At 39.5% G+C, this 144,179-nt stretch overlaps 1 protein-coding gene, 1 non-coding gene and 1 pseudogene across 3 annotated transcripts; 1 reads left to right on the forward strand and 2 right to left on the reverse strand.

Annotated features, from left to right (window-relative positions):
* Nucleotides 1-1,787: 1,787 nt before the first annotated feature.
* On the reverse strand, nucleotides 1,788-69,133 carry LOC138882639 (nudix hydrolase 8-like; annotated as a pseudogene).
* Nucleotides 48,640-64,768, reverse strand: LOC104245927 (LL-diaminopimelate aminotransferase, chloroplastic). 2 transcript variants are annotated; one of them, XM_009801635.2, is made up of 11 exons: nucleotides 64,281-64,768; nucleotides 57,302-57,391; nucleotides 56,346-56,419; nucleotides 55,662-55,729; nucleotides 55,109-55,225; nucleotides 54,675-54,737; nucleotides 51,517-51,621; nucleotides 51,369-51,419; nucleotides 50,703-51,023; nucleotides 49,233-49,439; nucleotides 48,640-49,127 (listed from the first exon to the last, which is right to left on the reverse strand). In XM_009801635.2, the coding sequence occupies exons 2-11, from the start codon at nucleotides 57,382-57,384 to the stop codon at nucleotides 48,834-48,836; spliced, it is 1,383 nt and encodes a 460-aa protein (XP_009799937.1). In that variant the 5' UTR covers nucleotides 57,385-57,391; nucleotides 64,281-64,768; the 3' UTR covers nucleotides 48,640-48,833. The 2 variants fall into 2 exon arrangements, with proteins under 2 accessions (XP_009799937.1, XP_009799938.1); XM_009801636.2 differs by having other exon boundaries at nucleotides 64,277-64,740.
* On the forward strand, nucleotides 66,564-66,635 carry TRNAT-AGU (transfer RNA threonine (anticodon AGU)). The gene has a single exon. It is a non-coding gene; the product is annotated as a tRNA-Thr (tRNA).
* Nucleotides 69,134-144,179: the final 75,046 nt, after the last annotated feature.

A 144,179-nucleotide genomic window follows, 5' to 3' on the forward strand; every position in this document is an offset into this window, starting at 1 on the left:
CCATACGTAGAGCCTTCATATATGAGATAACCCTACGGGTAGAATGACCAGGAGTCCCTCTTTACTCTAAATGAGGCAACCCCGGCAAGGCTAAGGTCACAGTCTTGGCATGACAGTCCAAGATAGCGTGGTAAGGTGATAACTAGTCCATCCCCAATATGATGTCAAAATCAACCATGTCCAAAAGTAATAAGTCTACTCGGGTCTCAAGACCCCCAATCACCACTATACAAGAATGATGGACACGATCTACCATAATAGAATCACCCACCGGTGTAGACACATATACATGAGCACTCAAAGAATTACTAGGCATGATCAAATACGGTGCAAAATAAGAGGACACAAAGGAGTATGTAGATCCTGGATTAAATAGAACTGAAGCATCTCTACTACAAACCAGAATAGTACATGTTATAACTGCATCGGAAGCCTCAGCCTCAGGCATAGATGGAAGAGCATAACATCGGGGTTAGGGCCCACCACTCTGAACTAGCTCTCTAGGACGGCCTCCTGGTTGCTGGCCTCCACCTCTAGCGGCCTAAGCTCCACCTCTAATACCTCTACCTCCACCTCTAGCACCCCTACCTCCACATCTAGCTGGATGAGTAGGTGGTGGAACACTCGGTGCCTAAACCATGGCACGGGAACCCTGGTGTTGAGAACTACTCAGTGCTTGAGGGCAAAATCTAGCAATATGCCTCGTATCACCACAAGTAAAACAAGCCCTCGGCTGCTGGAACTAACGACCCTAGAAACTCTGGAGCGGAGGTGTACTGATAGGAGCTGGTGGTGCACTGTAGGGCAGCTAGTCAGGATACTGCATATGAGAACCACGGCCACCTGGCGCAGCATGAGAAGCCTGAAGTGCTGAATGAAATATCCTGGGAGGATGGCCCCTACCAAAAGAATTTCTGCCTCCAGATGAGGCACCACTGAACCTGCCTGAATGACGAGGCCTCTTGTCGGACCCCTGGCCACTCCCCTGTGATTGAACCATCTCAACTCTCCTGGCCACATTGGCCGCATCCTGAAAAGAAATCTCGATCCCCGTCTCCTTAGCCATCTGCAGTCGAATAGGCTGAATGAGTCCCTCAATAAACCTCCTCACTCCCTCTCTCTCTCTCTCTTAGTGGGGATATAAGAAGAGCATGACAGACTAAGTCTATGAATCTGGTCTCGCACTGGGTAACAGTCATAGAACCCTACTGGAGATGCTCAAACTACCTTCGATAGTTCTCCCTCTAAGTGATTGGAAGAAATTTCTCCAAAAATAACTAAGAAAATTGATCCCAAGTCAAAGCTGGTGACCCAGCTGGTCTAGCCAAACAATAATCTCTCCACCAAGTCTTGGCGAATCCAGATAAGTGAAAAGCAGCAAAGTCGACCCCATTGGTCTCCACTATCCCCATGTTCCTAAGAACCTCATGACAGTTGTCTAAATAATCCTGGGGATCCTCAGAAGATGCACCATTGTAAGTGGTAGTGAAGATATTGGTAAACCTGTCCAATCTCCACAAGGAATCCGTAGACATAGCTAGCCCCTCTACGGTTTGTGCCACAATACCAGACTGAACTACCCCAACTGGCTGAGCTGATAAAGTCTGAAATTGGGGAGCCATCTGCTCCGGAGTGCGGGTAGCGAGAGTTTGTGCTCCTCACCCATCCTGAGAGATGGCTGGTGCTAAAGGAAGTAAGCCTGCTTGAGCGACACTCTCCATGAGTCCCACTAGACAGACCAGAGCATCCTAAAGTACTGGGGTGACGATGAACCCCTCTGGAACTAACTAGGATGGAACCTCCTCGTCAAACTCAACCTGAGGCTCTGCCGCTGGTGCTGCTGCTTTGGGATAAGCTCTGGCCCTGCCTCGGCCCCTAGCACGGCCTCGACCTCGCCTTTTGCCCCTCGTAGGAGCTGCTGCTGGGGGCTCGGGCTGCTGGTCGGTGGATGAAGAAGCGTGTGCTCTCTCCATCTGCGAAAGAGCAGAGTAGAAATTCAATTAGCAATGGGAAACCAAATCGCATGACATAGATGAATAGAAGTGAAATTGTTCCTAACTCTGCAACCTCTAGGGATAAATACAGACGTCTCCGTACCGATCCCTCAAACTCTACTAAGCTTGTCTGTGAATTGTGAAACCTAAGCAACCTAGAGCTCTGATACCAACTTGTCATGACCTCGATTTTCCACCATCGGAAGTCGTGATGGTGCCTACTAATGAAAGCTAGGCAAGCCAATTAGTCCAATTATTTAACCATTTTCATTTTTAATCCCTTAACAATTTCAAAACAACATAACAAAAGCAGCGAAAATAATAATAACAAAAATAGTGCGGAAGACGAAATTTGATAATTTATATTTATACAAACTGCGGAAGTCTATGTACAACTCTACCCATAATTTGGCGTCACAATGTCACGGACCATCTATGAATACTACAAATAAAGTCTGAATAGAAATACACGAATCTATCTCTGAATAAGTAAAATAAGAAGGAAATGATAGAAGGAGACGCCAAGGCCTACAGATGCCTACAGGATTACCTCGGGTCACCTGAATAGACTAAAGGCAGCCACCTCACTACGGTCCAAAGGCTGCAGCACTGGGATCTACACACAATGCAGAGTGTAGTATCAGCACAACACACCCCGTGTGCTGGAAAGTGCCTAGCCTAACCTCGGCGAAGTAGTGATGAGGCAAGGACCAGACTACCAAATAAACATGTGCAGTTAAATCATAGACAGCGGAAAAGTAAAAGTAGATAATTACAACTAAAGATGGGAGGGGAAAACATGCTGCGGGGAGTGACAGATATCAACAGAATACCAAAAGAGGAATGTAAAGAAACCAGAATTTAAATGCCAAAAAGAATAAGGAAAACAAACACAGTATTCACTTTCATTTCTTCCTTGTTGCAGGCATGTAACCCGATCCCATTTCATATATCATCGTGGCGGTGTGTCACCCGATCCCATTTCATATATCTTGTTTCAAGCGTGCAACCTGATCCCATTTCATATGTCACCGTGAAGGCGTGCCACCCGATCTCATTTCATATATCACTGTGGCGGCATGCCACCCGATCCTATTTCATATATCTTGTTGCAGGCATGCAACCCGATCTCATTTCAAATATCATCGTAGCGGCGTTCCACCTGATCCCATTTACAAATCAACATCAATCATAAAAGAATTCCGGTAAGGGAACAAGAGTATAACAACAACATCTCGGCAAGGGAGACAATATCGTAAGCAATAACATCCCGACAAGGAAGACAATGTCGTAACAATAATATCCCGACAAGGGAGACAATATCATAAACAATAACTTCCCGGCAAGGGAACCAACAATGAAAATCATCATATTAGGCATTTAATAAATCACAACAGAGTCACAACAACTACAATATGTGACTCACGGGCATGCTTGACACCGATGTATAGATACTTGTCACCATAATTATACGTCGTACTCCACAATTAACACATATAAAATAAGACACAACTCCTAATCCCTCAAGCTAAGGTTAGACCAAACACTTACCTCAAACTTTCATGGCCAACTCAAGCCTAAAACACCGCTTTTCCTTAAGAATTCGCCTCCAAATTACTTTTATATAGTCCAAATTAATTTAACAACATCAATAAGTTCTAAAGAATTCATACCCAATGTTTAATTATAGGGTTTCTATCATTTCCCCTAAAAAGTCATAAATTGACCCTGGGCCCGCTTGGTCAAAACTCGAGGTTCGGACCAAAACCCGATCACCCATTCACCCACGAGCTCAAGTATGCAATTAGTTTCAAAATCCAACCCCAAAACGAGGTCTAAATTCCAATTATTCAAAAAGCCCTAACTCTACCCAAATTCCTAATTTCTACCATGAAAACTCTTGATTTTTTTATTAAAAAGTGATGAAATTAGTTGGGTAATTGAAGAAGTAGAGTTTAGAATTAATTACCAACACTTTGGGGATGAACTTTGGTGAAGAAAATCGTCTCTAGGGCTTGTTAGTTCGAAAAATAGGAAGAAAAGGGTTCTGCCCATTTTAAAATCTGATTTAATATAGTTGGGCAGGCCTTCATCGGGTTTGTGTGGGCCTGCCTGAGTTCACATAGAGTACCGGGCCAGTGGCCTTTGCGTTCGCGGTTGCAAGGCCGCATTCGCATAGAGTACTGGGCTCGCCTCCCCCCAGGCCCAGTTACACTTCGCGATCGCAGAGGGGATGGTGCGATCGCATAGCACAAAATGACCCCCAACTAATTAACTCTATGTGTTCGCAACTGGGGTAACACGAACGCAATGAACAAAATACCTGAACACCAGAAACAGCAAACCTGCAATTTTTCCTAAGTGTAAAAACATCTCGTGGCCCATCCAAAACTCACCTGATCCCCCGGGACTCAAAACTAAACATGCACACTAACCCAAAAACATCATATAGACTTACTCGTGTGATCAAACCGCCAAAATAATATCTTTAACAACAAATTTAGCATCAAAATAAAAGAAAATTTCAATAACTCTTAAGTTCAAATTTTAACAACTGAGGGTCCGATTCACGTCATACCAAGTCCGTTTCTTACCAAATTTTACAAGCCCAACTTAAATACCATATAAGACCTGTACTGGGCTCTGAGACCAAAATACGAGTCTGATACCATCAATTTTAAATACATTCAAATTTCCAAAAACTCTTAAGACTTCAGTTAAACAATTTTCTTCAAAAATTCATTTCTCGGGCTTGGGGCCTTAGAATTCAATTCCGGGTATACGCCTAAGTCCCATATTTTTCTACAGACCCTCCGGGACCGTCAAATCACAGGTTCGGGTTTGTTTACCCAAAATATTGACCGAAGTCAACTTAAATTTAATTTCTTAAGGCAAAATTATCATTTCTATCAAATTTTCACATAGAAGCGTTCCGGATATACGCCCGGGCTGTGTATACAAATCGGGGAGGTTTTTAAGGCCTTGGAACACATAATTTACTTTTAAAACAAGTGATGACCTTTTGGGTCATCACATCAAGCATGGGGTTGGTTGTTCGAACTTCCGTCATGATTGGCCCTTAAGCCTGTTTACACAATAGATCAAGAGTATTAAATAGGAAATTTTTCTAAAGGCATGAGATATCGGCAAGGGAAAATACTTCTCTTAATAGATGATATACATGCGTGCATGTTTGATGTTAGGGCTCAAGTAACCTATATGGGCACGGTTCATTTGACCGTTTGACCCTTACAATATTTTCCTATCGAGACCCTGCTGTCACGAAGTAGTTTCCTCTCAACAAAGTAGACATTCGGGGGTAATGCTTCCAGTACTCGAGGCTTATTGTAGGAAACCTCGGATACTATTGAATTTCTCTAAGTTGGCACGAACAATGGTTGCCTCATTAAAAACCTCACCATAAAACCCCATTTAGGACAAAAGCGGTCTAAGGGAAAAAAAGTGCAATGTGTGCTTTAAGATCCAAAGCTTCGTGTCGATCCTTGTTGATAGCCTGCAAGTGATAGTCGAAAAAAAAAGAATTAGAATGAGGCCGTACCTTCATTCGAATTTTTGATATTTAACGTGATCTTCCTCGGCACCAAGCCCCCATGAATTTTGACGTCGATCATTTCTCCTCTTACTTTGTACGAAGCTTCGCCTAGACCCGCTGCCTCTATGGTCTCCATTTTACGGTTGATATCGATCTCTATTCGAACTCGGCTCTTGATCGATGTCCCTTTTAATCCTATCAATGGGCCTGCTAGGATAAACTAACCCCGAAGGAGTCCCCAGTTGATCATCCTCTACCCTGATCTTCGACTAATATCTATTATGTTCATCGGCCCAAGTGACAGCCAGGTATTCGATTAAACTTTTCCTCAACTGCTATGAAGCTATGGAACTTCAAGCGTTGAGACAATGAGTGAAAGCTTGAACAACATATTCATTGGTGACCGGAGGCAAATCCATTCTCTCCGCTTGGAACCGAGATACAAATTCTCTGAGTATCTCGTTATCTTTCTGCCTTACCTTGAAAAGGTCCGACTTCCTCCTTGCAACTTTAATGGCTCTGGCATGTGCCTTTACAAAATAATCTACAAGCATAGCAAATGAATCAATATAATTAGGGGGTAAGTTATGATACCATATTAAGGCACCCTTCGATAGAGTCTCCACGAACTTCTTCAGCAGTACAAATTCAATTTTGTCATCTTCCAAGTCATTTCCTTTGATGGCGCATGTATATGAGGTGACGTGTTCATTCAGATTGGTCGTCCTATTATACTTGAGAATCTCGGGCATACGGAACTTCTTATGGATTGTCTTTAGAGCCACACTAGAGGGAAGGGACTTTGCACGAACTTTTTAGAATCTAGTCCTTCCAATATTGGGGGTGCCCCCAGAATTTGATCCACTCGGGAGTTGTACGATTCTATCCTTTTATCATTTTCCTCAATCTTCTTCTCCCTCAATTTTATCCGTTTTGTGAGTTCTTTGAGCATTTTCATAATGGTGGGGTCAGTCCCCGATTCGCTCTCATTTGGGCTCTTCGGAGCTGGTTGTGATGACCCAAAAGGTCATCTTCTATTTTAGGACTTGAATCTGTGTCCGGAGGCCTTAAAAAGCTCATTTTACCTCTCTTTGATTTTCGTGCGTAGTCCGGGTGCATTTCCGAAAAGCCTTTATGTGGAAATTTGAGAAAATAATAATTTTTGCATTTAAAAGTTAATTTTTGTTGACTTCGGTCAACGTTTTGGGTAAACGGACCTGGACCCGTGCTCCAATGGTCTCAGAGGGTCCGTAGTAGATTATGGGACCTGGGTGTATGTCCGGAATCGAATTTCAAGGTCCCAAGCCCAAGAAATGAATGTTTGATAAAAATTGTTAAATTGAAATTCCAAAGGTTTTGAGAAATCGGTAAATGTTTGATCTCGTTAGTATCGGGCCTGTATTTTGGTTCCGGAGCCCGATACAGGTTTAATATGATAATTACATCGTGTCTATGAAATTTGGTGAAAACGGAGTTTATTTGACGTGATTCGAACGTTTGGTTGAGAAAATGGAAGTTTTGAAACTATCTTGAAATTTTCATGTGTTTTGGTGTTGAATTCATAGTTCTAGGTGTTATTTTGGCAATTTGATCACATGAGCAAGTTTGTATGATATTTTAAGACTTCTGTGCATGTTTGGTTTGGAGCTCTGAGGGATCGGGTGAGTTTTGGATAGGCTACAGAGTGATTTTGGAACTTAGATATTTGCTGATGTAATTGGTATCTGTAGCAAGCCTCTGATCTCGTAATGGCGAGATCAGGCTTCGCAAATGCAAACCAAGAAGGCAATGTAAATTGCGAGGTATTGATCGCAATTGCGAAGAAAGCCTTGGCTAGCAGAGTTCGCAAATGCGAACACTTCTTCGCAATTGCGAAGGGGGTCTGGGGAAGGGCATGTTCGCAAATGCGAATATTTACTCGCATTTGCGAGGAAAAGTATTTGCAAATACGACACTTTCTTAGCATCTGCGAAGGCAGCAGGATTGTGAAGGGCTTCACATTTGCGATGGCTCCTTCGCATTTGCGATGGCTCCTTCGCATTTGCGAAGCTCAGGTCACAAATGTGATATCTGCAGCTGTTCAAAACATAAGTTAGACAAGATTTCTCCCATTCTTCACATTTTTCAAATCCTATAACCCTAGAGGAGATTCTCCCAAGACCAATTCTTCCCCAAAACTTTTAAAAGTGATCCTAACTCACATTCTTTTAATTTTCCATCACATTTCATGAATTTCCAACCAAAAATCTAAGATTTCTATGGTAGAAATTGGGGGTTTGGGTAGAATTAGGGATTTTTATAAATTGGGGATTTAGACCTCGATTTGGGGTCGGATTCCAAAACCAATTTTATATCTGGGCTCGAGGGTGAATGGGTAATCGGGTTTTGGTCTGAATTCCGAGTTTTGACCAAGCGGGCTTGGGGTCGGGTTTTGAATTTTTGGGGAAAATGGTTGGAAACCTATAATTATGCATTGGAATTGATTGTTTTAGCATTCATTGATGGTATTAAGTTAATTATGACTAGATACGAGTGAATTGATGGTGTAATCGAGAAGCAAAGCGGTATTTGAGATTTGAAATACCTGTTAGCTTGAGGTAAGTATTTGGTCTAACTTTGACTTGAGAGATTAGGGATCCCCGACTTATTTACTATGTGAAATTCCATGTGTGTGGTGTATAGATGTGGTGACGAGTACCTATGCACCGCCAAATTATCTGTTTAGCCTGCTCCCTTCCCCATTTCCTAATATATTATTTTCCTGCCTTAACTGCTACTTGCTTTTTGATGCTTCCAAATCTAATTGCTTCTTGTTAAATGTGGTTTTCTCTGTTGAAGGTATTCAATGTTCTGTAGTGTCATTATATTACATTATTGGTTTAAGTTGGTTTATTGGTGCTTCATGGTACACTTTGGTTAGTTTCATTGTGTAGTATTAACTGTTGAAGTTTCATAATTGTATAGACCTCCCGTTGTTACAATTTAAGGTATAATTGTTGTGGAGGATTTGAGCTAAACTTTGAAATACGTGTTCTTATTTTATGATTGGTACTGATATGGTAGGATCGGGTTGCACGCCGCAATAGGAGGAATAAGGGTGAAATGTGATTGTCCGATGGGATCGAGTTGCACGCTGCAACAAGGAGTAATAAGGGTGTACAGGGGGGATCTGGGTGCACACCGCAACAAGAGGAATAATGGTGATATATTGAGGAGTAATAAAGGTGGACTGGTGGGATCGGGTTGCACACCGCAACAAGGAGTAATAAGGGTGAATGTTCATATTGTATTGGTTACATGGTGGGATCGGGATGCGCGCCGCATCATTTATTGTTTATGTATTCTTCTCCTTCTGAGATTCATTAATATGGTATAGAAACTCTCTTAAGGATTAGTTATAGCTGAGTATTGATAGAACGATTGGGTTCCGTATTTATTAAATGCAAGTTACTGTCCTATTTCATTCCTTATCTTCTTTTTGGCTTATTATAAACTGTTGTAGGATATATATATATATATATATATATATATATATATATATATATATATTGCTTATGCCTCGCCGTAGCCTCGTCACTACTTCGTCGAGGTTAGGCTCGACATTTACCAGTACATGGGGTCGGTTGTACTGATACTGCACTACAATTTCTGTGCATATTTTGGAGGTGGCAGTGGCTGATCGAGAGGTCGGTTGCTGATACTTCATTCAGGAGATCTGAGGTAGTCCTAAAGGTGTCCGCAGGCTCTGTCACCCCCTCCTACATTTCATTTCTCTGTTTTATTTACTTTCGAGACAGATGTATTTTTCTTTCAGACCAGTATTTGTATAAATGTGTAGAAAGTTCATGAGTTGTGATACTAGTTTCTGGGTGGTAAAAGTTTTCAGTATATGTTAATAGTATAAGATTAATTAGTTAATTATGTACTTCCTCTTTTATTTTCGTTGATTCAGCTTTGTTCAGTTTTAATAAGAAAAGGTAAAGGAAAATATGAATAGAATTATAGTGTTGGCTTGCGTGGCGATTGTAATTTTAGGTGCCATCACGGTCCCGATAGTGGGGAATTTGGGTCGTGACACTGGTTCGATTCTGTGAACAACTTCTAGTGAAGGTTCGGGCTTGATCCTGCTTGGCACTCGATTCTGATTTTGGAGTTACGCTTTTGCAGCTTGTTGAGTCTGGAACATTTCGAATATCATTCGAAGGCTAATTGCGCCTTCTTCACCGCTTTGTGCATTCTGATCGGTTGTTCGAGCATCTCTACAGATTCTAATTTTAGGATCGATGCCCAAATTCCCATTAATGGAAATATGGGAGCTGATGTCGATTGGAACTACGGTCAGAACTCTATCGGGGTTGACTGGGGGTACTTCATTTCTTGGGGCGACTATGTTTTCGTTCTCACCATAAAGACCAATGTAACGATCTGATTGGTTGTTTTGATCTCAAGTGTGCCATTTAGTAATTTGAGGCGATATGCAGCTTCCTTTCAGGTATTATGACTAGTACGCGTGGTCGGACTGGAATTTCGGGAAGTCTGGAGTTAATTTGGAAAGAGAATTCTCATTTCGGAAGCTTTAAGTTGAAAGAATTAGCTAAGATTGGAATTTTGAGTAAACGACCTGGGAATCGGGATTCGAAAGTTCCAGTAGGTTCGTATGATGACTTTGGACTTGGACGTATGTCTGGATCAGATTTTGGAAGACCCGGGAACATTTTGACGCCTAGTGTGGAAGTTAGCATTCTGAAGGAATTTCATAAGTTTGGGTTGAATGGCATTTCAGAGTTATCAATGTCTGTTTGGGATTTCGAGTTTGGGAATAGCTTCGTATGGTGATTCTGGAGTTGGGAGCACGATCGGAAGTGAATTTGGAGTTCCGTATGTCATTTTGAAGTCATTTGGCTAAAGATAGAAATTTGAAGGTTTTTGAGAGTTTGATCGAGAGTTTGACTTTTTGATATCGGGGTTGGATTCCAATTTCGAAAGTTGGAGCAGTTCCGTAATGTCGAATATGACTTGTGTGCCAAATTTGAAGTCAATCGGACGTGATATGATAGGTTTAAACAACGAAAGTAGAAGTTTGAGATTCTAAAGTTCATAAAGCTTGGATTGGAGGTCGATTCATTATTTTAGCATTGTTTGATATGATTTGAGGCCTCGAGCAAGTCCGTAATGTATTTTGGGACTAGTGGTATGATTGGTTGGGGTCCCGGAGGCCTAGGTTGGATTCCAGGTGGTTAACGGATCGAAAATAGAATTTTGGAAAGGCTGAAGTTGCTGGTATCTAGTGCAACCGCACCTGCGAGGTTTTGACCACAGGTGCGGAGCCGCAGAAGCTGCTAGGAGGGCGCAGATACGGTTTTGACCAAAAGAGAAAAGACCACAGATGCGCTCATGTAGCTGCAGAAGCGGGACCGCACCTGCGGCGGTTGAGGCGCAGAAGCGGAAAAGGGGGCCTGGTGAGAAACCGCAGGAGCGGTAGAAAGGCCGCACATGCGGAACCGCAGAAGCGGTCAAGGGATCGCAGGTGCGGAAATGTTGGAGGCAGTGATGTTTTTTTAAATCGGGGGTTGAGTTCATTTTAATCCCATTTCTTCCATTAGAGCCAATTTAAACACATGATTATATACGGATTTGGACATGAAAATTGGTAGAAACCTGGGGTTTGAGGGAAAACCTAGAAAATGGATATTTTAGATTTTGACCACGAATTTGGGAATGAAATTGAGAGTAAATTATATATTTGAGTTCGTGAGGCTATGGGTAAACTCATTCTTCGAAAAATTTTAGAATCCGGGCATGTAGGCCCGAGGGTGTTTTTGTCAATTTTTCGAACGAGATTAGGAATTGTTACAAATTGGATTGTAATGAGTAATTGAACATATATTAATGGATTTGCATAATTATTGGCTAGTTTTGGAGCATTTAGCATCGATTCGAGTCTTCGGTAGGGCATGGAATGCCGGTTATGGATCTTCAGAGCGAGGTGAGTCTCCTCTCTAACCTTGTAAGAGGGAATTGACCTCATAAGTGAAATAATTGGTTATGTGCTCCTATTTGTGGGGGCTACGTGCGCACGAGGTGACGAGTGTCTGTACGTAGCTACTATTATGCTATTGTCCGGGTAGTCTAGGACCCGAAAGCATGCTATACTTGGAATAATTTTAATATTATTGTCAATTTAAATTGCTTAAATCACATCGAATTTGTAAATGAATTTCTAAAAAATATTAAACTTTATTTTCTTGAATTGTTAAAAGAGAATTGGCTTTTCCTTGGATAATTGTTCCTTGATGAATTCTTGATTGATTGATTGTTGTGTTTATTTATATTTGATCGCGTCGCATGTATGATTCACGAGCGGGGTAATAGATGCATCTATGGTTTGTGTCGTTCGACCCTCGGTAGTGCACAGTTTAAATATTATTGGATCGGGCCGTACGACCTCGGCATGATTTGTGTATGCTTGTATTGCTTTCCTTGAAACTTATTGAAGTTGTTATTGCCTCTTCCCTGCTTATGAAAATATGTTTAAATAATGAAGAGAAATTTGGAAATTTTAATAAAAGAAAGAATTGTCTACTTGCTTCAACATGTTGAATTGCAAACATATTTATAGAAATCCGATTTAATATATTATTGATATAACATTATTGGACCACTAGTAAGTGTCGAAGTTGACCTCTCGTCTCTACTTCTTCGAGATTAGATGGCATACTCATTGGGTACACGTTGTTTTCGTACTCATACTATACTTGTTGTGCATATTTGTTGCACGGGTGCATATGTGACTAGTGCTTAGTGGCATAGTGGCATGGTTGATATAAAGACTTAGGTGAGCTTCACTTCTCGAGACGACCCACAGCTAGCAGAGTCTCTTTTAGATTACTGTATTTATTTTCTATTCGATATTGTATTCTAGACGGTTGTTGTATTACATTATCTCTTAGAAATTGCTCATGCACTTATGACACCGGGTTCTGGGATGTCTATGGGTATATTCAGAAAGTTTGAAAGTTGTTAAATGTTTCATTTTTTATTCAGAGGAATTTCCTATGTATTGTTTAAATACTAAAAGAAGTGATTTTGGAAATCATTAAAATGAGAAATTGCTAGTAAATTGTGGTTGGCTTGCCTGACAGTGTTGTCCGGTGCTATCACGACCCTTAGTAGATTTTGGGTTGTGACAACATGGTATCAGAGCACTAGGTTCCCTTAGGTCTCATGAGTCATGATCAAGCCTAGTAAAGTCTCGCGGATCGGTACGGAGACGTCTATACTTATCTTCAGGAGGCTACAAGGCTGTTAGGAGTACTTACCTTCTTGATTCCTCATCGTGCGATTTGATTCCTTGAGGCTTATGCCCTTGTTTCCTTCCTACTCAATCTTACGCGACGCGAAACACTGGTTATAAATCGAGAATTTAAGGATTGTAATGGTACTACGAATGTGGTGCGGGGTATTTCTCCCTACGGGGTTGTTTGAGCTATCATCGTCGCCTTGTGGAAGGATATTCTATTGTTTCAGCTCAGTAGCGGTACTTTTGAGAGCTCTGAGACTAGGTACAAGTTGCCATGATGCTTATGAATGATTATTCCGCAGTATTGATATGATGGTAGGATGTTTGCCTACGTGTCGGGGTAGTGAACGACTTGAAGGGAGGTTTACTCAGTGCATGATCTAGAGATTCGGTATTTTATTCCCGACAGGGGAAAGGCAATCGAGCTGAGAATGTTCAGGTTTGGGTCGATAGGGTAACGAGACTTGGTATTTGCGAGTGTGGTGGAGCTTTCTTCTATGATGAGGTGTCGTTGTCCTTGTTGAATAAACTAAGTTCGCCTGTGTTATGATCTTCTACAATTTGCCTCTGGAGTAGGATAGTGTGAAATAATTTTGGAGAAACGGCTATCAGAGATTGCGGGGTGCGGTGGTTCAGGATTGATGGTGTTTTCCTAATACTGACGGCTCGAGAAAGATGACCTTTGGAAAGGTTTAAAAGTGGGTAGCGGTCTATTGCTTCAAATGCTACCAAGATAAATTTCGATCTATGGCAATAACTGAGCAGCAAAGAATGAGGAAGAACATGTGGAAAATGTCAAGCGGTGGTTAAAATTTCTAGAAGGCCAGGTATAAGAATCGAAGGTTGAGTAGTCGACTAAAGGGGTGAGTTTTGCGAAGTGGGAGAGTGGCGGAGTTGCATATGGGTCTGGTGGTAGGATGACTACACACCTTGAGGAGAGTTCAGAGTGATTTGGGAATTTTAGAGATTGGTGATTGGGACCTACGAATTTAATTTGGAGCGTGGGCTATTATGCGGTAGGAGATTTGATATAACGGAAAGGAGCTACTTGAATGAAGAAGGATACAACATAACTTTGAATTGGAAGGATGTTGTCGCACATCTAATTAATGTCCACGAGGGGTGAATGTACTTGTGCAACTAGAGAGTGAGCTCGGACTCAGGATAGGTTATTGATGTCGTAGTGATTGTACCCCATGTAGTAGCATTGGAAGATGTCGGAGAGTGATTTCCACATATGGGTTATTCCCTGTGAGCTGGCTAGTGGTCGCGTGGTTGGCGAAGCTTCTGTGGAGGATTTTACTGGCCATTCCGGTAAGGGGTCGAATATGTGGATGTTGATAAAGACTCAGAGTGTCCATGAAATGCTAATTGAAGGATTTCGAGGAATCTGGCAGTATAATTTCCCAAGGTCATGTCAGTAAGAAATAAAGAATCTTGGTGGGTTTCAGGGATGTGTAATAGTGGATTCAAGCTAAGTGGGAGAGTCCTACCACCTATGAATGAGTTGTATGGTTATCTTCTTGTGAGATTTCGGGTTATCGGCATATTGGTAAGTTATTTTAGCTACGGGAAAAGAGCATAAGTGATAATTTGAGCAAAGGAATTGTTAAAGGTGGGCTATGGTTGGCCTTATTGGTTCATGTTCAGACTTGGGGAAGGATTCAGGATCTATGCTTTGTATAAATACGGGTTCAAGGGAAGTGATTATGCCAGGTACTTCACCAAGAGGGTGTGCATGTGCTAGAAGAATCATGGAGTTGATTATATTCAGGGCCAAGTCAAAGCGGGTGGTTCTCAACAACGGTCCTAGTGAATTCGAAGGGGTAAAGCATGGTGCCTAATGATTTCGATGCATATAGTGTAACATCCCGCAAATTCGACTTAGGTATGAATGAGTTAAACGAGTAGTAAGGTTATATTTTGGACATGTGATGTCCCATCGGGATGATTATGGGTAAAATAGTTGTTTCAAAATCAAGATGGAAAGTGAGGTGCACAAGATTTGACAAAATTGACTAAGTTTGCAGAACGTCTATCTTCTAGCAGTTTTTAGTGGATATGTGTAAGGAATTTGTGAAAATGTAAAGCATGAAAGTTGTAGGCCTTTGAAATAGATTTCCAACGATATATTATGGAGCCCAAGCAGATCTTTGTGCAAAATGTTATGCATGTTTTACAGAACAATATGCGATATGCGCGCCCGGTTGCACGCCGTAGCGCGACCGCGCTAATTGTGAGGCAATGTTACTACCGTTTTGCGTGGTCAGTAGAGAGGACAGGTCTCTAGGTGCGCGGGCGCGCTCGTGGGGGTCATTTTAAAGCCATATTTCATCTCCCACAGCCCTAAAACATAAAAACTTGCTCTAGAAAGGGAAGCTCTCAAAAACCTAACTCCTCAAGGGGCCCTCCACCACCCAAGGTAAGTTCTAATGGTGATTCTAAGTTAATTTCAATTTCCTAACATCTTATTAACATGGGTAAACCCTCCAAATCATTAGATATTTTATTGGGGTGTCATTGTTGAGAGAAGGAACCCTAGAACTCGAATTCAAAAAGATTGAATGTCAAGAAGGTAATATCTTCACCCTCTAATTGATTATAGTGTTGAATTAATGATTGTAGACTACAAGTTCATGAGATATGAGTTGATGGGTTTGATAGAAAAGCATGAACAATTATAGATTTTGGCTTGTTGATTGTTGATTACTGGTTAAGGGTGTTGTTTATCTTATGGGTGAAGAAGAATGACATTGATTATAAGAAATTTGAGATTTTAGAATTTATCGAGGATCAAGAGAATGGCTTGTTGGGTGTAGAAACACCATTAATAAGGACTATGAATCTTTATGTTACCAAGTGTTTGAGAAAATGCTCAAGTGACCAAAACATGAGAATTATTGCTAATATGGAATCCCTTTGACTTGTATTGATATAGATTAAAGTTGAAAGGGTTGGCGAATGTTGTATTACGCTCAAGAGCAGGAAGTTAAGGTACGTGAGGCTAACTCTCTATATTTGGGAATGTTAATGATTCTCCCCACACTACGTTTCTTTTACGACGTATGAATTGCCTCAGAAATATAGTTAAGCCTAGTTCCTTGAATAGTTGTAGAACTTCAATTCTCTAACTTCATAACTCGTTTATGACTTTCATTCTGAACGTTGTGAGCTCAGTTCGTATTCAATATAGACTTGGGTTTGATGTCCCTAAGTCTCAGTATAGCTTACTCAGCATGTCATAAACAGTTAAAGTTTCAGTGTTCATAATCAGTTCAAGAATACATGTCTCAGTCTAGTCCTATTCAGAATTCTAGTATTATATAACTTAGTATGATCCAGTATTCCAGTATCATGTGACTCAGTGTGATTCAGTATTTCATTATCATGTATTGCAATACGATTCTCAGTTCCTGATTTTAAATCCTTGAATGTTGAACACCTGTATTTGGTCCGAAGGCCTTAGTTTATATGCTTTATGCATACTTGGGCCTGAGGCCATAGTTTATGCTTTATGCATGTTTGGGACTGAGGCCGTAGTTTATGCTTTATGCATTTTGGGCCTGAGGCCATAGTTATGTATACGTATACTTGGGCCTGCGGCTATAGCTTGTGCACATATATATTGGGCCCGAGGCCGTAGCTTATTCAGATAAACAGGTTGTTCATCATTCAGAAGAGGGAGTATTCATAACCTTACTTCATTTGTTCAGTTCAGCTATCAGTTGTCATTTCAGTTATTAGTTATCAGTTATCATTTCAGTTATCAGTTATCAGTTAACATTTCAGTTATCAGCTATCAGTTATTAGCTATCAGTTATCATTTTAGTTTCAGTTTCAATAGTTATCATTTTAGTTATCAATTATCAATTCTCAGTTATCAGCTCAACATTAGTTTCAGCATTTATAGTTCTTTCTTTCAGTTGCTTTACATACCAGTGCAATTCAAATGTACTGATGTCCCTTTTGCCCGGGTCCTGCATCTCACCATGCAGGTAATGATTTACAGGTTGACGATTCAGAGCATTAGGACTCTCATATCAGCTGTTTGTGATCCCTAGTTCTTTCGGGGCATTATCATTACTTTACAGTCTTTCAGCATTTACAGGCAGTCAGTGTTTTCAGTACTTCATTAACGGCTTCATAGACTAGAGTAATAGTTAGACAGAGTCTTAGGCCTTTCATGTTAAGCAATATTGGCTACATATATGTTTCAGACTTGTTTTAGTATTTCTGCACTTTGATTTATATCATCCAGACTTTCAGTATATCAACATGTGTTAGTTTATCTTCCGCATTTAGTATGTTATGATATCACATATTGATTTAGCCAGCTAGTTGGTTTGCTCGGTCACATGTAGTCAGGCACCGAGTGCCGTGTTACGTCCAGGCCTAAGTTCGGGGCGTGACATATAGGTACAGTTAAGAATCAAGCTTTGTAGCAGTTTATGAGGAGGTACCCAGAATGTTCTATGATGTTTTGACCTGCAGTATAGCAATTGGGAGGTATGAAATTGTTTGTGGGATTTGAGACAGCATGGTCTCGTGATTCTCGATCACTCGGGAGAGTGCGGTGGAGTGTGTAATATGTTGAATGGAGTTATTATTTCTAAGGCAATCAAGGATAAATTGGAAGGAGATAGACTGGTTAGCCATGGTTGAATTGGCGTATTGGAGGTAGTAATCAGTTCCTTCAACAAATTATGCAAGTGATTTGTGGCGGTACGTGCGAGGCCTGTCGTCCGCCGTAGTTGAGTTTATTCAGGAGTATTCTACTATTATGGCCTGTTACGAATAGGAGAAGGGTTATGGTGGTTTAGACCACTACTTGGAGATTTGCATATTCTACAGTTATGAGAATTCACCTGTGTGTTTCTATGGTTCTCCTGAAATGAGTTAAGTGAAAAGTTTCTATTTGATAAAGTATTAGTCTATTAGTGGTTCAGGAGTTATGATTAAGATCGTGCTCTATTGTATATTGGCACGTTGGGTGCAGGGAGTGGTATAGCATTTGAAGCGAGGATCAGGGTTGCAGTTCAGTGTTGACAAGGATGTCACGAGTTCGGATGAGCAGGAAAGGAGTTTCAATGTTTAAAGTAAGTTGGTATTGTCCTCAGCATCACCCAAGATTGGTGCTTTGTGAAAACGGCTTTGCATCCTAGTTAAGGATTTTTGATCGCTTTTCAGCGTTAGTATGGCCGGTGGTTTGGATGTACAGACCTGTTATCTGTTACGGAAGGTTGTGGGAGTGTGCCCCGCAGGAAGGTTGTATAAGTGTGGCATGTAGTCACTTGTTTGATTGAGGAGTTAAACCAAGTATGAAGATTGTGATGATGACGTTAAATTGAGAATTGATGCCTGGAGGGCACTCGGTCTATTGGATTGTGGACCGTGGAGGATTACTCCGGTTATGATGGTTGTTCCTGTGTGATATGAGAAAAGGGGAGTTATAATGGACCTTTGAAAGGTTGTTGGCTTAGTTTAATGCGATTAGAATCAGCTTGAGGTCTGTGGATGGATTTAAATGTGAATATGGGCTCTATATCAGGCCAGATGTGTTCATTTCAGCAATGTGCTCCTTATGGAAGAGTAGTCAGGGTGTTATTTTATCGTTAGCTATTTCATGTAATGATGTATTGCACCATGCGAGTTATGAGACCATTTGGTGAATTTCTTATGTGTTTAGGTTCCGCGTAGAGATGATGTTATATGAGCAGGATGGCTCTTGAGATTCATATCGTATATCGCACCTCAGTGGTACTTGAGTTGGTAGCTTATGGCGCTATATATCTCCCCAGGGATGGTATTATGCACTTAGCGTGCTTGTGACCGATATTCGGTATTTAGTGGTAATGAGCAATCTAGCTCGATGTGTAACTCCCTATGTGAATTTTATGTTGTTTGGATCGGGTTGCATGCCGCAACAGTATGATGTTGAGTACAATTCTCTACAGCTGCTTTTATGCATTTGTTTCCTATCTTCCTGAGGAAAAAACTCCTATTTGTTGTGTGCCCACAATGCATGTATGATTCGTGAGCGGGGTGTTTTCTTAATTATGTTGACCGCGTCGCATGTATGATTCGCGAGCGGGGTAATTGGATTTCCTTTCCAGAGTTCGTTTTCCTTTTATATCACTTTCGAATTAGTAGCCTATTGGCACATTGAGGCATCACATGAGACTTTTGATCATGTCCGGGTGGCTTATTACCTGAGAAGTTCGTATTGGGTGAGACGAGATCATTGGACTTAGAATCAGTGCAATCTGATTATATGAAGTATATTAAGGAGCAAATACCATTATTTGGTTTAGAACGAGGTGAGGGTTCTTGTCAAGAGTATAGCCCCAATGATTTGTTGATTCGGTAGTCGGTTATGAATTTCTACACATCTCTTCCATCGTGGCGGTATTGTAAGAGTTAGAGCAAGACCTGTGTATGTCATGACGTGCAGCGGGAGCATCAGATTCGTAAAATTTTGATTAATTTGATCATAGGATGTTATTTTGGTCCTGAGAGTAAAGTGGTGCAAGTTGTGAATTCAGCTAAGGTATGCAGTCATGTTTTGGTGCTGCGTTTAGTTATTGATACGGTGAGCGTATGTTAGAACATGCCTGACAGAGAATTCCGGATGATGGAATTGGGCTCTAAGGCTTATTTGCTTAAGTGAAAAAGGATATATTTAGATTGATCAGGCTAGGGTGCCCAGCTGAGTTAAGGTAGCACGGGTAGGTGCTCGAGGTGTTAAACAGTGATTTCGGATAACTCCAGCACATTTCTTAGCACGTTCGAGGACGAACGTATGTTTAAGTGGGAGAGAATGTAACGACCCGACCGGTCGTTTTGAGCTCTAGTGCACCATTCAACAATTTGAGGTGATGAGCAGCTTCATTTCAGGTATTATGACTTGTACGCGTGGTTGAACTGGAATTTCAGGTAGTATGGAGTTGATTTGGAAAGAGAATTCTCATTTCGGAAGCTTTAAGTTGAAAGAATTAACTAAGATTGGAATTTTGAGTAAACGACCTCAGAATCGGGATTCAAAGGTTCCAGTAGGTCCGTATGATGATTTCGGACTTGGGCGTATGTCTGGATCGGATTTTGGGAAGACCCGAGAACGTATTGGCACCTATTGTGGAAGTTAGAATTATGGAGGAATTTCATAAGTTTGGGTTGAAGGGCATTTCAGGGTTATCAATATCTGTTTGGGATTCCGAGTCTGGGAATAGCTCCGTATGTTGATTCTGGAGTTGGGAGCGCGATCGGAAGTGAATTCGGAGGTCCGTAGGTCATTTTGAAGTCATTTGGCTATAGATAGAAATTTGAAGGTTTTGAGATGTTTGACCGAGAGTTTGACTTTTTGATATCGGGGTCTGATTCCAATTTCGAAAGTTGGAGCAGGTCTGTAATGTCGAATATGACTTGTGTGTCAAATTTGAAGTCAATCGAACGTGATTTGATAGGTTTAAACATCGAAAGTAGAAGTTTGAGATTCTAAAGTTCATAAAGCTTGGATTGGAGGTCGATTCGTGATTTTAGCATTGTTTGATATAATTTGAGACCTCGAGCAAGTCCGTAATGTGTTTTGGGACTGGTTGGTATGATTGGTTGGGGTCCCAGAGGCCTCGGATGGATTTCGGGTGGTTAACGGATCGAAAATAGAATTTTGGAAAGGCTAAAGTTGCTGGTATCTAGTGTAACCTCACCTGCGAGGTTTTGGCCGCAGGTGCGGAGCCATAGAAGCGGCTAGGAGGGAGCAGATGCGGTTTTGACCAGAAGAGAAATGACCGCAGATGAGGTCATGTAGCCGCAGAAATGGGACCGCACCTGCGGAGGTTGAGGCGCAGAAGCAGAAAGGGGGCCTGGTGAGAAACGCAGGAGCAGTAGAAAGGCCGCACCTGTGGAACCGCAGAAGCGGTCAAGGGATTGCAGGTGCGGAAATGTTGGAGGCAGTGAGGTTCTTTTAAATCGGGGATTGAGTTCATTTCAACCCCATTTCTTCCATTAGAGCCGATTTTGGAGCAACTTTGAGGTTCCATTTTCACCACCAAGCATGAGGTAAGTAATTTATGCTAGTTTTTAGTTAAACACATGATTATATATGGATTTGGACATGAAAATTGGTAGAAACCTGGGGGTTTGAGGGAAAACTTAGAAAATGGATATTTTAGATTTTGAACCACGAATTTGGAAATGAAATTGAGAGTAAATTATATATTTGAGTTCGTGAGGCTATGGGTAAACTCATTCTTCGAAAAATTTTAGAATCCGGGCATGTGGGCCCGAGGGCATTTTTGTTAACTTTTCGAACGGGACTAGGAATTGTTACAAATTGGATTGTAATGAGTAATTGAACATATATTAATGGATTTTCATAATTATTGGCTAGTATTGGAGCATTTAGCATCGATTCGAGTCTTCGGAAGGGCGTGGAACGCCGGTTATGGATCTTCGGAGCGAGGTGAGTCTCCACTCTAACCTTGTAAGAGGGAATTGACCCCATATGTGAAATAATTGGTTATGTCCTCCTATTTGTGGTAGCTACGTGCGCACGAGTTGACGAGAGTCCGTGCGTAGCTACTATTATGCTATTGTCTGGGTAGTCTAGGACCCGAAAGCATGCTATACTTGGAATAATTTTAATATTATTGTCAATTTGAATTGCTTAAATCACATCGAATTTGTAAATGAATTTCTAAAAAAGATTAAACTTCATTTTCTTGAATTGTTAAAAGAGAATTGGCTTTTTCTTGGATAATTGTTCCTTGATGAATTCTTGATTGATTGATTGTTGTGTTTATTTATATTTGACCGCGTCGCATGTATGATTCGCGAGCGGGGTAATAGATGCATCTATGGTTTGTATCAGTCGACCCTCGGCAGTGCACAGTTTAAATATTATTGGATCGGGTCGTACGACCTCGGCATGATTTGCGCATGCTTGTATTGCTTGTCTTGAAACTTATTGAAGTTGTTATTGCCTCTTCCCTACTTATGAAAATATGTTTAAATAATGAAGAGAAATTTGGAAATTTTAATAAAAGAAAGAATTGTCCACTTGCTTCAACATGTTGAATTGCAAACATGTTTATAGAAATCCGATTTAATATATTATTGATATAACATTATTGGACCACTAGTAAGTGTCGAAGTTGACCTCTGGTCTCTACTTCTTCGAGATTAGATGGGATACTCATTGAGTACACGTTATTTTCGTACTCATACTACACTTGCTGTGCATTTTTGTTGCACAGGTGCATATGTGACTAGTGGCTTAGTGGCATAGTGGCATGGTTGATACAGAGACTTAGGTGAGCTGCACTTCTCGAGACGACCCGCAGCTAGCAGAGTCTCTTTCATATTACTGTATTTATTTTTTGTCTGATATTGTATTCCGGACGGTTGTTGTATTACATTATCTCTTAGAAATTGCTCATGCACTTGTGACACCGGGCTCTGGGATGTCTATGGGTTTATTCAGAAAGTTTGAATGTTGTTAAATGTTTCATTTTTTATTCAGATGAATTTCCTATGTATTGTTTAAACTGCTAAAAGAAGTGATTTTGGAAATAATAAAATGAAAAATTGCTAGTAAATTGTGGTTGGCTTGCCTGACAGTGGAGTCCGGCGCCATCACGACCCTTAGTAGATTTTGGGTCGTGACAACCAAGGTCACTGTCTCTGTGTGTGTGCTACTTGAGAGTTTGACATGTTGATTCCTGAAATCAAAGGCACTTACAAGAACAAGTGTAAAGCAGTGTGTGTTTTGAGAATTAATACCAGGCTATCACTATTATCCTTAGCCCCACGGTGGCGCCAATCTATTTACCCTAAAAATTGGATAACAATTAAACTTATAATGTGGTTTTAAGGACATTTTATTTCACCAAATAATAATTGATAAATGTAAAGATTAGTGATAGAAATTAACAGTAAGATAAAGCAAACCAGTGTTGGAACGTAATTCAACCCTCGAGCTTGAGTGCCCTCGAACTGATCTGTGCCCGATTAGTTAAGAAATTAGCAAACTGATGAACAAGAATTGACAGAAAGTATTGTATTGTTTTGATATGTATGAATGTAAGATGATTACAAGATGATCAGGCCCCTCTTTATATAGTAGAGGAATCCTATTTATAGTATAATTCTAATTACGGAAGTAAATCCTATGATGGGCTAAATAATCGGTCCTGACTTGATACGTGCCGAGGTTTTTGCCACGATACTTGCCCGATCACAGATATCTCGGCTTTCTGTTATTCGATCTGGAAGGCTTCCTTCGATCTCGTTCGATCTTTTTCCTGTTTCGGTCTCGATCTTGATCAGCCATTGATCCACAAGCTTACCAATCCATATTTGTACCATGGTCCGATATAACAAAGGCTGGGCCTTGATCTACCATCTCGATTTCGGTCAGTCATGCAAAATTAGGCAAGCGCAATTTTAACCTTATACAATTAATTAGATAATTTTGGTAGAAAACTCAACGAGGTTGTTATCTAACCCATAGCTCTAGAATATTTTATCCCATTGAATTCATCTCTAAGATTGCAAATTTATTTCTTTTAATCTTTTAGTTTGTTACTCAGATTAGTTTTAGTTAAATATTCATATTTAGATAGTTGCTTGGTTAGATTAATTATGTTAGTTTAATTTAGTAGATAGTTAATGACAAGTCCATGTACCAATCCTATATTACTTGTCAACCACGTATACTTATATGTGTGTTTGGGAGCAACATCAACAAAATCCAAGTTGCAAGGAAATATCTTAGAAATAAATAGTAAATAAAATAAGAAAATTGGTCAAATTTGTTGTACTCTTCGAAATTAAGCTATTTTGTATTTCGTTAAACTTTTTGCTCTAATATTACAATACTAGGAGAAACATTTTTATTCTAAAAGAGCTCCAAGATAAAGGTGATTTACAATTATAGTCAAAACTTTGAGAGGTAAATTGGACTTTTTTTCTCAAAAATATTTGAGCAAATGAAATTCACTTATTACACATTTAAGATCCACTAAGGGCAAAGAAAAATATCAAAATAATTTGCTTGCGGTAAGAATATGAATGAACAAAAAATACTTCTAAGGACGATATTGAGCAATTTTGAATAGTATTAAAATTAAAAATTTAACGCCAATAAATCTATGAAAAAAGAATCAAAAGAAGAAAAAATGATTGGCTAAAAATACAGGGGCGACCCGACGAATTTTGTGGCCTAAAGCCAAACTCTACGAGGGGCCTTACCTTTTTTATTTTTCTTAATTATTTATTTGAAATCTATTTTTTTAGTTTTTCCTAGATACAAAGTTGTTAATAATTTTCTTATAATCAATAACTCCTAATAGGTATTTCTCAATTGACAATATGGCTAATCCATTTAACCTTTCTTGTGACATTATTGATCTTAGGTAAGATTTTATTAATTTTAATTTTGAAAACTTCTTTCCGCTGAAAAAACGGTAACATGAGTGATTAACATTATTCCATAAGCAATTTAGGCATTTGGAAAAGAATTAAATCTTTTTATTTTATTAAGTGTATCAATTAAACTGCTATCTTCTAATTATACTATTTTTCTTAATACTTTTAATTTAGAAAATAAATCTAAACCATCAAATATAAATTGATTATTATGCTTTAAGGAACATTCAAAATTAAGGCAATATTTTTTCAAATTTTCAACATCTAGTGATCTTAGTTTTTACCGCCAAATAGAAAACCAAAAATATTTTCATATGCTTCGAATTGTTCAAATCTATTTTGAAGTGAAAAAATAGTCTTTTCTATTATGTATAAAAGTAATTAAGTCTAAAGGACTATTCGAAAGATTTTGAGATTTCATTATCAACATTCGCATCAAATTGTTACTTCCTATATATCACACATTTCTTACGAAATTCGGGTTCGATATTCATTTCTATTGGATCGGGTTGCACGCCGCAACAAGCCTTCGGGCCGATTATCTATATTGGAACGGGTTGCACACCGCAACGAGATAATGCGAGGCAATGAGATTGAGTACTCTAAGAGTATGAGTACATGAGTTCATCACTGAGAGACATTGCATTTGACATGTGTACTTGAGATACATGCATAGAGTTGCATTTCCTTCTGCTACCTGGTATTGGTGACATTCATGATTTTACTTGTATCTTGACATGTAGGCATAGAGATGTACTTTCCTCATGCTATCTGAAAATGAAAAGTTTACTTGTTGAAAGGTTTTTGGGAAAAATCACAGTTTTAGACTTCCTCGTGTTTTGGTGATTTTAGTAAAAATAATTGAGTTTTACTATTATACTTGAAAAGAAAATATTTATTTTTCCGAAACTATGAACGAGCTGAGCATTTTATTATTAAGATATTCCTTGTGCTGCTTTACGTATATTGTTATGAGGTGTTACTGGATATTGGTGGACTCTGACTTTGGTACAAGCTCGTCACTGCTTTCAACCTAAGTTTAGGTTTGTTACTTTTTGAGTACATGGGGTCGGTTGTACTCATACTATACTTCCTGCACATTGCGTTCAGATTTCGAATGTCAATGTTGTTGTGTTCGATGGGAGCTGAATTGGAAGATGCACCTGCGCTCCGGTTGTGGTTGCCTCTTGTTTATGGTAGTCATAGATTTATAAAACTTTCTTTATGTACTTTTCAAACAGAAAATGTATTTACTTTATATCAGCTTTGTAAACTCTATTCTTAGAAGCTCATGATTTGTACTAACAGTCTTTGGAAGTGTATTAGAATTTGTTAAATATTTATTAAATCAGATTGTGGTTATTTGACTTACCTAGCAAGTGAGGTTAGGTGTCATCACGGCTAGTTGAATTTTGGGTCGTAACAAAAAGATATCATGTGCAAATCTTCAAATCTTATATCTTATGCAACATAGAAACTTTATTTAAAGGATAATATTGTAGGCATATTTTTAAAATTATTATTCTTAAAAATTGTACTTGGATGTTATAGAAAGGTAGTTTTACAAAGAGCGTTCTACTATAAATATGGTTGTTGCTGTTATAGATAAAAAGTTGTTATAGAGAAGTAAAATATAATTTAAAAAATCGGTTCTGAGCAAAACTTGACTTTTATAGTGAATGACTGTTATATAGGGATAGATGTTATAAGGAGGTCATTTGTCTAAGCGTGCCCATTTGTCTAATGTAGGTGTGTATTCAAATCTCAACCTAGATTTGTAGTTTTGTAAAACTTTGAGTCTCTTTTCCTATAAAAACAGCAGTTGTAAAGAGTTGAACTTCTGGACTGAAACTGAAAGGCAGAGGAACTTCCCGCACCAGAGACAGAGTTTCAAGCTAAAGTTGATCAATAGAGTTTGCTGTGATGTATTTCCTGTGATGTCTTAAGTTTTTCTGCCTATAACTTCTCCTTATTTGTACTATTTTTTCTTTCTGGTTCTGATATTTTGATTGCTTTGTTGTATACTACAGCGGCGAAGTCAGGAAATTCAATAACGGTGTTCAAATTTCATCCTTTGCCAGTAGGCTATGAAAGGGGGTTCAAAGTCTATTTTTTAATCAATAACAAATAATATTGTACCTTATGAATAGTATAATTACTTGGCGAAGCATATTCAGTTGACTACCCTTAAGCCAACATAGCTTCGCCCCAGGTATACCGAGTAAATTTTTGTTTTCTGATTGTGTTGTGTGATCGTCTTGTTAATTTGTAATAAATTGGTATTGCTTCTGTGTTTGAACACTTTATTGCATTCTTAAACTCTACATTAACGAAGGCATTAGGATTCACCTTCCGCACCAGAAGAAAATTTTCATGACAGTAACCTTCCTACAACAAGTTCATATGGCATAATGACAAGTATAATACAAGTATGAGCTAAACTATCATTGTAGGAAGAACAAAAAATGGAAACTAAATCACTTTGTAAAATATATTTCACGTATTTAAAAAATTCATATCCTAGTAGGTTACAACTTACAGCAGCTTAGTCCTTCGGGACGACCCAGTTGGTTTGGAGGGGGTTATCCATAGTGATGACTTGGGATCGATCCACCCTCAATGCCTTCTGGGTCTGAGCCTGTCGCACAAGGGTTGCCTAGTGCGGTTTACATTCCCAGTGTGGGTTGCAGGCTATTACACAGTGGGAGTTTACCCAGTGCGCACAGAGTACTCACCACAGAGTGCTCACCCCGAAGGGTAGAGGCTATAGCGGTTGTTGGTTTTCCTGGGCTTCCAAAAAAAGAAAAATCTTATAACAAATTACAACTTTCTGTTTTTTGCAGGGAACATGGGAATATCATTACATACCACATATCATCGTCGAGAATAACCAATTGACATTAGTCATTGTGTTAAACTCTGTGTACCACTATAATCCAAAACAAAATGGAAGGTGAGAGCGAAACTGTATGATAAAATGCTGACTGTGATTCTAACTGACTTGACAGTTCAAATTTGGATCCTCAACTGTGTTGAAGTACAATGAGGAAAGTTTGCCATGAAATTTTGAAACCAGTTGATGGACAGGCAATGCACAGTAACGCTTCCCTAGTCGAGCGATGAAAATATTTTCTTGAACATGTCATCTCCACAAACTCAACTAGATGCATCCACTGCATCACAAAGAGAAAGGCAGCTTGAGTAAATACAAGGTAGCATAAAACTGCACTCTCTAGCGAGAATTACTAAGAAAAGTGGACCTTAGGTCTAACGTAAACCAAAAGCTAGTTCTTGAAGTGAATATTGTCCAAAACTATAAAAGGATATAATTGCACATTTTCCCAACTAATATAGGACACTTAACACCTCCCACACGCCCTGGGACTCAACAACTGATGCATGGACAATATTACATGGGGCCAACATTGTGAAACCAAGAATAAGGATGAGCCCGAATCTGAAACCATATTAAGAAAAAGGGACATCGGGCGCAACTTAACCTCGAAAGTTAGCTCATTATGTGAGAATTGTCCAAGACCATATCAGAAAATAACTCATTTTCCCCAACCTATGTGCGACATTTAAAATGACTGAAATGCCAGTAGATGAGAGATATTCTAAATATTAATTTAACATGTAGCGACTGTACTCTAAAGGACTGGTATGGGGCGAAAATAGTTCTTCATGAAAGTTTTACCATGGGAGGAGTGTCATATTATGCCATTGAATTAAGTCCTTTTGGAACTGCCTCTAAGTTTATCTATCGTTCCAAATCTGTTGTCAATTTCAACTCTCTGCGTACGTGTGACTAATATTTTGCAGGAAAATAACCTCCATTAGTCCCTCTTGTTCCCTCAACAAGAAATCTCGGAACCACATATAATGCAAGAGTTGGCATATTTCAATGGGAAACTGCCACTAAATCATAAAGAAGCGTTCAATATCTGGCGCATATTTTGAAATGACAGAATAAGTAGTTTCTCAATTTTCTTGAAGTAAATCAATGTTTTCTCCAAGAGATACAGATAACAAATAAGATTTAAAATGGGGATAATATCATAGCTGAGATAGGATGCATTACAACAATAACAACATACCCGGTATTATCCCACACCGTGGGGTCTGGGGAGTGTAGTAAGATGGGATGCATTGAACTGAAAATATCACCTAGTGAAGGAAATACATATATCAAATTTGTTTTCACTGACTATTAATCTATGCGATATGCTTACCTTAGCAGCCTGAATTTCAAGATCATCAACCATGATATGTTCTAACAGGGGTCTTAATAGGCAGACAAAGAACAAATCTGACTTTTCAAAGGCCACTGTATGTGCATGCCTGAAGGAAGACATGGGATAATTGTTAATTAAACAGTGTAAGACTGTAACATCAACTAATTAGAGTCCAAAATTATACCACCATTTCACTTGACACTTTAACTAAAGTGCAGAATGTGATTGTCTTTAAATAGCATGAGTGACAGCAAGAAAATCTCAACTAAGCTTGAAGACGGACGGTTTTCATTGTATAGTTGGAAGAAGAAAACCTTATATTTCCATATCAGGTGCACATCCCTTTTGATCAATTTTCACATCTGAAAGCAAGAAGTATCCTAAATAGTGAAGTCTAGCTCGAATTTTAGTGTATTTCTATAAAGTGTCTTCTTTCCCCTATTTCAAGATGGAAGATAGAGGGATAATGGCTGTATAAAATCAGCCAGCCAACATCCAGCTTAAAAAGCAAATAATTTTGCTTTAGGGAACTATATCTGCTCGTTGTCTCATCGTAATTCCACATTACTGCTATATCATCTAAATTAATCTTTTATTTGCATGAGCACAAAAGAAATGCCTCCAATTTATTCCAAGCAATGTGTCCAACATCTTCTCTAATCTCCTACTGCTAATTCAATATAAGAAGCATCTTTAATTGCAAAGTAGCTTAAATAAACAGATAATAACAATCAACTCAATACAAAAGTACCATCTAAAATATAGACCTCAGGAAAAAGATAACCAGCTTGAAGTTTAGCTAAGTTCTCATTGCGAGAGACCTTTGTCTTGTAAGCTTCAAGCAACACAGGAATTTTGTTAGCGCAATCAAATCTCAAGAAATTGCATATGTATTTGAATGGACAAATACAGGTGAGACTAAGATGGACAATTGTTTACTTTTTATCATTGTCAACAGACAATTTTTGTACAATTATTTTAAAAACGTCACGTAGCAATTGTTTTGACTCTTCACTTTGTTTCACATCTAGTTAAAAGCAATACATATGCAATCACAAACATTGATTAGTTTAAAGTTCTCAAATACCAATTTTCAAAATCTCTAATTGATCCATATTGCACCGGCTCACACTCTACTATTTGCATTAATACAATTTGGCAATTCACCAGAAGAACACCTTTGACCCCCCCCCCCCCCCCAAAAAAAAGCCAGAACACCAAAAAATGTGAAATAATTTGCACTAAGAAACAACATTAACATGAAGACTTACAAGTTTCCGTAGAGGGTGTTGCAACACATCTGACAATACCATTGGTTTTGCCTGGCAGTGACACATTCTGGCTCCTCCAACAATTAATCCACACTTTATATTAGCAAACATTGCATACACCAGGAATGAAAATACTCAGGATTACCAAAGTATTAATGGAAGCAACAGTAGTTTTTTACTACATTCTCATCAACGCATTTAGTCATGAATATACAACCAATACAGATGAGATTCTAAGGCAGTTCGCTAACTAGTAAACTCATCCCAGTCTGTAAATGCTATAAATGGGGGATACTTCATTCAATAAAGGAAAAAGAGAATCCTCAGCTTCGTGTAACTCAAAATGAAAACATTAATAAAAACCAAAACAAAATGCTCTACCATCAAATTATAGAAAAATAAAGAGTCAAATTCAAGAATCAGTAGAAGTAGATATTTAACCGCACCACCAAAGGTTGTGGTGCAATGGATAGGATCGTTCCGCCCTTAACGAGGGGTATCGGGTTAGAGCCCTATGAATGGAAAACATCTTGGTATGAGTGCATCCCCCTTTAATGGCCTAACGCGGTGCGACCCTCAATGTGGGTACCCCACACCAGGTAGAAAACCAACAAAAGAAAGACACTTTCTCCCCAGGTCTTTGGAGGAAGAAAATAAAGGTAAGACATAAAAATCGTTAACAAAACCTAATTTTCTACCATGAAATAAAGAAAAATGAATAGCTGAAGCTGAAGCGAGTCAGAATGCTTGAAGGTATAGTGGACATTCCTTCTCTACTGCTTCGCTAATGCTTAAATATTGAATATTTACCAGCAAAAGAGAACCAGCAATGTCGATAACGAAAGCAGTTATAAGATTCAAATAAGAATCATATGAATTGAAACTATCCCAACAAAAAAAATAGAACTGGAACTGAGTTAGGAAATCAAACAAAACATAGGGGATGAAATTTGATACCTGAGACGGAGTTTGTGCTGATCCATTAAAGTAGAAGTTGATGAAGAGATTGAAGTGGAAAGACTTTGCTGAATATGTGCCATTTTTTTCCTGTTAGAACAAATCACGTTATCTCCCTGGGAGTAGAGCACCCCCTCAAAAACCAAAAAGCTGCTTTAAGAAACCTTATTCTTCCAATTTGCAGGAGCGCCCTTGCTCCGTTAACGCACGTTGCTTTTTATTTGTTAAAATTTTAATCTGCTAATTTGATCTTTGCACGTTTAATAAAGTTTAATTATGATTTGTTAAAACCTAATACCTAACTAGCACTTCGACATTTTTAGACTATTGTGACACCTCCTTTTTTACCACCCGAGGGGATTTAAGGGGAGTTTTTCCAATTAAAGTGACACAAATCGAAATGGGATTATTTTATTTATTTTTTCAGAGTCGCCACTTGGAATAGTTTATGGTGTCCCAAGTCACCGGTTTATTTTAAATCCCAAATCACGGACATTTTCGACTTTATTTAAAAGTCTGCGAACCAGAAATTCTAAGGAATTTTGTTAACCGGGTAGAAGGTGTTAGGCATTCCCGGATTCTAGCACAGTCGCTTAATGATATTAGGCTATATAGATGATATTTACACCTTAATATTACCATGCTTTATTGTTGTTTTATAGGCGAATTGATAACAAAATGCTCTAATTGGTGTTCTTTTGCTTCGTAGAGAATAATCTAAGTGAGGAAGCACTACAGAGTATTTTGGAGTCAATAATGTAAAAAAACGCCCAACCAAGAAGTATCCGAGCATAAAGAAGCAAAAAATGGACTGAGGTGAAATAGGTCGCGGTGGAACTGCGGCAGATCAAGTACTCGAGCCAGAATGTTCAGCGTTCACCGCGGTCGAGTTGCGACCGCGGAGAACTGTTCACGTACCAGAAAATTGGGGACCAAAGTGTAATTCCGGAAAAATTTGCTCCAAACCCTTATAAACTTTAGAAGCTCGCCCAAAACATGTTTTAAGCTTGTTTTTAGACTACTTTGAAGGCAAGAACAAGTGTGAGAAGAGTAACCAAACATTAGAGTTTTCTATCATCTCTTTATTATTGTAATTACCCATTATGAATAATTTAGTAGTTTTATCTTGTTTTGTCATGAGTAGATAATTTCCTAGTCTAGGGTTTTGATGGAACCTATTGAAGGATGAACTTCTTGTTATGTTAATATAGTTTGCCCAGTTTAATCTCTATTTATTCAACTATGTGCTTGTTGTAGTCAATTGATAGGATCCTCAATTAGCTGTGCCTATTTAGCTGTGCCTATTTAGTGTCAATTGATAGGATCCTCAGTTAACATTTTGCCTCAGATTATTTAACCCACTGCGGCCGCGGTGGGTACCAGGTATTATTTTAGTTTAAAATATTTACTTTTTCTTTCTTTTTTTTTTCTTCTTCTTTTATTCCATAATTCTAACCCCCCCCCTCCCTCTTCGTTATTTTTTAATTTCTCTCTCTCTCTCTCTCTCAACCCAAATCCCTCATCTCTTCTTCTTCTTCTTCTTCACTCATCCTACTTCCCCCATCTCCATTCCTCTCACTCCTTCTTTCATCAAGGTATGTAATTCCTAACCCCTATCATTTCTTTGGTATTCTGTTGTAGTTGTATGATAGCCTAATGTTTGTAAGCATGTAGTAATTTTTAGTAGATTTTTGTTATTTTTCTTCTTTTTTCTTTTCAATTTCATTTTATACTTACTTGTGAAGGGGCTATGTATATAATGTGGTGGAGAGGTGTATGTTTTTGGGTGTTGAACGAAGTGTTAGGGGGTGTAATGGTGTAGTAGAACCTTTGCTTTTGGGGGAAGTTCTGATATATCCATATGGGTTATTGGTGTTAAGAAATTGTCTTGCCCACAAGGTGTTTGGAAAATTGCCCCAATGGAGTTACAAGGGCTAATGTGACTTGGTTGTGGTGAAGTCTGAGTAACCTACCATCGTCACACATTTCACACACTCACTGATAGGCTTTTCTCTGTTTTACAGGTGCAATGAATCCATCTAAGAAGAGACGCAACACCGGATCCTCCGCTAGCGGACCGGGAAGCTCCTTGAGGGCCAGGGGTCAAGTCAGTGCACCACAGTTTGACAACACCAGGTTTGTCTCCAAACCAGCGGAGGATAGGTACAATGCAAAGGCAGCTAAGAAATTGCTACATGAGGTGCATATTGACCGAGAAGCCTTAGAGGTGGAATGCCCGAATATCTCCAATGAGTTGAGGAGGTGCCAGGTGGACATCTTCTTCGAGGTACCGGAGGAAGCCAATGTTCAGATGGTAAGGGAGTTCTATGTTAACTACCCGGAACATGAGAATGGGGTTGTTACTATGCGCAATACCTGAGTAAATGCATCCATCGAGGCCATCCGCAGGGTGTACTGGCTGCCAGTGTTCAGGGGGGAAGCTGATGTTTATCCGATCAAGTGCCTTATGGGCAACTCTTCTTGAAACTATCTATGTGCCAGACAGAGACTACATATGGATAAAGCACAGGATCACACTTAACTCCCAGTATCTCAATTGGGAGGCTAAGTGTTGGCTAACAATTATCAATAGTCAGTTGTTTCCCTCCAACAATACGACCGATGTCAATCTACCACAAGCGGCGGCGATCTACTGCTTCATGGCCCACAGGGATTTTGATGTGGCCCGGCTCCTCCATGACGAGATGCTCATTAGATCACCTGAGTTGCTCAAAGGCTTCTACTTCCCTTCTCTAGTCACCAGGCTGTGCCATCTTGCTAGAGTCCCTAAAGACCTTAGAGTTGATGGGAAATTGCCACTGAAAGCCCCATTCCTCGCAAGAAAAATCAGAATTGGGATAGAGCTAGTGGTGAATGTTGATGAATCGGATGATGAATCTGATGATGATGATACTGAGGCAGCTGAGATCCCACCACCTACAAGAGTTGATGATGCGGGCCCTTCACAACCCTGCCGTAGTACCCGCATGACAGCCCTGGAGCAGGATATGGCTGGTCTCCGCACTTCTGTCACAGACTTGGGCACCAGAGTTGAGACTCTTACCACTCAACAGGAAAAGTCGGAGAAGAAGATTATGGGATGGCTTCGAGCGTTAGGACGAGCATGTCACCTCGATCCTAGCACTCTCTCTGATCAGGATTGATCGTCAGGGAAGTCCCCCTCCTTACTCTGCTCTTTATTTGTTGAAATGGGGACATGCCATATTTTTAAGTGTGGGTGGGGGATGGCTATCGTTGTATGATGTTATTGTAAAGAGATTGTGTAACTTTGTATATTGTTGCTTTATTTTTGTTGCTTTACTTTTGATTGATTGGTAGGGTAGGATCATGTAATTAACTTCGACTTGGCCCAACGACGGACACCTTTCGACAGGTCTCTTGAGGGACATAAGTCAAACAAAAAAAAGATATGTAAGGACTCTTCCTGATGACGGATATTTGAGACAGTTCTTGAGGGAAGTTAGTCTAGAGAAAATCCCAAAAAGATTTTTTATTTTATTTGTAGGTAGTGTAGTAACTCCCCCTTGGTTTTTCTTTGAGCCATGGTTCTTTTCCAAGGGTTTAGAGGAAAGGTGCAGTTTTGAAGAATGAAAGAAGAAGCACCACAAAAAAAAATTATTTGTGAATAAATATAGTAGTTGATAAGTGGTAGTTTGATGCAAATGCACCTAAAGGAATGGCTTGTTATAAATGAATTGTGGGGAATGTCTGGTTGACATAAGAATGATATGGAATGTTAATATGTTGTGTATTAAAAGTGCTTAGGGAGGCTAGTCACTATATCCAAATATATCCTATCCATCCCTTAGCCTACATTACAACAAAATGAAGTCCTAATTGATCTTAGACTAGATAGGCTCGATTAGTAGAGTATTATACTACGGGCAAGCCTATGGTGCATCTTTGTGGCATGTGAATGTTCTTTTGAAGAGTGAGCGAATTTTGTCCATCTGAGTTCCTAATTGTTTTTAATCATGTTGATTGTGGAACTACTCTCTTGTGTTATGTGAGGGCATGTGATTCACTAAGGAAAGGTAAGTCTTGACTCTTGTATGGAGTAGTTTGAGTAAGTGCGAATATTGCATGGTATGAGAGATTCGAGTGTTGAGGCAAAGGTTGTTCATTACTAGGTGCAACTTTGGTAAATTGTTCAAGGTATGAGTCGTTAAAGGAAAAGCTTAGGGAAGGAAATTTTATAGAGTGTGGTGGATTGCTAGAGGACTAGCAATGATTTAAGTGTGGGGTGTTCATATTAGTATATATAGATGATATTTATACCTTAATATTACTATGCTTTATTGTTGTTTTATAGGCGAGTTGATAACAAAATGCTCTAATTGGTGTTCTTTTGCTTCGCAGGGAATAAACTAAGTGAGGAAGTACTACGGAGTATTTTGGAGTCAATAATGTGAAGAAAACGCCCAACCAAGAAGTACCCGAGCATAAAGAAGCAAAAAATGGACTGAGGTGAAATCCACCGCGACCGCGATGGGACCGCACCAGATCAAGTACTCGAGGCAGAATGTTCTGTGTTCACCGCGGTCTTGCCGCGACCGCGGTGAACTGTTCACGTACCAGAAAATTGGGGACCAAAGTGTAATTCGGGAAAAACTTGTTTCAAACCCTTATAAACTTTAGAAGCTCGCCCAAGACATGTTTTAAGCTTATTTTCAGACTACTTTGAAGGCAAGAACAAGTGTGAGAAGAGTAACCAAACATTAGAGTTTTCTATCATCTCTTTATTATTGTAATTACCCATTATGAATAATTTAGTAGTTTTATCTTGTTTTGTCATGAGTAGATAATTTCCTAGTCTAGGGTTTTGATGGAACCTATTGAAGGATGAACTTCTTGTTATGTTAATATAGTTTGCCCAGTTTAATCTCTATTTATTCAACTATGTGCTTGTTGTAGTCAATTGACAGGATCCTCAATTAGCTGTGCCTATTTAGTGTGCATAACTCGGGAGAGAGTGCATATTTAGGTAATTGTTGAACAACACCACTCCCAAAGTATATGAGGGATCAATAGCTGAGAGTTTAAAGGAGGGATTAGGGATAACGAAGCCTTGGGTGCTATCTAAAGTGAGCTGTAAGAAATAAAGACAGCTAGCGCAACTCGGGAGAGTGCGTTTAGTAAATTATCGTGATTACTCGGGAGAGATTTACGGTAATAAGAGTGCTCATGATTGATAGAGACTATTTGGTGAATCTATGTGAAACATAACCGGAAGAGAGATTCCATCAATAGTGGAAATTATAGCCTTAGAACCTTCTCTTAATTGTTTACAACTTAATCGTAGTTAGTTTTCAGTTGCTTAGTTACTGTCATTCTTAGTTAGTAGGAACACCCTCAATTGTTATTTACAACGCTTGGGAAGTTGATTCCGTAGAATTTAGTAAGTCTAATAAGAGTATTTGATAGGTTAATTCCTTGTGGGTTCGACTCTGGGCTAAATACTCAGATTATATTTGCAACGTCCCCGTGTCCTTTTTATAAGGCATAGTTGGGCGTGATCAAATTTTGGTGCCGTTGCCGGGGAATTAACGATGTTATCAATTTCAATTGAAAGAAGTACAAAAATTCTTAGTGTAGTCAGTTTTCTCTATACCCAATCTTTGCATTGAAATTTTAACGTTTGTTGACTTGGTTGTACAGGCGCATGCCTAGAAACTCATCGATAACTGGTGAATTATTTGAAGCATTATCAGATCCCGAGAAAGTTTTCAACGCCTTGAATCGGGCCAACTGAAAAAACAAATAACTGAACAATTCGAACTAGATATGGGGGATCACGTAGTGGACCTAGCTGCGCTGGTAGAGCCAGTGGCACCTCTTATGCCAGAGGCTGCGCTTTATGACTGCGCACAACCCACAGCTAAAAATCTAGCCACAGGGATTTTAGCCCCGCAGATACAGGCTGAATCATTCCAAATCACGTACAACATGTTGCACTTGTTGCAATACAAGGGACTATTTTTGGGGTCACAAGTCGAAGATCCTCAACAGCACTTGAAGAATTTCCTGTCAATCTGCAAAACCCAAAGGCAGCCCAACGTAACTCCAGAAGCAATCAAGTTATTATTGTTTCCATTCTCAGTGACAGGAGCTACCTAGACCTGGCTAAAATCACTCCCCATTAATTCCATAACAACTTGGGAGGAGTTAGTCAAGCAATTCGTGAACAAGTTCCACCCACCCAACAAGACTGCTCAACAAATTAATGAAATTTTGAGTTACAAACAAAGATCAATGGAGACACTACATGAAACATGTGAACGATTCAAAGGGGTGTTGGTTATTTGTCCGTACCATGGTATTCCGGATTTGATGTCGGGGCAGCGGTTTTACATGGGATTGTCAGATGGCATGAAGGGAAATGTTGATGCTTCAGCTGGTGGAGCATTTTTGAGCAAAACATGGAGAGAAGGCCAGAGTCTGCTTGGCAAGATTTCACAGAATTCGGGATGGACAACCATGAATGCACCTATCACTCTAGTGGTTCACTTAGTGCCCTTAGATCCATCCAACTCTATGGCTGAAAATATGGCCACCTTATTGACACAGATGAGTATACTCACCAAAAAGGTGGAAGAGTCAGGGCAGAAGCAGTAGGTACACATCGTAGATACTACCAATGGGGGCTTGTGCACATCTTGCATTGGTCAGCCAATTGGTAACCAGTGGAATGCAGAACATGATCATCATCACTACCCGGAGGACATGAATTATGTGTATAATTATGGAGGCCAGAGACAGGGTGGTCAGAATTGGGGCCAGCAAAATCAGCCGTACAGGCTAGTCCAGCCACAATTCAACAATGGAAACATGGGAGGTATGAGACCTCCTAATAATATTGCACCTTACCCAAGGCCACAGGGATATAACAATCAAAATCAACAGTAGGGGTATCATCCTCATTAGCAGCAGCATGGTGGACGACAGAAAGATGGGTTTGCTAGACTTGAGGCAATGATGCAGCAGGTTATTGGGTCTAATGCAAAAATTAGTGAAAGAGTAGATGCATATGATTCAGCTATCAAGAATATTGAAGTGCAGATGGGCCAGATTTTGATGTCTCTAAACAATCGTCCTCATGGGACATTACATGCAGACACTCAGATAAATCCAAAAGATCAAGGCCCGAAGTAGCTGATAGCAGTGAGTCTACAGAATGTTAGAGATTTAGACATAGAGCAAGAGAGAGATCGAGAAAGTAGACAGGCTGAGACACTCATACCAGTGCCTATTGAGCTAGATGAGTCAACGAAATTGACAAAGGTGACAGTCCAGCCTGCCTAGGAAGAACATAACAGTCAGAGTGAGACTGAGAAAGAAGCTGAGACAACCCAGGAACAAGTAGTTGAGGTGGCAGCTGAGAAAGAGCAATCCCAAATCATTGGGAAAAAGAGACCTCCCGCACCATTTCCTCAGAGGCTGGCCAAGTACCAAAAAGAGGAACAATAGAAGAAATTCTTGGAGATGCTGAAACAAATCCAGGTAAATATTCCATCGATAGATGCGTTGAAGGAGATGCCTGGTTATGCAAAAATGATGAAGGACTTGATGTCCCGAAAATTCGATTTCCAAGACCTGGCCATAGTAACTCTTACTCAGACCTGCAGTGCGGTAGTGATTAAACTAATTGTTGAGAAGCTGTCTGATCCAGGGAGTTTCACGATTCCCTACACCATTGGTAATTTTGCTTTTGCTAAAGCACTTTGTGATCTAGGGGCCAGCATAAATCTTATGCCCCGGAGATTTATAAGAGGCTGGGGATTGGAAGAGCTAGACCCACCTCTATGTTGTTACAACTGGCTGACAGGACTGTAAAAAGACCCTCAGGTATCCTGGATGATGTGTTGATTCAGGTAGGGAAATTTGAGTTCCCTGTAGATTTTGTGATCTTAGATTGCAAGGTGGATGAAGAAATTTCCATAATTTTGGGAAGGCCGTTCTTGGCCACTGGGAGAGCTCTCATTGATTGTGAGACTGGAGAGCTCAAGATGAGATTGAACTATGAAGAGATAACATTCAATGTGCAAAAATCTATGAGGCGACCAAGTGAATTCGCCAATTGCTCTCTTATTGATGTCGTGGATGTAATTGTGGAAACTGATGATGAGATGTTGACTATTAAAGACCCTTTTGCTGCATGTCTGATGAATTTAGATGAGGTGAATGGAGAAGAACCGGCAGAGTGGGTATTGGCGTTAGAGGGCAGAGGGTTCTGGGATAGAACTCTTGAATTTCAGCCTTTGCACTTGGAAAATAGAGAAACTCCTCCAGCCAAGCCATCCATTGAAGAACCGCCAAAGCTGGAATTAAAGTCACTACCCGCCCATCTCAGGTATGAGTTCCTTGGACGTGACTCCACATTACCTGTTATTATCTCATATAGTTTGTTAGATGTGCACGCACAACAAATCTTGCAGGTACTCAAGGAGTGTAAGACTGTCATTGGGTGGACCTTGGCAGACATTAAAGGGATCATCCCTACCTACTGTATGCATAAGATTCTACTGGAAGAGGGACATAAACCTTTCAGGGAACACCAAAGAAGGCTGAACCCCAACATGAAGGAACTGGTGAAGAAAGAAGTGATAAAGTGGTTAGATGCGGGAATCATTTTCCCAATCTCTGATAGCAGCTGGGTTAGCCCGGTGCAATGTGTGCCTAAGAAGGGTGGCATGACGATAATAAAAAATGATAACAATGAAGTAATCTCAACACGAACCGTCACGGGCTGGAGAATTTGCTTGGACTACAGAAAGTTAAATCTAGCCACCCGGAAAGACCACTTCCCAATTCCCTTCATTGACCAGATGCTAGACATATTGGCAGGGAGGTCATACTTCTGTTTTCTTGATGGGTACTCAGGATACAATCAGATCTCCATTGCACCAGAGGACAGAGAGAAGACCTCTTTCACTTGCCCATATGGCATTTATGCCTTTTGGAGGATGCCCTTCGGCCTATGCAATGCACCCACCATATTCCAAAGGTGTATGATGGTCATAGTCACTGACATGGTAGAGGACATAATGGAGGTATTCATGGATGATTTCTCAGTGGTGGGGAACTCATTTGATGAGTGCCTTATAAATCTGACTCGTGTGCTGAAGCGGTGTATTGAGACTAATTTGGTTCTTAATTAGGAGAAGTGTCATGGTACAAGAGGGCATAGTCTTGGGGCACCGGGTGTCCAGTAAAGGAATTGATGTGGATCGCGCAAAAGTTGACTTGATAGCAAAGCTGCCACCTCCAACTTCAGTCAAGGCAATCAGGAACTTCCTCGGGCATGCCGATTTTTATTGGAGATTCATAAGAGAATTCTCAAAAATTGCCAACCCTCTCTGTAAGTTGTTAGAAAAAGATCGCCCTTTCTTGTTTTCTGATGATTGCAGGGTAGCATTCGAGGAGCTGAAAAAGAGGCTGGTCACAGCACCCATCATTGTTGCCCCCGACTGGGAGCAACCATTCTAACTCATATGTGATGCCAGTGACTACACAGTGGGGCCAGTGATGGGACAGCAGAAAGACAAGCTAATGCATCTAATCTATTATGATAGTAGAACGCTAAGTGGAGCCCAGTTGAACTACACTGTGACTAAAAAGGAGATGTTGGCTGTGGTGTTTGCTTTCGACAAATTCATATCGTACCTCATTGTCTCTAAGGTAATTGTATACACTGATTATGTAGCTCTTAGGTACTTGATTGAGAAGAAGTAGTATAAGCTGCGCCTGATTCATTGGTTGTTGCTACTACAAGAATTTGACCTTAAAATTTGTGACCGTAAGGGCACAGAAAACCAAGTCACTGACCATCTATCACAACTTGAGGGAGCGAAAAAATCAGTTGAGGTTGAGGACATTCTGGAAACCTTTCCAAACAAGCAGTTGCTCGCTACTAGTCTTGAGGAAGTGTCATGGTATGCAGACTTTGTAAATTACCTGGCCAGCGGTATAGTTCCATATGACCTTTCCTCTGTACAAAAGAAAAAGTTTTATCGTGACTACCGCATGTATTATTGGGATGAACCTTACCTGTTTTGAATATGTGTTGACAATATGATCCGCAGGTGCGTCCTCAAGATGGAACAATCTTCTGTTTTGCAGGCATGTCATGCATCGGCGTATGGAGGGCATTTTGGAGGAGTCAGGACAGCTGCAAAAGTGCTAGAGGCTGGTTTCTTTTGGCCAACAGTGTTTAAAGATGCGCACCAATGGGTGAAGGGCTGCAATAAATGTCAGCAAACCGGGAACATTTCCAGTCGCCATGAGATTCCCATGAGCCTGATTCAAGAGGTGGAAATGTTTGATGTCTGGGGGATTGACTTCATAGGACCCTTCATCAGCTTCTTTGGCAATAAGTGCATATTTATTGCTGTGGATTACGTGTCCAAATAGGTAGAAGCTGCAACATTGCCCACTAATGAGGCAAGAGTGGTGGTGGGATTCTTGAAAAAAAACATATTCACCCGTTTTGGGACCCCGAGAGCGATTATCAGTGACGGAGGCACCCACTTCTATAATCGAGCCTTCGAGAAGTTGCTAGCAAAGTATGATATACGCCACAAGGTGGGAACCCCATATCACCCCCAGACTAGTGGACATGTTGAAGTGTCCAACAGAGAGATAAAGACTGTATTGACCAAGACTGTAAACGTCACAAGAACTGACTGGCGAAAAAGCTAGATGATGCACTCTGGGCTTATAGAACTGCTTTTAAAACACCAATTGGTATGTCACCATATAAGTTGGTGTTTGGGAAGGCCTGCCACTTGCCAGTGGAACTTGAACACAAAGCTTGGTGGGCACTGAAACAGCTGAACCTTGACATTGAGGCTGCGGGTACAATGAGAATCACTGAATTGCATGAGCTCGACGAGTTCAGATATCTGGCTTTTGAGAGCACAAGGTTGTACAAGGAAAGAATGAAGAGGTTGCATGATTAAAATATTGTTGAGTGACATTTTAGCCCCGGGGACAAGGTATTGCTCTATAATTCAAGATTAAGGCTATTCCGGGGAAAGCTCAAGTCACGATGGTCTGGTCCATTTCGGGTGGTCGAAGTATTCCCTTCAGGAGTTGTGGAGATTGCCTCGGAGAAAGACTCTCACACATTTAGAGTCAATGGGCAGAGATTGAAGCGATATGTAGGCATGAGTGAACCAAAAGAAGTGACAGAATTCCACCTAATGGAACCTCAAAAGTCAAGCGAACTGTAAATGCATAACAGTGACGTTAAATCAGGCGTTGTGTGGGAGTCAACCCACGAATGTTGTTGTTAGTTATTTCTTATGTAACTTCCTATAAATAAATAAAAAAACTGGGCAGCACCGCGACCGCGGCTGGACCGCGGTGAGAGGCGAGTACTCTGCCTCGCGTCGTCCAACCCACCGCGACCGTGGTGGGACCGTAGTAGAATCACGTTGAGACATTAACATTTTGCCTCAGATTATTTAACCCATTGCGGCCGCGGTGGGTACCAGGTATTTTTTTAGTTTAAAATATTTACTTTTTCTTTCTTTTTTTTTCTTCTTCTTTTATTCCATAATTCTAACCCCCCCCCCCCCCCCTCTTCGTTATTTTCTAATTTCTCTCTCTCTCTCTCTCTCTCAACCCAAATCCCTCCTCTCTTCTTCTTCTTCTTCTTCACTCATCCTACTTCCCCCATCTCCATTCCTCTCACTCCTTCTTCCATCAAGGTATGTAATTCCTAACCCCTATCTTTTCTTTGGTATTCTGTTGTAGTTGTATGATAGCCTAATGTTTGTAAGCATGTAGTAATTTTTAGTAGATTTTTGTTATTTTTCTTCTTTTTTCTTTTCAATTTCGTTTTATACTTACTTGTGAAGGGGCTATGTATATAATGTGGTGGAGAGGTGTATGTTTTTGGGTGTTGAACGAAGTGTTAGGGGGTGTAATGGTGTAGTAGAACCTTTGCTTTTGGGGGAAGTTCTGATATATCCATATGGGCTATTGGTGTTAAGAAATTGTCTTGCCCACAAGGTGTTTGGAAAATTGCCCCAATGGAGTTACAAGGGCTAATGTGACTTGGTTGTGGTGAAGTCTGAGTAACCTACCATAGTCACACATTTCACACACTCACTGATAGGCGTTTCTCTGTTTTACAGGTGCAATGAATCCATCTAGGAAGAGACGCAACATCGGATCCTCCGCTAGCGGACCGGGAAGCTCCTTGAGGGCCAGGGGTCAAGTCAGTGCACCACAGTTTGACAACACCAGGTTTGTCTCCAAACCAGCGGAGGATAGGTACAATGCAAAGGCAGCTAAGAAATTGCTACATGATGTGCATATTGACCGAGAAGCCTTAGAGGTGGAATGCCCGAATATCTTCAATGAGTTGAGGAGGTGCCAGGTGGACATCTTCTTCGAGGTACCGGAGGAAGCCAATGTTCAGATGGTAAGGGAGTTCTATGTTAACTACCCGGAACATGAGAATGGGGTTGTTACTATGCGCAATACCTGAGTAAATGCATCCATCGAGGCCATCCGCAGGGTGTACTGGCTGCCAGTGTTCAGGGGGGAAGCTGATGTTTATCCGATCAAGTGCCTTATGGGCAACTCTTCTTGAAACTATCTATGTGCCAGACAGAGACTACATATGGATAAAGCACAGGATCACACTTAACTCCCAGTATCTCAATTGGGAGGCTAAGTGTTGGCTAACAATTATCAATAGTCAGTTGTTGCCCTCCAACAATACGACCGATGTCAATCTACCACAAGCGGCGGCGATCTACTGCTTCATGGCCCACAGGGATTTTGATGTGGCCCGGCTCCTCCATGACGAGATGCTCATTAGATCACCTGAGTTTCTCAAAGGCTTCTACTTCCCTTCTCTAGTCACCAGGTTGTGCCATCTTGCTAGAGTCCCTAAAGACCTTAGAGTTGATGGGAAATTGCCACTGAAAGCCCCATTCCTCGCAAGAAAAATCAGAATTGGGATAGAGCTAGTGGTGAATGTTGATGAATCGGATGATGAATCTGATGATGATGATGATACTGAGGCAGCTGAGATCCCACCACCTACAAGAGTTGATGATGCGGGCCCTTCACAACCCTGCCGTAGTACCCGCATGACAGCCCTGGAGCAGGATATGGCTGGTCTCCGCACTTCTGTCACAGACTTGGGCACCAGAGTTGAGACTCTGACCACTCAACAGGAAAAGTCGGAGAAGAAGATTATGGGATGGCTTCGAGCGTTAGGACGAGCATGTCACCTCGATCCTAGCACTCTCTCTGATCAGGATTGATCGTCAGGGAAGTCCCCCTCCTTACTCTGCTCTTTATTTGTTGAAATGGGGACATGCCATATTTTTAAGTGTGGGTGGGGGATGGCTATCGTTGTATGATGTTATTGTAAAGAGATTGTGTAACTTTGTATATTGTTGCTTTATTTTTGTTGCTTTACTTTTGATTGATTGGTAGGGTAGGATCATGTAATTAACTTCGACTTGGCCCAACGACGGACACCTTTCGACAGGTCTCTTGAGGGACATAAGTCAAACAAAAAAAAGATATGTAAGGACTCTTCCTGATGACGGATATTTGAGACAGTTCTTGAGGGAAGTTAGTCTAGAGAAAATCCCAAAAAGATTTTTTATTTTATTTGTAGGTAGTGTAGTAACTCCCCCTTGGTTTTTCTTTGAGCCATGGTTCTTTTCCAAGGGTTTAGAGGAAAGGTGCAGTTTTGAAGAATGAAAGAAGAAGCACCACAAAAAAAAATTATTTGTGAATAAATATAGTAGTTGATAAGTGGTAGTTTGATGCAAATGCACCTAAAGGAATGGCTTGTTATAAATGAATTGTGGGGAATGTCTGGTTGACATAGGAATGATATGGAATGTTAATATGTTGTGTATTAAAAGTGCTTAGGGAGGCTAGTCACTATATCCAAATATATCCTATCCATCCCTTAGCCTACATTACAACAAAATGAAGTCCTAATTGATCTTAGACTAGATAGGCTCGATTAGTAGAGTATTATACTACGGGCAAGCCTATGGTGCATCTTTGTGGCATGTGAATGTTCTTTTGAAGAGTGAGCGAATTTTGTCCATCTGAGTTCCTAATTGTTTTTAATCATGTTGATTGTGGAACTACTCTCTTGTGTTATGTGAGGGCATGTGATTCACTAAGGAAAGGTAAGTCTTGACTCTTGTATGGAGTAGTTTGAGTAAGTGCGAATATTGCATGGTATGAGAGATTCGAGTGTTGAGGCAAAGGTTGTTCATTACTAGGTGCAACTTTGGTAAATTGTTCAAGGTATGAGTCGTTAAAGGAAAAGCTTAGGGAAGGAAATTTTATAGAGTGTGGTGGATTGCTAGAGGACTAGCAATGATTTAAGTGTGGGGTGTTCATATTAGTATATATAGATGATATTTATACCTTAATATTACTATGCTTTATTGTTGTTTTATAGGCGAGTTGATAACAAAATGCTCTAATTGGTGTTCTTTTGCTTCGCAGGGAATAAACTAAGTGAGGAAGTACTACGGAGTATTTTGGAGTCAATAATGTGAAGAAAACGCCCAACCAAGAAGTACCCGAGCATAAAGAAGCAAAAAATGGACTGAGGTGAAATCCACCGCGACCGCGATGGGACCGCGCCAGATCAAGTACTCGAGGCAGAATGTTCTGTGTTCACCGCGGTCTTGCCGCGACCGCGGTGAACTGTTCACGTACCAGAAAATTGGGGACCAAAGTGTAATTCGGGAAAAACTTGTTTCAAACCCTTATAAACTTTAGAAGCTCGCCCAAGACATGTTTTAAGCTTGTTTTCAGACTACTTTGAAGGCAAGAACAAGTGTGAGAAGAGTAACCAAACATTAGAGTTCTTCTATCTTCTCTTTATAATTGCAATTACCCATTATCAATAATTTAGTAATTTTATCTTGTTTTGTCATGAGTAGCTAATTTCCTAGTCTAGGATTTTGATGGAACCTATTGAAGGATGAACTTCTTGTTATGTTAATATAGTTTGCCCAGTTTAATCTCTACTTGTTCAACTATGTGCTTGTTGTAGTTAATTGACAGGATCCTCAATTAGATGTGCCTATTTAGTGTGCATAACTCGGGAGAGAGTGCATATTTAGGTAATTGTTGAACAACACCACTCCCAAAGTATATGAGGGATCAATAACCGAGGGTTTAAAGGCGGTATTAGGGATAACGAAGCCTTGGTTGCTATCTAAAGTGAGCTGTAAGAAATAAAGCCAGCTAGCGCAACTCGGGAGAGTACGTTTAGTAAATTGTCGTGATTACTCGGGAGAGATTTACGATAATAAGAGTGCTAATGATTGATAGAGATTATTTGGTGAATCTATGTGAAATATAACCAGAAGAGATTCCATCAATAGGAGAAATCATAGCCTTGGAACCTTTTCTTAACTGTTTACAACTTAATCATAGTTAGTTTTCAGTTACTTATTTACTGTCATTCTTAGTTAGTAGGAATACCCTCAATTGTTATTTACAACGCTTGGGAAGTTGATTTCTTAGAATTTAGTAAGTCTAACAAGAGTAATTGATAGGTTAATTCCTTGTGGGTTCGACTCTGGGCTAAATACTCAGATTATATTTGCAACATCCGCGAGTCCTTTTTATAAGGTATAGTTGGGCGTAATCACTTAAACTATCAATAATTGGCCTATTATCTAATTTACTACATGTTTTAAAACTATTATGCATTTTTAACTTTATAACCGCTTTTAATTATTTTATGGAATTATTCTGGAACAAGTTACGATTGTCGTACACTTGTTTGTTTGATACACATTGTGAACCGCGTCACATGAAATGCACCCGCGATTTACAACATGTTTATTTTAATTATTATTCGAAGTTATTATGATCGGGTCACATAAAATGTACACCCGAATTTGAGAATTTGGTATCATAAATATGTCACGGGAACCGTACCCATAGTCACGATTTGTTATTAATCGCACCTAAAGCAAGCTACAATGTTTGTGATATTTTCTATACTAGTTACGAATGATCAAAGTATTTTCCACACTAGTTTTGGTATTAATGTGAGGGTCATAGATTATGGAATTCATTTATGGATGGCACGCCTCAATTTATTTTAAAAAATTGTACTCAACTAAAGCAAACTACGGATGTTCATGATTATTTTTGATAGGTATATGAGAGCTAATCAAAGCTAATTGCTAATATATATATATATATATATATATATATATATATATATATATATATATATATATATATATAAAGGACAACAAAAACAAAACAAATGAAAGGAAAAGGCAAAAAGAAAACTTTCCAAAAGTATTAAGTTATCTAAGGAATTCACGTTACATAACTGATAATGGTTTGGTAAATTGTTTCAATGGCCTACTATTATTTAAACAACAACTATACTGTAGTGTGCTTAAACAATTGACCCCATTTCAATGCCGCAAAGAACTTGACAATTATCAAAGCAATATAATCATCTTTTCACACTATTCTGCACTAAACCCATACATCACCATTTCGAGGCTATATCAGATTGACGTTATTATTATTTTTTTTTAAAACTCAACTTTACCCTATAATTCTTATCAAATGATAATATGGTAAGGGGTAACCATCACTCACTACTAGAAATTAAGCCTATGGCAACTCTTTCAAAACCGTAGCAATAGATACTATAACCGTTCCTGTAGGGCTAATGGAACGGTTTTGGACGCGTTCTAAGATTCAGCATTACAATAGGTCAACATGAATGGTTACTTGTAACGGTTTCAAAACCGTCTCCATAAAGGGCTATTGTAACGGTTTTGAAACTGCTACCATTGATCAATCTATGGGGACGATTTTACTTCTGAAGTGACCATTTCGAGACTCTATTGGGACGGTTGAAACCGTTCCAAAATATAATCTATTGTAACAGTTCTCTAACCGTTGCAAAATAACCGTTCCAATAGAACCATTTTTTAGTAGTTACCGTGTATAAACTCACACTTAAAACAAGGGACCAAACAAAGATTTTCTAGCCTCAGCAAGCCCCAAAAAGGCTAAATAACATATTGATATCAAGTTTAGCATCCCGCACACTATGTTCTTCATATATGAAATCAAATTATTACTACAATACACAGAATCCAAACAACAATGAAAGATGAAGGAAAATAGTCATGACTTCATATTAAACCAGATCTGGAAAAATACAGAGGTAAGAGGACATACTTACTTGGACTATATATCCTGCGTGGGGGCATTATATTTTATATTTATTTTTCTGTCCTCAAACATAAAATGGCTTCTTACATTATAGTAACTTATATTTACTGTCCTTAACATAAAATGGCTTCTTACATCTGTATTTTGCACGCCTACTTCTACTTATTTGCATTTCCTAAACAAAAGCTTTGATTACTAATTCTGTTTTATTCTCACTATTATTTTCAACCTTCCCTTATTTGATGATTTAGTTCAGTTAAATGGGTTCAAAATAGTGATATTCAAACTGATATGTCGTGCTAATATAACTTAACTGTATAGGTAAGAGTTAATATTGCTGTTTTCATATTTAACTTATTTAAAGTTCAAATTTTATAAGTTACTATAATCAACTCCCTATCCCTTATTTTATATATATTTTTTGCAGAAAGGACAGAAATCTAATATGAAAAGCTGGCAATTCATGCTTTTGGTTGTTTGTACTTTGCACTTTAACATTCGTACTTCGCTCCGGCCTGTTTGCTCAAACATTATCAATTTCAACACGGGAAAACCTATTATTTTGTTTCAACTATTCCTTCCCTTTAAATTCATGATGATCAGTGTCCATTATGCGTATAAGTTATAACTAACTGTATATGAAGAATCTAATCTTCACAAGAGATAACAAAGAGGAACCAATCACTGGCAATCACAGAATAAGCTTATTCTTCCAAAGAAACAAATTCCATAAAGGATCAAAATGTTTGAGCGTTCAAGATACAGCCTATAGCATCTGAATGAAGCCTCTGAAGGCGGCCAAAAGTGTTTAACAATTTACCTGCATGTTTTCACAGACATGCAGGCGTACGAGTTACTTCACTTGTACAATTCCTTGAATCTTCTGCAAGCTTCTACGACGTTATCCCTGTGCCCAAATGCACTTACTCTGACAAAACCTTCACCACCAGGACCAAAACCACTGCCTGGTGTGGTAACGACATGAGTCTTCTCAAGTATCTCGCTGAAAACCTCCCATGAGCTTCGTCCAGGGAAGTGAACCCACACGTAGGGTGCATTTTTACCTCCATACACCTTGTAACCTAGCGACTTAAATGTCTCCATTATGATTTCTGTGTTTTCTTTATAGAAACTAACCACGTTCTTCATGGCCTGTGATGCAAAGTCAACATGTTCAAGCAGAGAACTTGGGCCTATTAAATGATGTTATTTTTTATTAAGTGAACAGGGAAACGACAAGCAAATGTTGAAACTGACCTTGAAACCATCAGGTGAAAGGCAAGCCAGACCGCCAGCTTGAGCGATATTGGATGCACCATTGAAGCTTGTACAAACAATGCGATTGAAGTCTTTTGCTACAGGAAATCCATCAGAATATAGGAGTGCTTTGGGAATTGCAGTCCACCCTAAACGAACTCCAGTGAACCCAGCATACTTCGAAAACGATGAAACCTCAATGGCAACCTGCAAGTCCAGTACAATATGCTTACTGAGAAACAAATCCACTTATTAATGTAGAGAATCATGCAATAAACTCTGTAGACCACAGAGGTAAGGAGAAAAAGCAGCACAAAAAAGTCTAACTGAAATATGACGACTCTCTAAGAAGCTCTGTAACTGAAAAAGACATGCAAGGGAGCAAGAAGGATCAGAAGAAAGTCCCTGCAATTAACCAGGGGATAAAAGCACTTGGATAATAGACTTGAGATAACCTTACTACAGAGTGCCATTGAAGAACATGGAAAGAAGATGACTTGGAAGACCACTTACAAACTAGTTTGATGAGCTTCAACTATGGCAAAAGACAATGAAGGAGCAGGACAAGAAGATGAATTAGAAGGAAAGGTCCCAACTAATTGCATGAATGATAATAAACGAGCTAAAAATCTTCAATTGAACAGACTGCTCATGTTATTTTTCCACAGTAAAGATTAGAAAGAGACTGTAGGAGAAGAAAGGAATCCATATAAAAATATAAAAAAGTCATAAAGGATATATGTGAAAGAGCCGCACAAGCGTGAGAATAGTGGTAGGAGATACAAAAGAGTTTTCCATAACCATGAAGATCTGCATTGAGCCTATACTTGTTGATCCTCATTATGGATGAGCTAACCGATAGCATACAGGATGAGGTCTTCGCTATTTGCAATGGCATTCTACTTTCTCACTATCTTTTCTATCCTTTCTGAAGCAAGCCAAGATGGAAACTTTTCAAGTTGTGGTCCGTTTTTAGACAGTTCACTGAAGAGGAAAATAGACATGTAAGGACTAGAGCGTATAGCCCTAACACTACATTTTGGATCCCCTAGTATGTTAATTGCAAATGATATTGAGGTAACTGACAAAACTAGTGAGGGTGTTGTTAACCGAAAGTCTGAACTATGGAGAGCACTAGAGAATAACAATTTTAGAATAAGAGTATATTGCAAGTTTAGCCACCATATGCAAACGATTCATGCAACTAATCAATAGGAAATTAATGAATACCAGAATGAAACAGGTCCAGATAGAGCAAAATCAATAGTGAGACCGCATATGCCGACCCTAACTAGCTGAGGATTGATGTATGGTTGTCATTGGATTAAAAAGAGCAACCAAACAAAGTGATATGCGGGCATCATGAGCTTTAGTCATCTAAAAACAGGGTCTGAACAAATGATAGCAGAAGCTTTCACTAGAAAAGAATGTAAAGCTTAATGTTGACCAAATAAAATGATCCAGACTTACCTCTTTGGCTCCAGGAATCTCAAAGATGGACTTTGGACTGTCATCACATATATACATTGCATATGCAGAATCATAAACAAGGATTGAGCCATTGTTTTTAGCAAAATGCACCAATTTAGTCAGCTGCTCCCTTGATGCCGCAGCACCAGTTGGATTATTAGGCGAACAGAAAAATATAATATCTGTCCGAGGAACACTGGATAAATCAGGAAAGAACCCGTTTTCTGGAGTACATCTCATGTATGCAATACTCCCATACTTCTCCACATCCTTCTGAAACTGACCAGTTTGGCCCATAATAACACTTGAATCCACATAAGCCTACAGTAGAAACAACAATCAAGGCTTACATCAGAATCTTACACACATCATCAGATATGAGAGCCTTTCTCCAAAGAGAGGTAAAGAAAGCAAGAATACTCCAACAGACTATAAAGAGCCTAACAAATAACAGGAGTATAAAAGATGTATCAATAGCCTATACAAGAGTATAAAAGTTCGTGCTAAGTTATAAACAAGTACCACTTCACTTAAATCTCACAATGATATGAAAAATCATTTAACAAAATAGACATAGCAAATCAACAATATGCAGGAATCCTGGATGGGCATTTTTCATTTTTTGTCAAACATGGAAGAATATAGGTAAAAGCCTGAAGATTTTACCGGATACGATGGGTCTTGCACAGCCATAGTGACATTAGACCCAAAAAGAACCTAAGATACAGTCAAGAAATACAAAAAACTGTTAGTGAAAGACTCAAAGACGTCAGTTATAATTTGAAAAGACCACTTGATAAAGAGAAAACCAAACCTGAAGCCGAGATATATCACTTTTGGCACCATCAGAGACGAAGATCTCATCTTCCTCTATTCCAACATTTGCATAAAAGGTAGAAGCAATGGAGGCTCTAAGTTGCTGCTCATGCGGAAAAAAATCAACGCCATTCTTACTTTACACTTAAATCACCGATGAAATGCCACGAACAAAACATACGGTAACCATAGAGTAATTTTCTCTTATGTCTGTCTTAAAGTAGCATGTTTGGCCAAGCTACTTTCAAGGTAAAAGCGCTTTTTTTTTGTCAAAAGTGGTTTTTTTCTAAAATTAAAGTGTTTGGCCAAGCTTTTGAAAGGGAAAAGAGTACTTTTGAGGAGAAGCAGAAAAAAAAGTAGCTTCTCTCCAAAAGCACTTTTTTTAAAAGAACTTTTGAGAAAAATACACTTAGAAGCAATTTTTTAAAGCTTGGCCAAACACTAATTGCTGCTCAGAAGTGTTTTTCAAATTAATTAGCCAAACACAAACGGCTTCTCACCAAAAGTACTTTTGAGAAAAGCACTTTTGAGAAAAAGTACTTCTCAAAATAAATTGATATTTGCAGTTTGGCCAAACGGGCTATAAGTCTCCAGAATAACCACTTGAAAATAGCCAAACATGAAACATGTCATTGCACATTCGCTTTTTTTTTTTCTAACACCTTGGTAGGCAAACTAAGTGTTGAATAAATGCTAATTACAAAGCAGTAATAGATTATTGTTGATATAATATATGGAAATGATTTTAAATGCTTCGGAAATTCCAGCTGTGCATGCCTTTTAGACATCAGTATATCATCATCATACTATATTATAAATGGGAAGCTCTAAAGTAGAAATTGATTTACCAAAATATCCTTCAAAAGTTGAATTATCTTTCTACCCCTTCACTTAAACTATACTCCAATAATATTTTTGTACAAAAATGTAAATGTGTATTCTAATAAATAATTAGACATAAATAGTGTAATACAAGTCTAATCCAATCGTTTGGAATTCTCAATCTTAAAGTTTTTAATGTACTTTTGATTATGCAATAAAGATGGATTAAAGAAAGGCATCTGAATGAGATATCTTTTTGTATTCTCTCAAGTTTATTCAGTTTGCCTCTTCCCACTACTCATTTGAATATACATATTTTGTATAATGTACAACATCTTTTATATCCTCTGAAATTGGTTGGTGATATCTTTTTGTATTTCCAACCAGATTTGTGGAAGTTGATCTGGTTAGGATGATTGTTCATAAAGTTTTCATTTCCTGGCTTGAAGAACAAGCAGATGAAGTGCTTCTTGATCAAGCTTCTATCTTTCCCAATTTTCATCCTAGAAAGTAATCAATGATTATGCTTGCATCTGTGCTATTCTGGTTGCAGATGTCTTTACTCGTGAGTAAGTTCTCATTTTCTTTTCAACAATTTAACTAGGACAAGGTTTCTTTGTTCTAAATTTTTTTTATTTGTGATACATGTATGGTCCTGGAGTTTGAAGCCACAAAGCAAGTTTTTTCTGATGAAACTTTCAATAGCACCTCTCTTATAAAACTGATCTCTTTCATACCATTTGTATCCTTGCTCTTTTGTCCGTTCGATTAATAATGGTTTCAGTTGTCTGTGGCCACAAGGGCTCCTCCCTTGGTACTTAATTTTTTCTCTCCATGTTTTATTATTGTTTTCTACTCCCGTTGCCTCTTCACTAAATAGCCTCTATTGACCATGCTAAAGTTATTTTTCTGTTTTCTTTTTCCTTTTACTTATTGGTTATTGTCAAATGTAATCTTAGTTGATTAATCTTGCTATTCTTTTACCTTTTAACTACCCTTTCAACTATTACCTTAAGCAATATTCTCTAGACCAAATTCATCTACTAAATAATAAATCGCATTAATTAAATAATTAAATACAAGATCTGATTCATCTACCAAAATCAAGTACTAACATATATATGGGGAACGAAGAGGAGGAGGTTATGAAAGAATGAAAAATAAATAGTCATGGATTGTATGGATCACATGTTGGATTAGTGGGCGGATGTTGGATGACACAATTTTGATCTCATGATTTTTTTTTTTGTTGGAGACTGATACTCTATTATTTTGTTTAAGCTCTCTCACTCTCTCTCTCCTTTAAAGGATTCATTTCAACTGGGAACATTTCTTAATTATCTTTTGGCTTCTTTTATTATTGTTAAAGTTTGATTAATTAACTTTTATCTAACCATGATTAATATCACATATTGATCTTTTAAGTTTCAGGTAATTATATTTGCTTTAAAATTGTAATGAACACTTCTTATACGAGCATTAGTCATTCAGTTTCGTTAAGATAAATTTTGCTTGTGTTGGTGTGACTTTATTTTTGACAACTTACTTTTTATGCTTTTAAAATTTATTACTGGGAGAGATATCAATATCAACAATATCATAAAACATATTATCAAGTTCTTTTGATAAGATGTATGGGTTTCAACAATATTACTTCAACAATATTAACTGGATGGTTACCCCTTACCATATTATCATTTGATAAGAATTGTAGGGTAAAGTTGAGTTTTTTTTTTTAAAAAATAATAACGTCAAAATCTGATATAGCCTCGAAATGGTGATGTATGGGTTTAGTGCAGAATTGTGTGAAAAGATGATTATATTGCTTTGATAATTGTCAAGTTCTTTGCGGCATTGAAATGGGGAAGACCTTACCCCTACCCCGAAGGGGTAGAGAGGCTGTTTCCAAAAGACTAGCGGTCAATAATTAAGTCATTCAAATATGCAGATTGCACAACAATTTGAGCTTGTAATTTTTTCCTTTAAATTTTATGGTACTCATTATACATATGTTTTAATATTATATAATATTTCAAAAAGTCTGCACTAATTGACATGGAATACTCGTGTAGAGAAACTAGTTATGCCAAAAGAGGAAGTTTTCACTCTACCGCGTGGACCACCGGACAAAGAAGATAGTAATGCATTTGAGGAAAGAAGATACAAAATGAACCGGATAAATAGAGGAAAGACAAACTATCAGCGCACATGCAAAATACCATTTATTCTTGTAGCAAAAAATGGAAGAGAATTAAGAAATGAACGATAAACAATAGACCTAATATCATATTACAAAAATAGGGGGGTATTGGGGGGATGAAATCCGCTACTTACTTTTTCTCCTTGCTCAGCACCATAACCACTGTAACCCTTTAATGTTGACAGGTCATGTGCTCTCTGCCAATGAGTAGAGTAAAAGAAAACAAAATCAAGAACAGGAAGTTGGTTATGACTTAGAGTTCAATAAGCAGAATAGATTAAAAATACAAACTAATTGTCAAGTTAAATGGCAGTCCATGTAGGCGTGCTGAATTCTATCAACACAAATATCCAGAAACATGTTCATTATAGAACCAAACGTTACCAGATACATGACTTTTTCGAGTAGTCCTATCATCGGTCAACAGAACAAGATACGACATACAGCAAAAAACGAAGTTTGACTAATAACAAAACACTACAGCGTGATAGAGATGTCAAATGACCCCTGAACATCAGAAATTGTATCCTATCTTTACAAAATTCACAAACAAGGCTATCAGCATTACCTGTGCCATGGCAGAACTTATGAATTCAGGAATGGGCTCAGTAGTGTCACCAATTCCAAGGCTTATAATTTGAGCATCAGGGTGTTTCAACATGTGTGCAGATCTCCTTCTTGCGATCTAACTTCACCAAAGAGAGATTGTTTATAACTTAACTCCTATTAAGTAGGAGAGAATGTCTACAAATTAAATTTTAGTGTATTACTATAAAGTGTCTTCTTTCCCCTATTTCAAGATGGAAGCGTAGAGGGGTAATGGCGGTATAAAATCAAAAAACCAACATCCAGCTTAAAAAGCAAATAATTTTGCTTAAGGGAACTAAATCTGCTCTTTGTCTCATCGTAATTCCACATTACTGCTATATCATCTAAATTAATCTTTTATTTGCATGGGCACAAAAGAAATGCCTCCAATTTATTCCAAGCAATGTGTCTAACGTCTTCTCTAATCCCCTACTGCTAATTCAATATAAAAAGCATCTTTAATTGCAAAGTAGCTTAAATAAACAAAATAACAACAATCAACTCAATAAAAAAGTACCATCTAAAATACAGACCTCAGGAAAAAGGTAACCAGCTTGAAGTTTAGCCAAGTTCTCATTGCGAGAGACCTTTGTTTTGGAAGCTTCAAGCAACACAGGAATTTTGTTAGCGCAGTCAAATCTCAAGAAATTGCATATGTATTTGAATGGACAAATACAGGTGAGACTAAGATGGACAATTGTTTACTTTTTATCATTTTCAACAGACAATTTTTGGACAATTATTTTAAAAACGTCACGTAGCAATTGTTTTGACTCTTCACTTTGCTTCTCATCGAGTTAAAAGCAATACATATGCAATTACAAACATTGATTAGTTTAAAGTTCTCAAATACCAATTTTCAAAATCTCTAATTGATCCATATTGCACTGGCTCACAGTCTACTATTTGCATTAATATAATTTGGCAATTCACTAGAAGAACACCTTTGACTCTTCACTTTGCTTCTCATCGAGTTGTTAAAAGCAATACATATGCAATCACAAACATTGATTAGTTTAAAGTTCTCAAATACCAATTTTCAAAATCTCTAATTGATCCATATTGCACTGGCTCACAGTCTACTATTTGCATTAATACAATTTGGCAATTCACCAGAAGAACACCTTTGACTCCCCCCCCCCCAAAAAACAAAAGCCAAAACCCCAAAAAATGTGAAACAATTTGCACTAGGAAACAACATTAACATAAAGGCTTACAAGTCTCCGTAGAGGGTGTTGCAACACATCTGACAATACCACCGGTTTTGCCTGGCAATGACACATTCTGGCTCCTGCAACAATTAATCCACACTTTATATTAGCAAACATTGCATACACCAGGAATAAAAATACTCAGGATTACCAAAGTATTAATGGAAGCAACAGTAGTTTTTTACTGCATTCTCATCAACGCATTTAGTCATGAATATACAACCAATACAGATGAAATTCTCAGGCAGTTCGCTCACTAGTAAACTCATCCCAGTCTGTAAATGCTATAAAGGGGGATACTTCGTTCAATAAAGGAAAAAGATAGTCCTCAGCTTCGTGTAAGTCAAAATGAAAACATTGATAAAAACAAAACAAAATGCTCTATCATCAAATTATAGAAAAATAAAGAGTCAAATTCAAGAATCAGTAGAAGTAGATATTTAACCGCACCACCAAAGGTTGTGGTGCAATGGATAGGATCGTTCAGCCCTTAACGAGGGGTATCGGGTTAGAGCCCTGTGAATGGAAAACATCTTGGTATGAGTGTATCTCCCTTTAATGGCCTAACGCGGTGCGGCCCCCAATGTGGGTACCCCACACCAGGTAAGAAACCAACAAAAGAAAGGCATTTTCTCCCTAGGTCTTTGGAGGAAGAAAACAAAGGACAGTCATAAAAATCGTTAACAAAACTTAATTTTCTACCATGAAATAAAGAAAAATGATTAGCTGAAGCTGAAGCAAGTCAGAATGCTCGAAGGTTTAGTGGACTTTCCTTCTCTACTGCTTCGCTAATGCTTAAATATTGAATACTTACCAACAAAAGAGAACCAGCAATGTCGATAACGAAAGCAATTATAAGATTCAAACAAGAACGATATGAATTGAAACTATCCCATCAAAAAAAAATAGAACTGGAACTGAGTTAGGAAATCAAACAAAACATAGGGGATGAAATTTGATACCTGAGACGGAGTTTGTGCTGATCCATTAAAGTAGAAGTTGATGAAGAGATTGAAGTGGAAAGACTTTGCTGAATATGTGCCATTTTTTTCCTGTTAGAACAAATCACGTTATCTCCCTGGGAGTAGAGCACCCCCTCAAAAACCAAAAAGCTGCTTTAAGAAACCCTATTCTTCCAATTTGCAGGAGCGCCCTTGCTCCGTTAACGCACGTTGCTTTTTATTTGTTAAAATTTTAATCTGCTAATTTGATCTTTGCACGTTTAATAAAGTTTAATTATGATTTGTTAAAACCTAATACCTAACTAGCACTTCGACATTTTTAGACTATTGTGACACCTCCTTTTTTACCACCCGAGGGGATTTAAGGGGAGTTTTTCCAATTAAAGTGACATAAATCGAAATGGGATTATTTTATTTATTTTTCAGAGTCGCCACTTGGAATAATTTATGGTGTCCCAAGTCATTAATTTATTTTAAATCCCAAATCGATGACATTTTCGACTTTATTTAAAAGTCTGCGAACCAGAAATTCTAAGTATGGAATTTTGTTAACCCGGGAGAAGGTGTTAGGCATTCCCGGGTTCCGTGGTTCTAGCACAGTCGCTTAAATCATTAATAATTGGCTTATTATCTGATTTACATGTTATAAAATTATTGTGCATTTTTAACTTTATAACCGCTTTTAATTATTTTATGGAATTATTCTGGAACAAGTTATGATTGTCGTACACTTGTTTGTTTGATACACATTACGAACCGCGTCACATGAAATGCACCCGTGATTTACAACATGTTTATTTTTATTATTGTTCGAAATTGTTATGATCGTGTCACATGAAATGAACACCAGAATTTGGGAATTAGGTATCATGACTATGCCACAGGAAGCAACAGTAGTTTTTTTACTGCATTCTCATCAACGCATTTAGTCATGAATATACAACCAAAATATAGATGAGATTCTCAGGCAGTTGGCTCACTAGTAAACTCATCCCAGTCTGTAAATGCTATAAATGGGGATACTCCGTTCAATAAAGGAAAAAGAGAGTCCTCAGCTTCGTGTAAGTCAAAATGAAAACATTAATAAAACCAAAACAAAATGCTCTACCATCAAATTATAAAAAAATAAAGAGTCAAATTCAAGAATCAGTAGAAGTTCATATTTAACCGCACCACCAAAGGTTGTGGTGCAATGGATAGGATCGTTCCGCCTTTAACGAGGGGTATCGGGGTAGAGCCCTGTGAATGGAAAACATATTGGTATGAGTGCATCCCCCTTTAATGGCCTAACGGTGCGGCCCCCAATGTGGGTACCCCACACCAGGTAGGAAACTAACAAAAAAAAGACACTTTTCTCCCCAGGTCTTTGAAGGAACAAAACAAAGGTCAGACATAAAAATCGTTAACAAAACCTAATTTTCTACCATAAAATAAAGAAAAATGAATAGCTGAAGCTGAAGAGAGTCGGAATGCTCAAAAGTATAGTGGACCTTCCTTCTCTACTGCTTCGCTAATGCTTAAATATTGAATATTTACCAACAAAAGAGAACCAGAAATGTAGGTAACATAAGCAATTATAAGATTCAAATAAGAATCATATGAATTGAAACTATCCCAACAAAAAATAGAACTGGAACTGAGTTAGGAAATCAAACAAAACGTAGGAGATGAAATTTGGTACCTGAGACTGACCCAATAAAGTAGAAGTTGATGAAGAGATTTAAGTGGAAAGACTTTGCTGAATAGTTGCCATTTTTTTCTGTTAGAACAAACCACGTTATCTCAGTAGAGCATCCCCTCAAAAACCAAAAAGCTGCTTTAAGAAACCCTATTCTTCCAATTTGTAGGAGCTCCCTTGCTCCGTTAACGCACGTTGCTTTTTATTTGTTAAAATTTTAATCTGCTAATTTGATCTTTGCACGATTAACAAAGTTTAATTATGATTTGTTAAAACCTAATACCTAATTTCGAAGTAGGTATTAGGTTTTAACAAATCATAATTAAACTTTGTTAAACGTGCAAAAATCAAATTAGCAGATTAAAATTTTAACAAATAAAAAGCAACGTGCGTTAACGGAGCAAGAGCGCTCCTGCAAATTTGAAGAATAAGGTTTCTTAAAGCAGCTTTTTGGTTTTTTAGGGGGTGCTAAACTCCAGTGAGATAACGTGGTTTGTTCTACAGGAAAAAAATGGTTGTTATTCAGCAAAATCTTTCCACTTTAATCTCTACATCAACTTCTACTTTATTGGGTCAGCACAAACTCCGTCTCAGGTACCAAATTTTATCTCCTACGTTTTGTTTGATTTCCTAACCCACTATTTTTTTTTTGTTGGAATAGTTTCAATTCATATGATTCTTGTTTGAATCTTATAACTGCTTTCGTTATCGACATTGCTGGTTCTCTTTTGCTGGTAAATATTCAATATTTAAGCGGTAGATAAGGAACGTCCACTAAACCTTCGAGCATTCTGACTCGTTTCAGCTTCAGCTATTCATTTTTCTTTATTTCATGGTAGAAAATTATGATTTGTTAACGATTTTTATGTCTGACCTTTGTTTTCTTCCTCCAAAGACTTGGGAAGAAAGTGTCTTTTTTTGTTGGTTTCCTACCTGGTGTGGGGTACCCACATTGGGGGCCACACCGCATTAGGCCATTAAAGGGGGATACACTCATACCAAGATGTTTTCCATTCACAGGGCTCTAACCCAATACCCCTCGTTAAGGGCGCAACAATCCTATCCATTGCACCACAATCTTTGGTGGTGCGGTTAAATATCTACTTCTACTGATTCTTGAATTTGACTCTTTATTTTTCTATAATTTGATGGTAGAGCATTTTGTTTTGGTTTTTATTAATGCTTTTCATTTTGACTTACACGAAGCTAAGCACTCTCTTTTTCCTTTATTGAACGAAGTATCCTCCATTTATAACATTTACAGACTGGATGAGTTTACTAGTGAGCGAACTGCCTGAGAATCTCACTTGTATTGGTTGTATATTCATGACTAAATACATTGATGAGAATGCAGTAAAAAACTATTGTTGCTTCCATTAATACTTTGGTAATCCTGAATATTTTCATTCCTAGTGTATGCAATGTTTGCTAATATAAAGTGTGGATTAATTGTTGCAGGAGCCAGAATTAAGGTTGTATTGTGGGCCGGGTGGGCTAAACGGGCCTGGCAAAACGATCTCGGGCTCTGGTGGGCCAGTCTCTGGCGGTCCCGGGCCAAACGGTCCCGGGCTTAGCGGTCCTGGAGGGTGGAACCAACCCACTACGGACCTAAGCCCACATGGTCCCGAGCTAAATGGGTCGGGCCCACGGGCCTAAGTGTTTCGGGCTATTTTTTTTTGAAATTTTTTTATATAAAGCAATTTCTTGTAATATATATATATACATACATATATATACACTATATAAATTGCTTATATGTATATATATATACATACTATATATATACATGCCTTACATATACTATATAAGCTGCTTATATATATACATATACACTATATATATACACTATATAAATTGCTTATATGTATATATATGTATACATACTATATATATACATATATATATAAGCAATTTATATAAGCTACATATATATATATATATATATATATATATATAATTTCAAAGAAATTATCTTACATATACTATATAAATTGCTTATATGTATGTATATATAATGGGTCGGCCGCACAGGCCTAATGGTTCCGGCTATTTTTTTTGAAATTTTTTATATAAAACAATTTCTTGTAAATAATATATATATATATATATATATATATATATATATAATTTTCAAGAAATTGCCTTACATATACTATATAAATTGCTTATATATATGTATATATACATATATATATATATACACTATATAAATTGCTTATATGTATATATATATATATATTACATACTATATATATACATATATATATACGTACATATATATAAGCAATTTATATAAGCTATTTATATAGTATAATATATATATATATATATATAATTTCCAAGAAATTGCTTTACATATACTATATAAATTGCTTATATGTATGTATATATATATATATAGATACTATATATATATATAAGGTTGATTTGAGACAATTTGTGTTATTTTAAAATTATTAGACGTATTATGCTTAATGTTCTAGTTTGTTAGATTAGTTTGAAGTATTATGTTGAAGGCATTGAACTTTAGTTTGAAGTATTAAATGTAAACTTTAATTTGCAGCTTTGATACCGAGTTCATCTTATATGCCTCCTTAAAGAGCATGTGCCCTCCTTTGGACGACGAGTGTAGACTCGACCACAGTTCTTGTACTTTATTATGTAAACTTCTTCATTTTCTTCTACCACATTAAAGTGTTCCAAAACAAATGGGTACAATCTAGAATCATCGGGCTTGATTTAACTTAAATTAAGAATTTGAGTTAGAGAAATGAGAGAGATTGATGATTTTGTGAGTAAAAATAAAAGAATGAGGGGGTATTTATAGTTGAGAATAGGGAAAAGGTGTAATTATAAAAAATTTGGGGTTAAAACAAAGTTTGGGAGCCAAATGGCTATTTTTTAAAAAGCCAAACGGCTAAAATGGCAGGCTAACGACTAGTTTTTAAACGTTTAACCGTTGGCCTTTTTTTAAAAAAAAAATCTGTTGGGCCCGTTGGGTCCGGTTGAACCGACTCAGGCCCGCATGCCGGTTCCGGGCTAAACGGTTCTGGGCTCGCGGTCTATTTTGAGAGGACCGGCCCACAATGGGCTTTTAGGACCATTAAGGACCGGCCCATTTGAACCGGCCGATGAGAAGCAAAGTGAAGAGTCAAAACAATTGCTACGTGACGTTTTTAAAATAATTGTACAAAAATTGTTTGTTGAACATTGCTCGGAATAAATTGGAGGCATTTTTTTTGTGCTCATGCAATAAAAGATTAATTTAGATGATATAGCAGCATTGTGGAATTACGATGAGACAACGAGCAGATTTAGTTCCCTGAAGCAAAATTATTTGCTTTTTAAGCTGGATTTTGGTTGGTTGATTTTATACCGCCATTACCCCTCTATGCTTCCATCTTGAAATAGGGGAAAGAAGACACTTTATAATAATATATTAAAATTTATTTTGTTGACATTCTCTCCTACTTAATAGGAGTTAAGTTATAAACAATCTCTATTTGGTGAAGTTAGATCACAAGAAGGAGATCTGCATACATGTTGAAACACCCTGATGCTCAAATTATAAGCCTTGGAATTGGTGACACTAGTGAGCCCATTCCTGAATTCATAAGTTCTGCCATGGCTAATAGCCTTGTTTGTGAATTTTGTAAAGATAGGATACAGTTTCTGATGTTTAGGGGTCATTTGACATCTCTATAATGCTGTAGTGTTTTGTTATTAGTCAAACTTCGTTTTTTGCTGTATTTCGTATCCTGTTCTGTTGACCGATGATAGGACTACTAGAAAAAGTCATGTATCAGGTAACGTTTGGTTCTATAATGAACATGTTTCTGGATATTTGTGTTGATAGAATTCAGCACGCCTACATGGACTACCATTTAACTTGACAAGTAGTTTGTATTCTTAATCTATTCTGCTTATTGAACTCTAAGTCAATAACCAACTTCCTGTCAACATTAAAGGGTTGCAGTGGTTATGGTGCTGAGCAAGGAGAATAATAAGTGGTGGATTTCATCCCCCCCAATACCCTCTATTTTTGTAATATGATATTAGGTCTATTGTTTATCGTCCATTTCTTAATTCTGTTCCATTTTTTGCTACAAGAATAAATGGTATTTTGCATGTGCGCTGATAGTTTGTCTTTCCTTTATTTATCTGGTTCATTTTGTATATTCTTTCCTCAAATGCATTACTATCTTCTTTGCCCGGTGGTCCACGCGTTAGAGTGAAAACTTCCTCTTTTGGCATAACTAGTTTCTCTACACGAGTATTCCATGTCAATTAGTACAAACTTTTTGAAATATTATATAATACTCCCTCCGTTTCAATTTATGTGAACCCATTTGACTGGGCACGAAGTTTAAGAAAAGAGAGAAAGACTTTTGAACTTGTGTAAAATGAGGCACATATATTTTGTGTGGCTATAAATCATTGCATAAAGGTAAATTGTTTCCAAATAAGGAAAGGGGTCATTCTTTTTGGCACGGACCAAAAAGGAAATAGGTTCACATAAATTGAAACGGAGGGAGTATTAAAATATATGTATAATGAGTACCATAAAATTTAAAGGAAAAAATTACAAGCTCAAATTGTTATGCAATCTGCATATTTGAATGACTTAATTATTGACCGCTAAATGATTAGATGCACGTGTATTCCTATCATGTCAAGCAATATAATTTTTTTTTTTAAAACGATACAAAATAAAGCAAAAAAATGTAAACGTAAAATGAAGAAATGTCTAAGCTGTATGGTGTTGGATACATAGATGTGTTTTGTAATTAATTATTCCCCATTTCAATGTCGCAAAGAACTTGACAATTATCAAAGCAATATAATCATCTTTTCACACAATTCTGTACTAAACCCATACATCACCATTTCGAGGCTATATCACATTTTGACGTTATTATTTTACATCAGAGAGACTACATGTTTCCGCTTTCTCCACACAGGCATTTTTCAAGCACCCTTGCAAAGGGAGTACTAATTCAGTTGAAATTCTTGTAAGTAAAAAACAGCTTGGACAGCCATATTTCTTAAGATGACAGTGTATAAACTCACACTTAAAACAAGGGACCAAACAAAGATTTTCTAGCCTCAGCAAGCCCCAAAAAGGCTAAATAACAAATTGATATCAAGTTTAGCATCCCGCACACTATGCTCTTCATTTATGAAATCAAATTATTACTACAATACACAGAATCCAAACAACAATGAAAGATGAAGGAAAATAGTCATGACTTCATATTAAACCAGATCTGGAAAAATACAGAGGTAAGAGGACATACTTACTTGGACTAGGATTGACCTATTTGTAAGGAAAATCAGCTAAACCAAACCAAACCCAGATCTGAAACTCTGGACAGCAGACTGGCAGATCCGAACAACGAGTAGCAGCAATTTTTCAACCACAGCTTCTTCTTTTCTTTTTTTTCTTTTTTTTCTTTTTTTTGAAATTTTCAGATTTGAGAATCCCTTTTGAATTTCGAAAATTCGTTTTTCTTTTTTTCTTTTTTTAGGCGTGTGTGAGTCGATTAAATCAGAGAGAAAACGGGAAGGGATAGAATGTGTGTTCTCTGTTGAAAAAAAAAGAAAAAAAGGGGGGAGGTCCGATTTCTTCTGTTGTTGGTGTTGCTTTGGTGGAGGAAAACGACAGATCTCTTGGGAGCTAAGGTGGACGGCTCTGTTATGGGTCTGTTGGTTTTGTTTTCATGAAGGAGAAAGGGGCGCTCAAAGTTGCGCAGCTTTTCTTCTATGGGAGGGAAAGGGATCTTCCTTCTGATTATATTAGGTCTATAGTCTATCAATTAAAAGGGTAGGGGTTTTGGGTCAGCCTGGTCGGGTCTTTTTTTTGGGCTGGTTAGGAAAAGTTGGGCCTGATTTGGGTATAAGAACTAGCCCAATATCTAATTAAACCTTTTCTTCAATTTCTTTTTACTTATTTCCTTTTCCTTTCCTCCTTTTTTTTTAAATTAAGAATCCTAAATTAATTTAAATTGTAAGATTAAACCAATTTGCTTTGTAGCATTCTTCTTGATTTCATGTTGTTCCTATTTTTCATATTTGTTTCATATTATTTCGGTGGTGTTACTAATATTGTCTTCTTTTGTCTTTTTGTCTTCTTGAGCCGAGGGTCTTTCGGAAAGAGTCTCTCTACTCCTTCAGGGTAGAGGTAAGGTCTGCATACACACTAACCTCCCCAGACCCCACTAGTGGAATTTCACTAGGTCATTGTTGTTGTTGTAGTTGTTGTTGTTGTACTTGATCCTAAATTAAAAGAGAAAAAAATCAATAATCTAAAAATTAAAAGGTAAAAAATGTAAAATGAGCCCTTTTTAAAGTTTAATAAAATAAATAATAACTAATTAATCCTAAAACTATAAAAACAAAAATCTAAATGCAATGCATGGTATTTTTTGACATTTTCAAGATTTAAATAAAAATTAAACGTGCACAAAAATGCAAACAATTACTAAAATCCTATAAAATGGCAAATAATTGGAAAAAAATCTATTTTCTTGGATTTTATAGGAGTAATTCGTATATAGCAAAAATCACATACTTACAACTATAATATAATTAAAAAAAAAGGGTCAACCAAGCCCCTATAACTCAGTGGCAGAGGGTGAGTCTTGTAAACTGAAGGTCCTTAGCTCGATCCTGAGTGGGGGCAAATTATTTACTTCTGGTCGTTTTGTCATTTTTCTGTTTGTTGTGTTGTTGTTCCCACCTAAGGGAAGGGATCTTCCTTCTGATTATATTAGGTCTCTAGGTCTATCAATTAAAAGGGTAGGGATTTTGGGTCAGCCGGGTCGGGTCTGATTTTTTGGGCTGGGTAAGAAAAGTTGGGCTTAATTTGGGTACAAGAAATAGCCCAATATCCAATTAAACCTTTTCTTCAATTTCTTTTTTCTTATTTCCTTTTCTTTTCCTCTTTTTTTTTAAATTAAGAATCCTAAATTAATCTAAATTGCAAAATTAAACCAATTTGCTTTGTAGCATTCTTCTTGATTTCATGTTGTTCCTATTTTTTATATTTGTTTCATATTATTTCGGTGGTGTTGCTAATATTATCTTCTTTTGTCTTTTTGTCTTCTTGAGTCGAGGTTCTTTCGAAAATAGCATATTTACTCCTTCGGAGTAGGGGTAAGGTCTACGTAAACACTACCCTCCCCAGACCCCACTAGTAGGATTTCCTTGGGTCATTGTTGTTGTTGTTGTTGTTGTACTTGATCCTAAATTAAAAGAGAAAAAATCAATAATCTAAAAATTATAAGGTAAAAAATGTAAAATGAGCCATTTTTTTATTTAAAACTTTAATAAAATAAATAATTAACTAATTAATCCTAAAACTATAAAAATAAAAATCTAAATGTATGCATGGTATTTTTTGACATTTTCATGATTTAAATAACAATTAAACGTGCACAAAAATGCAAACAATTACTAAAATCCTATAAAATGGCAAATAATTGGAAAAAATATATTTTTTTGAATTTTATAGGAGTAATTTGTATATGGAAAAAATCGCATGCTCACAACTATAATGTAATAAAAAAAAAAGCGGTCAACCAAGCCCCTATAGCTCAGTGGTAGAGCGTTAGTGTAGTAAACTGAAGGTCAGTAGTTCGATCCTGTGTGGGGGCAAATTATTTACTTCTTGTCGTTTTGTCATTTTTCTATTTGTTGTGTTGCTGTTCCCACCTAAATTTTCAATTGTAAAGAGACAAATTTTTTGCCTTTACTACCATCAAGACTTACACTAGTTGTGCGGTATTTAGTACCAGGGGCGTCAATGGTTCGATTCTACCTGTTACTTTATAAACTTTATATCATATTATTCTATTTTATATAACCAAAAGTAGATTTTTCGAAACCGTCTCAATCATATCGATTTCTCTTCGGTATCAGTACGGTTAATTTTCGGTATTTTTTTAAATGTCATATAAAAGTCACTACTAGAAGTAGAATGCAATAACAAATATACTTTTATAAAACTTTTCAAACATAAAAGATGGCATAATATAGATCCATCAACTACAACAGCATAAAAGAAACTAAGCAAAAATAAAGAAAATATAAATTCGACGAGTAAAAAGATACGAACTAGCTGGGACTAAAGAAGTCTACAGAAAATTAAATATTCAAAAAGATAAATCTAAATCATACAAAAGGAAACATATTCAATACACTATAGTTTGCTACTCATAATCGCTAGAATACATTGTGTCTTGCTAGTGAATATGCTGGAAATAATTTAGTTTCAATAGGATTAGCATAATAGGTTTGGGGTATTAGGATTCGAGTTTAATTACTTGTTGGCTTGTAATATTTTTCATAATTCCAAGTCCCAAGGAAAATGTCACGACCCAAATTGTAGGGCTGCGACAGGCATCCAGTGCTTTACTCAATCGAGTACCAACGTAACGTATCTTTCTTATCATGTCATCATAGGTAAATGGGCAAGAAGGGCTGTCATGAGATAACCAAAATAAAACATAAGGGAATACTCGATATAGGACGACCCAACATGATATACAAACTTATACATGTGACATATGGGCTTATAAGACTAACATGATCATTTGTACACTCAAAACATAGGCCGACAAGGGCCATACAAAATTTTATATACATGACATTTGTCTACAAGTCTCTAAGAGTACATAATCGTCATAAAGGTTGAAAACATTATGATTTGAGTAAGAAATGAGAAATTTTGTTTTAGGGTTTTAGAGAGAGAAACAGGTTTCTTCCATTATCTGTACAGCAAAAATGAATTAACCGACTTACAAGGTCTGTTCTCAGAGTATTTATATTTGGTCCTTCAGCGTTTTACAAAATAGCCTAATCATTAAAATGGCCCAAATAGCCAACTTGACAAATTAAATAAAAGATACATTACAAAATGGCTAATACAATGCAAATGACTAACTATTTATGTTTAGGCTTATTAGACAAATAGTCCATTAGCTCAACCCCCCCCCCCCCTGGAGGGGGAGACCACCTTCAACTTGAACAAGAGATAATGATGAATAGCACCTGGAAGAGGTTTAGTGAGAACATCAGCCAACTGGTCAGAAGAAGCCACATGAGAGAGCTGAATCAAACCACCATGGAGCTTAGTTCGTATGAAATGACAATCAACCTCAATATGCTTCGTTCGTTCGTGAAAAACAGGATTTCTAGCAATGTGCAAAGCAGCCTGATTGTCACAAAAAACAGAAATGGGAAGGGAAACAGACAAAGGCATACATCAGCCTAGAAAACCAAGTTAGTTCAGCTACCACCTTACTCAAGGCCCTGTATTCTGCCTCAACAAAAGATAGAAAGATGATTGGTTATTTTTTTAGATTTCCAGCTAATGAGACAACCACCCAGAATAACAAAAAATCATGTGATAGACCGACGAGTGTCAGGGCAAGCAGCCCAGTCACTGTCTGTATAAGCATGGATAGAGAAATCAGGAGAAGCAGAATAGAAGAGACCCAAATCAACAGTTCCTTTGAGATATCTCAACACATGGAGAGCAGCAGTCAAGTGTCCTAAATAATGAAGTATAACAAGTAGTACTTCGATATTCACTGTGTCTGAGCAAAGTTCGCTCGGATACTTATCGTATCAGCATTTCATGTTCTTATAAAATATGCTAATATAGATCTTCCTAGCGTTAAAAAGGCATATAATCATGAAAAATTCATGGTCCTTTGAAGAGGAAGATTTTTGTTACCTGAAAGTCATATCCTCCACAAATTCAGTATCAATCTGGATAGAATAATGAGAAAGTAAATTCATCATTTTGATTAAAATTGCTCATTATGGATTGCTTGTTTAAGTAAAAAAATATGTTAAAATGTGAATTTCCTACCCCAGTTTCCTCCTTCACTTCCCTCACAATTCCTGTAAAGATCTCCTCTGACTATATTTGACATAAGAACAATGTTTAAGGAGTTAGGTATACGGATTACATGTTTGATCAGTATTTATTTCTGTCAAAAAAGACCAAAATGTTAAGGTTAGATTGCAATACATGAACATACCTCAAGAATAAAACCAGTTGGTATTTTCCATAAGTCTGAAAGAACCGGGGCAGAATGTTTCTCTTGCATGACGAGAAAGACCAAAACAGAATACTTGGAGTGCATGTTCAGTAGCGCGACTCGGGAAATGGACGAAGACGTGAGGGTTGATTCACAAGTCATTCGTAGAAGAGAAAGTTTCAAGTACCTTGGGTCTGTTATACAAGGGAATGGAAATATCAACAAGGATGTCACATATCATATTGGAGTGGAATGAATGAAATGGAGGCTCGCTTCTGGTGTTCTATGTGATAAGAATGTGCCACCAAAACTTAAAGGTAGGTTTTATAGAGCGGTGGTCAGACCGACTATGTTGTATGGAGCAGAGTGTTGGCTGGTCAAGACCTCTCATGTCCAGAAGATGAAGATGGCTGAAATAAGGATATTGAGATGAATGTATGAACATACCAGGTTATATAAAATTAGAAGGTTCGAGCATATGAAGAGGAGAGGCAATGATGCGCCGGTGAGGATGTACAATGTATAAAGAAGTAAATAATCTATTGCCTTTGAGGTTTTCAATTACATGCTCAAATTATTCTATAGGAAAGATGAAAACATACAAATTGTTGTAAGTTGTTTTGATCCGATTCTTCGAAGCGGTGCCATCTGACACCATTTTGTTGAATTTTTTTTATTAAATACATACAGTCAACGCTCTCTAGAATAGCCATGTTTGTTCCGATATATTTTTACTTTTATAGTGGATGGTTGTATAACCAAGAGGTTGTGAGTAAGACAAGACGGGTTGCTCTGATGGTAAACAACCCCCACTTCCAATCAAGAGGTTGTGAGTTCGAGTCTCCCCAAGAGCAAAATGGGAAGTTCTTGGAGGGAAGGATGCCGGGGGTCTATTTGGAAATAGCCTCTCTACCCCCGGGCAGGGGTAAGGTCTGCGTACACACTACCCTCCCCAGACCCTACTAAGTGGGATTATACTGGGTTGTTGTTGTTGTAGTGAATGGTTGTATACCTACAACAACATTTGACGTTTAAATATTTTCTAGCTATTAGAGATAAAAATTATCAAAAAATCAATTTTTTTAAGGCTATTTAAAATATAAGAAAATTATTCAAATTTAAAATCTCAAAGGATATGCATATTTCACTAGTTAAATATTGAAGAAAGCTAATATACTATCAATAAATTCATAGCTAAACGTATAAAGATTTAAACTCTAAGACAACCATTTTAAAGCTATCTAGAAAAATAAATTCTCCCAAGATTGATGAAAGAACTTTGTAATTGTAGCTTGTTTCACTGATTTCATTCTGTTACTAGAGATATAACGTTTGAATTGGCGAAGATTCGTGTCCAAATTTTCAGCAAAAAAGGTATGCAATAACTTTCTCTTTAATACATCTAAGAACTTAATAGTTAAATTTCTATCTAAATATTTTTTGGAATTTATTCAATAGAAAAGATATCATGTGCAAATCTTCAAATCTTACATCTTATGCAAGATAACAACTTTTGTTTAAAGGAAAAGATTGTAGGCATATTTTTAGAATTATTATTAGTATTCTTAAAAATTCATAGCTGTTATAGAAGGGTAATTTTACAAAGAGCGTTCTGCTATCAATATGGTTGTTGCTGTTATAGGTAAAAAGCTGTTATAGAGAGGTAAAATATAATGTAAAAAATTGGTTCCGAGAAAAACTTGGCTTTAATAGTGAATGACTATTATATAGGGATAATACTATAAAGAGGTCCATATATTTTTAATTCATACTTATAAGTATCAATCTTGTACTATACATATATATTCATATTTTTTTCCATTTGCGCCTTTCTTCATCAAAGCACACAGTTTATTTGCGCTCCGTGCTTAAAGCTCCAAAGGAGGACCTTAGAATTTTTTTGTGCTTTTCGCTTTGATAATATTGTGTAGTAATTAATATCACACAAGAAATCCAGTCATGAAGTTTGCGACTATTCTAATATAGTAGTTGCTGCTAATGAAGTACCTTCACTTTCCAATGAGCGAGAGATGCACGAAGTACAGACGCAAATTTGGCCGGATTAGATGGTAATCTTTCCGCGTTGACGAGTACTCCTCCATATTCATCATCAGTGGCATCAAGTAACCATTTATCTCTAAAATACAAATTTGTGTGGTTTGTACCATTTATTTGATAAGAGAAAGTTTTCCACTAAGATATTCTTTTTGGTGGCTGAGCTTGTAGCATCATAAGAAGTTCTTGAATAAGAAGCCTTCATTAAAAGCCCTGAAGGTAAAACAGAACATTACATTATTTCAACTTCATTGTCAGTACAAATAGCAACATTAACAATTTAGGGAAGTGCTATTTTCAATTTTAGGTTTCTAAAATAGAAGATAAATTTTAAAATCTTACCTGCATATACTTTTGTTTTTCAAACTTTAAAAAAATAACATCCAAACGCCTACTTAACTTTTCATCTCACCCATTATAACCACCGTAATAATTCATGGTAAAATCATAAAGAAATGTTTGATTAGTAGAGATTAATTTTCCTTTATATGACATTAGTTATTTAGTCAGATTTTGTTTATTTTTGATGACCGCGCAAAGTGCAATTAAATTTACAAGTAATAGTATCAAAGGAAAGCCTAAGAAATGTGTCACAAACGTAGTACATGTCTCATTGTAAATAAAGGAGGGACAACTGCCAATTTAATAAATGAAGAAGTATTACCAATTTATCCCTAACTTTATTTGTAATTCCAAGAGTGCCTCTGTTCGTACCCATGTTTGTACACCCAACTCTCATTTCGCAATAAATAGTAATTATAATTTTCTTGTTATCTTGAAGTTTATTGTTAGAGAACAATAAACAAACCGACTGGATTCCTGATTTTGTGAAGGTTATTATTTTCTTTCTGCCTTTGGCTCTCTTGTTGGGTAATTCATTTGAAAAGCACTGTGATACGCATTAAATGAAATTTGACTGGTGATTTGTTTTGTTGCACTGGTTTTAGTTGGTTAGGCTCATATGTTGTAAGGTCTTATGTATTGTGTACTTCATCCACATGCTAGATGATGTCTCACACCGGAAAAAATCTCTTAATTTATTCTATTACAGTCTCTTTATTTTTACAATTTTTTAGGAGTTACTGGAGTTTTTCTAGTTGCCATTACTCCTTTTCGTTCTTTCTCCGGTCAAGGGCCTATCAGAAAAAATATATCTACTCTTCAAGAGTAGGGGTAAGGTTGCATACATATTACCTTCCCAGACCCCACTTGTGGAAACTCAGTGCGTTTGTTGTTGTGTGTTGCCTTTGATAACGCTAGGTAATCTTTAGTGATAGATGTGAAATTTTGGGAAACTATAATTTTAGGGAATCCCTAATTTGTTTAAAAGACAATGAAATAGATCTGAATTGTAACCAATGTTGTTCAGTTGCTTCTAGTCATTAGTGTCACGACCCAAAATCCACTAAGGATCGTGATGGCGCCGGGCACCGCTGTCAGGCAAGCCAACCAAAATACTTAATTAAATTCCAATTTTAGTACTTGTTGAAATCGTTTTCTTTATACATTAAATAATAAATAATGAAATTTACAGAAATAACCATGAAGTCTTTAACAAACTTAATATTGAATAATCCAAAAACCATCCCAGAACCCGGTGTCACAAGTGCATGAGCTATCTCTAGGAAACAATATAACACAACAGCTGTCCGAAATACAAATGGACAGAAATGAAGATACATTACAATATTCTGAAGGAGACTCTGCTGGCTACGGGCATCTCGATAATTGAAACTCGCCTAAGTTTCCGTATTAACCATGCCGCTATGCCACATATGAACCTGTGCAACAAAAATGCGCAGCAAGTGTAGTATGAGTACGAAAATAACGTGTACCCAATGAGTATCATGTCTAATCTCGAAGAAGTAGAGACGAGAGGTCGACTTCGACACTTACTAGTGGTCCAATAATGTTATCTCAATAATATAATAAATCGGGAATTTTTATAAACATGGTTATAATTCAGTGGAATGAAGCAAGTAAGCAATTCTTTCTTTTATAGAAAATTCTCAAATTCCTTTTCATCATTTATACAAATATTCTCAAACCGGGAAAAGGCAACAACAACTTCAATAAGTTTCAAGGCAAACAATACAAGCATGCACAAATCATGCCGAGGTCGTACAGCCGATCTAACAATATTTAAATTGTGCACTGCCGAGGGTCGAACGACGCGAACCATAGATGCATCTATTACCCTGCTCGCGAATCATACATGTGACGCGGTCAAATATAAATAAACACAACAATCAGTCAATCGAGAATTCATCAAGGAACAATTATCCAAGGAAAATCCAATTCTCTTTTAACAATTCAAGAAAATGAAGTTTAATCTTTTTAGAAATTTATACACTAATTCGATGTGATTTAAGCAATTCAAATTGTCAATAATATTACAAATATTCCAAGTATAGCATGCTTTTGGGTCCTAGACTACCCGGACAATAACATAATAGTAGCTACGCATGGACTCACGTCACCTCGTGCGTACATAGCCCCCCACTAATAGGAGCACATAACCAATTAACTCACATATGGGGACAATTCCTTCTTACAAGGTTAGAAATGAGACTCACCTCGCTCCGAAGATCCATAACCGACATTCCACGTTCTTCCGAAGACTCGAATCGATGCACAATGCTCCAAAACTAGGCAATAATTATGCAAATCCATTAATATATGCTCAATTACTCATTACAATCCAATCTATAACAATTCCTAACCCCGATCGAAAAGTTGACAAAATTGTCCTCGGGCCCACGTGCCTGGATTCCGAAATTTCTCTAGAAGATAAATTCTACCCATAGCTTTACTAACTCAAATACATGATTTTCTCTTAATTCCATTCCCAAAACCGTGGTCAAAATCCAAGAATACGAATTTTCTAGGCTTTCCCTCAAACCCTAAGTTTCTATAAATTTCATGCTCAAATCCGTACATAATTGATATATTTAACTCAAGATAGGTGGGATTAGCTTACCTTATCGTTGATGATAAAAATCTCCTCTTGAAACTCTTCAAAAATCGCCCAAGCCAAGAAAATATGAGAGAAGATGGCCAAATCCCGATTTTTAAAAGAACCATTCTGCCTCCAGCACTTCCGCACATGTGGTCCCTTGACCGTTTCTGCGATTCCGCAGGTGCGGCACTTCTACTGCTTTTGCGGATATCTCACCGGGCCCTCCCTTCTGCTTCTGTGATTCAACCGCCGCAGGTGCCTCGACCTCATCTGCGGTCCCCTTCACTTTTGGTCCAAACCTCATCTGTGGCTCCTCTGGCCGCTTCTGCGGCTCCGCACCTGCTGCCCAATTCTCGCAGGTGCAGTTATACCAGCAACCAGTAACTTCAGCCTTCCAAAAATTCCATTTTCGATTCGTTAACCACCCCGATCCACCCGAGGCCCCAGGGACCCCAACCAATCATACCAGCCAGTCCCAAAACACATTATGGACTTGCTCGAGGCCTCAAATCATATCAAATAACGCTACAATTATGAATCGACCTCCAATCCAAGCTTTATGAACTTTAGAATTTCAAACTTCTACTTTCGATGTTTAAACCTATCAAATCACGTCCGATTGATTTAAATTTTGCACACAAGTCATTTTCGACATCATGGACCTACTCTAACTTTCGGAATCGGATTCCGACCCTGATATCAAAAAGTCCACTTCCGGTCAAACTTCTCAAAAACCTTTAAATTTCTATCTTTAGCCAAATGACTCTAAAATGACCCATGGACCTCCAAATTCACTTCTGATTACGCTCCCAACTCCAGAATCACCATACGGAGTTGTTCCCAGACTCGGAATCCCAAACGGACATCGATAACACTAAAATACACTTCAACCCAAACTTATGAAATTTCTTCCAAAATGCTAACTTCCACAATAGGCGTCAAAACGCTTCCGGGTTTTCAAAAACCCGATCCGGACATACGCCCAAGTCCGAAATCATCATACGAACCTACTGGAACCTTCAGATCCCAATTCTTAGGTCGTTTACTCTGAAATCCAATCTTAGTCAATTCTTTCAACTTTAAGCTTCTAAAATGAGAATTCTCTTTCCAAATCAACTCTGAACTTCCCGAAATTCAATTTCGACCGTGCGTATAAGTCATAATACCTGAAATGAAGCTGCTCATGGCCTCAAACTGCTGAACGACGCGCTAGAGCTCAAAACGACTGGTTGGGTCGTTACATTCTCTCCCACTTAAACATACGTTCGTCCTCGAACGTGCTAAGAACTGCGATGGGGTTGCCCGAAATCACTATTTAACACTTCGAGCACCTACCCGTGCTACCACAACTCAGCTGGGCACCCTAGCTCAATCAATCTGAAGATATCCTTTTTCACTTAAGCAAATAAGCCTTAGAGCCCAATTTTAACATCCGAAATTCTCTACCAGGCCTGTTTCCAACATACGAATACCGTATCAATCACCACGCGATGTACCAGAACATGACTGCGTACCCTTGCTGAATTCACACCTTGCACCGCTTTATTCACAGAACCACAATAACATTCTCTGAGCGTAATAACCAACATTCCCCGAATTTGATGCTCACAACGCACCTTATGATATATATAAGTCTTGTTCCAACTCTTGCAATACCGCCACGACGGAAGAGATATGTAGAAATTTATAATAAACTGCCAAGTCAACAAATCATTGAGTCTATACTTTTGACAAGAACCATTACCTCCTTATGAACCAAATAATGATCTTAGCTCCTTAATATACTTCATATAATCAGATTGCACTGATCTTAAATCCAATGATCTTGTCTCACCCAGTACGAACTGCTCAGGCAATAAGCCGCCCAGACATGACCAAAAGTTTTATATGATGCCATAATGTTCTAATAGGCTACCAATTCGAACACGATACAAAAGGAAAACGAACTCTGAAAAGGAAATCCAATTACCCCGCTCGCGAATCATACATGCGACGCGGTCAACATAACTAAACAGACACCCTGCTCACGAATCATACATGCGACGCGGACACATAACTAATATGAGCTTTCCTCAGAAAAATAGGAAACAAAACATATAAAAATAGATATGGGGAACTGCACTCAACATCACACTGTTGTGGCGCGCAACCCGATCCAAATAACATACCCATGGAGGCGTGCCACCCGATCCCCACATAAAATTCACATAAGGAGATACACACCGAGCTAGATTGCTCATTACATCAAAATACCAAATGTCGATCACTAGCACGTCAAGTGCATAATACCATCCCTGGGGAGACATATAGCGCTATAAGCTACAAACTCAAGCACAACTAATGTGTGATATACGGTCTGAATCTCAGGAGCCACTCCGCTCATATAGCATCATCACTACGTGGAACCTCAACATATAAGGAATTCACCAAGTTGTCTCACAACTCACACGGCGCAATATATCATTACATGAAATAGCTGACGATGAGATAATAGCCCGACTACTCTTCCGTAAGGAGCGCATTACTGAAATGAACACATCTAGCCTGATATAGAGCCTATATTCACATTTGAATCCATCCACAGACCTCAAGCTGATTCTGATTGCACTGAACTAGGCTAATAACCTTTTAAAGGTCCATAATAACTCCCCTTTTTCTCATAACACATAAGTGCAACCATCATAACCCGAGTAATCCTCCATACTCCACAACCCAATAACCGAGTGCCCTCCAGGCATCAATTCTCAATTTAACGACATCGCCACAATCTTCATACTTGATTTAATTCTTCAATCAATCAAGTGACTACATGCCACACTCATACAACCTTCCCGTGGGGCATGCTCCCATAACCTTCCATAACAGATAACAGGTATGTGTATTCAAACTACCGGCCGTACTAACACTGAAACAAGATCAAGAATCCTTAACCAGGATGCAAAGCCTTTTTCACAAAACACCGATCTCAGGTGTCGCCAAAGATAATACCCACTTACTTTAAACGTCGGAACTCCTTTCCTGCTCATCCGAGCTCGTGACATCCTTGTCAACACCGAACTGCAACCTTGATCCTCACTTCAAATTCCATACCACTCACTGCACCCATCATGCTAATATACGATAGGACACAATTTTCGTCATATCTCCGGAATCACTAATAAATTAACGTTTCATCATATAAAGACTTCTCACTTACTCACTTCGGGAGAACCATAGCAACACGCAGGTGAATTCTCATAACCGTAGATATGCAAATCTCTAAGTAGTGGTCTAAGCCACCATAACCCTTCCGGGATCTGCCTACACGTAACAGGCCAAAATAGTAGAATACTCCTGAATAACCTCAACTACGACGGCCGACAGGCCTCGCACGTACCGCCACAAATCACTTGCATAATTTGTTAAAGGAACTGATTACTACCACCATATGCCACTTCAACTATGTCTAACCAGTCTATCTTCTTCCAATTTCTCCTTGATTGCTTTAGAAATAATAGCTCCATTCAACACGTAACACACTCTATCCGCACTCATCCCGAGTGACCGTGTATCACGAGACCATGTCGTCTCAAATCCCACGAAGCATTTCATACCTTCCAATTGCTACACTGTAGGTCAAAACATCATAGAACATTCTGGGCATCTCCTCATAAGCTGCTACAAAGCTTGATTCTTAACTGTACCTATAGGCATCGAAATCATTTGGCAGCATGCTTTACCCCTTCGAATTCACTAGGACCGTTGTTGAAAGACACCCGCCCTAACTTGGCCCCGAATATAATCAACTCCATGAATCTTCTAGCACATGAATACCCAATCGACGAAGCACCCGACAGAATTACTTCCCTTGAAGTCCGCATCTATACAAGGCATAAATCCAGAATCCTTCCCCACGTCTAAACGTAAGCCAATAAGGCTAACCATAGAACACCTTTAACAATTCCTTTGCTCAAATCTCCTCTTATGCTACTCTCCCTTAGCTGAAATAACCCACGAATATGCTAATAACCAGAAATCTCACAAATGGACGACCATGCAATCCAACTGTAGGCGGTGGGACTCTCCCACTTAGCTTGAAGCCACTATTACACAATTCTGGAATTCTCCAGGATTCTTTATTGACATAACCTTGCGCAATTAACCGCCAAAATTCTCGGAATTTTTCTGTAAAACCCCTTTTTATACTCTGAATCATCAACCACATTCGCACGACTGATCTTTTTGCTATATAACCAATAGAATTCTTCGCAGAAGCTTTGCCAATCATGCGACCGCCAATCTGCTCACTGGAGATAACCCACCTATGGAATTTACGTGCCGACATCTTCCAACGCTGCTGTACGGGACACAATCACTACAATATCAATAACCCATCCTGAGTCCGAGCTGACTCTCTAGCTGCACAGGTTCATTCACCCCTCGTGGTCATCAATTAAATGTGCGGCAACATCCATCCAATTCAAAGTTATGTTATATCCTTCTTCATTTTTAGCAGTTTCTTTCCGTTATATCAAATCTCCTGCCGTATAATAGCCCATGCTCCAAATCAAATATGCAGGCCCCCAATCACCAATCTCTAAAATTCCCAAATCATTCCAAACTCTCTTCAAGACGCGTGGTCATCCTACCACCAAGCCCATATGCAACTCCGCCACTCTCCCACTTTGGCGGAACTTACCCCTTTAATCGACTACTCGACCTTGGCTTCTTATACTTGGCCTTCTAGAAATTTTAACCACCGCCTGACAACCCCACATGTCCTTCCTCATCCTTGGCTGCTCAGTTGTTACCTTAATAAAATCTATCTTCGTAGAACTTGAACCCACAAATCGCTACTAGGTTCAAACCTTTTCGGAGATCATCTTTCTCGAGCCGTCGACATTAGAAACACCGATTCAATCCTGAACCACCGCACCCCGCAATATCCAACAGTCGTTTCTCCAGTATTATTTCACAATATCCTACCCCAAGGGCGAATTACAGAAGGTCATAACACCGGCAAACTTAACACATATAATCGAAGACAACAACACTACATCGCAGATAAAAATTCCACCACGCTCGAAATTACCAAGTCTCGTTACTCCATCACCCCATATTTGGACATTCATAGGCCAATTGTTTTTCCTCCGCTGGAAGTGAGATATCATATCTCCGAATCGTGCACTGAGTAGAGTTCCTTTCGACTCATTCACCGACCCAACACATAGACACGTTTCCTATCATCAAGTTAATACTGTGTGATAACCCATCGCGAGCATCATAGCAGCCTGTGCATAGCCTCAAAGCTCTTAGAATCACAACTATCGAGCCGAAACGATAGAGAAATCCTTCCGCAAGACGACGTCAATAGCTCACCTAACTATACCGGGAGAAACATCCTTCACCACATTTACAGTACCATTACAATTCTTCAATTCTCGATTTATAACCAGCGGTTCGCGTCGCGTAAGATTGAGTAGAAAGGAAACAAGGGCATAAGCCTCAAGGAATCAAATCGCACGATGAGGAATCAAGAAGGAAAGTACTCCGAACAGCCCTGTAGCCTCCCGAAGATGAGTACAGACATCTCCGTACCAATCCGCGAGACTCTACTAGACTTGCTCATGACTCATGGGAACTAAAGGAACCTAGTGGTCTAATACCATGTTGTCACAACCCAAAATCCACTAAGGGTCGTGATGGCGCCGGACACCGCTGTCAGGCAAGCCAACCAAAATACTTAATTTAATTTCAATTTTAGTATTTGGTGAAATCATTTTCTTTATACATTAAATAATAAATAATGAAATTTACAGAAATAACCATGAAGTCTTTAACAAACTTAATATTGAATAATACAAAAACCATCCCAAAACCCGGTGTCACAAGTGCATGAGCTATCTCTGGGAAACAATATAACACAACAGCAGACCGAAATACAAATGGACAAAAATGAAGATACAGTACAATACTCTGAAGGAGACTCTGCTGGCTACGGGCGTCTCGATAATTGCAACTCGCCTAAGTTTCCGTATCAACTATGCCACTATGCCACTAAGCCACTAGCCACATATGAACCTATTGCAACAAAAATGCACAACAAGTGTAGTATGAGTACGAAAACAATATGTACCCAATGAGTATCCCGTCTAATCTCAAAGAAGTAGAGACGAGAGTTCGATTTCGACACTTACTAGTGGTCCAATAATGTTATCTCAATAATATAATAAATCGGGGATTCTAATAAACATGATTATAATTCAATGGAATGAAGAAAGTAAGCAATTCTTTCTTTTATAGAAAATTCCCAAATTTCTTTTCATCATTTATACAAATATTCTCAAACCGGGAAGAGGCAACAACAACTTCAATAAGTTTCAAGGCAAGTAATACAAGCATGTGCAAATCATGACGAGGTCGTACGGCCCGATCCAATAATATTTAAACTGTGCACTGCCGAGGGTCGAACGGCGCGAACCATAGATGCATCTATTACCCTGCTCGCGAATCATACATGCAACGCGGTCAAATATAAATAAACACAACAATCAGTCAATCGAGAATTCATGAAGGAACAATTATCCAAGGAAAAACCAATTCTCTTTTAACAGTTCAAGAAAATGAAGTTTAATTTTTTTTAGAAATTCATTCACTAGTTCGATGTGATTTAAGCAATTCAAATTGTCAATAATATTACAAATATTCCAAGTATAGCATGCTTTTGGGTCCTAGACTATCCGGACAATAACATAAGAGTAGCTACGCACAGACTCTCGTCACTTCGTGCGTACGTAGCCCCCCACAAATAGGAGCACATAACCAATTAACTCACTTATGGGGACAATTCCCTCTTACAAAGTTAGAAAGGAGACTCACATCGCTCCGAAGATCCATAATCGACATTCCACGCTCTTCCGAAGACTTGAATCGATGCACAATGCTCCAAAACTAGCCAATAATTATGCAAATCCATTAATATATGCTCAATTATTCATTACAATCCAATCTATAACAATTCCTAACCCCGATCGAATAGTTGACAAAATTGCCCTCGGGCCCACGTGCCCAAATTTCGAAATTTCTCGAAGATAAATTCTACCCATAGCTTTACTAACTCAAAAACATGATTTTCTCTTAATTCCATTCCCAAAACCGTGGTCAAAATCCAAGAATATGAATTTTCTAGGTTTTCCCTCAAACCCTAATTTTCTACAAATTTCATGCTCAAATCCGTACATAATCGATGTATTTAACTCAAGATAGGTGAGATTAACTTACTTTATCATTGATGATGAAAATCCCCTCTTGAAACTCTCCAAGAATCGTCCAAGCCAAGAAAATATGAGAGAAGATGGTTGATGTTCTAATAGTCAATACCACACAAGAGGGGGGGGGGTGATTTGTGTGGTACCCAATTTTCGCTCTAGAAGAACCTGGTTCTTCTAGGTGTTCTAACTACTACTGTTGGCGGAATAATAAGTACATAAAATAAAGATCACAGAGATTTTTACGTGGAAAATACCTGGCTCAAAAGGTGAAAAAATCACGACCTACTACTCAGTAGGATTTTCCCAAACTTCCACTAAAATCACTGAGCCAAAACAACATTTACAAAACTCTTTGTAAACCTAAGGATTAACTCTAATCCCGTTGTGGCACACAAGCTCAACTGTTGCGACAACTTCAAGTTAACTCTAACTTGAATACTCTGAGTACCTATTACAATTGCCTCTAGATAAAGCTGAAAGGTATAATATAAAACACCTACTACAATTGATCTAGAAATAAAGAAAGACACATAAAACTCTTTATGGAACTGGTTCTTCAATCTGGTTCATGTAGCTTCAGGTTTGCACACTTGAATTGCACACGAACTGTTTGCACAAAGCCTTGCTATTTTGCTCTCAATTCATGTTTAACTTCTGCATTTTTGTGCAACGCTTGTAATGTGAGAACATTCTGCAATTTATAGAGTTAGTAGATGAAGAAATAACTAGAGTTCTGATGCAACTCTTCTTTGGTGGAAAAGTTCTAGTTGATTTCAACTTCTAACTCCTTCCCTATCTTGATAGTGTTTTCTTTGATTAAGGAGTCTTTATCCTTATCAATTATGCGACCTTTTCGATTAGGAGATATTAAATACACCAAGTTAAGCTTATCTCTTTCACGTGCAACCCACATGCTCGAATCTGCCAGTTTTTGTGCACCTGAGGGATGGACCTGGTTCATCCTGAGTTCCTTTGTCAGTTTTCAAAACTAACCTTTACTTGGGCCAACAAATTCCCCCTTTTGATGATGACAAACTCTATGCTTTTCATAAGCTTAGGCCCTATTTCAACTCAGCTCAGCATCCACATAACGTGAGAAATATTTTTCCTTTTTATCACTTATCTTCAAGGACTAGGTACATTAGGTTATAAACATCACTTGTTTAAAGTACAACCTTTTCCCCCCTTTTGGCATCATTGAAAAGTTGCATAAAAAATGTGAGATAACCAGATTTTAAAGCTTACTCATAGCCACTGAGGCTACTTCAAATGCAATCATGGATTAATCATTATAGATCAAGCTAATAATTTTAACCATCAAAGAAATATAAACAAACAGTTAGAGCAAAAGACAGTGAATTTCATTGATGATTGATAATATTATACCACAAATCATAAGAAGAAATAAAAATACTGAAAACATGAGCAAAAGAAACAAAAAATCCCAAACCGGGTCACTGGTTAATCTACACTAGGATAGGAGGCTTAAGGCTGGGAAGAACTAGGTGCTTGGTTTTTGACTTGGAGGAGTTTCAGCCTACCTTGAAGAATGCCATCATTCTTCTCTTTTTCTCTTGCCAGTTCAGTTCTGAAAGCATCTCTCTTAATTTTCACCTCAACTAACCTCTTCTTCGGCTTTTCAATCTCAACATCCTTAGCCCCACTTTTGTGTACCAAGGCTCTGAACTTGCTATTCACTGGTACCTTTTTGGATGAACTAGATTCTTTAGGAGTGACATTAACTTCATGATCGTAAGAAAGTAGAGTATTAACCCAAAAATGATCCATGTTTATACTAAACTCCCATTTTTTAATAGGTACATTGAAATGTGCAAGCACAGTTGTGAGAATGAAGCCATAGGGAATGGCATGAGTTTTGGTGCCATTGATAACTCTATCAAGAAGCTGGATTATAGCTTTCAGTCACTTTCTTCAGCATGTCTGTGAGGATTTCCTCTATAGATGAACCAGGTTCATCTCCCCAAACAACCATTGCACCTGCGTTTTTGGTTAAACTCATAGGAGTGGGTGAAGAATCAACCACTCTTATCCCCTTTCCCCTCACAGTACTCCTAGCACCCCTGCTCTCCTTTTTTTTCTTTTTCATTTTTTTCCACCAATTTCTCCAGATTCTGTAGTCTCAACACCTGCTATAGATCCTACAAGTCTATTTTCCAAATTTGCAGCAACTTTAGAAATTGTCTCAAGAGAAACTATAGAATCAGAAGATACTTGTTCAGTTTCGGAAGAGCCACTTTCTTCCCCTTGAGTAGCAGACTTAAAAGAATCTAGGTAGTTTAATACGGTTAGGAGTCTTGAACGTAACTGGTTCACTTGTAACGGATAAGTTCAAAAGCACTTTGGTATTTGGTAGGACTCTGCTCATGATCCAAATATAGTTATTTCAAATTATGCAGAGTGTAGAAGACATACCGTGTTATCTTGATAAACCAGGTTCTTCACTGATAATTCTCTTGTGTAAGTCTAAAATCGCGAAAATAGAGAAAATATCATTAGAGATTAATGAGTCATTTTAACACATGGCACAAGAGTATACTATGCAAAGTATGAGACTGAGCAAGATTTAATCTAACTATACACAATTTACAGACTTTCTAACCAAATATTTTTTTTCAATTTTTCATTTTTTTTTCCATTTAACCTTGAACTAGTCCTTTTAAGTGATCTTAATCATCCCTAATTCCAGTCTGTTCCTCTCAAAGTGATCTCTACATAAGGCTTTTGAGAAGATGTCAGCAATTTGCTTGTTAGTAGCACAAAAATCCACGGTTATCAAGCCTTTCTCATAGTTGTCCCTAAACAAATGGTGCCTAACATCTATGTGCATAGTTCTCTTATGATGAACCAGTTTCTTTGTCATACTAATAGCACTAGTGTTATCACAAAAAATAGGGATGCAACCAACATCAATTCCAAATTCCATCAACTGCTTTTTGATGCAAAGTAATTGAGCACAATAGGAAGCAGCAGCAACATACTCAGCTTCAGCAGTGGATAAGGCCATTGAATTTTTCCTTTTAGTAGCCCATGACACAAGACATGAACCAAGGAAGTGTGCCATACCTGAGGTGCTCTTCCTATCCACAAGTAAACCTGCATAGTCAGCGTCATCATATCCCACTAGGTTAAAGTTACTACCTTTTGGATACCAAAGGCAAAGGTCAGTACTGCCTTTCAAATATCTCAATATTCTCTTGATAGTAGCCAAGTGGGATTTCTTTGGATTTGCCTGAAATCGAGCACAAAGTCCTATTCTGAAAACAATATCAGGTCTGCTAGCAGTAAGATACAAAAGAGAACCAATCATTTCCCTATACAACTTCTGATCAATAGATGAACCGGGTTCTTCTATATCCAATAGGAGTGTCAATTTCATTGGATGTTCTTTCCTGGTTTTGTTATTAAGGAATAGGTTCATGGACAGGTTCCCTCGAGGTTTGAGGATCAATTCCTCTCTAATCAGTTCCCCCTGTCATGTTGCCCTGGGTGGAAGAACCTGCTCCATCACCAGTTCCTTCCTGTGATGCATCTTCAGGCTGGACTGTGGTTTCACCATTTGAATTTCTTATCAGCCCAATCTCTTCATTATCTTGTTCCTGCCTCTCAGAAAGAATGTTAGTTTTTAAAAAATAATATATACATTTTTTCTACACACATAGGTCTTTTATTGTATATCTTATAAACTTTATTATATGAAGAATATCCCAAGAATACTCCCTTATCACTTCTAGGATCATACTTACCTAGGGAGTCTTTGCCATTATTGTGCACAAAGCACTTGCATCTAAATGCCCTAAGATGAGATATATTTAGCTTTCTCCCTTTAAGTGACTCATAGGGAATCTTCTTAACAAGAGGTCTAGTCATGCAACTATTTATGATGTAAAATGCAAAAATTTAGCAAACTTAGCATTTTCAAATTCAGTTCCATGATCAGACCTAATTGATGCAAGTTGATTACCTAGTTGTTTCTGAGTTTTTCTAACAAAAGAAGTAAACATGTCAAATACTTCATCTTTAGAAGTTAAAAATAATGTCCAAGTAAACCTAGAGTAATCATCAACAACCACCATCACATATCTTTTACCACCTCTACTGTGTTCTCATGGGACCACAGAGATCCATATGGACTAGTTCCATCGTTCTGGTGGTGCTTACCACTTTCTTGCATTTAAAAGAGGATCTTACCTGCTTCCCCCTTGCACAAGCCTCACAAACTTTGTCTTCCTTGAACTTGATGTTAGACAGCCCTATCACCAGATCCTTGGAGACTAATTTGTTGAGTTGACTCAGACTTGCATGTCCAAGTCTCTTGTGCCAAAGGAGGGGATCATTGTCCAACACACTTAAGCAAGTGAGTTCATTTTCTGAAAATGTGGACAAATCTACAATATATGTATGGTTTACTCTTTTTCCTTGCAAAACAATCTTGTTAGTGGTAAGATTAATCACAAAACATTTGGTAGAGGTGAATGCTACCAAGTTACCTCTATCACACAATTGTGATTGTCTTATTAGGCCGTATTTTAGGCCATCTATCAAGTAGACATTCTCAACAATGATCTAACCTTTCTTCCTATTTCCAAAGGAGACATTACCTCCTTTGAGGTCCTCAAGTGAAAAGAACTGGTTCTTGCTTCCTATCATATGCTTAGCAGCCACTATCTATGTACCATATTTGGCTGCTCCCCTTCATTTGGACCCATAAAAGGAAATCAAAGGTTAGTCTTAGGAAACCAAACTAGTTTGGGTCCCTTTCTAGAGGTAAAAGGGTAAATCAGATTCTTTTTAGCCCAACCTGGCAGCCTATTTTTCCCTTGAACAAATTCTTTATTCTTTTGACTAGCATTTTCTTTTGCAATACATTCACTTTTATAGTGACCAGTTTTACCACAGTGTGTGCAAATTTTGTTCTCGGGAAGTGTGAGGTACTTACTTTTGGGATCCCACTTAGGTGTAGGGGTCCCGTAGCCAAGTCCTCTCTTGTTTCTACTATGATGTTCGTGTAGCCATGAAAGTGCATCAGAGGACCTATTCCATTTACAGGTTCTGTCTAGCTCATGCTTGACCTTGCTCAGATCCTCTTTTAGGACTCTTACCTGCTCATCTCTTTTGTACAACTCTTCTTTCATTTTTCCTACATTTTCTTCTAAAGTGAGTTGTGTGTGATCATCTTTCTTTTTACTAGTTCCTAATTTCAATTTTAGATTTTCAGATCTAAGCTCTAGGACAGTGGTGTCAAGTTCATGAACCTGGTTCTTTAACTCAGCATTTTTACTTTCACTTTCACTAGCCCTAAGTTCCAGATTTTTGCACTTAGCTTTCAAAATCACACACTCCTTAGACAACTTTTCCTTTTCATTATTTAGATCCTCAGAATGAAATCCAGGAGTAACTTAGATAGCCTTTCTTTAGACAAAAAATTAATCTTGTCTTTGAGTGAATTATACTTACCTCAGATTCCTCATCGGATTCTCCAGTTGCCATAAGTGCTTGTTCATCTCCATCTTCACCCTCTAAGTCCTCATCTGAGCTTTCTCCCCAGGCAGCAATCATAGCCTTTGTTGATCCTTTGTTCTTCTTAGGTTGAACCTGTTCCTTCTTTCTGTTCCTTCGTTCAGCTCTTTCCTTCTTCCATTCAATTTCCCATTGAGGGCAGTTTTTGATGTGGTGATCAGTTTTCCCACACTTGTAACACCCCTTATTGGTTTGTTTTTCAGGAACCCTTGGTTTGTTGTAGCTTCCACTTCTTGAAGGACCCTTTCCTGTCATTAGGTACTACTTGAAGTCCTTTGTGATCATGGTCATTTCATCCTCCTCTAGATCAGCACCTTCGGTGATTCTGAATGCCAGACTCCTTTCCTTCTTGGGTGCATCCATCTTCATGGTTTGCCTTCTAAGTTCATAGGTAGTGAGATTTCCAATTAGCTCATCCAACTTAAGAGTGGCAATGTTCTTTGATTCCTGAATAGTAGTGATTTTGCTTTCCCAAGTAACAGGCAAAACCCTTGTTAGAATTTTCTCAACCTTGTCTTCTTCAAGAATAACCCTTCCAAGAGACTTAAGTTCATTTGTTAGTGTGGTGAACCTTGTATACATCTCATGGATGGTTTCCCCTTCCTTCATGGTGAAATTCTCATATTGAGAATACATCATTGTTCCTCTGGACCTCTTCACTTGAGGTGTTCCTTCATGATCCACTTGCAAAGTGTCCCAGATTTCCTTAACAGTGGTACAACTTTGAATTCTACTTTACTCGTCTGGACCAAGTCCACACACAAGCCATTTCTTTGCCTTAGCATTATTTTCCCATTTCCTCAAGTCTTCAACAGTGCAGTCAGCTCTTGTCTTTGGCACGTCCACTCCTTCAACATTCTTCTTTGTAGTCACCAGGGGACCATCAGTTACTATGTCCCAGAGTTCATAGTCTTCTCGTATGATATGATCTCTCATCCTGTTCTATCTTTAGCCAAATGACTCCAAAATGACCCACGGACCTCCAAATTCACTTCCGATCGCGCTCCCAACTCCAGAATCACCATACGGAGCTGTTCCCAGACTCGAAATCCCAAACAGACATCGATAACACTAAAATGCGCTTCAACCCAAACTTATGAAATTTCTTACAAAATGCTAACTTCCACAATAGGCGCCAAAATGCTCCCGGGTCATCAAAAACCCGATCCGGGCATACACCCAAATCCGAAATCAGCATACAAACATACTGGAACCTTGAGATCTCGATTTCGAGGTTGTTTACTCTGAAATCCAATCTTAGTCAATTCTTTCAACTTAAAGCTTTTGAAATGAAAATTCTCTTTCCAAATCAACTTTGAACTTCCCGGAATTCAATTCCGACCATGCGTACAAGTCATAATACATGAAATGATGCTGCTCATGGCCTCAAACTACTAAACGACGTGCTAGAGCTCAAAACGACTGGTCGGGTCGTTAGAATTATGGTTTGATCCCTTATGGTAACTTTTGTCATGACCTGGAATCCCCAACATCGGGACCGTGATGGCGCCTAACATTTCACTTGCTAGGCAATCCAATGATAGAACAATCTATCCTTATTAATAGTTTAAAATTAATTTATAAAGAAAACTGATTCAACTGCAATAATCCAAAATATAAATGCAAAAGCTAAAACAGTAAAACATCTGGTAAACATCCCTCAACCTAGTATTACGAGTGCAACTACTAGAGTGATATATACAAGGGTCTGAAATAAATACAAAGCCGTTTGAATGAAAATACAACTAAGTAGAAACAAAAAAGGGGACTTCAGGAGCTGCGGGCGCTGAGCAGTTGTACCTCAAGTCTCCGCAGGCTGTCCAATCTGACCTCTCTAGTAGCCGCCATAGGGACCGACTCCAAAATCTGCACAATGTGCAGAGTGTAGTATTAGTACAACCGACCCCATGTACTGGTAAATGTCGAACCTAACCTCAACGAAGTAGTGACGAGGCTAAGGCGGGTCACATACACTACAACCTATATGCAATATAAAATAATGACGGAGAAATATCAAACGGGACAAGTAAAACAGTCTACTGATAATATGAACCACCATCTCAATAAATAAACCAGTGTTGTCTAGAATTATCAATCCTTAGCAGTTCAAATAAAAATACCGAAAAACCAACACAGCTCAAGAAAAGGAAACATATAGGTTGTTGCGGCACGCAACCCGATTCCAATATATATATATATATATATATATATATATATATATATATATATATATATATATATATATATATATATATATATATATATATATATATATATATATATATATATATATATATATATATATATATATATATATATATATATATATATATATATATATATATATATATATATATATATATATATATATATATATATATATATATATATATATATATATATATATAAACCACCCTAATTTCACCATATCTATCCACCCTTAATCTACTAGTTGCGGCGTGCAACCTGATCCCACCGTATAGTATGTATTCACCCTTATTACACCATATCAATCCACCCTTATTATACATATTGCGGCGTACAACCCGATCCCACCATATTAATACCAAATACTCAATAAATAGTCAAATCAACAGTTCAAACCACAAAATCTTTATGATCAATAAATACCAAACTAGAATAAAAAAGGGACACCTTGTACGATATAGAAATATCCACAAGTAATACTACACAGTGAGACCAATCCAGTAATTGATAATTAGAAGGTGCAAATAAATCAATTTAAGCAAATAGCAGAGAATCATGAAACTATAGAAGAGCTAACATCTAACAGGAGAAGGTATTGCTTAACAAGTAGCAGTTAAGCATGGGAAAAATTTAGAGCATATAACAGTTAAGACAGGGAAGGAAATAATTAAGGGAAAGCGGTAGATCAGGAAAAACATATAATTCGGCGGTGTATAAGCACTCGTCACTTCTCATATACGCCCCTCACATGAAATTCACATAGCACATAGTCCGAGGGTTACTAATTCCCTCAGGTCAAGGTTAGACACAACAATTACCTCGCTCCAAAGACCACTCAAAGCTCAACCACAACTTTGCCTTTCAAACAAGCCTCCGAACCAACAATATCTAGCAAATTACCAACCAACCAATTCAAAATAAGCCTTAGAAATTACCCACGATTGCAAAAGATTCAATTTAGGTCATTACTAAAAAAGTCAACACCCGGGCCTACTTGGTCCGAACCTGAAATTTGGACCAAAACCCAATTACCCCAAGCCCGATTATGTGATTTGTTTTGGAATCCGACCTCAATTTGAGGTCTAAACCCCCAATTTACCAAATTTCTAATTTCTACCCAAAAAATCCCTAATCCCACCATGAAAACTCTAGATTTTAGGTTGGAAACTTGTGAAATGTAATGAAAGATTGAAGGGAAATAGGTTAGAATCACTTACCAACGATTTGGGGAAGAAGGAGTCTTGGAAAAATTGCCTCTAAGGTTTTAGGTTTTGAAAATTTGAAGAATGAACCAAAAATCCCGTCTAAGTTATATTTTGTTCAGCTGCATATGTCATATTTGCAACCTGGGCTTCGCAAATACGAGAAATCCATCGCATTTGCGAAGACTCCCACATTTTGGCTTTCCTCACAATTGCGAAGAAAAGTTTGCAAATGCAAACCGACCTGATCGCAAATGCGACCCAGTGATCGCAAATGTGAAGAATTCCCCCTCCTAGTCCCCATCGCAAATGCAAACATAAGGTGGCCCAGCTACTTCACAAATGCGACGAGTAGCTCACAAACGCGAGATCAGAGGCCTGCAATAGAACTGAAACACCAGCAATATTTCTACGTCCAATTTTACTCCATAGCCTATCCGAAACTCACCCGAGCCCTCGGGGCTCTAAACCAATCATGCACATAAGTCTAAAAATATCATAACAACTTGCTCGCGCAATCAAATCACCAAAATAACACCAAGAACCACAAATTGAGCACCAAACCAAATGAAAATTTCAAGAAAACTTTGAAACTTCTATTTTCACAACCGGACGTCCGAATCACGTCAAACCAACTCCATTTTCACCAAATTTCACAGACAAGTCATTAATATGGTATTGGACCTATATCGGGTTCCGAAACCAAAATACGGACCCGATATCCCAAGGTCAACTATTGGTCAAACATTTCAATTTCATTAAGCCTTTAACATTCAGATTGTTTCAACAAAGTCCGATATCTCGGGCTAGGGACTTCCGAAATTGATTCCGGGCATACTCACAAGTCCCAAATGACGATACGGACCCACCAAGACCGTCAAAACACAAATTAGGATCCGTTTGCTCAAAACATTGACCGAAGTCAACTAAAATGGATTTCAAAGAAAATTTTCATATTTTTCTCAGTTTTTAACATAAAAACTTTCCGAAAACACACCCGCATTGTGCACGCCAATCGAGCAGTACTAAAATGAGGTTTTTAAGGCCTCGAAATACAGATTTTGATTTTAAAACATGATATGATCTATCGGGTCATCACATTCTCCACCTTTAAAATAACCGTTCGTCCTCGAACAAACATAGAAAAGTACTTGGGCTGGAGAAAAGGTGTGGATATCTACACTGCATGTCCGACTCAGACTTCTAAGTAGTTGCCTCGACGGGCTAACCTCTCCACTGCACTCGAACTGAAGGTTAACTCTTTGATCTCAACTGGCAAACCTGCCGGGCTAGAATAGCCACCCACTCCTCCTCATAAGTCAAATCTTTGTCCAACTGGACAGAGCTGAAATCTAGCACATGAGACAGATCACCATGGGACTTTCGGAGCATGGATACATGGAATACTGGATGAACTGCTGACAAATTAGGTGGCAATGCGAGCTTGTAAGTCACCTCACCCACCCTCTGAAGAATCTCAAAAGGTCCGATGTACCTAGGGCTCAACTTGCCCTTTTTCCAAACCTCATTACACCCTTCATGGGTGATACCGGAGCAACACTCTTTCTCCGACCATGAATGCAACATCACGAACCTTACGGCCAGCATAACTCTTTTGCTTGGATTGAGTTATGGGAAGTCTATCCTGAATAATCTTAACCTTATCTAAGGCAACCTATACCAAATCTGTACCCAATAACTGAGCCTCCCCCGGCTCGAACCATCCAACCAGTGATCGACACTGCCTACCGTATAATGCTTCATAGAGAGCCATCTCAATGCTCAACTGGTAGCTGTTGTTGTAGGAAAACTATGCAAGTGGAAAGAGCTGATCCCAAGACCCTCCGAAGTCTATAACACAAGTGCGGAGCATATCCTCCAATATCTGAATAGTGCACTCGGACTGTCCGTCCATATGAGGATGAAATGTTGTGCTCAACTCAACCCACGTGCCAACTCACACTGTAAACCCTCCAAAAATGCGAGGTGAATTGTGTACCTCGATCAGAAATGATAGACATGGGCACATCGTAAAGACGAACGATTTTACGAATATAAATCTCTGCTAACTACTTTGAAGAATAGGTAACTACCACATGAATGAAATACATTGACTTGGTCAGCCTATCCTCAATAACCAACACAACATCCAATTTCCTCTGAGTCTATGGGAGTCCAACAAAGAAATCCATAGTGATATGCTCCCACTTCCACTCAGGAATATCTGTCTTCTGAAGCTAACTACCAGGTTTCTGATGCTCGTACTTTACTTGCTGACAATTTAGACAACGAGTTACATATGCAACTATATCCTTATTCATCCTCCTCTACCAATAATGCTGCCGCAAGTATTGATACATCTTGGCAGCGCCCGGATGAACAGAATACCGGGAACTGTGGGTCTCCTCTAGAATTAATTCATGAAGTTCATCCATATTAGGCACACAAACACGACCTATCCTCAAAACTCCATCATCTCTAACCGTAACCTGCTTGGCATCTCAGTGTCGCACTGTGTCCTTAAGGACAAGCAAATAATGGTCATCATATTGCCGCTCCCAAATACGATCAAACAATGAAGACCGAGCGATAGTACAAGCTAGAACACGACTGGGCTCAAAAACATCCCACCTTATGAACTGATTGACCAAAGACTGAACATCTAATGCAAGCGGTCTCTCACCGAGTGGAATGAATGCAAGGCTGCCCATACTCACTGACTTTCTACTCAAAGCATCGGCCACCACATTGGTCTTCCCGTGATGATACAAGATGGTGATATCATAGTCTTTCAATAGCTCCAACCACCTCCTCTGCCTCAAATTGAGCTCCTTTTGCTTGAGCAAATACTGCAAACTCCGATGATCCATGAATACCTCAAACGACACACCGTAAAGATAATTCCTCCAAATCTTCAGCGCATGAACAATGGCTGCTAACTCTAAATTATGAACAAGGTAATTCTTCTTGTGAACCTTCAGCTGCTGTGATGCATATGTAATTACCTTTCCATCCTGCATCAATACCGTACCAAGTCCAATACAAGATGCATCACAATATATCGTATAAGATCTTGAACCTGTGGGCAATACCAACATTGGGACGTAGTCAAAATAGTCTTGAGCTTCTGAAAGCTCACCTCACACTCGTCTGACCATCTAAATGGGGCACCCTTCTGGGTTAACCTGGTCAACGGGGCTGCTATAGATGAAAACCCCTTAACAAACCGATGGTAATAACCTAGCAAACCCAAGAAACTCCGGATCTCCATAGTTGATATGGGTTTAGGCCAGTTCTAAACTGCCTCAATCTTCTTAGGATCCACCAGAATACCCTCTAGTGATACGACGTGCCCCAAGAAAGCGACTGAACTCAACCAAAACTCGCATTTTGAAAACTTAGCATATAACTAACTGTCTCTCAGAGTCTTAAGCACAATCCAAAGATGTTGCTCGTGCTCCTCTCGACTACGGGAGTAGATCAAAATACCATCAATAAACACAATCACAAAAGAATCCAGATAAGGCTTGAACACCCGGTTCATTAAATCCATAAATGTTTCTGTGGCATTTGTTAGCCCAAATGACATCACTAGAAACTCATAATGCCCATACCAATCAATCTTTGAAAACACCTTGGCATCATGAAGCTGATAAAATAAGTCATCAATTATCGGCAATGGATAATTGTTCTTGATGGTGACTTTGTTCAATTGCCGATAATATATGCACATCCTCATCGATCCATCTTTGTTCTTCACAAACAACACAGGCGCACCCAGGGCAAGACACTAGGTCTATGAAGCATTTATCAAGAAAATCTTGCAATTGCTCCTTCAATTCTTTCAACTCTGGCGGGGCCATATAGTATGGTGGAATAGAAATGGGCTGAGTGCCAGGAGCCAAATCAATACAGAAGTCAATATCTCTATCGGGTGGCATCCCCACTAGATCTGCAGGAAACACCTCTGGAAACTCAAGAACCACTGGCACATAATCTAAAGAAGGAACCTCTGCACTAGAATCATGGACATAAGACAAATAAGCTAGACACCTCTTCTCGACCATATGTCGAGCCTTCTTATAAAAGATAACCCTGCTGGTAGAATGGCTAGGAGTCCCTCTCCACTTTAATCGAGGAAACCCCAATAAGGCTAAGGTCACCATTTTGGCGTGACAATCCAATATAGCATGATAAGGTGACAGTCAATCCATATCCAAAATGACATCAAAATCAACTATATCAAGAAGTAAAAGAACTATGTTGGTCTTAAGACTCTCTATGGTAACCACACATGAACGATATACCACAATAGCATCTCTTATAGGTGTGGACACATACACAAGATAACTCAAAGAATCACAAGGCATAGCCAAATATAAAGCAAAATAGGACACACGTATGAATAAGTAGAACCTGGAGCAAATAGAACTGAGGCATCTCTACTGCAAACTGAAACCGTACCTGAGATAACCGCATCAAATGACTCAGCCTTAGGCTTGGCTGGAAAGGCATAGCTTCAGGGCTGGTTCCCACCACTCTGAACTACATCTCTAGGACGGCCTCTTGTTGGATGGCCTCTACCTCTAGCGGCTTGGCCTCCACCTCTAACAGCCTAACCTCCACCTCTAGCGACCTAACCTCTACCTTTGGCCGCCTGACCTCTACCTCTGGCTGACTGAGCGAGCGGTGATGTAACCGGTGTCGGAATCATGGCAAGAGAACTCTGTTGTGGCGTACCGCCCAATAATTTTGGACAGATCCTCCTGATATGCCTAAAACCACCATACTCAAAACATCCATCCTGGTGATGTGGCTGCTAAAACTGAGATTGGCACGAACGGGATGGATGACCACAGTAGTAACTCTAAATAGGAGGTTCACTAATAGGAGCTGGCGGTGCACTGTAGGCTGGCTACCTAGAATGAGGTACATAAGGACCATGACTCCCTGAAGCATTGTGGGATGCCTGAAGTGCTGACTGATATGGCCCGGGAAGATGACTCCTACCAAAAGTACCCCTGCCTTAAAATGAGGCACCACTAAAACCACCGGAATGACGAGGCCTCTTATCTGACCCCTGCCCTCTCTCCTGTGAAAGAACATCCTCGATCCGCCTGGCGACATTGGCAGCCATTTGAAAAGAAATCTCACTCCCAGTCTCCTTATCCATCTATAACTTGATAAGATGAGCGAGTCCCTCAATAAACTTCCTCACCCTTTTTCTCTCTCGGTAGGAAGTAGAAGAATATCATGACGGGCTAAGTCCACAAAACGCGTCTCATACTGGGTGACAGTCATACTGCCCTGCTGGACGCGCTCGAACTGCCTGCAGTGGCACTCTCTTTGAGTTATAGGAAGGAACTTATCAAGAAATAGCTGAGAGAACTGGTCCCCAGTAAGAGCAGGCAACCCATCTGGTCTGGTCAACACATAATCCCTCCACCATTTCTTGGCAGAACCCGACAGCTGAAATGCAGCAAAATCGACCCTATTGGTCTCCACTATACCCATGTTCCATAGCACCTCATGACAACTGTCAAGATAATCCTGGGGGTCCTCTGAAGATGCACCACTGAAGTGAACTGGAAAGAGATTAGTAAATCTGTCCAATCTCCATAAAACCTCAGAATACATGGCTGATCCATCACCGGCCTATGCCACAACACCCGACTGAACTGCCTCAACTGCCTGGGCTGTTGGAGTATGAAACTGGGGAGCCATCTGCTCTGGAGTGTGAGTAGCGGGAGTATGTGATCCTCCCCTATAATGAGATACAGTTGGTGCCACAGGAAATATACCGGTCTGAGCCACACTCTCCCTAAGGCCCACGAAACATACCAAAGCATCCTGAAGCGCTAAGGTGGAAATGAACCCCTTCGGGACCTGAGCTGGTCCGATAGGCACAGTCTGGACTGGAACCTCCTCATCAAACTCTACCCGAGGCTCCACCACTAGTGCCGCTGCTTGAGCTCTGGGCTAAGCTCTGCCCCTGTCCAGGCCTCTGGCACGACTTCGGCCTCGACCTCTGCTCCTGGTAGAAGCTGCTGCTGGGGGCTCCGGTTGCTGTCTAACTGAAGATGTGGTGCGTGTTCTTGCCATCTACGAGAGAACAGAATAGAAGGGTTCAATCAGCAATGATAGGATAAAATCACACGACATAGAAGAATAGAATTGAAATTGTTTCTAACTTCATAGCCTCTAGAAGATAAGTACAGACGTCTCCGTACCAGTCCTCCAGACTCTACTAAGTTTGCTCGTGACTCGTGAGACCTATGTAACCTAGTGCTCTGATACCAACTTGTCATGACCCGAAATTCCCACCATCGGGACCGTGATGGCGCCTAACATTTCACTTTTAAGCTAACGTTAGAACAATCTATCCTTATTAACAATTTAAAATTAATTAATGAGAAAAAATTGATTTAACTGCAGTAATCCAATATATAAATGCGGAAGCTAAAACTGTAAATACATCTGCTACACATCCCTGAACTTGGTGTCACGAGTGCATGAACTACTAGAGTAATACATACCAGGGTCTGAAATAAATACAAAGTTGTCTGAATGAAAATACACAACTAAATAGAAACAAAAAGGGAACTTCAGGATATGCAGGCGCTAAGTAGCTGTACCTCAAGTCTCCACAGGCTGTCCAATCCGAGCTCCTTATTAGCCTCCGCTGGGACCGACTCCAAAATCTGCATAGTGTACAGAGTGTAGTATTAGTAAAACCGACCCCATGTACTGGTAAGTATCGAGCCTAACCTCGATGAAGTAGTGACGAAGGTGAGGCGGGTCACCTACACTACAACCTGTATGTAGTGTATAATAATGATGGAGAAATAGTAAATGGGACAAGGTAAAATAGTCTACTAATAATAATAATAACCACCGCCTCAATAAATAAACTGGTGTCGTCCAGAATTACAAATCCTTAGCAGTTCAAATAAAAATACCAAAAAACCAACATAGCTCAAGAAAAGGAAACATATAGGATGTTGCGATGCGCAACCCAATCCCACCAGACAACACAAAATCCTCCCTTATTTTACGCAATAGCATTGATAATAGAGATAATATATATAAATATGTTGCTATGCGTAAACCAATCCAACCATATATCAGTATCAGTATCATAAATTATGCTTGTTTCACCATATCAATCCACCATTATTTCACCTGTTGCGACGTGCAACCAGGTCCCACCTTATAGTACATATTCACCCTTATTCCACCATATTAATCCACACTTATTACACCTGTTGCGACGTGCAACCCGATCCCACCATATCAGTACAGAATACTCAATACACAGTCAAATTACAAGTTCAAACCACAAAACCTTTATGATCAATAAATTCCAATCTGGAATAAAAAGGGATACCTTGTACAATATAGAATTCTCCACGAGTAATACTACACAGCGAGACCATTCCACTATTTGACAATTAGAAGGTGCAAATAAATCAATTTAAGAAAATAACAGAGAATCATGAAACTATAGAAGAGCTAACATCGTTAACAAGAGAAAATATTGATTAACAAGTAGCAGTTAAGCATATGAAGCATTTAGAGCATATAACAGTAAAGATAGGGAAGGAAATAATTAAGGGAAAGTGGTAAATCTGAAAAAAAAAAGATAATTCGGTGGCGTATAAGCACTCGTCACCTCACATATATGCCGCTCGCATGAAATTCACATAGCACATAATCCGAGGGTTCCTAGTTCCCTCAAGTCAAGGTTAGACATAACACTTACCTCGCTCAAAGACAACTCAAAGCACCACAGCTTTGCCTTTCAAACAAGCCTCCGAACTAACAATCTATCAAATTACCAACCAAACGATTCAAAATAAGCATTAGAAATCACCCACGATTGCAAAAGATTCAATTCAGGTCATTATTGAAAAAGTCAACACCCGGGCCCGCTTGGTCCAAACCTGAAATTCGGATCAAAATTCGATTACCCATTTACACCCGACCCCGGTTATGTGTTTTGTTTTGGAATCCGACCTCAATTTGAGGTCTAAATCCCCAAATTACCATATCCCTAATTTCTACCCAAAACCCCCAATCCCACCAAGAAAACTCTAGATTTTAGGTTGGAAACTTGTGAAATGTAATGAAAGATTGAAGGGAAATAGGTTAGAATCACTTACCAACGATTTGGGAAAGAAGGAGTCTTGGAAAAATCGCCTTTAAGGAGCCTGCAAATGCGAGAAATCTATCGCATTTGTGAAGACTCCCACATTTCTGCTTTCCTCGTAATTGCCAAGAAAAGGTCGTAAATGCGAACCGGCCTGATCGCAAAATGCGACCCAGTGATCGCAAATGCGAAGAATGCCCCATCCTAGTCCCCATCGCAAATGCGAAGAATATATTGCAAATGTGAACATAAGGTGACCCATCTACTCTTCGCAAATGCGATGAGTAGCTCGCAAATGCAAACCCATCAAAGGTCACAAATGTGATGCCTGATCTCATAAATGCGAGATCAGAGGCCTGTAATAGAATTGAAACATCTGCAACATTTCTAAGTCTAATTTCACTCTGTAGCCTATCCGAAACTCACCCAACGAACTTGCTCGCATAATCAAATCGCCAAAATAACACCTAGAATCACGAATTGATCACCAAATCAAAAAAAATTTTCAAGAAAACCTTGAAACTTCTATTTTCACAACCGGGCGTCTGAATCACGTCAAACCAACTCCGTTTCTCATCAAATTTCACAAACAAGTCATAAATATGGTATTAGACCTATACCGAATTCTAGAACCAAAATACAGATCCGATATCCAAAAGTTAACTATTGGTCAAATATTTCAATTTCATTAAGCCTTTAACTTTCAAATTTCAACAAGGTCTGATATCTCGGGTTAGGGACTTTTGAATTCGTTTCCGGGCATATGCCCAAGTCCTAAATCACGATACAACCCTACCAGGACCGTTAAAATACAAATCCAGGTCCGTTTGCTCAAAATGTTGACCGAAGTCAACTCAAATGGATTTCAAAGCAAATTTTCATATTTTTCTCAGTTTTAACATAAAATCTTTCCGGAAATATGCCCGAACTATGCACGCTAATCGAGGACTAAAATAAGGTTTTTAAAGCCTCGGAACACAAAATTTGATTTTTAATATGAGATGACGTACCAGGTCATCACAACCTTTTTGGTGTATTATTAACTTTATTTGTTTATTATTAAACACGTAGTTAAACGAGCTGACTGAAAGGTGAATGCCCAGAATGCAGAGATAATAGAGTTGAAGAAACTGGGGAAGGCCTAAACTCAGTAAGAAGATGAGTATGAGTCGTACTACTACTGGTTTTACTATTTCTGGATCTCTCACAACTCCTATTAGTATTGAAGTTCCCACTACTTCCATTTCTCCTCCACTCAGTTCTTCAGGCCTTACTATAGTTAGCACATATACTTATTTATCTCCATTTCGTGCTTTTGTAATAGCACCTTCTGGTACTACTACTACTCCACTCATTTCTCCAGGTCTTATTGCAGTTGACACGTATATTTTAACTTTTTTATCTGCTTTTTCTACTTATGTAGCTCATACTTCTTCAGAAGCAGGGTCAATGTCACACCTTTACCTCCATTTAAAGACATAGATTTTGGTGCCTCATTTGGTAAAAACATTGCTTACCATGATGATGACATTGATAATCGTGGAGAGGAAAATGATGATGAAGAACAGGCTGTCTCTGTCTCTAGCAATTTGTCCCATTTAGCACCTTCTATTACTACTACTACTACTACTCCACTTATTTATTCATGTCTTACTACAACTGACATTTATACTTTAACTTCTTTATTTGCCTTTTTCCTAGTTTTGCAGCTCATACTGCTTCTATTGCTATTTCTACTTTTACTGCAACTCATATTGTCACGACCCAAATTTTCCACCTTCGAGGTCGTGATGATGCCTAACATTGAACCTGCTAGGCAAGCTAATGTTACAAAATTTTTTAGCCATTTTCCTTTATATTTCAACAATTTTTAACTTAGCAAAATGAATCAACGGAAATAAATGCGGAAGAAATAGTTTTAAACTTAACTTTGTACAGTAACGAAATCCGAAATAAAAAACCACCCAAAACTGAAGTCACAACTCATAAGCTGTTTATGAATACTACAAATAAAGGTTTGAACAAAAGTTTACGACTGTCTTGAAAGTAGATAAAACAGAAATGACATAGGATAGAAGGGGACGCCAGGGCCTGCGGACGCCTTCAGGACTACCTTGGGTCTCCGGAACGCAGCAATAGCAACCAACCTCTCGATCAGCCACTAGCTCCAAAAATCTGCACAGAATTACAATGTGCAGTATCAGTACAATCGACCCCATGTACTGGTAAGTGCCGAGCCTAACCTCGATGAAGTAGTGACGAGGCTACGACGGGGCGTAACAAAATATATAACCTGCAACAGTTTATACTAAACAGAAAGGAAGTACAGAATGTGATAAGGTAATATCTGGCATTAAATAAATCCGAAACCCAACTGTTCCACAAATATCCAGCTATAACCAAACCTTAAGAGTATTTCAACATCACTGTAATAGACTTCGATAGAAATAAATACGTAACAACAACTGATGCGGCATGCATCCCGATCCCATCATATAAACAACAACATTATCAATATTCACCCTTATTCCTCCTTGTTGTAGCATGCAACCCGATCCCACCTGTCCACCCCTATTACTCCTCAATATATATCACTCTTATTCTTCTTGTTACGGCGCGCAACCTGATCCCACCTGTCCACCCTTATTGCTCCTTGTTGCGGCGTGCAACCCGCTCCCACCAGACAATTACATTCTCCGTTATTCTTCCTTGGTGCGGCGTGCAACCCGATCCAATATATATAACAACACCATACACAGAAATAAAGACAGGTATTTCATAAGATAGTTCAAATTCCTCCACAACACTTATACCTCAATCCACACAATGGGTTATCACCACGTTTATGATACTTCACTAGTGTAAACTACTCAGCGAGACCAACCAAAATGTACCATAAGGCACCAATAAACCATTACAAGCCAATAGAATAAATAAACGAAACCATGAAACAATTAAATACTTCAAATAAGAGAACAACAGTTGATATGAAACAATTAGACATGGAAACATTTATGAACAAGTAGCAATTAAGACATGGCAATGATTATGAGCAAGTAGCAATTGAGGCAAGAAACAATACAATAGGAAACGAGGAAGGGAACATGCTAAAATGATAATTTGGTGGCGTATAGGTATTCATCACCACACCTATACGCTACACACATGAAATTCCACATAGAAAATAAGTCGGGGATCCCTAATCCCTCAAGTCAAGGTTAGACCAAACACTTACCTCAAGCCAATGGGTAATTCAACACTCAATCACCGCTTTACCTCTCGATTTCACCACCAATTCACGTGTATTTGGCCATAATCAATTCAATAACATCAATAAATGCTAAATAGACCAACTCTAATGCATGAAAATATATTTCCCAATGTTTTCCCTAAAAATTCAAAAACCGACCATGGGCCCGCTTGGTCAAAACTCAAAGTTTGAACCAAAACCCGACTACCCATTCACCAACGAACCCAAATATGCAAATGGTTTTGAAATCCGACCTCAACTCAAAGTCTAAATTCCCAAAATTTTAAAATCCTAATCTATACCCAAAACACCTAATTTCCCATGAAAAACCCTAGTTTTTGAGATGAAATCATGTAAAAAGATGGATTTGATTGAAGAAGGTGAGTTAGAAATCACTTACCTATGATTTGGAGAAGTTTAGGTCTTTGAAAAATTGCCTAAGGATGTTTAGGGTTTGAGAGAATTGAAAAATCCTGTCAAAAAGCTGATATAACAGGTTGCGGGTCTCGCATTTGCAAATCGGAGTTCACATTTGCGACCCTGATAATTTCTGAAAAATATCGCAAATGCGATAAAAATGTCACATTTACGACAAAGGGGATTTCGCAATTGCGACCCAAAATCTCGCAAATGCAAGATCCGGGGCTGGCCTTTGACTTCACAAATGTGAAGCCCGATCTTGCATTTGCAAGATCTGAGGCCTGAAACACTAGATGCAATACACCAGAAATTTTCTAAGTCCAATATCACTCCGTGGCCTATCTAAAACTCTCCCGAGCCCTCGGGGCTACAAACCAAACATGCACACAACTCTAAAAATATCATACGGACTTGCTCGTGCGATCAAATCATCAAAATAATATAAAAATCTACAGATTTACCTCAAAACTCATGATTTCCTCAAGAACACTCATATTTCTAACTTTTCAAACGGATGTCCGAATTACATCAAATCAACTCCGATTCTCATAAAATTTCATAGATAGGACTTAAATAACATAACAAACTTGTTCCGGGCTCCAGAACCAAAATACGGGCCAAATGTCATAAATATCACGTATTATTTCATTTCTTTATTTCTTGAATAAACCAACAGAACAATTTTCTTCAAAAAATGTTTTCTATGGCTTGGGACCTCGGAATTCAATTCCGGGCATACGCTCAAGTCCCATATTTTATTGTGGACTTCCTTGGATCGTCGGAACACATATCCGTATCCGTTTACCAAAAACATTGACCAAAGTCATCTTTAATCAAATGCCGTTTGGATTAAAGAATGCTGGGGCCACCTACATGAGGGTCATGACCACCATTTTCCACGATATGATACACAAGGAGATCGAAGTATATGTAGACGATGTTATTATCAAGTTCAAGAAAGCCACTGACCACATGGAAGATTTGAGGAAATTCTTCAACAGATTACGGAGGTACAACCTGAAACTGAATCCCGCGAAGTTTGCATTTGGGGTTCCTGCCGGAAAACTACTTGGGTTCATTGTAAGTCGCCGAGGAATAGAACTAGATCCATCAAAGGTCAAAGCTATTCAAGAGTTGCCACCGCCAAAGAACAAAAAGGACGTAATAAGTTTCTTGGGGAGACTAAACTATATTAGCCGGTTCATAGCACAATCTACAGTTATCTGTGAGTCAATCTTTAAGATGTTGAAGAAGGATGCCGCTACCAAATGGGCTGATGAATGCCAAAATGCCTTCGACAAAATCAAGGTGTACCTGTCAACACCACCAGTTTTGGTCCCGCCCGAGCCAGGTAGACCTCTATTACTCTACCTCGCAGTATTGGATGGAGCATTCGGTTGTGTTCTGGGAAAACATGATGAAACGGGGAGGAAGGAGCAGGCCATCTATTACCTCAGTAAGAAGTTCACCCCGTACGAGGCTCGGTATTCTCTGTTAGAGCATACCTGTTGTGCTTTGACTTAGGTAGCTCAGAAGCTGAGGCACTATTTCTGTGCCTACACTACATATCTCATATCAAGGATGGATCCTTTGAAGTACATCTTTCAGAAGCCCATGCCAACTGGCAAGCTAGCCAAGTGGAAAATCCCGTTGAGTGAATTTGACATTGTCTACGTGACTCAGAAGGCAATCAAGGGACAAGCACTAGCAAATCACCTTGCTAAAAATCCCGTGGACGGAGAATACGAACCCCTGAAAACGTATTTTCCCGACGAAGAGGTATCGTTCATAGGAGAAGACATTGTAGAATTCTATGATGGTTGGAGAATATTTTTCGATGGAGCAGCAAATTTCAAAGGAGTTGGCATAGGAGCAGTCCTAGTATCAGAAACCGGTCAGAATTATCCAGTGTCTGCCAAACTCAGATTTCCCTGCACCAACAGCATGGCCGAGTATGAAGCCTACATCCTAGGGCTCAAAATGGCCATTGACATGAACATTCAAGAGTTGCTAGTGATCGGAGATTCAGACCTACTTATACATCAGGTCCAAGAAGAATGGGCAACCAAGAACTCCAAGATACTCCAATATCTGCATCATGTGCAGGAATTGAGAAAGAGGTTCACAAAGACGGAATTCCAACATGTTTCCAGAGTCCAGAATGAGTTCGCCGATGCATTGGCTACCCTATCATCCATAATACAACATCCAGACAAGAACTTCATTGATCCCATTCCGGTAAAGATTTATGATCAGCCAGCTTACTGTGCTCATGTCGAAGAAGAAGCAGACGGAAAGCCTTGGTTTCATGATATCAAGGAATACTTGGCAAAAGGAGAATACCCAGAACTTGCGAACACTGCTCAGAAGCGCACACTTTGAAGGTTGTCTAACAATTTCTTTCACAGCGGAGGAATCCTGTATAGGAGGACTCCGGATCTGGGATTACTAAGGTGTGTTGACGCGAAGGAAGCATCTAAACTATTAGAAGAAATCTATGCTGGGACCTGCGGTCCACATATGAACGGTTTTGTCTTAGCCAAGAAGATACTCCGGGCTGGTTACTTTTGGATGACTATGGAAACGGACTGCATCCAGTATGTCCGGAAATGCCACCGCTATCAGATACATGCAGACATGATAAATGTAGCTCCAAATGAGCTTAATGCAACAAGTTCACCTTGGCCGTTAGCCGCTTGGGGGATGGATGTTATTGGACCAATTGAGCCCGCCGCCTCAAACGGGCACATATTTATCCTAGTAGCCATCGACTATTTCACCAAATGGGTCGAAGCAACATCTTATAGAGCAGTAACCGAGAAAATCATGGCAGACTTCATCCGCGACCGTATCTTTTGTCGGTTCGGGAATTTCGGAGTCAATCATCACTGATAATGGTTCCAATCTCAATAGTGACCTGATGAAAGTCATGTGTGAAACCTTCAAGATCAAACACAAGAATTCTACAGCATACAAACCTCAGATAAATGGAGCCGTAGAAGCCGCCAATAAGAATATCAAGAAGATACTAAGGAAAATGATAGAGAAGCATAAGCAGTAGCACGAGAAGCTATCATTAGCTTTATTGGGATATCACACCACAGTTCGCACATCAACAAGAGCAACCCCCTACATGTTGGTATATGGTACAGAAGCAGTCATTCCCGTTAAAGTAGAAATCCCTTCCTTGAGGATCATACAAGAAGCTGAGCTTGACGACGCAGAATGGATGGAGAGTCGTTACGAGCAGCTAGCTCTTATAGATGGAAAGAGAATGAATGCAGTTTTCCACGGTCAGCTTTATCAGAACAGAATGTCCAGAGCCTTCAACAAAAGAGTCAAGCCGAGATAGTTCACACCAGGGCAGCTGGTGTTGAAGAAAATCTTTCCACATCAAGATGAAGCCAAAGGGAAATTCTCTCCCAATTGGCAGGGTCCGTACATGGTTCACCGGGTTCTAACAGGAGGAGCCCTCATACTTGCAGAAATGGACGGAGAAGTTTAGCCAAAGCCGATCAATTGAGACGCAGTCAAGCGATACTATGTGTAATCTTTATGCTTTCCTTTATGATGTAAATTGAACGCCTGACCTGATTCCCGTTTAAGAGGGGATATGTAGGCAGCCCTATGGGTTTGGTCACAAGTCAATAAAATTTTCATTTCCCCCCGCAATTGAAAACAGGGGCAGAATTTTGAGGAGGACCCTCAAAATTTCGAAGTGATTTCACCCATTCGCAGCAAACAGCCATCAGAAGCAGCAACCCAGTAAACTGGGGCAGAATTTTGAGGAGGACCCTCAAAATTCCGGAACAAGAAAAGTTGCAATGTCTTGAACCACATCGCAGTCGTCGGTTCATCTAAAAAAAACTATTCTTAATTATGTATTTATGTTACATTTTCTTTACTAAAATCATGCATGTTTATTTCTGAAATCGCTTTGTTTAGCAACACTACCCCAATGATACGGGCATTATCACTAGATCAAAATCGAGCAGGTCAAGCAAAGCCAGCAGGGGATGCGAACTAACCTTTCCCTTTTACAAAACTCACGATTTTTCTTTGGATGCAGGCACTTGAATTGCAAAATCATCAAATATACCATACGCTCACGAGACAAACATTGGTCAGGAATACAACTCTCAGAACCGTTGGACTTACTCACTAGTGCTATCCATACATAACAAATGTCCCCAGTAGGCACAATGTCCCCCAACAGTTACAATATCGTAATCTGCTATCAGCTAAGAAAACTCTATTATTATTTCCCTTTTTACTTCCTGCATAAGGCTACCATTCTACTTTCTGAGGTTAAGCTCTACCTCCATCTGCATGTTTGCATTGCATAAGGCTACCATTTTTCCTTTCGAGACTAAGCACTGTCCCCATCTGCATTCTCTGCATTGCATAAGGCTACCATTCTGCCTTCCGAGACTAACCACTGTCTCCATCTGCATTTTTGTATTGCATAAGGCTACCATTCTGCCTTCCGAGACTAAGCACTGTCTCCATCTGCATTTTTGCATTGCATAAGGCTACATTGCATAAGGCTACCATTCTGCCTTCCAAGACTAAGCCCTGTCTCCATCTGCATTTTTGTATTGTATAAGGCTACCATTCTGTCTCCCGAGACTAAGCACAGTCTCCATCTGCATTTCTACATTGCATAAGGCTACCATTCTACCTTCCGAGACTAAACCTTGTCTCCATCTGCATTCTCTACATTGCATAAGGCTACTATTCTACCTTCAGAGACTAAGCTCTATCTCCATCTGCATTCTCTGCATTGCATAAGGCTACCATTCTGCCTTCCGAGACTAAGCACTGTCTCGATCTGCATTCTCTGCATTGCATAAAGCTACCATTCTGCCTTCCGAGACTAACCACTGTCTCCATCTGCATTCTCTGTATCGCATAAGGCTACCATTCTACCTTCCGAGACTAAGCATTATCTCCATCTGCATTTCTGCATTGCATAAGGCTACCATTTTTCCTTCTGAGACTAAGCTTTGTCTCCATCTGCATTTTTTTGCATTGCATAAGGCTACCATTCTGCCTTCCGAGACTAAGCACTATGTCCATCTGCATTTTCTGCATTGCATAAGGCTACCATTCTGCCTTCCGAGACTAAGCACTGTCTCCATCTGCATTTCTGCATTACATAAGGCTACCATTCTGCCTTCCGAGACTAAGCCCTGTCTCCATCTGCATTCTCTGCATTGCATAAGGCTACCATTCTTCCTTTCGAAACTAAGCTCTGTCTCCATCTACATTTTTGCATTGCATAAGGCTACCATTCTACCTTCCGAACTAAGCACTATCTCCATCTGCATTCTCTGCATTGTATAAGGCTACCATTCTGCCTTTCGAGACTAAGCACTGTCTCCATCTGCATTCCTGCATTGCGTAAGGCTACTATTCTTCCTTCCGAGTTTAAGCTCTACCTCTATCTGCATGGCTAAAAGATCACCACTTTATTTACGTCTTGCATGGCTGAGATATCGCCACTTTATCTACATCTTGCATGGCTAAAATATCGTCGCTTCATTTACATCTTGCATGGCTGAAATATTGCCACCTTATTTACATTCTGCATGGTTGGAAGATTGCCATCTCTACATTTGCATGGCTGAAAGATCGCCACCTTTATCTACGTTTGCATCGGCTGAAAGATTGCCACCTTTATTTACATTTGCATTAGCTAAAAGATCGCCACCTACTGCATCTCATGGGGTGAAATATTGCCAAATTATCCGAATGCGTCATTGTTCGGAGGCACCATTCTCATAACCCTAGAACACCATTTCATGGCCTGAGGATCCCTTTTATCTTATGCATATCATTATTTAAGGGCATCAGAGTTCGGAGGCATCATTCTTATAGCCCGAGAGCATTATTTCATGGCCTGCGAATCCTTTATATACACTTCATGGCCCAGGACGTCATTGTATAAGGACATCGTCCTCATTGTCCGATGACAACTCTCATGGTCCAACGGGGATTTGCATTGCATAAGGCTACCATTCTACCTTTCGAGACTAAGCACTATCTCCATCTGCATTCTCTGCATTGTATAAGGCTACCATTCTGCCTTTCGAGACTAAGCACTGTCTCCATCTGCATTCCTGTATTGCGTAAGGCTACTATTCTGCCTTCCGAGTTTAAGCTCTACCTCTATTTGCATGGCTGAAAGATCGCCACTTTATTTACGTCTTGCATGGCTGAGATATCGCCACTTTATCTACATCTTGCATGGCTGAAATATTGTCGCTTCATTTACATCTTGCATGGCTGAAATATTGCCACCTTATTTACATTCTGCATGGTTGGAAGATTGCCATCTCTACATTTGCATGGCTGAAAGATCGCCACCTTTATCTACGTTTGCATCGGCTGAAAGATCGCCACCTTTATTTACATTTGCATTGGCTGAAAGATCGCCACCTACTGCATCTCATGGGGTTAAAGATTGCCAAATTATCCGAATGCGTCATTGTTCGGAGGCACCATTCTCATAACCCTAGAACACCATTTCATGGACTGAGGATCCCTTTTATCTTCTGCATATCATTATTTAAGGGCATCAGAGTTCGGAGGCATCATTCTTATAGCCCGAGAGCATTATTTCATGGCCTGCGAATCCTTTATATACACTTCATGGCCCAGGACGTCATTGTCTAAGGACATCGTCCTCATCGTCCGATGACAACTCTCATGGTCCAATGGGGATTTGCATCATGTTTAATTTTTACGCAGAATATATGCTTGTATCGCTTACTTGCAGGTAAACCAGCGAGCAATGGACATCTCAGCAAAAGCGATCTCTCTCCAGTTACCGCAGCCCTTGCAGGTTTCAAGCCATTCACCCCAACCTGAATATTGCATCCGTTCTTGAAAGTCTCCATCGGCCTACTCCGCCGACGGGTCCTAAACTACATATGGCCTGATTCCTGTAAAACCAGGGATATGTAGGCAGCTCAAAAACTAGAGTATGGCCAGCCTCTTCAAACCATTTCGTTCGGTCAAAATTGGCCATCATATCTTTACCCGACAACTCTTTCATCCTTCCTAGGTAAAGAGGGGCAACTGTTGATACCTAATTTTTTTCTGTATTTTTTATATGCAAAATACCTTTCAAATAGCATGTATATGCATATATAAGTATACCCCGAGGCTACACTATTTTTTTTAATTTTTCAAATATTTTTAAATCAATTTATTGCCCTATTTTATCAAGACAAACCCAATAATTATCCCAAAATTACCATTTTTGATGATTCATTTTATTGGAGTCTCATGTTTATATTAAAATATAGCTAATGTATTTTTTTTACACATTTTTTACAAATTTATTTGGTATTTTAAAGGATAGAATTACATAATTGCAATATTAGCCTTTTTTTATTTTAAATCCGTCTCATATTTATAAAATGGGATTTTATATTTTTAAATTGATAATTATATATTATAAGTCATTTTAGTACTTTTAATTTGTTTTCAGAAATTTGTTTATTACTTTTATAAATTAAAAGGGGAAAAAGTATATTTAACTTATAGCCACATTTGGCTTTGTAATTTTGCCTAGTTAAACCCAATCCCCAACCCAAATTAGACCAGTCCAATACCCATCCCAATTAGATTACCCGACCCAGGCCCCAATTACCCTACCCGACCCGCCTACCCCATCCAATCTAGATTGTTGATCATTTAGATCAATAGTCCCCGTTTAACTTACCTAAATTAAACCAAACGACCCCCCAATACCCCTCTCATTTCTCACTCGCCTCTATCTCTCTACTTCTAGTTCTCTCTAGAACCTTTCCCCTCCCCTCCTCTTCGATGGGTTCTGTTCATCTTCTCCGATCACCTTCTAACTTAAACCTATGGTGGTTTCACCACCCACCAAGCCACATATGGCTCCCCACGTTGGTTAACTGAAGCGGCATGACTCAACCATGAAGAGTTGGGTCCAGACCTCTATTGATTCGAGTTACACGGCCATCTCTGGCCCCGTTCCGGCAAGCTATGTCTGTTTCGAAGCCTGGTCTCGACTCCTCTTGCTTGGATCCAAGCCTTTCTCATCGTTTGGGTTCCTCTGAAAACCCTAGTTTTGAGGTTTTTCTGATCTCCTTAGATCTGTTCCAGATCCATATTTTCCTTAAGCTTTTAAACAATTTTCCTGACTTTTCTTTCAAAAATTACTTTCAAAATCATTTCTTTTCCGGCCTAGGGTTTTTCTGAAATATTTCTCTGACTTTCTTTTTCTTTTGTGCGTATTTGCCTCTATTGTGCTCTTGTGTGTTTCTTCTACTGTATTTTCTTCTACTGTGTTCTTGTATGCTTTTTCTACTGTATTCTTGTATGCTTCTTCTACTGTATTCTTGTGTATTTCTTCTACTGTATTCTTGTGTGTTTCTTCTACTGTATTTTCCCAAATTATGCTCTTGAGTGTTTCTTATTAAGTTCCATCTACTGAGTTCCGGTTAAGTTTCTTATAAAACCTCTTAATATGCTTCTCCTACTGTTCTTATCAATTTTTCCCATTATGTTTCGTATTAGTTTTTTCTACTCTGTTTTCTTTGAGCTCTTCTACTGTGTTTTGCATGTTACTCTGCTATTATGTTTTTCATGAGTTTCTGTTGCTGAGAGGAACATGTTAGAGGTTTCAATTCTTTTCTAAGACCTCTGAACCTATTTCGACTTAACTACTTGCCCTCTCATCTCTACATTCGATTGATGGTAGAAACCCTAGAATTTGGGGGTTCTTCCAAGTTTGGAAGCCATTGGCTATGTGATTTGCATGAACTGGTTTTATTTAAAAAAACCTAGCTCTTCACACCTATTTCGAGTCTCTGAACTGAGTTTCGAAATCTTTGTTTTTAATATGATTCCGAATTTTGCTAAACTCTTCTAAGATCTTTTACATTGGATCTTTTGTATGCTACTATATGCTACTTCTTTTCTACATTATTGACCTATGTGACAACCATTACCTACTGATTTTGCAATGGCACAAAATCCTCTTTCAGCTTAACATGTTTGTATGCTCTTTATATATGATGAACTTCCCTCTAAAGTGGCTTTCAAATTTGTGATTAGTTCAGACTTCTTTCTGAATAGGTCTGATTGATTTCTTTCTATTATTTGTTGATTTCCCTGTGATTCGACTTAAGTTAAAAACCTTTCTCAGCTTTTCTGACTTGGTTCATTCATGAACCAATAATTACAAGATCTCTGACCTGTGATTTACTGGCTACTAGTTGATTTTTCTTACCTTATTTGTACAACTGCGTATTTCAAAAATTCTGTCCTTAAGTAAACTTTTATGTATTTACCCCTAATTGCCTACTTTGCACAAAGTGCCTATTTAATTTCTTTCCTCAAATAGTTTTTACCTGTTTGAATCTGAATTCCTTAATTAAAGGGAGTCTTGTGTGATTGATTCTTGATTGATATTCAGTTCCTTAACTGTTTTTTTACCTTATTTCTGCCTGATTTTCACACTATAAAGGCACGACCCTTTCACAAACTCAAGAACTCATTCACAGTCTTTCTGACTCACACTTACACAATAGTATTCTCTCTTCTTGCCTGCATTGTGGCTTGTTGACAAGACCTACTGCTTTCTCTATTTTGTTTCTTTGAAACTGGTATGTCCTGATTTAAGCTTTAGCCTCACAACAATGTGTTTAATTATTGCTTTGTACCTATGTCTACTTACTATTTCTGCATGATTCAAACGCTTACCTTAGTATGCTGACTTCTTTCTGCTTTGTTCTGGTATGAATCCCAAACTCCCCCCCTATGTGTTTGAGCTATGGCTTGGAGCATGGCAATATGTAAATTGTTGCCCATGAATCAAACCTGGTCCCTTGGGATCCTAGCCTCTAATAATGTGTTCTAATAGGCTCATGGGTGTTCCAGCATTCCCCATTGTTGGGTATACCCACAAGCCTTCCTTTGCCTCCTTACAATCTCCCCATCCCCATATACCCCTATGTGTGCTTATTTGAGCTATTTCCCTTTCCCTTTCCCCCTCTCAGAATTCTGATTCTGCACTTGCACTCTCTCTTAGTCCTTAAGTTCTGCGCACCTCTTGTGAGCCTTGCCTTGGGACCTTGAGTTCCCTCTGAACTTGAAACCTTGAGGGCTGGCCTTTCCACACTGCACTTGTACTAATTTGATAATGCATTTGGGTGTGAGCATTGCCCAGAGTCCTTTCTGAGGCTCTTAGGGAACTTTGACACATCCGAATGGGAGAAAGGCTTTGGATCATGATCTCTTGGAGTTGGTTTACCTCATATTTCAGACATGAAGTCTGAATTAGGCTCTCCTTGATTGTACCTTTTAATTTCTGATGTATTCTTTTACTTCATTCTGGGCTGTAATAATTTGTAATAAACTCTTGGGGATGGCTAGTGAAAAGGGGTCACGACAACTGGATATTTACTTTGGGACTACAGAATGATATTCCGGGGGATCCCCATGCACATTTATGATTTGGACTACATGATGATATCCTAGGAGATCCTTTGCACATTTATGATTTGGACTACGGGACGATATCCTGGGAGATCCTCTGCACATTTACTTTTGTGACTACGCGACAATATCCTGGGAAATCCCCTGTTGCTATTGCTGTGTTTTGAGTTGTTGTTTTCTGTGCTTATTTTCCTGGCTTAAACTTCAGGGTGCACGAGTGTTCTCTAAGATTGACTTGCATTCAGGTTACCATCAGTTGAAGATTCGGGAGTCAGATATTCCGAAAACTGCTTTCAGGACTCGGTATGGTCATTACGAGTTCCTTGTTATGCCATTTGGGCTGACCAATGCCCCAGCAGCCTTCATGCATTTGATGCACAGTGTATTCCGGCCATATCTTGACTCGTTCGTCATTGTCCTTATTGATGACATTCTGGTGTACTCCCAGAGTCGGGAGGATCATGAGCAACACCTGAGGACAGTGATTCAGACTTTGAGAGAAAAGAAATTATATGCGAAGTTCTTGAAATGCGAGTTTTGGTTGGATTTCGTGGCATTCTTGGGTCATGTGGTATCTAGTGAAGGGATCAAGGTGGATCCGAAGAAAGTGAAAGCAGTGCAGAGTTGGCCCAGACCATCCTCAGCCACAGAGATCTGCAACTTTCTTGGTTTGGCGGGCTATTACCGTCGCTTTATTGAGGGATTTTCATCTATTGCAGCACATATAACCAGGATGACCCAAAAGGGTGCTCCGTTCTAGTGGACGGAAGAGTGTCAGGAGAGCTTTCAGAAGCTCAAGATAGATTTGACTACAGCCCTAGATTTGATATTGCCTACAGGTTTGGGGTCTTATACTATCTATTGTGATGCCTCGAGGATTGGCCTTGGAGCGATTTTGATGCAGGACGGTATGGTGATTTCCTACACATCCCGATAGTTGAAGGTGCATAAGAAAAATTATCCTGTCCATGATCTCGAGTTAGCTGCTATTATTCATGCCTTGAAGATTTGGAGACACTATTTGTACGGTGTTCCTTGTGAGATCTACACTGATAATCGGAGTCCACAATATATATTTAAGCAAAAGGACCTTAATTTGCACAAGAGGAGGTGGTTAGAACTGCTGAAGCATTATGATATCACTATATTGTACCATCCGGGAAAGGCCAATATGGTGGCCGATGCTTTGAGTTGCCAGGTAGAGAGTTTGGGGAGTTTGGCTTACCTACCAGCAGCGGAGAGGCCTACGGCGATGGGTGTTCTAGCCTTATCCAGCTAGTTTGTGAGATTGGATATTTCTAGGCCTAGTCGGGTATTAGCTTGCATGATTTATCGGTCTTCCTTGTTGGATCTATCAGAGAGCGTCAGTATGATGATCCTCATTTAGTTGTCCTCAAGGACAAGGTTCTGCATGGTGATGCCAGAGATGTGATCATTGGCGATGATGGGGTATTGAGGATACAGGGTCGGATATATGTGCCCAATATTGTGGGCTTTGGGAGCTAATTCTAGAGGAGGCCCATGGTTCGTGGTATTCCATCCATCTGGGTGCCGCGAAGATGTACCAGGATTTGAGATAGCACTATTTGTGATGACCCAAAAGGTCATCACTTGTTTTAGAAACAAATTCTGTGTTTTGAGGCCTTAAAAACCTCTTTAAGCCTCACCTCGATTTGCGTGCATAGTTCGGGCGCGTAGTCGAAAAGCTAATATGTGAAAATCTGTGTAAAATGATGAATTTTGACTTTAAAATGAATTTAAGTTGACTCCGGTCAACATTTTAGGTAAACGGACCTGGAACCGGACCCGTGATTTGATTGTCCCGGAGGGTCCATGGAAAAATATGGGACTTGGGCGTATGCCCAGAATCAAATTCCGAGGTCCCAAGCACGAGAAATGAATTTTAAAAGAAAAATTATTTTCTGGAAATTTCTATGAGTTTTGGAAATGAAATGCATTTAGAACTTGATAGTATCGGGCCCGTATTATGGTTTCGGAGCTCGGTACAGGTCTTATATATGATTTAAGATAATTTTGTGAAGTTTGGAAAGAAATGGATTTCATTTGACGTAACTCAGACCTTAAATGCAAAATTTGATGTTTTAAGAAGTTTTGAAATATTTCATTGATTTTGAGGTTTAATTCGATGATCATGATGTTATTTTGGCAATTTGATCACACAGATAAGTTCATATGATATTTTTGAGTTAGTACATATGTTTGGGTTGGAGCCCCGAGGGCTCGGGTGAGTTCGGGTAGGTCCTAGAGTGTTTAGGCTTAGAGAAAACACTGCTGGTGCACCACTTCTGGTGTAACCGAACCTACAGTTCCTGGGCCGCAAATGCGGACTCGCAGGTGCGGGAATTGTATCGCAGGTGCGGTCAGCCTTCGCAGATGCGGGCAATTTTCCGCAGAAGAGGTTCCGCATATGCGAATTTTCCCTCGTAGATGCGGCCCCAGCGGGCCAAGTCCTTTCCGCAGAAGCGGCTATTTTTCTGCACGTGCGAACCGCAGATGCAAAAGTCGGGCAGTGGGGTCTTTTTAAAAAAAACAAAACTTCAGCGTTTTCTTTCTCAAAATTTCATAAAAAATAGAAGGCCTAGGGTGATTTTCTCCAATTATTTTCTTCCCAAATCATAGGTAAGTGTTCATTAACTCATTTTCTTCCACTATCCAATGTTTTTCATAAACTTTTATCTAAAATTCTAGAGGTTTAACGGTAGAAAATTGGGGATTTGGGTAGAGTTAGGGCTTGTTGTATATTTGGGATTTAGACCTCGTTTTGGGGTCGAATTTTGGAACTAATCATATATTCGGGTTCGTGGGTGAATGGGTGATCGGATTTTGGTCCGAACCACGTGTTTTGACAAAGCGGGCCCGGGGTCAATTTTTGACTTTTAGGAAAGAATGTTAGGTAAGCTATAATTAAGCATTTGAAATTGAATTGTTTAGCGTTATTGATGTTATTAAGTCGATTATATCTAGATACAATTGGTTTGGAGCCAAATTCAATGGGAAAAGTGGTGTTTGAGGCTTGAGTTGACCGTGGCAGTTCGAGGTAAGTTTTTGGTCTAACCTTAGCTTGAGGGATTAGGAGTCGAGTCCTATTTGCTATGTGGCATTTGTTGAGTACGACGTATAGGCATGGTGACGAGTATCTATACGTTGGTGTCAAGCATGCCCGTGAGTCTATTGTTGTGATTATTATGAACTTGTTGTACTATCCATGACTTCGTGATGGTTTCGATTGTTGGTAAAGCTTGTGGATGTAAATTGTGAAATCCGAATATTGAGGAGCGTTGGCTCAAGTTGTATAAATAAATGTGAAAGTAAAAGTGGTAATTGACCTTTTTGAGCATTGGCTCAAGTTGTGAAGTGAATTGTGAAGTGAAAGTGAGAAAGAGAAGAGAATTATTATGTTGCCTCCCTTGCCGGGATATTGTTGCTTTTGTTGTTATCTCCCTTGATGGGATGTTGATGTTCTTGATTTTATTCCCTTGCCGGGGTTCTTGTTGTTATTTCATTTATTCCCTTGCCCTATTGTTTGTGATTGTTGTTTGGGTGAGAAAGAGTGTTAAAGCATGAAGGGTGATGCCGTGCATTGTTTTGGTGAGAGAGTGTTAAAGCACGAAGGGTGATGCCGTGTATGATTTGTTAGGAAAGAGTGTAAAGCACGAAGGGTGATGCCGTGCCGCACGATGTACCATTCCATGCCTATTATATTGATTATATGGTGAGGACGAGAGTAAAAGCACTAAGGGTGATGCCGTGCACATTTTCATTACTTGATTGCTTTGGTGAGGACGAGAGTAAAAACACGAAAGGTGATGTCGTGCACTTATTGATTTCTGATCCTTTATTGATATCTAACATATGTTGTTTCTTTCAATTACTTGTTGATTTTCTATTCTTAAATTGATAGTTTTCCGCAACATGTTTTCCCCTCCCATACTTGACTGTATATTATTGTTCATTTTCCATTGTATATTATGCATAGGTTTATTGTTGAGTCATGTCCTAGCCTCATCACTACTTTTCCGAGGTTAGGCTAGACACTTACTCAGCACATGGGGTCGGTTGTGCTGATACTACACTCTGCACTATGTGCAGATCCCGGAGCAGCTTTTGGACCGTAGTTTGGAGGCTACCTTTAGTCCAAGCGGAGATCCAAGGTAGACCTGCAGGAGTCCGCAGGCCCTGGCGTCTCCCTCTATCCCTATTTCCTGTTTCATTTTCCTTTTATTCAAAAACAGTGCACTGTTATTTTTTCAGACTTTGTATGCAACAATCTTAGACAGTCTGTGACACCAGGTTTTGTGGTGGTTAAGGCTTAATTATTTGTAATAGATATAATTTTCATATATTTTATTGTTGTCTTCCGCTTAAATTTGAATTTCCATTGTTATCACGTTATCGTCTTATATTTGTTAAAAAGAAATAATTGGTTAATGTAGTAATTAGATTAAAGGTCTGGCTTTCCTAGCTCACATTAGTAGGCGTCATCACGACTCCCGAGGGTGAGAAATCCGGGTCGTGACAAGTTGGTATCAAAGCTCTAGGTTATATGGGTCTCACAGTTCACAAACAAGCTTAGTAGAGTCTGAGGAATCGGTACGGAGACATCTGTATTTATCCCAGAGGCTACAGAGTTAGGTAAAACTTCACATTTATTCCTTCCTGTAGTGCGGTTTGGTTTCTCAATGCTAACTAAATTTCTACTCTATTCTTTCGCAGATGGCGAGAACACGCACTTCCTCATCCACCGATCAACAGCTCAAGCCCCCTGTAGCAGCTCCTGCGAGGGGTAGAGGGCGAGGGCGAGGCCGTGCTAGAGATCGAGGTAGGGGCAGAGCTCAACCTAGAGCAGCAGCACCAGCGGCAGAGCCTTAGGTTGACTTTGATGATGAGGTTCCAGCCCAGGCAGTTCCGGTGGGCCCAACTCAGGTCCCAGAGGGGTTCATTGCTACCCCAGGTCTTCAGGATGCTCTGGTCCGACTAGTGGGCCTGATGGAGAGTGTCTCCCAGGTAGGTTTGCTTCCTGCAACACCAGTCATCTCTCATGCTAGGAGAGGAGCCCAGACTCCTACTACCCACACTCCGGAGCAGATGGCTCCCCAGTTTTAGCCTCCTACAGCTCAGCCAGTTGGAGTAATTTAGCCTGGTATTGTAGCATAGACTAGAGAAGAGCCAGCTATGTCTGCTAATGCCTTGTGGAGATTGGACAGGTTTACCAAGCTCTTCACTACCACTTTTAGCGGTGCATCTTCTGAGGATCCCCAGGATTATCTAGACAGATGTCATGAGGTTCTCAGGAACATGGGTATAGTTGAGACCAACAAGGTCGATTTTGCTACTTTTCGCTTATCTGGATCCTCCAAGACTTAGTGGAGAGATTATTGTCTGACTAGACCAGCCAGGTCACCAACTTTGACTTGGGTGCAGTTTTCCTAGCTATTTTTGGAGAAGTTTCTTCCCGTCACTCATAGAGAGATCTATCGGTGGCTGTTTGAGCATCTCCAGCAGGGATCTATGACTATTACTCATTATGAGACCAGATTCATCGACTTGGCCCCGTCATGCTCTTATCATACTCCCCACCGAGAGAAAGAGAGGGTGAGGAGGTTCATTGAGGGACTTATTCAGCCTATTCAGCTTCAGATGGCTAAGGAGACGGGGAGCGAGATTTCTTTTCAGGATGCGGCCAATGTGGCTAGGAGAGTTGAGATGGTTCTATCATGGGGGATTGGTTAGGGGTCTGACAAGAGGCCTTGTCATTTAGGCCGATTCACTGGTACCTCGTCTGGAGGCAAATATTCGTATGGTAGAGGTGCTAAAGGTGGAGGTAGAGGTATTAAAGGTGGAGCTCAGGCCGTTAGAGGTGGGGGCCAGCTAGCGGTAGGTCGTCCCAGAGATGTGGTTCAGGTTGGTAGGGCCCAGCCCCAATGTTATGCACTCCCAACCAGGCTCGAGGCTGAGGCTTCCGATGCAATTATCATAGGTATTGTTCTGGTTTGTGGCAGATATGCTTCAGTTTTATTTGATCTAGGATCTACATACTCCTATGTGTCATCTTATTTTGTATCGTATCTAGTCATGCCTAGTGATTCTTTGAGTGATCTTGTTTATGTATCTACACCAGTGGGTGATTCTATTGTGGTAGATCGAGTCCATCATTCGTGTATAGTTGTGATTGGAGATCTTGAAACTCATGTAGATTTGGTTCTTCTGGACATGGTTGATTTCGATGTCATATTGGGGATGGATTGGTTATCACCTTATCATGCTATCTTGGACTGTCATGTCAAGACTGTGACCTTAGCCTTGCTGGATTTGCCTCGTTTAGAGTGGAAAGGAACTCCTGGTCATTCTAACCGTAGTGTTATCTCTTATGTGAAGGCTCTGTGTATGGTAGAGAAGGGGTGTTTGGCCTATTTGGAACATGTTCGTGATTCTAGTGCTAAGGTTCCTTCTATTGTTCTGTGCCTGTTGTTCATGAGTTTCCTGAGGTTTTCCCTTCAAACCTGTCGGGTATGCCCCCCGACAGGGATATTGACTTCTGTATTGACTTGGCTCCAGGCACTCAGCCGATTTCTATTCCTCCATATCGCATGGCCCCGCCAGAGTTGAAGGAATTAAAGGAACAATTGCAAGACTTGCTTGAAAAAGGGTTCATTAGACCTAGTGTTTCGCCTTGGGATGTGCCGGTGTTGTTTGTTAAGAAGAAGGACGGATCGATGAGAATGTGTATTAATTACCGACAGTTGAACAAGGTTACAATCAAGAATAAATATCCAATGCCGAGAATTGATGATTGGTTTGATCAGCTTCAGGGTGCCAAGGTATTTTCGAAGATTGACTTGAGGTCTGGCTACCATCAGTTGAGGATTAGGGCATCCGATGTCCCTAAGATAGCTTTCCACACTCGGTACGGGCATTATGAGTTCTTGGTGATGTCATTCGGGTTGACAAATGCCCTAGCAACTTTCATGGATTTGATGAATCGGGTGTTCAAGCCCTACTTGGATTCATTCGTAATAGTCTTCACTGATGATATTTTGATATATTCCCGCAGCCGGGGGGAGCATGAGCAACATCTTAGAGCGGTTCTTCAGACTTTGAGAGATATCCAGTTGTATGCTAAGTTTTCAAAGTGTGAGTTCTGGTTGAGTTCAGTTGCATTCTTGGGTCACATTGTTTCAGCGGAGGGTATCCAGGTTGATCCGAAGAAGATTGAGGCAGTTAAGAACTGGCCTAGACTAGCATTGGCTACAGAAATCCGGAGTTTCTTGGGGTTGATAGGCTATTACCGTCGGTTTGTGGAGGGGTTTTCATCTATTGCAGCCCCGATGACCAGGTTGACCCAGAATGGTGCCCAGTTCAGGTGGTCGGACGAGTGTGAGGCGAGCTTTCAGAAGCTCAAGATAGCTTTGACTACGGCACCAGGGTTGGTTTTGCCCATGGGTTCAGGGCCATATACAGTTTATTATGACGCATCTCGTATTGGACTTGGTGTGGTGTTGATGCAAGATGGTAAGGTCATTTTTTATGCTTCGCGGTAGTTAAAAATTCATGAGAAGAACTATCCGGTTCATGATTTGGAGTTAGCAGCCATTGTTCACACGTTGAATATTTGGAGGCATTATCTGTATGGCGTGGCATATGAGGTGTTCACGGATCACAAGAGTTGCAATACTTGTTCAAGCAGAAGGAGCTAAATTTGAGGCAGAGAAGGTGGTTGGAGCTATTGAAAGACTATGATATCACCATCTTATATCATCCGGGGAAGGCCAATGTAGTGGCTGATGCTTTGAGTAGAAAGTCAGCCAGTATGGACATTCTTGCTTATATTCCGGTTGGTGAGAGATTGCTTGCTTTGGATGTTCAGGCTTTGGCTAATCAGTTCATGAGGTTGGATGTTTCTGAGCCCAGCCGTGTGTTAGCTTACACAGTCGCTCGTTCTTCTTTATTGGAGCGTATCCGAGATTGGCAGTATGATGATCCTCATTTGTGTGTCCTTAGAGACACGGTGCAACACGGATGTGCCAAGCAGGTTACCTTAGGAAATGATGGAGTTTTGAGATTGCAGGGTCGAGTTTGTGTGCCTAATGTCGATGGACTCCGAGAGTTGATTTTAGAGGAGGCCCACAGTTCCTGGTACTCTATTCATCCGAGCGCCGCTAAGATGTATCAGGATTTGCGGCAGCATTACTGGTGGCGGAGAATGAAGAAGGACATTGTTGCGTATGTGGCTCGGTGTTTGAACTGTCAGCAGGTAAAGTACGAGCATCAAAGGCCCGGTGGGTTGCTCCAGAAGATTGAGATTCCTGAGTGGAAGTGGGAGCATATCACCATGGACTTCGTTGTTGGACTCCCACGAACTCAGAAGAAGTTCGATGCAGTGTGGGTTATTGTTGATAGGCTGACCAAGTCAGCACATTTCATTCCTGTGGTAGTCTCCTATTCTTCCGAGAAGTTAGCTGATATCTATATCCGAGAGATTGTTCGTCTTCATAGTGTGCCCGTGTCTATCATTTCGGATTGAGTTATGTAGCTTACCTTGCATTTTTGGAGGGCAGTTCAGCGTGAGTTGGGCACACGGGTCAAGTTGAGCACAACATTTCATCCTCAGACGGACGGGCAGTCCGAGCACACTATTCAGATTTTGGAGGATATGCTCCGGGCTTGTGTTATTGACTTTGGAGGCTCGTAGGATCAGTTCTTGCCTTTAATGGAGTTTGCCTACAACAACAGCTACTAGTCGAATATCCAGATGGCTCCTTATTAGGCTTTGTATGGTAGGCGGTGTCGGTAGCCGGTTGGATGGTTTGAGCCGGGAGAGGCTCGGTTGTTGGGTACGGATCTAGTGCAGGATTCCTTGGACAAGGTGAGGATCATTCAGGATAGGCTTCGTACAGCTCAGTCCAGGCAAAATAGTTATGCCGACCGTAAGGTTCGTGATTTGGCATTCATGGTCGGTGAACGGGTATTGCTTCGGGTATCGCCTATGAAGGGCGTGATGAGATTTGGAAAGAAAGGCAAGCTTAGCCCTAGGTTCATTGGTCCTTTTGAGATTCTTGATCGAGTAGGAGAGGTGGCTTACAGACTTGCATTGCCGCCGAGTTTATCAGCCGGCATCTAGTGTTTTATGTGTCCTATGTGTTAGATTTCAGCACTATCCAGTTGGACAAGGACTTGTCTTATGAGGAGGAGCCGGTAGCTATTCTAGACCGGCAGGTTCGTCAGTTGAGATCAAAGAGTTTTCCTTCTGTTCGTGTTTAGTGGAGAGGTCAGCCTACTGAGGCATCAACCTGGGAGTCCGATATGCGGAGCCGTTATCCCCATCTTTTCCCCGACTCAGGTACTTCCTTCTTATGTCTGTTCGAGGACGAACGATTGTTTTAGAGGTGGAGAATGTGATGACCCAAAAGGTCATCACTTGTTTTATAAATAAATTATGTGTTTCGAGGCCTTAAAAACCTCTTCAGCCTTACCTCGATTTGCGTGCGCAGTTCGGGCGCGTAGCCGGAAAGCTAATATGTGAAAATCTGTGTAAAATGATAAATTTTGACTTTAAAATGAATTTAAGTTGACTCCGGTCAACATTTTGGGTAAAAGGACCTGGACCTGTGATTTGACGGTCCCGGAGGGTCCGTGGAAAAATATGAGACTTGGGAATATGCCCGGAATCGAATTCCGAGGTCCCAAGCCCGAGAAATGAATTTTTAAAGAAAAATTATTTTCTAGAAATTTCTATGAGTTTTGGAAATGAAATGCATTTAGAACTTGATGGTATCGGGATTGTATTCTGGTTCCGAAGCTCGGTACAGGTCTTACATATAATTTAAGATAATTCTGTGAAGTTTGGGAAGAAACGGATTTCATTTGACGTGATTCAGAACTTAAATGCAAAATTTGATGTTTTAAGAATTTTTGAGATATTTCATTGATTTTGAGGTTTAATTCGATGTTCATGATGTTATTTTGGCGATTTGATTACACGAATAAGTTCATATGATGTTCTTGAGTTAGTACGTATGTTTGGGTTGGAGCCCTGAGGGCTCAGGTGAGTTCGGGTAGGTCCTGGAGTGTTTAGGCTTAGGGAAAACACTGTTGGTGCACCACTTCTGGTGTAACTGCACATGCGGTTCCTGGGCCGCATATGCGGACTAACAGGTGTGGGAATTGTATCGCAGGTGCGGTCAGCCTTCACAGATGCGGGCTATTTTCCGCATATGCAGTTTTTTCCCTCGTAGATGCGGCCCCAGCGGGCCAAGTCCTTTCCGCATAAGCGGCTATTTTACCGCACGTGCGGTTCCGCAGGTGCGACCAAAGCACCGCAGATGCGGAAGTCAGGCAGTGGGGTCTTTTTAAAAAAACAAAACTTCAGCGTTTTCTTTCTCAAAATTTCATAAAAAATAGAAGGCCTAGGGCGATTTTCTTCAGTGATTTTCTTCCCAAATCATAGGTAAGTGTTCATTAACTCATTTTCTTCCACTATCCAATGTTATTGATCAACTTTTATCTAAAATTCTAGAGTTTTAATGGTAGAAAATTGGGGATTTGGGTAGAGTTAGGGCTTGTTGTATATTTGGGATTTAGACCTTGTTTTGGGGTCGAATTTTGGAACTAATCATATATTCGGGCTCCTGGGTGAACAGGTGATCGGGTTTCTGTCCGAACCTTGTGTTTTGACCAAGCGAGCCCAAGGTCAATTTTTGACTTTTAGGGAAGAATGTTAGGAAAGCTATAATTAAGCATTTGAAATTGAATTGTTTAGCATTTATTGATGTTATTAAGTCTATTATGTCTAGATACAATTCATTTGGAGCCAAATTCAAGAGGAAAAGTGGTGTTTGAGGCTTGAGTTGACCGTGGAAGTTCGAGGTAAGTGTTTGGTCTAACCTTAGCTTGAGGGATTAGGAGTCGAGTCTTATTTGCTATGTGGCATTTGTTGAGTACGAGGTATAGGCATGGTGACGAGTATCTATACGTTAGTGTCAAGTATGCCCGTGAGCCTATTGTTGTGATTATTATGACCTTGTTGTACTATTCATGCCTTCGTGATGATTTTTATTATTTGTAAAGCTTGTGGAAGTAAACTGTGAAATTCGAATATTGAGGAGCATTGGCTCAAGTTGTATAAATAAATGTGAAAGTAAAAGTGGTAATTGACCCTTTTTGAGCATTGTCACGAGTTGTGAAGTGAATTGTGAAGTAAAAGTGAGAAAGAGAAGAGAATTATTATGTTGCCTTCCTTGCCGGGATATTGTTGCTTTTGCTGTTATCTCCTTTGCCGGGATGTTGATGTTCTTGATGTTGTTCCCTTGCCGGGGTTCTTGTTGTCATTTAATTTATTCCCTTGCCCTATTGTTTGTGATTGTTGTTTGGGTGAGGAAGAATGTTAAAGAACGAAGGGTGATGCTGTGCATTGTTTTGGTGAGAGAGTGTTAAAGCACGAAGGGTGATGCCATGTATGATTTGTGAGGAAAGAGTGTAAAGCACGAAAAGTGATGCCGTGCCGCATGATGTACCATCCGTGCCGATTATATTGATTATATCGTGAGGACGAGAGTAAAAGCATGAAGGGTGATGCCGTGCACATTTTCATTACTTGATTGCTTTGGTGAGGACGAGAGTAAAAGCACGAAGGATGATGCCGTACACTTATTGATTTCTGATCCTTTATTGATATCTGACATATGTTGTTTCTTTCAATTACTCGTTGTCTTTCTATTCTTAAATTGATAGTCTCCCGCAACATGTTTTTCCCTCCCATACTTGACTGTATATTATTGTTCCTCTTTTCCGTTGTATATTGTTGAATTGCACAGGTTTATTGTTGAGTCTTGTACTAGCCTCATCACTACTTCGCGGAGGTTAGGCTAGACACTTACTCAGCATATGAGGTCGGTTGTGATGATACTACAATCTGCACTATGTGCAGATTCCGGAGCAGCTTTTGGACCGTAGTTTGGAGGCTACCTTTAGTCCACGCGGAGATCCAAGGTAGACCTGCAGGCATTCGCAGGCCCTGACATCTCCCTCTATCTATATTTCCTGTTTTATTTTCCTTTTATTCAGAAACAGTGCACTATTATTTCCTTAGACTTTGTATGTAGCAATCTTAGACAGTCTGTGACACTGTGACACCAAGTTTTGGGGTGGTTAAGGCTTAAGTATTTGTAATAGATACAGTTTTAATATATTTTATTGTTGTCTTCCGCTTAAATTTGAATTTTCGCTATTATCACGTTATCGTCTTATATTTGTTAAAAAGAAATAATTGGTTAATGTAATAATTAGATTAAAGGTTTGGCTTGCCTAGCTCATATTAGTAGGCGCCATCACGACTCTTGAGGGTGGAAAATCCGGGTCGTGACACTGTTGGTGGACGCGGATGAATAAAGATATAGTTAGGTTTGTAGCTCGGTACCTCAATTGTCAGCAGGTAAAGTATGAGCACCAGAGACCGGGTGGCTTGCTTCAACAAATAATGATTCCGGAGTGGAAGTGGGAGCGTATCACCATGGACTTCGTAGGAATTTGAGGAAGTTCGATGCCATTTGGGTAATTATGGATCGACTGACCAAGTCCGTGCATTTCATTCATGTGTGTACTACCTATTCTTCGGAGCGGTTGGCATAGATTTATATCCGGGAGATTGTTCGTCTGTATGGTATTCCCGTTTCTATCATTTCAAATAGAGGTACACAGTTCACATCATGGTTCTGGAGGGTCGTACAACATGAGTTAGGTAATTGGGTGGAGTTGAGCACAACTTTTCACCCCTAGATAGAGGGACAGTCCGATCGCACTATTCAGATTCTTGAGGATATGTTCCGTGCGTGTGGGATGGAGTTTGGAGGTTCTTGGGATCAATTCTTGCCACTGGCGGAGTTTGCCTACAACAATAATTATCAGTCTAGCATTCAGATGGCACCGTATGAGGCTTTGTATTGTATGCGGTGTAGATCCCCGGTGGGTTGGTTTGAGCCGGGTTATGCTAGATTATTAGGCAAGGACTTGGTTCAAGACGCCTTGGAGAAAGTTAAGGTGATTCAGGATAGACTTCGCACAGCTCAGTCCAGACATAAGAGTTATGGGGACCGGAAGGTTCGTGATGTTTCCTATATGGTTGGAGAGTGGGTCTTGCTTCGGGTTTCGCCTATGAAGGCGTTATGAGATTCGGGAAGAAGAGGAAATTGAGTCTGAGGTTTATTGGTCCTTTTGAGGTATCGAGACATGTTGGGGAGGTTGCCTACGAGCTTGCCTTACCTCCCAACTTGGTAGGTGTTCATCCGGTATTTCATGTTTTGATGCTCCAGAAGTATCACGGTGATCCGTCACACGTGTTGGATTTCATTTCAGTCTAGTTGGACAAGGATCTATCTTATGTTGAGGAGCCAATGGCGATATTGGGCAGGCAGGTTCGAAAGCTGAGGTCAAAGAGCGTTGCATCAATGAAGGTTTTGTGGCGGGGTCAGCCGATCGAGGAGGCGGCTTGGGAGACCGAGTAGGATATGCGCAGGCGTTACCCTCATCTTTTCACCACTTCAGGTATGTCTCTATGCTCGTTCGAGGACAAATAAATGCTTTAAGAGGGGGAGGATATATCGACCCGGCCGGTCGTTTTAAGAATTAACGCCCCGATCTCCTAATAACTGCTTTCCCCGTGTTTGTTTCTGCTATTGTGAGTTGCCGGGAGGATTCGCTTTGAGTTTCGGTGTGTTTTGGGATACTTAGTCCCCAAATGAGAGTTTAAGCCTTAGAATTTGAACTGTAGTCGGAGCAGTATAAAGACGACCTCAGAATGGAATTCCGGTGGTTTCGTTAGCTCTGTTGGTCGATTTCGGGCTTAGGGGTGTGTTCGGATTGTGTTTTGGTGGTCCGTAGATTATTTAGGCTTGAAATGCCGAAAGTTCAATTTTTGAAGTTTTCGGATCGATAGTGAAATTTTGATATCGGGGTCGGGATCCGATTCCGAAAGTTGGAATAGCCCCGTAGTGTTGAATGTGACTTGTGTGCAAATGTTGGGGTTAATCGGACATGGTTTGGTTGGTTTCAGCATCTGTTGTAGAATTGTAGAGATTTTAAGTTCATTAGGCTTGGAATTGAAGGTGAATCGTGGTTTTAGCGTTATTTGATGTGATCTGAGGGTTGGATTAAGTCCTATGATCTTTTAGGATTGGTTGGCATGTTTGGTTGAGGCCCCGGGGGCCCCGGGGGAGTTTCAGATGCTTAGCGGAGTTGGATTTGGACTTAGGCAATTGCTTATATTTTTGATGCACCTGTTATAATCGCACCTGCGGATGTGGGACCGCAGGTGCGGAGCCACAGAAGCGGATAGGAAGCTACAGATGCGGAATTTGGCTGGGCATCAGGAGTCACAGGTGCGGCTGAGGGACTGCAGAAGCGGGCTTGCAGATGCGACCCAACACTCGCAGATGCTGCCCTAGCAGTTAAGTGACTTTTAGCACCTGCGATGGGATTATTTCAGGTGCGAGACCACATATGCGGTCCAGGGATCGCATAAGTGGTTATCGTTGGGCAGAAATTTGAAAATTTGAGGGTTTGAGTTCATAACTTCTAAAATCAATTTGGAGCTCGGGAGAAGGCGATTTCCTGAGAGATTTTGAAGGAGAGCAGCTGGATAATGATTCTTAATCCTATTTTGATCATATATCATTAATTTATTGTTATATTCTTCATCTAATTAAGAAATTTGAGAGTGGATGTTTGGAAATGGGAGAAAAGTTTCCCAACCAAGTTTTTAGGGTTTGATCGAGATTTTGGTACCGGATATGAGTAAATTTGGTACGGTTAGACTCGTGAGTAAATGGGTGTTCATAATTTGTGACTTTTACCTGATTCTGAGATGTGGGCCCGAGGAGGATTTTTGGGTGTTTTTCAATTTTCTTACCTTAGCTTCGATTTCTTTATCTAAATTAGTTTCTTGTAGTTGTATTTATATTTTGATATTGATCTGATTAGATTTGGGCCACTTGGAGTTGGATACCCATGGCAAGAGCGTGATATTGGATTGATTTTGAGCTGGTTCGAGTAAGTGGCTTGCCTAACCTTGTGTACGGGACTTCCTCTTAGGATTTGGTATTGTTGTTATATGAATGCCGTGTACGTGAGGTGACGAGTGCGTACACGTGATACTTGTTGGAAAACCCCATTTTCATTAAGTAAATATCTGTGTTTCCTTCTTGTTGAATACTACCTGTATTTTAAAGCCTACTGTTTAGCTTAGGAAAGCATGCCCGTAAGTCTACTGTTGTGATTATTATGACCTTGTTGTACTATTCATGCCTTCGTGATGGTTTCTATTATTGGTAAAGCTTGTGGAAGTAAATTGTGAAATCCGAATATTGAGGAGCGTTGGCTCAAGTTGTATAAATAAATGTGAAAGTAAAAGTGGTAATTGACCCTTTTTGAGCATTGGCTCAAGTTGTGAAGTGAATTGTGAAGTAAAAGTGAGAAAGAGAAGAGAATTATTATGTTGCCTCCCTTGCCGGGATATTGTTGCTTTTGTTGTTATCTCCCTTGCTGGGATGTTGCTATTCTTGATGTTGTTCCCTTGCCGGGGTTCTTGTTGTCATTTCATTTATTCCCTTGCCCTATTGTTTGTGATTGTTGTTTGGGTGAGGAAGAGTGTTAAAGCACGAATGGTGATGCCGTGCATTATTTTGGTGAGAGAGTGTTAAAGCACGAAGGGTGATGCCGTGTATGATTTGTGAGGAAAGAGTGTAAAGCACGAAGGGTGATGCCGTGCCTATTATATTGATTATATGATGAGGACGAGAGTAAAAGCACGAAGGGTGATACCGTGCATTTATTGATTTTTGATCCTTTATTGATATCTGAGATATGTTGTTTCTTTCAATTACTTGTTGTCTTTCTATTCTTAAATTGATAGTTTTCCGCAATATGTTTTCCCCTCCCATACTTGACTGTATATTATTGTTCCTCTTTTCCGTTGTATATTGATAAATTGCACAGGTTTATTGTTGAGTCCTGTCCTAGCCTCGTCACTACTTTGCCGTGGTTAGGCTAGGCACTTACTCAACACATGGAGTCGGTTGTGCTAATACTACACTCTGCACTATGTGCAGATCCCGGAGCAGCTTTTGGATCGTAGTTTGGAGGCTACCTTCAGTCTATGCGGAGATCCAAGGTAGACCTGCAGGTGTCCGCAGGCCCTGGCGTATCCCTCTATCCCTATTTCCTATTTCATTTTCCTTTTATTCAGAAGGAGTGGACTGTTATTTCTTCAGGCTTTGTATGTAGCAATTTTAGACAGTCTGTGACACTAGGTTTTGGGGCGGTTAAGGCTTAAGTATTTGTAATAGATACAGTTTTCATATATTTTATTATTGTATATTTTATTGTTGTCTTCCACTTAAATTTGAATTTCCGTTGTTATCACGTTATCGTCTTATATTTGTTAAAAAGAAATAATTGGTTAATGTAATAATTAGATTAAAGGTTTGGCTTGCCTAGCTCACATTAGTAGGCGCCATCACGACTCCCGAGGGTGGAAAATCTGGGTCGTGACAAGTTGGTATCAGAGCTCTAGGTTACATGGGTCTCACAGTTCACAAACAAGCTTAGTAGAGTCTGAGGGATCGGTACGGAGACGTCTGTATTTATCCCTAGAGACTACAAAGTTAGGAAAAACTTCACATTTATTCCTTCTTGTCGTTCGGTTTGGTTTCTCAATACTAACTGAATTTCTACTCTGTTCTTTCGCAGATGGCGAGAACACGTGCTTCCTCATCCACCGATCAGCAGCTCGAGCCTCCTATAGCAGCTCCTGCGAGGGGTAGAGGAAGAGTCCGAGGCCGTGCTAGAGGCCGAGGTTGGGCAGAGCTCAGCCTAGAGCAGCAGCACCAGCGGCGGAGCCTCAGGTTGACTTTGATGATGAGGTTCTAGCCCAGGCAGTTCCGGTGGGACCAACTCATGTCCCATAGGGGTTCATTGCTACCCTAGCTCTTCAGGATGCTCTGGTTCGACTAGTAGGCCTGATGGAGAGTGTCGCCCAGGTAGGTTTGCTTCCTGTAGCACCAGCCGTCTCTCATGCTGGGGTAGGAGCCCAGACTCCTACTACCTACACTCCGGAGCTGATGGATCCCCAGTTTCAGCTTCCAGCAACTCATCCAGTTGGAGTAGCTCATCCTGGTATTGTAGCACAGACTAGAGATGAGCCAGCTATGTCTGCTAATGCCTTGTGGAGATTGGACAAGTTTACCAAGCTCTTCACTACCACTTTCAACGGTGCATCTTCTGAGGATCCCTAGGATTATCGAGATAGCTGTCATGAGGTTCTCAGGAACATGGGTATAGTTGAGACCAACGGGGTCGATTTTGCTACTTTTCGCTTATCTGGATCCGCCAAGACTTGGTAGAGAGATTATTGACTAACTAGACCAGCCGGGTCACCAGCTTTGACTTGGAAGCAGTTTTAGAGGCAGTTTGAGCATCTCCAGCAGTGATCTATAACTGTTACCCAGTATGAGACCAGATTCATCGACTTGGCCCGTCATGCTCTTATCATACTCCCCACCGAGAGAAGAGGGTGAAGAGGTTTATTGAGGGACTTATTCAGCCTATTCAGCTTCAGATGGCTAAGGAGACGGTGAGAAAGATTTCTTTTCAGGATGCGGCCAATGTGGCCAAGAGAGTTGAGATGGTTCTATCGCGGGGGATTGGTTAGGGGTCTGACAAGAGGTCTCGTCATTCAGGCCGATTCACTAGTACCTCGTCTGGAGGTAGAGATTCGTATAGTAGAGGTGCTAAAGGTGGAGGTAGAGGTATTAGAGGTGGAGCTCAGACCGTTAGAGGTCGGGGCCAGCCAACGGCAGGTCATCCCAGAGATGTGGTTCAGGGTAGTGGGGCCCAGCCCCGATGTTATGCACTCCCAGCCAGGCCCGAGGCTGAGTCTTCCGATGCAGTTATCACAGGTACTGTTCTAGTTTGTGGCAGAGATGCTTCAGTTTTATTTGATCTAGGATCTACATACTCCTATGTGTCATCTTATTTTGCATCGTATCTGGTTATGCCTAGTGATTCTTTGAGTGCTCCTATTTATGTATCTACACCGGTAGGTGATTCTATTATGGTAGATCGAGTCCATCGTTCGTGTATAGTTGTGATTGGAGGTCTTGAGACTTGTGTAGATTTGCTTCTTTTGGACATGGTTGATTTCGATGTCATATTAGGGATGGATTGGTTATTACCTTATCATGCTATCTTGGACTGTCATGCCAAGATTATGACCTTAGCCTTGCCGGGTTTGCCTCGTTTAGAGTGGAAAGAGACTCCTGGTCATTCAACCCATAATGTTATCTCTTATGTGAAGGCTCAGCGTATAGTCGAGATGGGGTGTTTGGCCTATTTGGCACATGTTCATAATTCTAGTGCTGAGGTTCCTTCTATTGATTATGTGCCTGTTGTTCGTAAGTTTCCTGAGGTTTTCCCTTCAGACCTGCCGGGTATGCCACCCGACAAGGATATTGACTTCTGTATTGACTTGGCTCCGGGCACTCAGCCCATTTCTATTCCTCCATATCGCATGGCCCCACCAGAGTTGAAGGAATTGAAGGAACAGTTACAAGACTTGCTTGAAAAAGGGTTCATTAGACCTAGTGTTTCTCCTTGGGGTGCGTCGGTGTTGTTTGTTAAGAAGAAGGACGGATCGATGAGAATGTGTATTGATTACTGACAGTTGAACAAGGTTACAATCAAGAATAAAAATCCAATGCCGAGAATTGATGATTGATTTGATCAACTTCAGGGTGCCAAGGTATTTTCGAAGATTGACTTGAGATCTGGCTACCATCAGTTGAAGATTAGGGCATACGATGTCCCTAAAACAGCTTTCCGCACTCGGTACAGGCATTATAAGTTCTTGGTGATGTCATTCGGGTTGACAAATGCCCTAGCAACTTTCTTGGATTTGATGAATCAGGTGTTTAGGCCCTACTTGTATTAGTTTGTGATAGTCTTCACTGACGATATTTTGATATATTCCCGCAGTCGGGGGGAGCACGAGCAACATCTTCGAGTGGTTCTTCAGACTTTGAGAGATAGCCAATTGTGTGCTATGTTTTCGAAGTGTGAGTTCTAGTTGAGTTCAGTTGCATTCTTGGGTCACATTGTTTCATCAGAGGATATTCAGGTTGATCCGAAGAAGATTGAGGCAGTTAAGAACTGGCCTAGACCAGCATTGGCTACAGAAATCCGGAGTTTCTTGGGGTTGGCAGGCTATTACCGTCGGTTTGTGGAGGGGTTTTCATCTATTGCAGCCCCGATGACCAGGTTGACCCAGAAGGGTGCCCAGTTCAGGTGGTCGAACGAGTGTGAGGCGAGCTTTCAGAAGCTCAAGATAGCTTTGACTACGTCACCAGTGTTGGTTTTGCCCATGGGTTTAGGGCCATATACAGTTTATTATGACGCATCTCGTATTGGACTTGGTGCGGTGTTGATGCAAGATGGTAAGGTCATTGTTTATGCTTCGCGGTAGTTAAAGATTCATAAGAAGAACTATCCGATTCATGATTTGGAGTTAGCAGCCATTGTTCACACGTTGAATATTTAGAGGCATTATCTGTATGGCGTGGCATATGAAGTGTTCACGGATCACAAGAGTTGCAATACTTGTTCAAGCAGAAGGAGCTAAATTTGAGGCAGAGAAGGTGGTTGGAGCTATTGAAAGACTATAATATCACCATCTTATATCATCCAGGGAAGGCCAATGTAGTGGCTGATGCTTTGAGTAGAAAGTCAGCCAGTATGGACATTCTTGCTTATATTCTGGTCGGTGAGAGATTCCTTGCTTTGGATGTTCAGGCTTTGGCCAATCAGTTCATGAGGTTGGATGTTTCTGAGCCCAGCCGTGTGTTAGCTTACACAGTCGCTCGTTCTTCTTTATTGGAGCGTATCCGAGATTGGCAGTATGATGATCCTCATTTGTGTGTCCTTAGAGACACGGTACAGCACGGAGGTGCCAAGCAGGTTACCTTAGGAAATGATGGAGTTTTGAGATTGCAGGGTCGAGTTTGTGTGCCTAATGTCGATGGACTCCGAGAGTTGATTTTAGAGGAGGCCCACAGTTCCTGGTACTCTATTCATCCGAGCGCCGCTAAGATGTATCAGGATTTGCGGCAGCATTACTGGTAGTGGAGAATGAAGAAGGACATTGTTGTGTATGTGGCTCGGTGTTTGAACTGTCAGCAGGTAAAGTACGAGCATCAAAGGCCCGGTGAGTTGCTCCAGAAGATTGAGATTCCTGAGTGGAAGTGGGAGCGTATCACCATGGACTTCGTTGTTGGACTCCCACGAACTCAGAAGAAGTTCGATGTAGTGTGGGTTATTGTTGATAGGCTGACCAAGTCAGCACATTTCATTCCTGTGGTAGTCTCCTATTCTTCCGAGAAGTTAGCTGATATCTATATCCGGGAGATTGTTCGTCTTTATGGTGTGCCCGTGTCTATCATTTCGGATCGAATTATGTAGCTTACCTTGCAATTTTGGAGGGCAGTTCAGCGTGAGTTGGGCACATGGGTCGAGTTGAGCACAACATTTCATCCTCAGACGGACGGACAGTCCGAGCGCACTATTCAGATTTTGGAGGATATGCCCCGGGCTTGTGTTATTGACTTTGGAGGCTCGTAGGATCAGTTCTTGCCTTTAGCGGAGTTTGCCTACAACGACAGCTACTAATCGAGTATCCAGATGGCTCCTTATTAGGCTTTGTATGGTAGGTGGTGTCGGTCGCCGGTTGGATGGTTTGAGCCGGGAGAGGCTCGGTTGTTGGGTACGGATCTAGTGCAGGATGCCTTGGACAAGGTGAGGATCATTCAGGATAGGCTTCGTACAGCTCAGTCCAGGCAAAATAGTTATGCCGACTGTAAGGTTCGTGATTTGGCATTCATGGTCGGTGAGCGGGTATTGCTTCGGGTATCGCCTATGAAGGGCATGATGAGATTTGGAAAGAAAGGCAAGCTTAGCCCTAGGTTCATTGGTCCTTTTGAGATTCTTGATCGAGTAGGAGAGGTGGCTTACAGACTTGTATTGCCGCCGAGTTTATCAGCCGACATCCAGTTTTTTATGTGTCTATGCTTCAGAAGTATCACGACGATCTATCCCACGTGTTAGATTTTAGCACTGTCCAGTTGGACAAGGACTTGTCTTATGAGGAGGAGCCGGTAGCTATTCTAGACCAGCAGGTTCGTCAGTTGAGATCAAAGAGTTTTTCTTCTGTTCGTGTTTAGTGGAGAGGTCAGCCTACTGAGGCATCAACCTGGGAGTCTGATATGCGGAGCCGTTATCCCATCTTTTCCCCGACTCAGGTACTTCCTTCTAATGTCTGTTCGAGGACGAACGGTTGTTTTAGAGGTGGAGAATGTGATGACCCAAAAGGTCATCACTTGTTTTAGAAATAAATTATGTGTTTCGAGGCCTTAAAAACCTCTTCAGCCTTACCTCAATTTGCTTGCGCAGTTCGGGCGCGTATCTGGAAAGCTAATATGTGAAAATCTGCGTAAAATGATAAATTTTGACTTTAAAATGAATTTAAGTTAACTCCGGTCAATATTTTGGGTAAACGGACCTGGACCTGTAATTTGACGGTCCCGGAGGGTCCGTGGAAAAATATGAGACTTGGGAATATGCCCGGAATCGAATTCCGAGGTCCCAAGCCCGAGAAATGAATTTTTAAAGAAATTTTTTTTTCTAGAAATTTCTATGAGTTTTGAAAATGAAATGCATTTAGAACTTGATGGTATCCGGACTGTATTCTGGTTCCGAAGCTCGGTACAGGTCTTACATATAATTTAAGATAATTCCGTGAAGTTTGGGAAGAAACGGATTTCATTTGACGTGATTCGGAACTTAAATGCAAAATTTGATGTTTGAAGAAGTTTTGAGATATTTCATTGATTTTGAGGTTTAATTCGATGTTCATGATGTTATTTTGGCGATTTGATTACGCGAATAAGTTCATATGATGTTTTTAAGTTAGTACATATGTTTGGGTTGGAGCCCTGAGGGCTCAGGTGAGTTCGGGTAGGTCCTGGAGTGTTTAGGCTTAGGGAAAACACTGTTGGTGCACCACTTCTGGTGTAACTGCACATGCGGTTCCTGGGCCGCAGATGCGGACTAACAGTTGCAGGAATTGTATCGCAGGTGCGGTCAGCCTTCACAGATGCGGGCTATTTTCCGCATATGCAGTTTTTTCCCTCGCAGATGCGGCCCCAGCGGGCCAAGTCCTTTCTGCATAAGCGGCTATTTTACCGCACGTGCGGTTCCGCAGGTGCGACCAAAGCACCGTAGATGCGGAAGTCAGGCAGTGGGGTCTTTTTTAAAAAAACAAAACTTCAGCATTTTCTTTCTCAAAATTTCATAAAAAATAGAAGGCCTAGGGCGATTTTCTCCAGTGATTTTGGAACTAATCATATATTCGGGCTCGTGGGTGAACAGGTGATCGGGTTTCTATTCGAACCTTGTGTTTTGACCAAGCGGGCCCGGGGTCAATTTTTGACTTTTAGGGAAGAATATTAGGAAAGCTATAATTAAGCATTTGAAATTGAATTGTTTAGCATTTATTGATGTTATTAAGTCGATTATGTCTAGATACAATTCATTTGGAGCCAAATTCAAGAGGAAAAGTGGTGTTTGAGGCTTGAGTTGACCGTGGAAGTTCGAGGTAAGTGTTTGGTCTAACCTTAGCTTGAGGGATTAGGAGTCGAGTCCTATTTGCTATGTGGCATTTGTTGAGTATGAGGTATAGGCATGGTGACGAGTATCTATACGTTGGTGTCAAGTATGCCCGTGAGTCTATTGTTGTGATTATTATGACCTTGTTGTACTATTCATGCCTTTGTGATGGTTTCTATTGTTTGTAAAGCTTGTGGAAGTAAACTGTGAAATTCGAATATTGAGGAGCGTTGGCTCAAGTTGTATAAATAAATGTGAAAGTAAAAGTGGTAATTGACCCTTTTTGAGCATTGTCATGAGTTGTGAAGTGAATTGTGAAGTAAAAGTGAGAAAGAGAATAGAATTATTATGTTGCCTTCCTTGCCGGGATATTGTTGCTTTTGTTGTTATCTCCTTTGCCGGGATGTTGATGTTCTTGATGTTGTTCCCTTGCCGGGGTTCTTGTTGTCATTTAATTTATTCCCTTGCCCTATTGTTTGTGATTGTTGTTTGGGTGAGGAAGAATGTTAAAGCACGAAGGCTGATGCTGTGCATTGTTTTGGTGAGAGAGTGTTAAAGCACGAAGGGTGATGCCATGTATGATTTGTGAGGAAAGAGTGTAAAGCGTGAAGGGTGATGTCGTACCGCATGATGTACCATCCCGTGCCGATTATATTGATTATATCGTGAGGACGAGAGTAAAAGCATGAAGGGTGATGCCGTGCACATTTTCATTACTTGATTGCTTTGGTGAGGACGAGAGTAAAAGACGAAGGATGATGCCGTACACTTATTGATTTCTGATCCTTTATTGATATCTGACATATGTTGTTTCTTTCAATTACTTGTTGTCTTTCTATTCTTAAATTGATAGTTTCCGGCAACATGTTTTCCCCTCCCATACTTGACTGTATATTATTGTTCCTCTTTTCTGTTGTATATTGTTGAATTGCACAGGTTTATTGTTGAGTCTTATCCTAGCCTCATCACTACTTCGCGGAGGTTAGGCTAGACACTTACTCAACATATGGGGTCGGTTGTGATGATACTACACTCTGCACTATGTGCAGATTCCGAAGCAGCTTTTGGACCGTAGTTTGGAGGCTACCTTCAGTCCACGCGGAGATCCAAGGTAGACCTGCAGGCATCCGCAGGCCCTGGCGTCTCCCTCTATCCCTATTTCCTGTTTCATTTTCCTTTTATTCAAAAACAGTGCACTATTATTCCTTTAGACTTTGTATGTAGCAATCTTAGACAGTCTGTGACACTATGACACCAAGTTTTAGGGTGGTTAAGGCTTAAGTATTTGTAATAGATACAGTTTTCATATATTTTATTGTTGTCTTCCGCTTAAATTTGAATTTTCGTTGTTATCACGTTATCGTCTTATATTTGTTAAAAAGAAATAATTGGTTAATGTAATAATTAGATTAAAGGTTTGGCTTGCCTAGCTCATATTAGTAGGCGCCATCACGACTGTTGAGGGTGGAAAATCAGGGTCGTGACACTATTGGTGGACGCGGATGATGAAAGATATAGTTAGATTTGTAGCTCGGTACCTCAATTGTCAGCAGGTAAAGTATAAGCACCAGAGACCGGGTGGCTTGCTTCAGCAAATAATGATTCCGGAGTGGAAGTGGGAGCATATCACCATGGACTTCGTAGGAATTTGAGGAAGTTCGATGCCATTTGGGTAATTATGGATCGACTGACCAAGTCCGTGCATTTTATTCCTGTGTGTACTACCTATTCTTCGGAGTGGTTGGCGGAGATTTATATCCGGGAGATTGTTCGTCTGTATGGTATTCCAGTTTCTATCATTTCAGATAGAGGTACATAGTTCACATCACGGTTCTGGAGGGCCGTACAACATGAGTTAGGTAATTGGGTGGAGTTGAGCACAACTTTTCACCCCTAGATAGAGGGACATTCCGAGCGCACTATTCAGATTCTTGAGGATATGTTCCGTGCGTGTGGGATGGAGTTTGGAGGTTCTTGGGATCAATTCTTGCCACTGGCGGAGTTTGCCTACAACAATAATTATCAGTCTACCATTCAGATGGCATCGTATGAGGCTTTGTATGGTATGCGGTGTAGATCCCCGGTGGGTTGGTTTGAGCCAGGTGATGCTAGATTATTAGGCAAGGACTTGGTTCAAGACGCCTTGGAGAAAGTTAAGGTGATTCAGGATAGACTTCGCACAGCTCACTCCAGAAAGAAGCGTTATAGGGATCGGAAGGTTCGTGATGTTTCCTATATGGTTGGAGAGTGGGTCTTGCTTCGGGTTTCGCCTATGAAGGCGTTATGATATTCGGGAAGAAGAGGAAATTGAGTCTGAGGTTTATTGGTCCTTTTGAGGTATCGAGACATGTTGGGAGGTTGCCTAGGAGCTTGCCTTACCTCCCAACTTGGTAGGCATTCATCCGGTATTTCATGTTTTGATGCTCCAGAAGTATCACGGTGATCCTTCACACGTGTTGGATTTCATTTCAGTCTAGTTGGACAAGGATCTATCTTATGTTGAGGAGCCAGTGGCGATATTGGGCAGGCAGGTTCGAAAGCTGAGGTCAAAGAGCATTGCATCAATGAAGGTTTAGTGGCAGGGTCAGCCGATCGAGGAGGCGACTTGGGAGACCGAGTAGGATATGCGCATGCGTTACCCTCATCTTTTCACCACTTCAGGTATGTCTCTATGCTCGTTCGAGGACAAATAAATGCTTTAAGAGGGGGAGGATGTATCGACCTGGCCGGTCGTTTTAAGAATTAACGCCCCGATCTCCTAATAACTGCTTTCCCCGTGTTTGTTTATGCTATTGTGAGTTGCCGGGAGGATTCGCTTTGAGTTTCGGTGTGTTTTGGGATACTTAGTCCCCAAATGAGAGTTTAAGCCTTAGAATTTGAACTGTAGTCGGAGAAGTATAAGGACGACCTCAGAATGGAATTCCGGTGGTTTCGTTAGCTCTGTTGGTCGATTTCGGGCTTAGGGGTGTGTTCGGATTGTGTTTTGGTGGTCCGTAGCTTATTTAGGCTTGAAATGCCGAAAGTTGAATTTTTGAAGTTTTCGGATCGATAGTGAGATTTTGATATCGGGGTCGGGATCCGATTCCGAAAGTTGGAATAGCCCCGTAGTGTTGAATGTGACTTGTGTGCAAATGTTGGGGTCAATCGGGCATGGTTTGGTTGGTTTCAGCATCGGTTGTAGAATTGTAGAGATTTTAAGTTCATTAGGCTTGGATTGGAAGGTGAATCGTGGTTTTAGTGTTATTTGATATGATCTGAGGGTTGGATTAAGTCCTATGATCTTTTAGGATTGGTTGACATGTTTGGTTGAGGCCCCGGGGGCCTCAGGGGAGTTTCGGATGCTTAGCGGAGTTGGATTTGGACTTAGGCATTTGCTTATATTTTTGATGCACCTGTTATAATCGCACCTGCGGATGTGGGACCGCAGGTGCGGAGCCGCAGAAGCGGATAAGAAGCTGCAGATACGGAATTTGGCTGGGCATCAGGAGTCACAGGTGCGGCTGAGGGACTGCAGAAGCCGGCTTGCAGATGCGACCCAATACTCGCAGATGCTGCCCCAGCAGTTAAGTGACTTTTCGCACCTGTGATGGGATTGTTGCAGGTGCGGGACCACATATGCGGTCCAGGGATCGCAGAAGTGGTTATCGTTGGGCAGAAATATGAAAATTTGAGGGTTTGAGTTCATAACTTCTAAAATCGATTTGGAGCTTGGGAGAAGGCGATTTCCTGAGAGATTTTGAAGGAGAGCACCTGGATAACGATTCTTAATCCTATTTTGATCATATATCATTAATTTATTGTTGTATTCTTCATCTAATTAAGAAATTTGAGAGTGGATGTTTGGAAATGGGAGAAAAGTTCCCCAACCAAGTTTTTGGGGTTTGATCGAGATTTTGGTATCGGATATGAGTAAATTTGGTACGGTTAGACTCGTGAGTAAATGAGTGTTCATAATTTGTGACTTTTACCTGATTCTGAGACGTGGGCCCGAGGAGGATTTTTGGGTGTTTTTCAATTTTCTTACCTTAGCTTCGATTTCTTTATCTAAATTAGTTGCTTGTAGTTGTATTTATATTTTGATATTGATCTGATTAGATTTGGGCCACTTGGAGTTGGATACCCATGGCAAGAGCGTGATATTGGATTGATTTTGAGCTGGTTCGAGTAAGTGGCTTGCCTAACCTTGTGTACGGGACTTCCTCTTAGGATTTGGTATTGTTGTTATATGAATGTCGTGTACGTGAGGTGATGAGTGCGTACACGTGATACTTGTTGGAAAACCCCATTTTCATTAAGTAAATATATGTGTTTCCTTCTTGTTGAATACTACCTGTATTTTAAAGCCTACTGTTTAGCTTAGGAAAGCATGCTTAATTGACTTAATTGTTCTATCTGTTTTGAATTGTCTACTTGAATTCTGTGCAGCATGTCTAGAATAGAATTCTCTGCTTTACTTGGTATGAACTTGGATAGAACTATAAATTCTTCTTGAGGCTGTTGTGTATTTACTTTGAGACTACGGGACGATATCCCGGGAGATCCCCCTGCATGTTTACTTTGGGACTACGGATCGATATTCCGTGAGATCCCCCTGCATGTTTATATTTGGGACTATGGGACGACACCAGGGAGATTCTCCTATACTGGATATTTACTTTGGGACTACAGATCGATATTCCTGGAGATCCCCCTGCACATTTATGATTTGGACTACGGTACGATATCTTGGGAGATCCTTTGCACATTTATGATTTGAACTACTGGACGATATCCTGGGAGATCCTCTGCACATTTACGTTTGGGACTACGGGACAATATCTTGGGAGATCCCCTGTTGCTATTGCTGTGTTTTGAGTTGTTGTTTTATGTGCTTATTTTCCTGGCTTAAACTTCAGTATTTACTGCTTTACTGCGATATTTCGTTCTATTAAATTTTAGCATATTAAAACCAGTATGGCCCTGACCTTCCTCATCACTACTCGATTGAGGTTAGGCTTGAAACTTACTGGGTACCGTTGTGGTATACTCATGCCCTTTTCTGCTCATGTTTTCCCCTTATGCAGATCCAGGTACTTCATCGCAGCCATACTTCCGGTGAGGCGATGCAATCTCAAAGACTTCGAGGTATATCTGTCGCATCGGAAGACCTAGAAATCCCTCTCTATTCTCTCTTTTAGCTATAGACCTTCTGTATTTTCTTTTGATTAGACACTAGTATCCACAACTTATGATTTCATGAGATTCGGAGTTTTGGGAGTGTTGTGTTTGGTTTGAGAGAGTGCTATTGTATATGCCGAGTGTCATCTTAAACGTTTTTATTATGTTTTATCCGCATTTTTGCTAGTTTTGTATTTCGTTTCCTTTTTCTGCAATTTGTTGGGCTTACCTAGTCGTAGAGGCTAGGTACCATCACGACAGTTCACGAAGGGCGAACTTGGGTCGTGACATATAGATATAATTAGCGGGAGCAATTTCAGTATCAAACTTGCATTAATATAATAGCATATTTTAATCAAGCACAAAATTTGAAGGGCAATTTTATCTTTAACTATGTTAATACATACATGCATTACACCCAGTGCATTGTTAATACCATCGCTTCCTATGCACTAGTTATGCATAGTATAATACCAAATAGGGTGTATAACTAATGCTTGCATAACTAATGCTTAGATTCAAAAAGTGTTCCAAACATGGTATTATTAATACACAAAGCTAATGTATGCATTATTTTATGTAACGTACCCTATCAAACAACCCCTAAAGGCAGTGAACGTGTCATTCAATTACCAAACATGAATGAAACTCGTTGAACAACACGTTCATGGTGGGGAGGTGGCCTGCAAATAGTTATTAACGCAATTAGGGATTGCTTAAGGGAACTAGTGGCCTAAAATCAAAATATATAAAAATTCTCTAAAACTTCTTTCATAAAATTCATATAATATTGAGACACAAAAAAGACCTACATAACTTTGATCGGTGTTGAGAGTGCAACACATGATGTGTGGGTTATGTACATATCATATGGTATTGAATTTCCCCTTAATGAAAATAGTAGAGGGGTGAGCCCATTATCCATTGTGTTTTGAACGTTGCGACACTTGTCTCGAAAATTTATTAGTTATAAAAAGATAAGACATAAAAGAACTTGCTTTCTGATGTATGGATCAATCAAATGTGACAAAAAAGAATAGTCCATTTAGAGAATATGAGTTGAAATTATAAAGTAAAATCGGGGAAAACATGAAAAATTATTATACATAACCGAAGAAAGATTGGCTTAATGAGAAAAAGTACATATATTATTTAATTTATTGAGAAAACATTTATCCTATTAACTTACTCAATCCTACCTGTACTATTTTAGAAAATTAGTCTTATGATACACGCGTGTCGCGTGTACCCTATCTAAATAAGTACTATCTTTTAAATAATTATATATTATTTTATTAAATATTATGTTTGAATTATTATAAATAAATGTGTAAGTTCGTGAACATGAGGAATATTACTTCTATATACTTAACTCAATAAAGGAAAAATTTGCTACATAGTAGATCTCAAATCATAGTAGATATGTAAATATATAGCCTTTATGCAATATTACTTTCTATCCCTTTTTTTCAAAAAAAAAAAAAAAAAAGGGTCAAAATTGTCACCCATGGACTTGTTCTTTGGATCCACGCAAAATTATATATTAGTTTTTCAGAGATTTCAATGACCTAACACCTGGTATTTAAGTAACTTTATTTAACAGCAAAATATGGGTGAAAAAAAGGACTCTTAAATACAAACAAATTGAATTTGGACGAAGTTTTTAATGTGATTTCTACGGGGGATTTGCAGTCGTACCCTATATTTGTACCACCTTTTAACTTGTACCTTATTTTTAAAAATTATTGATTTGGTAGCAGTTGACAAAAAATCCGCAATAATATGACAATTACACCCCTAATAAATAGCGTGATCTGCAACCTCACTCATGAAATGCAGGCTAAAATTGTTTTATATTGAAGCATTAGCATTAGCATGCTAATGTTTGGAGATGACGTTGTTTTACAATATCACGGTTTATTCATTAGCATGCGAGATGGTGTAAAACTTTAGCCAATTACAGTAGCAGCTGAAGTTGTTTTACATTGAAGCTAAAACTTCATGCTAATGCATGCTGAAGTTATTTAGTTCATTTGCTAAAACTTCAGATAAAATATGCTGAAGTTATTTAGTTCATTTGCTAAAACTTCAGATAAAATATGCTGAAGTTATTTAGTTCATTTGCTAAAACTTCAGACTACACATGCTTAAGTTTTTGTCTTGCAGTACGTAATTTTCTAAATAGTTTTTGCTAATGCATGTTGAAGTTATTTAGTTCAATTGCTAAAACTTCATACCAAAACATGCTGAAGTTTTGTAAGACAGTCTAAAGTTTTGTCCTGAGTTTTATCCGAAACTTTAGTCTAAACAAGCTGATATTTTTTAGTTTATTTGCTAAAACTTCAGCCTAAACATACTTAAATTTTTGTCCTGCAGTTTGTCAGTAGTCTTTTATTAAAGAAGGACAACATCGTCTTTTTAAAATGCTATTAACAAAAAAATAGGTACGGATGCAAACGGAAAAAAAACAGGTATAAGTTAAAAGAGGGCGACCAAATAGGACGCCCCATGCAATTTCTACTATGTGTTATTATTCTTCTCTTCATAAACTGGTTATATTGCATAATTTAAATAAGAAAGGATTTATTGCACAAAATCTAGTTTCCATAATATTGTTGGGCCTTTAGAAACACATTCTATTCCAAAGTTTGGACTATTTGTGAATTCATGCTACTTACTAGATTTCTCTCGAGATTCATTCTGATTATTGTGAACAATTAGATTCTTAATAAAAAACAAGTTTTTCATATTTTTTTTGTTGCATCTTTATAGTTATCTTCGTATAAGTTATGGGTTCAAGCAGTGGAAGTATTCGCTAACGCTTATATTAATGTAGTTTACATTACACTTTTGAGATGCGACTCTTATTTAAATCCCGTATGAATGCGAAATATTTTGTGCACCAGGCTACCATTTATTTTTGGCTGCAGTGTAATGGCAACCTATTTTAAGTTTATAATTCTTATGGTACAAAATTATCAGTTTAACATAAGTTCTTATTTTGGTTAGCCAAAAAAAATTAGACTTATTCGAGATGCTCCACTGTTCTGTGTTATATACTCCCAAGTCCCAAACTGTAAATCTTATGTAATGTGTAACGAACCTGTAGGCATATAAATTTTACTTAAATTAAATTCATAAAATAATTTAGACTATATTTTAAATTCAAAATATATTGGTCCAAACAAATATTATGGGCTAATATATAAATGAATTAATTATATAGGTCCAATATATATGAATTAAATAAATAAGTCTTAATCCATTGGGCTAGCCCATTTAGTTGGGCTAAAGTGATGAGCCCACTTCATTAATCCCAAGATATCATCTTCCTAAAGGCCCAGTTTGGTGCCACGTGTCAAATGACGTGGCACACCAAGACAAATGGAAGAGCCAATAGGATCATGCCACGTGTCAAAATGACAAGGCATGCTAAGTCACATTTAAAGGCCAATGAAAACGTGCCACGTTTGCAAGTGACATGTTCTGGCCGATCAAATGCGGCCATGTCACACTTCAATTTGATTGGTCGGAAAGAGTTTATTCTTATCACAACTCCTCCCTTCCACAACTATAAATAGGAGTCTTCATTACCCAGAAGAGAGACCAAAAGTTATAACAAGAAGTAAGAGAGAGCTCATGGATCAAACGCTGCAGATTTCTCTAAAAACTACAAGCATTCAAGTGTTCTAAGGATTAAAAGATCAAGACGAAGATTGAAGAACAAGCTGCAAGCCCTTGGATTAAAAATACATCAAGATC

The sequence above is a fragment of the Nicotiana sylvestris genome, chromosome 12 (genome assembly GCF_000393655.2).
Source record: "Nicotiana sylvestris chromosome 12, ASM39365v2, whole genome shotgun sequence".
NCBI lineage: Eukaryota > Viridiplantae > Streptophyta > Magnoliopsida > Solanales > Solanaceae > Nicotiana > Nicotiana sylvestris.

Excerpts from the sequence above, each read along its gene's own strand:
- LOC104245927 (XM_009801635.2), bottom strand. The coding sequence starts at position 57,384 with ATGGCACATATTCAGCAAAGTCTTTCCACTTCAATCTCTTCATCAACT. Across the intron at positions 56,420-57,301 it reads CAGCACAAACTCCGTCTCAG|GAGCCAGAATGTGTCATTGC; the intron begins GTATCAAATTTC and ends TAATTGTTGCAG. Across the intron at positions 51,622-54,674 it reads GTGCTGAGCAAGGAGAAAAA|CAACTTAGAGCCTCCATTGC; the intron begins GTAAGTAGCGGA and ends CCGCATGAGCAG.